This window comes from Cryptomeria japonica, chromosome 11 (genome assembly GCF_030272615.1).
Source record: "Cryptomeria japonica chromosome 11, Sugi_1.0, whole genome shotgun sequence".
Classification (NCBI taxonomy): Eukaryota; Viridiplantae; Streptophyta; class Pinopsida; order Cupressales; family Cupressaceae; genus Cryptomeria; species Cryptomeria japonica.
The window spans coordinates 323,755,007-323,899,185 of NC_081415.1; the positions used below are offsets into that span (position 1 = coordinate 323,755,007).

Sequence of the window (144,179 nt, forward strand, 5' to 3'; positions counted from 1 at the left end):
CAAGCTCCCTAATGGTCTGATCACCTTGGAGAATTTGTTTGATCATGAGGATGTTAAGAAGGATAAACAGAAGCTCACAATAGACAAAGGAGATTATGCTGAAATGTCAGTTGGAAGTGGAAGAATCCTCAAAGTGGGCAAAGGTGTTTCCTCTGAAGACAGGGAAAAATTGACTCGATATTGTGATGAGTATGAAGGTGTCATGGCTTGGTTTTATGATGATTTAAAAGGTTATGATCCTAGCATCATTCAGCACACCATCAAGCTCACAAATGAAGCTAAGCCAGTTCGACAAAAATAGAGACCTGTTAATCCCAAGATCGAATCCCTCATGGCTCAGGAGTTGAAGAAACTAATTGAGTCAAGGATTATTTACCCTATAAAACATAGTACATGGGTGTCAAATCTGGTCCCTGTGAGGAAAAAGAATGGAGATATTTGACTCTGTGTGGACTTCTGGGACCTGAATCGAGCATCGCTCAAAGATCATTATCCCTTACCATTAATGGAGCAATTATTAAGCATTGTAGCTGGATCAGAAATGTTCTCTATGCTCGATGGTTTCTCAAGATATAATCAGGTGAGTGTCAAAATGGAGGATCAACACAAGACCACTTTCACCACCAAGTGGGGAACATTTGCGTATCAAAAGATGCCCTTCAGCTTGTCAAATGTTGGGGCCACTTTCCTAAGGGCCATGGATTTGGCTTTCAAAGAGATAATAAATAAGATTATCTTGATATATTTAGATGACCTAACCGTGTTTTCTAAACACCGGGAGGATCATTTTGATCATCTTGAGTTAGTCCTACAAAAATGTCTTGAATTTGGGATCTCCTTGAACCCAAAAAAGTGTATTTTTGGGGTTCCTCAAGGGAAGTTGCTGGGGCATATAGTTTCTAAAGAAGGCATCTCTATCGACCTTGATCGGGTCAAGGCTATTAAAGAGCTTCCCCTTCCGGTCAACAAAATGGGAGTGCAATCATTCTTGGGAAAGGTTAATTTTGTTAGTCGTTTCATTTCCGACTTCGCTGGGATAATAAGACCTATCACCCTCATGCTTAAGAAAGATATACATTTTAAATGGACTGCTGAAACCAAAAATGCCTTCGACCAAATAAAGCATGCCATCTGTTCAGCTCCAGTATTATCTAATCCAGACATGTCGAAGGAGTTCATAATGTATGTCTATTTCGGTCAGTATAGTATCACCATGGTGCTAACTCAAAAGGACACCCAAAAGGGAGGAGAGCACCCTATCGCTTTCCATTCAAAAACTCTCAAAGATTATGAGCCCCGCTATAACTTTGTAGAAAAGGAAGCCTTAGCTGCCGTAAAAGGGATGAAGAAATTTAGGAATTTCATTGCTTGCAACAAAACCACAGTGTATGTAGCTCATCCCGCAGTATGAGAGTACATCATGGAAGGCGACATCACAGAAAAAAGAGCGAATTGGATCACCAAGATCCCAGAATATGATGTCGACATCAAGCCCACAAAGCTGGTCCATGAGAGAGGTTTATGTGAGTATATAGTACAGGACAGTGAACCCTGTGGTTTTGAAGCCATCTCAGAAGAGATAGTTATGTTTATGCCCGACACCCCTAGTAAAAGTTGGATCGACAAAAGAAAAAATTTCATGAAGACAGGGACCTTTCTCGAAAATCTTCCCCCAACCAAGAGGAGATTCTATCAACTCCAAAACAACGGTTTTCACCTCATAAATGAAATTCTTTTTAAAAGAAATTTCGATGGAGTTCTACTCTGATGTGTGGATCGAGGCCAAGCTGATAAAATTCTCCAAGAATTTCACTACGGCCCCTCAGGAGGCCATTTCTCCGCACCTACAACCACGATCAAAATTATCAGGAGGCCTGTGTCAGTAGAAGAGCCCTTTGCTCAATGGGGCCTCGATTTTATCGGGATGAGCAATCCTCCAAGTTCAGCCAGACATAAATGGATCCTAACCACCACTGACTATTTCACCAGATGGTCTGAAGCCATTCCCCTGCGAAATTCATCTGAAAATGAAGTGCTATCTTTCCTAGAAGAATTGAATTGTCGGTACGGTCCCCCAAAAACTGTTATATCAGATAACGCGTATGCATTCACTGGCTCATGAATCACATAGTTCGCTCTTAGCAGAGGTATTTATCTCAAAACCTCCTCTAACTACTACCCCCAAGGGAACGGTCTGGCAGAATCTACTAACAAGAACCTGATCTAACTTATTAAGAGGATAGGTGTGAAATATAAGAGGGAGTGGCACCATCACCTAAGGAGTGCATTATGGGCCGATCGCATAACACCCAAGAAGATTCTCAAAACTTCCCCGTACAAGTTGGTATACGGGAAAGATGCATTTTTTCCTCTGTCACTAGAAATTCTGGCATTACAGCTGCTAAAATCTATGGATATCGCTGAAAATGGCCCAATAGCCGTAAGGCTAGCGGAGATTATGGAGTTAGAGGAAGCAAGGGAGGCTGCCTTCACAGCTCTCCAGAACAGGCAAGAAGTCGTAAAAAGGTGGTTCGATAGTAAAAAGAGTTCTGATGTTATATTGGCCCTCAGAGACCTTGTTCTGAAGTACAATGAGAGGATGGCAAAGCCAGGTCAGCACACCAAGTTTGACTGCCTATGGGAGGGTCCTTTCTGCATCATAGGATGTAAGGGTTTCAACCATTTTGAGTTAGAGGACATGAATGGAGACTCCCTCTCTATCCCGGTTAACAGTTTTCATCTTAAGCCTTATTATTAAGGGTCACTTCCCCTTTTCCATGTAATTAGTGTATACTATGTGCATATGTGTGGTGTGTATGTATTTTAATTATTTCTAGCTCAGCAAACATCAGGAAAGAGAGACTAGATAAAGAAAAAAGTAAAATCATTATATTAAGTCTTTCTCGTATATTGTTACAAAATGTGCGGGCCCTCGGCCTCTCTCTTGTTTACATCTTACAGTTTCAAGTGCAAGCCATGCTTTGCCACTCTTCTCAGAGGCTAGCTTCAGTATCTTCCTCCTTAGTATCGGAGTCCCCTTCTTCTCCTAGCCATTCCGAACCAGAAGAACTCTCAGGCTCCCCGTGCATGAATATAACCACCAGGTTAGGAGACTGATCCGACAGTAGGACTCTTGGGAAGATATAGTCCCTAAAGCTAGTATACCATTCTATGCCTTCCAAAATGGGGACCATCGTATGTAATCATAGGAGAAACTCTACAGCTAGTTTGACACGGTACCTATGGGAAGACAATGACATGGTTTTCAAGCCATTGATAAGTGGATGCCACCTCACTTCTTCATTCTATAAGATGAAGCACTCTAAGTCAGATGCCAAAAGGAGTCTGAGAAAAGGTACATGATACATGAATACATCTTCAAGGCCTCCCAGATAGTCTAAAGGAAAGAGTGCTTGAGTCAGCTGCATTGCCAGTAGCCCAGATTGGCTTTAATCTAGCAGAGAAGCCACAAAGTGCGAGCAAATATCCATATTCACCCGATATCGGTCTAGATTGCCAATGAAATCTTCCTCAAGTATCCATTTGATGGCATCAATTATTAATGGATTTTTCCTTCTCGTCATCCCTTGCAGCCTTTGGTTTGATATATTCCCTAGAAAAGTGACTTGCGCCCTTCTACTGATGAGCGGAACCGGAGTATCCATTTCTTCAGAAACTCCGTCATTATAGCACACGTTGTGATGAAAGAATGTCTAAAAAGACACATTTATAGCAAAAATCTTGGCAGGTAAGCAATCGACAACTTGAGCTTACCCTTGTCCCATTTTAATGTCTCTGTCACACCTCTATAAATTCATGTCATGTGAATGGGATTATTTCCAGGATATTGGCATCTAGTCAGTCACTTCAAAAAGAGGAATGGATGGAAACAAAGAGCCATACGTACTTTCAGGTAAGTCACCCTTAAATGCAAAAGCTCCACCAGCCTGTTTCAGCTCACGCAACCATTATTCCTAGCTAATCCTCTCGATTAAAGAAAGATTTTGGCTAAGGAACTTTCCCCGAGGAACACCAAATCAACCAAGTAGTTTTTTTTTTGGAAAGTGGGAATGACGGCTCCCCTCATTCGTGGAGGTTGATTGCAGCAGCATTTTGAGTTGGCGCATGTGTAAGCCAAGCCTTAGCTTTTGCAAAAAAAAGGCATGTCATGCATTTAAAAGTTCAAAGGTTCTCCTGGTCATCAATCTGTTCATTTTGTTGCCAAGGAGTGAGGCCAGAGGAAGACGTGAAGGTTTCCATTCCTTATCTCTGGTTTGATAGAAAAACAGGAAAGGATGATTGTCTGCCTTGATGGATTTTGAGGCTTCATCCACAAAAGCTTCTCCCAGAAGCTTCTAGGTTGATATTTTTGAGGAACTATCTTACTCCTCTCATGCCATTCCACCAAAGAAGGATTATCCAAAGATAATGGCCAAAAAGAAAATGACGACCCGAAACTCGTCAGTTGTTCTGGATTCCTTAGAAAACATCTATGAGTGTGAGCTCCGAAAGCAGCCCAAAAAACTTAGAGAGGCCACTTGTTTGAGGATGCTGCATCATAGAAATTATCCTCATTCTGTTGCGATGCATTTCTGGAAGAGTGGTGTTCCCTAATCTTTGGTCCCCGTAGTTCCCTACTGTCCTGAACTCATGGCTGCCTGTGTAGAGGTTTTTGATCCCACCTTATTTTCTATCAGCGGCTCACACCTAAAACTGATCATATCTCCAGAGGCCATTAGGGAAATTCTATGCTCCCCAATCTTGGAAAATACTGATGTTTTCTCAGAGAAATCCATGGAGGAATTCTGGAGCACCAAGAGAGATGCGTTAACTTTCTGTCAAAATGCCCTCAATTGGAGTTTGTCAGCGGGGCTTCCAAAGTTTCCTTTGTCTTACAGCGATCTGAAACAAGATGACCTCAGAGATATCTCATCTACCCTGGCATGGCTATGTGGTCATGATAATGACCGGGATATCACAGCTTCCATAATGGGCTTTCTTTTTAAATGCAGGAAGCAAAGGGAACCTTTCCACTTCGACTTCTCCATGACTATCACTAAGGCCATGGTCAAGTAGTTATCCGAGTTTCAACAATTGCGATGTTTCAGGTTCTCTTCAGTATTGGTGCATTTGCTTTTGCATCAGAATGAAGCTTTCTTCGTATAGTTCATGCGCTTGGCCACTTTTGATGAGGTAGGAAATGTAATGCTGATGTCTTATTAGACATCTTTGTTGCTGGCCTCTTATGACTCCTACCAGTTTTTAGATTTGTTCTTGGCTCCCGTGCTCAAGGATTTTGGAGTGATTCCCAATGAACCTCTCGCCCATTTCTCACAAGTCCAAATGAACTGGATGCAGAATGAACGCCCTCCTTGTGACTGGTTCATGGGCCCTGATTTCTCTTTCATCCGCATACATGGTTTCTCTGAGGAGCCATTCTGGTTACCTACTTACATGACTGACAGAACTCTAGCTCTGGAAATGGCAAGGCAGCTGTAAAGAGTAGAGCAAGCGATTGGCGCTGGGAAGCATGATACCTCCATTACAGAGGATAACAAGGCCATTGGCCCAATTACCCTAATAAGAAGAAAAGTAGCTGAGGAAACCCTGACTTCAAAGATGGTGAAACTGGGTTTCATGGTAATTGATGACCCTTGGAGTTATGACCTTGATGGCTGCTTAAGCAAAAGGAAAAACGCTTTGAGGCATGAGCCTCGAGACTCATGGGCAGAGCGTACCAACCCCCAGGTTGACGACCCAAGCAAATATGTGGGTCCTGATAATTTTCCTATTTTGAATCGCCCCTCGTGGTTAAAATTTTATACCCCAGTACAAAGGTTCAACCCCACGAAGCCTATTCCTTAGGTGTTGTTGGAGGGCATGAAAACTTTATCCTAGCCCAAAAAGAAAAGGAAATTTTTTTGGGTCTATCGTTAGGAAGTAAATCAGCTTAGAGCTAGCCTTGGAAATGCACTCCTCGATGAACGTTTTGAGCAGGAATGGAGTAAGGTAAATAAACATGACAATGAGACAGGTGAAAATTCCTCTCATAGGGACTCATCTCCTAAGATAGTTGCTCAGCAGGAAGTTGGGATTATAAATATCAAAGGGTAGGAGCTAGAGCCAGAAATCCCTCTTTCTTTAGACAGTGCAACCCACAGACCTCGTTCCCAGTCTAGTAAGAGGCAGTCTGAGAAGCAGTTTTTTGAGGGCCCCTTGAAGAAGAAGCCATATCTTAGTGGGTTAGAAGGAGTTGCACCCAATACATCAACGATAGCATCTACAGATCTTCAGCTGCTGTAGCCTTCGGTCGATCAGGTACGTCCCTTTTTCCTCTCTTCTCATTCTCCAGATGTTCTTGCAGCTACTCTTGCACCTATCATACAAACCTCAGTCCCTACTACTCTTACTTTGGCCCTAGTGGGTATGACGGCTAATCCCCAAGACGTACTCACATAGGCTTCCATTCCTTTCCTGAGCGTGATCCCCATATCTACAACTTTTTAGTCACCCACATCAGAAGCAGTCCCTGTGTCGCATAGGCTAGGTTTTGAAGAGTCTTCTCCCTAGAGTATGGCTACTACGTTCGCCAGTTCCTTCCTGTTAGTGGGCTCCCCTTTTGTCCCATTATTTTCCTCATTTAGCAATGACTCATTTGGTCCAATCCTCTTTCGCTGCCCCTTTTTTGCATTTCCCTTTCGCTGTCCCTCTTGGTGCAGTTTTTGTAGGTCAAGCCATCGATCATCCGGATAGTTTCCAGTAGTAGGTTGTTTATGATAGAACCATTGGTATGAATAAAGAAAATAAGAGGAAGGAGAAGGAAGGTGCTCATCGTGCTTTCCCTCACCTACAGACCCATTTCAATGAGCAAAGAGATTGCTTTTACTTTGCAAATCTAGTTCCCAAGATTGACAAGACAGAATCTCAGATGAGGCCCGATGATTATGAGCTACAGGCAATAAGCGTTAGTCTCCAAAGTGCCATGGCATTCGACAGGGTCAGAATGATGGAAGAAATTTCTAAAGTAGTGTCCACAGACTTTATTAAGAAGAGCCGTCATTTAGAAAAGCTCCAAGTAGAAAACGTTAGCCTCCACGATTCCTTTTCCCAGCAAAGGAAGGAGGATAAGGCTCGAGTATCAAAGATCAATCATCTGCAGAGCCTGCTAACTCAAGCTAATTTAGAGAAAGGAAAGTTGTAGTCAACCCTTAACAACATAGGTTCCCAGCTAAAAGGTCAAGAAGTGACAAGGAATGTAGCCCTAAAGGAATTACAAGATAAAGACTCTGAGATACAATGATTGAAAGAAGGTTATGCCTGTCAACTAAGTGAAGCCCAGGTATCACGGTTGGATGAGAAGACGAATTTCAAAGCCGAGCTGAAAGCAAGAGAAGCTAGTCTCGAACAATCCAGAAAACACGTTTCAGAATTGGAGTCTCTTCTATAGTAGGAGTAGAATCATACATTGCAGTTGCAACAAACTGTCAAGACTGGGGAGGCAAAAATCTTAGCTTTAGAAAATCAAGTGGCTTTTGAGCAAAGTAAAATCTAGCAGCTTCAGCAGGAGATGATTGGGAAAGATAATGAGATATTTCGATTGATGAATCTCCCACCCTCGCAGCCGATGTCTCTAGACTTCTCCACCATGCTGACAGAGCTGTATGTTTACCATTAGGAAAAAGTAAAGTAGTACTACCCATCCTTGCAGCTGGTGTTAAGATTTCTCAGTGATGCATAGTCCCTCTGTGCCGAGGTTGGGCACCTTATTAATAATTCTATGCTTATCATCGGTCTGAAGTTCCCAATAGCCCATAATCTTATTCAGTTGCTTTATTCCGCTCAAGAGGAGGAACTTAGGGAGAGAGGGATAGAAGATCACCGACTATTAATCAAAAAGACTAATGTCTTCATAAACGGCCATAGGATAATTATGCAGGTGTCAGCTGCTCTGGCGCCTTTGCAATTTTCAGTACCAGACATTAAACGACATGTTGAGAAATTTGTTTCTCTAGGTTTACCTTCTCCTTTCCTAGTGGATGGTTCTGTGCTACGGATTGAGCAAGTATTGCAGTAGATCGAGAATGTGCAGCAAGATAGACTTTTCCTATCACGACTAGGAAGCCCTATTTTAGTAAATGAGGTGGAATGCCTTTTGCATCATCTAGCCCAGCTTTCCACCCTCCTGACCCAGGTCCAAGAAGAGCCTGTACCTCTGCCCTTGGATGAAGTAATTTGCCTGGAGCAATATTTCCAAGATTTGGAAGCACAAATTATGCTCTCTGAAGATGAGTGGCTACCTTTGTAGCAAGCTTTTGATCTTTTCCATCTTGTTGTGGCTTGAGGTCTACTCTGTGAAACCTGTAATTTTGGGTTCTTCTATTCCGCAAGCAGAGTCGCCTCTGATAGTTGCCAGGAAATGTTCACCTTTATTTTCCCCGATGTAAGTTTTTTGGCGGGCCTGGTTGTGATCATTTTTTTAGCCAGTAGGGTTAAATGCACAGGACACTTGGTGGCCCGACGTTGCTCCCTCGGTACGTCTTTGGCATCCAATTTTTGAAGTAGCGCGGGAGTGACAAAGGACAATGCCTACTGACTATTTTTTTGGGTGGGCCCACTCGTTAGCGCAGTATGTAAATGGTTTGTTGCAGCTATGCCCTTTTCCATAGTCCTTTCTCTTCTGGCAGAATCTTTTCAGTTCTTGGTAATCTCCAGTCCGTTGTGGGTGAAAAGTTGAGTTGCAGGGTTTGTTTTGCTGGGTGCGGCCTCCGTAGTGAGAGGCCATTTTTTTCTATTCAAAGGAGGTTGTGCCATTTTTGGTTTTTAGGGAAGCTGTTTTTAGGAGCGATGGCCTATTTAAATGTGGTGTTCTTCTTCGCCAAAAAAAGGAGGAGATAAGTTTTTGGAGAACACAGAAAAGAAAGGAACAATCCAGTTTGCTAAGTAGGAGTTTTCTTTTGTTTCCAGCCTTAAAAACTATTTTGGTCTTGCTATAAGAAGATTATTTAGATTATGCCTGCGGCCTTTATGATGTTTCTTTTGGCCTACTATTAATAGTGTTTTCTGTGCTATTGTTGTTGAAAATTCTGATAAACTTTGGGAATATATCTATCTAAGACTTCACTAATTAAACTATGTTTCTATACTTGTTATCTTGTGAATGTGTGATGAATGTTTCCCTTATGTTTTCAAGTAAATTTGATTGTAGCTTTTGATTATGTTCTCGATCCGGATTTGTGGATTATCGAATGGACTTACATAAGTTATGTATGTTTCTTAATTTCTATTAGTTCATTGTCTCTTAATGATCTGGCGTATCACCTAAGTATTTTAGCATCTCTTTTAAAAAGTATTTGTCTCCTTTCCCTTTCCTCAAAGCCCAAGGAAGAGCCGGCTTCTCAATCTTGGAGGTCATTCAGTGTTTCCCTGCGCAATTTGGTTCCCCAACACTGAATTTCCCATAAGGCTGTTCGTCTCCAAAGCAAATTTTAGAGTCAACATATACAAACCAAAACATTTTAAGGCTTGATTCCTATTGTCTTCATGTCTGCGTGATTGGTTACCATTTTGATTGGATGATCTAGGATTGTTTAATTGAAGGATTTGCAAAGCAATTTACGAGAATGTTTTTAGGTTGTTCCCTCAAGGAGGGAAATTAGATATACTTAAAACCTTTTCGTTGGTAATTAGTGATTTCTACTTGAATTTGATGGCTGGGTTTAGTATATGGTGAGAGTTTATATATGTCAGGCATATATAGATTTAGTTAAACGAGTGTAATGACATGTATGTGAATTTCTTCTGTCAGTTTTGTCTAATTCTGAATGACTCTAAAGCCCGAATAAGGCATTGGTATAGCTTGTTGAATTTCATGACCTTCTTGATGATCAATAAAAATGAATATGAATCTTTCTTTTATGTTTAGTTATATTTAAAGTGGTAGGGTTTGTAGAAGTTGGCACTGGTCTTCTGTAAATCTTCAATTGCAAAAAGTGATCCTAAAGGTATACCTGCCTAAGCTAAGTGGAAGCTTAAAGTGTAGAAGGTTTTTGTTTAAACCTTGTTAATTGTTTCCTTTTGTTTCTATTTCTTGTTTTTCTCTCCATGAGCGACAAAGGTTTGAAATTCTAGTAGAGAAAACAAAGCAATTAGAAATTGAGAACAACAGGGTCTTGGTTCTTACAGAGTTTGATATTGAATATGTAGAATGCAAAGCCATCACAGGATAGGTAATTGTAGATCAACTTGCTAATGCTCCACTTGAAGACACTCAACCTTTGCATATAGAATTTCTAGATGAATCAATCATGCACCTTACTCAACAATCATGGAAGATGTTCTTTGATGGGTCTTTCACTCAACATGGTTCCAGTGCTGGAATACTTTTTATTACTCCTCAAAAGTATTTAATGTTGGCAAATGCACACTCGAATGAGAAATTGTAGGTGATTGAAGGTATTGTCATTGATGGAAACCTTACAATCCTATGGCACCGACAGACACCGACACAGGCACAGACACTGGCATCGGCAGCGACAAAGATGTTTACTGGCACCCAGGCCGATAGGATTTTATTTATTGTATTTTGTATTTAATTGTAAAATCTTTTTGTAAGCCGACAAGGCGAATTGTATTAGGACTCATATAAGTATGAGATCTTGTAAATCATTTGGAAGAAGCAAAAAAAATGCATGTTAGGAATGTAATAGGTAGATGCGAATATTAAGGTAGATTTTGGAATAAGGTTTATGGAAGTTGTATGAGGTTAAACTGGTACTAAACCTGGCATAGCAGATGCTAAACCAAAGCAGTACATAACATTAGATTTACATAATCCACTTTTGTAAGTTAGTGAGACTTCCCTTTTTGTATTTAAGTAGTGAGATTTAGACAGTTGGCCTTCCTGCATGTGCAGGCCCCTATTGTATCAGTAGTATTCACTTATTGGCTAGTGAGCAAATATTGTGGGTCACAAATCCCACTGAGGTTTTTCCCACACTGGGTTTCCTCTTTAAAAATATTGTGTTATGGTATGCTTTCTATGTTGTGTTTACTGATCTTATTTACTGCATCATTTCTAGTTTACCAGTACACTGTTTTGGCATGCAATGCATTTAATAAGTTTAGAAAATCCATTAACCGTTTAGATACTGATTCACCCCCCCCTCTCAGTATCTTTGGGAATCCTAACAATTGGTATCAGAGATAAGTCCTCAATTTTCAAAAGCCTAACAATTTGAGGAAGATTCTGAAACTGGTATAGATGGAAAACTTGAGAAAGCAATTAGAAACAACTCTTGCAGATTATGATGCAGAAAAATTGAAGAATATGAAACTTGAAGATGATTTGAAGGCTACATAGGAAATCGTTCAGGGAATTCAAGAAAATCTCACTATTGCTAGTAACAAAAGAAGAGAACTTCATGAGAAGATATAGAGTGATGATGATGAAAAAGAAACTCTTAATGATCTTGTAAGCAAGATGAAGCAGGATAACATGGCCTTGAGGAATGAGATGCAAGATATGACTATGAGGTTTTGTAAATACATTGAAGACCGAAAGAAGAATGAAGATGACTTTGCTAGGAGAATCAATGATGCTGGAAATGAAAATCTAAGAATCAGTCATGTAAATGATATGCTGAAGATAGATATAATTCACTTGGAGCATGATAAAACTGAACTCATGAGACAGAAAGATTTCTTAGAAAATGAGTTGGCTACTGCAAATCAACACAAGGAGAAATTCAAGAAAAGTTCAGAAGAACTTGATGACATGTTGAAAAATCAGAAACCTAATGGAGATACTAATGGCCTTGGCTTTGAAGTTGGTGAAAGCTCCGGTACTGCAAATAATCATGATCACAGTAAATCGGCAAGACAACCTAATGCCTACAAATTTAATGGAAAATGCTTTAACTGTAACAAGTATGGTCATAGAGAAAATTAGTGTAGATCTAGAAATTATCTGAACACCAATGCACCCACCGGTCAATGTTCTAAATGCAACAAAGTTGGTCATAATTTAGAAAACTGCAGAATGAATGTAAGATATTATGTTTGTGGAAGATTTGGACACTTATCTAATCAATGCAAAACACTATTCAGAAAAACAATGTGACTTGTTATGCTTGTAACAAGATTGGACATATTGCAAAATTTTGTAGAAGTAAGGTATCACTGACAAATAACAAAGGACCCAGTTTGAAAGGTAAAGAGAAGGTTGAAGAAGTAAAGCAAGAATTTTCAAAACAATGGATCAGAAAGTCAGATATGAATGTTAATGAATCTATTCCTTCACCGGTAGAACATAGTATCACTCCATCGGCAAGAGATTCTTCATCTAACTAAAAAGAAACCTTTTAGGTGGTATGGCAACGAATTGAAAAACATGCTAATTTACCCTCAGTTGATGGTGAGAAGTTGAAATACTTCTTTACCAGTAGATGTATTAAGTTTCACTTAACAAACAGATATTTAATGTGAGAGTTGAAGGAAATGACATTATAAAGCAGGTGTTTTGGCTCTTTTTCATTCATAGAGCATTCAAATTTCCTAAGAGCGCAAAAATCATGAGTGAAGGCATCCACAGCAAGTAGTGAAGCAAATCATTCCAGCACTCATACCTAAAGGTAGATTAAGGTATTTATATCAATGGCTTCCTCCTCTGCACCTAAATTCATTACAAACCCTACTGCAATTGAAGTTGTTAAGCACCCTAGGCCCGTATTTAAAATTATTCCCTAAATTGCGAAGAAAGATGATACCCTAGGAGCTTTTTCAAAAATATCCAAAGGAGTTGCTTATGCTGAGGATCCTAGAGTTTACATTCATTGTCATATTGAAGAACTAGGAGCTGAATAGATTATGAACATGTATAGAACAGTAATTTGTGATATAAATGGAAATGTGAAACCGGAACATAAGATAGTTGAAACCCTAGGTTTTGTGGAGATTCTTAGTATCCCTGATTTTCCAAAGGATGTTATAAGGATTATGTTAAGTAGAGTTCATGGGGAGTTATTTTGGTTGGATTCCATTCACAAGATAATAAAAGAAGCAGTTAGGGCAGTGACAGGCTTACCTTCCACCGGTAATAGGCCTAACAAGACTAAAAAGGTTCCAAATGACACTGTAATGACCCTAACCGATGCAACCGTTGACAAGAGATCCTTGAGAATAAATGATGTAAAGGATATTAATGTAAGGTTCATCAGCATGATTCTTGGATACAAAGTTACACATGCCAACAGATTAAACTCTGTTTCTAGCTTATGTATCAAGAGTTCCCATGACATGGTAAACAACAATGCAAAGATTGACATATGTGAATGGTTGAAGGATGAACTGATAGACAATCTAAGGAAGATAAAAGGTGATAAGAAAGGTACATTCAAATTTGGCAACCTACTTGTATGTTTGATGTTATATATTATCGAGGAAGTACCCCGTATTGGTAGAAAGGATTTTGGATTTGACATATCGGGAGGAAAACAACTTCTGGACATGCTAAACAACATGGGAGATGACAGAGAAAAGAACATAAATGAACATTTTCAGACACTGAAGGCTAGAATGAAAATTAGAGAAAGGCTATCTCAATCTATAGTAGATAAATATCAAAAGGAGATATGCTTTGTGATAAAGAAAGATGAAATCTGGATGGAGGCAGTTGTTCCAAGGACTATTTGGGTTACAGAGATGGATATGAGGCTGATGAGAACATAATAGAAACTTATGCAAAAGCCCTTCTAGAAGCCCCTAAAGAACCAATTGAAGAAATATTTGGTAGTGCTGAAACAATTGAAAGAAAGATTCAATCACAGAAAAGAATAAAGAAAACTGAACAAATAGTTAGAAAAGGAACAAGGTAGGCTAAAGCAATCAAGGAAGACATATTGAATAAAACTGGTATTAAGGAGAGTGACTTGGAATGCTTACAACTGAAAACACATCTTTCACCGGTTGCTACCTCCTTTGACAGTGAAATACCGACAGAGTTTAAAAGGGTAGTAAGGAAAAGGAAACCTTCACTGGTACCTGCTCCTACACCTAAGAGAACAAGACAAAAACAACAGGCAGTTAGACCTCCAACAAAGAAGCTAACACCAAAGAAAAGAAAAGAAAAACAAGTTGTTCCTCCACTTGACAACCTTTTGAATGAGATAACTGAAAATGGTAACTTATCAAACATTAGCAAGTTATATGATACTTTTAACTGTGATGAAAAGGAAAGCATAGAAAACAGTGTTATCCTACACTTGGATATCTACAAGAAATTTTTGATTGAGATTGTAGATGATTTACCCAATGAGTTGTATAGAAAAACTACTTGCAGTTCACCTAGTAAATTCAACAGAAGAAATTGATGAACTAATAAGTGAGGCTAACTGGATAGTATTTTCAACCGATCACCAGTATGTAGCACTAATGGATGGTAGAGATAATGAGATATTAGAAGAAATTGCAGACAAGTGGGATATATTCTTTGTTGAGAAAGAGAAACAAGAAGAGCTTAAGAGACCAAAGACTTTTAAAGTCTACCAAAAGGACAAAGATAAGGGTAAAGGTAAGGTAGGTGGTCCTCCAAGTATAAAGGTGATAGATAACTTACCCCCACCTCCTTCTAATACTCCATTGGCACAAAATGTTGATACACCACCGACAATAGAGAGTATGGAGACAACACATGAGGACACAAATATTGATTTTGTGGTGTTGTATATAATGAATATTGACATAGAGGAATTCAACATTGTGGTTGATAAGGAATCAAGTGAGAAGAGAGATGTGGAAACTGAGCCACCAGTAGAAGATACTACAGTTGAGACAAATATTGAAGATACAGTTGGAAACATTGAAAGTGGGACTGAACAACAAACTGAATAGGCAACTGATTCCCCCAATACAGGAAAGGCAGATACCACTAGTGTATATATTGATGTATCTACTAAGCAACTGACAACTGATAGAAATGAAAAATCTGTTGAGATACTGGTTGTAGATATTTCAAAGGTAAACATAGAGTCACAATCAGAAAAACTAGCAGTGGAAAGCTCTAGGAAATAGACTGAGGTACATACTAAGAAATCAGAAGAGAAGAAGAATGAGCTAAAGGTTCAGACTGAGACTGTGCCACCGACATCAACTGAGAAACCTAAACCCTTGTTTGTAGAAATGTAGACTCAAACGGATCTACCAGAGGTCACCATAAGCAAAGAGGTTCCTCACACCGATGGATTACAGATTGTTAAGATAGTTGGTCAATCATCTGATTCTTCATTGATAGAATTCCGACCAATCAATGTAACCGAGGTATTGCTTGATTCAATTAAGAAAATAACTGACTACAATACACTTGCATATAAGGCAATCGATGACACCATACCAATTTTGAAGATGATTGCACCCAAGTGTAACATAGAGAATAAAGATTCTTTAGGCCAGTTAGACACATTATCTAAGTACATAACCGACAATCTTCTAACAATTGATCAAATCAATGAGGAGACTTTTAGAGAGAAAATGAATAAAGAGAAGGAAAAATTCCTTAAGGAGATAGTAAAGAAGAGTAAGGAACATATAGATACATTATTACCAGCACTAGGAAAGACAATTTTGGACTTCAAGAAATTGTACAAAGACACATGTAAGACAAACATTTTGACAGAGGATATAGATAAAGAGATCAGCAGAGCTCAAAAGGAAATCAATGACATTGCTGATAATTTAATAGGTTCATCAGACTCCATATCGGTAGTAGAAAAGGAAATTACTGACTTTGCAGAGAAAATTGAAAAACTTGAAAAAGATAAAGAGATATTAAAGTTTAAGGCAAAGGAACTGAAATGTAGACTAGGTCCTAAACTAGATATCCTCATCTCTTTGAGAAAAGAGATTTTTGAGGCTCTTTTTCTAGGACTTAAGACACTAGAAGAGAAAATGCACATACTCACCGATACAATCTAGAGGACAGAAGCAACACTAAAGGATAGTGAGAGATTCTATAACAGCCTAAATTTTGCATTAGCAGAGTTATATCAGATTATAACCAATTGGTTACAAGGATCAAGATAGAAACTACACTCAATTGACATTGAATGACAACCTTTGTCATTGATGCCAAAGGGGAAGTAGTAGAGGATGAGAAAAAGGAGTAAGACAGAAGAGATCATTTGCTTAGGGGGAGCACACAGTTTTGGAGCACACAATTTTGGTAACATAGTTTGGACAGTTTTGGTAAGTCGACAAGGTGAATTGTATTAGGACTCATATAAGTATGAGATCTTATAAATCATTTGGAAGAAGCGAAAAAAATGCATGGAAGGAATGTAATAGGCAGATGGAAATATTAAGGTAGATTTTGGAATAAGGTTTATGGAAGTTGTATGAGCTTAAACTGGCACTGAACCTGACATAGCAGATGCTGAACCGAAGTAGTACATAAAATTGGATTTACATAATCCACCTTTGTAAGTCAGTGAGACTTCCCTTTTTGTATTTAAGCAGTGAGATTTAGGCAGTTGGCCTTCCTGCATGTGCAGGCCCCTATTGTATCTGTAATATTCACTTATTGGCTAGTGAGAGAATATTGTGGGTCACAAATCCCACCAAGGTTTTTCCCACACCGGGTTTCCTCATTAAAAATATTGTGTTATGGTGTGCTTTCTATGTTGTGTTTACTGATCTTATTTACTGCATCAATTCTAGTTTACCGGTACACTATTTTGGCATGCAATTCATTTAATAAGTTTAGAAAATCCATTAACTGGTTAGATACTGATTCACCCCCCCCTCTCAGTATCTTTGAGAATCCTAACATTCAATCCCGAAGGCTTACAAGATTCTTTTCCCTTGCACAAATGAAATTGCAGAGTATGAAACTTTGGTAGATGAGATTAAGATGGCTATCGAATGGAAGGTTCTGGAATTACACATCTATGGATATTCTCATCTAATCATCAATCAAATCAATGATACATATCAGACTCAAGATGATAAACTGCTGCCTTATAAAAGAATGGTGGATGATCTTAAGAAATATTTTACTATTGTATCATTCCAACAGATTCCCAGATCTGCAAACAATGCAACAGATGCTATGGCCACCTTGGCATCCATACCAAAGTTACAAGAATCTAATTTTCACTTTGAATTCCTAGTGGAAGCATTACATTACCTTGCCTATTATTCTCCTGAGTCCCAGATGGTCTGTTCTATTATTGGACATGACTCATCTCGTTACAGCCACATTTACTCTTATCTACGAGAACAAATTTTCCTAGAAAATCTTACCCGTAATGAGAAAAGGAACCTAATCTGAAATGCTTCATGGTACATCATCATTGCTAACGATCTATTTAGATGAGATTTGGATATTACTTTTCTTAGGTGTCTAGAAATTGAAGAGTCCCTGATAGTTCTGATACTAATTGTTAAGTACAGATGCCAAGCTAACAAGATGAGAGGGGGGGGTGAATCATACAAACTTAATCTTCCATAAAAACAATAGTTTCAACCTCAGTAACATATACTTCAGCAATATAACCAAAACTGCTAAACATGTAAACTTATAAGCATATAAACATCATAACATTCATAACACCAGATTTAACGTGGAAACCCAAATAGAGAAAAACCACTATGGGATTTCGGACCCACTAAGAAATATACTCTTCTAGAGTATGCTCGGTTAAAAGAAAATCTTGTTAAAGATTACAAACACATTGCTAGATGTGACCCAGTTAAGGGATTTCCCTCAGATCTGTTAGGATCTTCACCTTGTTAGAAGTGACCTTGTTAAAGGATTTCAAACACTCAATCAGAATGTCACCTTGCTAGAGGGTTTTACAAATAAGACTGTTAAGTCCACTCGGCTAAGAGATTTTCTGTCACTTTACAAAATAACAGTAATACAAATCTATCTGCAACTTCACATCTAAAATGCTAAAGCAGATTCTTATTTGCTCAAAACAATCTAATCATAGGACTTATCTTGTCCCTCTGCTAGGCTCTATACTCTGTTAATCAAATAGGTCTTCAAGCTTCTGTGCTCGGTAATCACTATGTAGCATCCCTATGCTTACATTTGCCCGCATTCATTGTTTATCAATAGTTCCTTATTTATAAACAATTTGCTAACTGCTTAATCTCCTTGATCACATATCCCATGATCAATCATAGCCATCAGATCTTTAAAATTGACTAGGTTCAATGTATCCTTCGATCTAAAAATGTTTTACCTTGCCTCGGGACTTGCAGTCCTTTCTTGGAACTTGCACAAGGTTATTGCGGTTCAATCTGCGCTGTAGATCTTCCAGTCAATTTTCCTTTACCATAGATCCTTAACAAACTTCATACATGACATACCAATCATTTAATCAATTCTAGCTCATCAGCTTCCTTCATTAAATAACGCTTTTAATCATTTAATGCATTCTATTACAGCTCGGTTGCAACTCGGTAAATACTAAACTTCACTCGGTAGACATTCCGCCTTCATTAACCAATAGCGATAACCTTAGGGTTTACCGACTAGGTTCCTTAGGGTTTACTGACTAGGTTCTTTGCTCGGTAACATAGTATAGTATTAACCTTTCAATCAATAGCATATGTAGGATATCAAAACAATCTAAACATCATGATCTCATCATTGTCTAACTCGGTAATAGTTGCCCATTGAATAACTTATTTCTCCCCTTATTAATCACAATCTTTCTGTGTCTTTTACCGACATCTTTATACTCATCAAATCATACTTCTTAAGATATGGCAACATCATACTAAATTAGAAAATCAATTTCTTGACATCAATGACAAAATAATAATATTAAGACAGTAAACATCCTTAATCAGTTATATCCATAATCATCAACAACCTTCTCAATATCCTTATTGAAATGCCAACAATCTCCCCTTGTCTGTTATAATGCCAACAGTCCCAACGTGCATTATCAGAAGTCCATGAAGGTATTTGTGGATCTCATTCAAATGGTCTAACTTTAGCTCAGAAACTACTAAGGGCTAGCTACTACTGGCCAGACATGGAGAAAGACGCTATAAAGTTTTCTAAAATTTGTGAGAAGTGTCAGCTACATGGGAATCTCATACATACTCCAGCAAGAGATCTCATACCTTTCATTACACATTGGCCTTTTCAACAATGGGCATTTGATCTCATTAGCCAAATATATCCTGCATCATCTAACAGACACAAGTTTATTATAACTGCCACTGAGTACTTCACTAAGTGGGTAGAAGCAGTTCTGCTCATCAAAGCAACCGGTAAACAAGTAGCTATGTTCATCGTTAACTATATCATCTATAGGTATGGGATACCTTCTTCAATTGTGGCTGATAATGGAGGAAAATTCAAAAATAAAGTTCTAGATGAGCTCTGTGAAAAATTCAAAATTAAACAGCACTGGTCATCCATATATTACCCTCAAGGTAAGGGACAAGCTAAAGCATCTAACAAAAATCTGCTGACTATCTTACATAGAACAATAAATAAATCTGGAAGGGATTGGCATTTGTAGCTCAATCCTGCATTATGGACTTATAGAGAAAGTATCAGAACACCTACTAGGGCTACACCTTTTTCTTTGGTGTATGGATCCGAAGCAGTATTACCTATTGAGGTGGAAATACCGTCTCTAAGAGTTTCTTTGCATGGTCTTGGTACTGATGAAGACTACAAAATATCTAGATTGCAAGAACTCGAGTTGCTGGATGAACATCGGTAAGTGGCGTTTGATCATCTGAGAGTGTATCAAAAGGGAATGTCTAAAGGATATAACAAGAAGGTTCGACAATAAGAATTTTAGGTTGGTGACCTTGTTCTGATAGAAAATCCTAAAAATCAATAGTTGCGAGACAACAAAGGGAAGTTTGAACCCAACTAGCTGGGTCCCTACATCATTACTATAGTCTTTAGTTCTGGTGCCTATCAGCTCTCAACATCAGAAGGAGAATAGCTACGTGAACTGATCAACACCATCCACTTGAAAAAATTCTTCACTTAGTATTCTCTGCTCCAATAACCTGTACAACTAAAAAGTCCTAAAAAAATCCTAAAAATCATAAAATGTCCTAAAAAAAAAAAAGAATCTTTGCCAAACAGGTGGAAACCTAGCAAACGGGCACCTCTTGTACTCAAGCGCTCCATGTATCAATGCAATGTTGGCATTTCCCACTTTCCTGCATCTTTGATTTTGCTTGTACATATGTTTTAGTCGCTTGTGACATCCTGGTTCTTTTGGAACCCTTATGGCTTGAAACTAATCAATGTCCTAGTCTTAGGGTAATCAACTGAGCAATTTACGTGTCCTAAGAAGTATCAACCAAGTCAATATTCTATTAGTGATACCCGATCATCCAATCTAAGTCAGTCACCTATCTCCTAACTACTGAAGAGTTTTATCACTGAGTACACAAGCAAAACAACATTACTGAAAATAATCACTAAACGGTTTGAGATATGCATGAAATTTTATTTGTGTGTTGTCTTTTATATTGATTTTTGATTATTATTCCCTTTGAGTAACTCGAGGAAGTCTATCTTGACTAAGAGGAGCAAGGATTGGGGGCATAATGTTTTCTTTGTTTTCTGCTTGTAGGAATGATTCCAATTATCTAGAAACATCTAATCAGCTGGGTGTCTGTGATAAGTTCCTTCGCATCAAGGTGAAATCGCCACACATACCTCGACTCCGCTTATTTGTATGCTACAAGGATCATTTCTTTGTCTATTTTGAGGGAATCTCTTTAAATGTGCAATCCGGATGCATGCATAATCTGTCCAAGGATATGAATGAAAAAGGTCATTGCGGACAAGATAATTAATATTGCACAGGAAAAGAAAGGAACTCTATTATGCCTACTATGTATGTAAACGCTCAGTAATGAAAATTAAGCATTTCAAATCAAGTGACTAGTTTTTAGTTTGCATTCATTCTGTATTTTGTGCACTTCGAGTGATTTCTGCATGATAACAATGATCTCTTTATCTTCTAAATGAGAGTTTGAAGTTTCATCATTTCTCCGTTAAGTGGTATCCTTTTCATCATTTCTCTGATCAAGTACTTGCATATTGAGATGTTAGCTGCATACATAAGCATCTTATATAGATCCATACATTTCATTATACATGGCATTCATATTATTGCATAGAAAAAATAAAAATTTGCATTACTAGTTACTCATTTTCATCATTTATTTGCATATGAAAAGAAACAAAAAACAAACATCCATATTCATCTGCATTACATACATCCATACTGAAAAAATATGCATACATATAGAATAAAGCATATAGAAAAACATCTCATAATCTATCAACACAAGTACGATGAAATCAAACCAAGATATTGTATATATCATCAAAAATATCTTAGAGTACAAATAAAAGTATCAAGGTACAAACGATATCAACTGTCATCTAAAATCTTCGATTGGAGTAAGAATCGTATGGGCTACAAAAAAATGGGGTATATAACAAAATTGAAGAGCTACAGAAATCTAGCTCTTTGCCTCTCCCTCATCGCCAGGTGGTGGAGGAGGTGGAGCCTGCTGACCAGCATCCTGCCTAGGTGCTCAAGCTCCCTCAGATCGAGCCATATACTGAGAATATGGGACAACCTACTGCGCTATAGGAATTGCTATGCTATAAGCCACAACATAATAAGCTGCATGACTCATCTGGTGCAAAACCTCCCACTGAAGAGCGTCTTGCTCTACCCTTATCTTCGCCAGCTGTTGATCCCTTTCTGCAAGCTGTGTCTGAGCCACTGTCAACTATGATTTTAGACCTACTAATCTTGATCTCATAGACCATGCTGCATCAGCTTCCCCCTACTCCCTCACAGGCTCTTCACCTTCATCTCCACCACCATCTCCACCCTTCTCATCCATCCATTGCCACACCTATCTAGGAGCTTCTTGCTCCTCCTCTCCTCTACCTTCTACTTTCCTAGCACCACTAACCCAAACACCAACAACCTCTTCTCTCTATCCCTATCCCTATGCCTATACCTGTACCTATGCCTGTGTAGGATCCTCATCCTCAGCCTCCTCTATGAGAGGCGCATGATCAACTGGATCTATAAATTTAGGAAAGGGATGACTTTGAAACCAATCCCTGTACTGGGGCAATACACCCGCATCTACAATGTTGTCCAGGTAGTCCCACCAAAGTCACTGTAACCCTACTAGCACCTGCATGCTCAATGTGTATGACAACCTAGGCTCCCATCCTCATCTCTCCTCATCTGCATAATGAGCATAGGTGGTCAAATCCTATGAAATCACCTAAGGTCTACCATATTTCCTCATGACCTGAGATACAATAAATTACTCAATAACTATCACTGATCTGCCAAAGAGGATGTGTCATGAACATGTCATGCCACACAACTCTCCACTCGTCCCAAAGCTCAAGACCCCTGTATGGTTTCCATATAACAATGATCAGATCATCAATCTATCATCACCAATACTCTGTCTTGCCTAGATGGGGATAAGTAATGTATCTAGAATATCTATAAACTATTGACTGGTGTGGATCTCTAGCATCATCCACAATAGGTCTACAAACTGGGATATGCTCCCACACCCATATCTGTAAAACCAAGACTCCTATTGCCATGCTCTTCCCCTCCCTATATACAATCTCATGCATCTCATGATACATGTGGGATAATAGAGAAGAACCCCACCCTAATCTCTTAGGATGATCCAAAAGTCTCTCCAGTATCCTAGCCCAACCGCATAAGAAACCCTATTGTCCTCTATCTGGCATAACAAAGCAACCAATGAATCCTGCCAAGACACATGCCAAGGGAAACTGCTTACTGTACCTGGTCATCATATCATCCCAACTGATAGCCTGCGTAAGGATGTACTCATCATGAAAAATGCATCTCAAGGCTAATATACTAGGACGCTGAGCAGAATCGTAATCAACCTTATCCCCAACAAATGGAATCTTCAATATCCTATAAACATCCTCTAGAGTGATGGTCATCTCCCCAACTGGTAAATGGAAGGGGTTATGCTTAGAATGAAATCTCTCAACCAGTGCAGTAAGCATCCCATGATTCACACAGATATCCAATATCTGTAGAAGGTGGGTAAACCCGCACAAGTCAATATGTGCTCTATCTATATTGGATAACTCATGAACTAGCCTCATTGTAGGAGGATAAACACACCAAAATAGGACATGTGGCAATTGAACCTACAAATAATCAAACAATAGAGCATCAGAAAGTCATTCAAATTATGCTACAAAACAAATTAAACATCACGCAAATCCAAATAAATCAATTGCAAAATCAAATTTTCATGTTTGGACACTTAAAAAAGGTCACTGTTTTTCATATGACATTTCATAGTCTAAACAGAAACTCATACGAGTTAGGAATTCACACAGCACGACAAAAGACTCCCATACAATAAACTACATGCACTTTCAAGATAAAATGGTCTTTCAAGCAAACACTCATACAATACACGGGGAGTGTTACAAGCTAGGGTTACCGTTGCGCCAAAAGATCGAGCTGTTAATGCTTGATACAACCACTAGACTTATCGAATCTATAGGAGGCTATCAAACCATGTCGTGAATCTCCGTGAGGGACACTGGCCCACTACCAACAATCCCCCTCCCAACGTCCCTCGCCGCAGCTTGCATGATTCAAACCTGTGACCAAGCTCTGATACCACTTGTTACAAGATAGGGTTGCCGTTGTACCAAAAGATCAACCTGTCAATTCTCAATACAACCACTTGTGTATGTGAAAAAGGGTCTGTAGCTGAAAGCGCAACACTTCAATTAAGTCATTACATGTATGGTTAGATAGATATAAGCATGAATAATAAAACCATAACAAATAGACTAATTCCCTTCTAAAAGATGTGAGTATAAGATTGTTCTCAGATTTTTATAAGCAATACTAGTGACTAGACTACACCAAGATGAAGGATTTAATATATATTTGAATGATATTAAGCTAAATGGATGCAAGATGGATGAAAGATTCAAGCGATAACGAATTCAAGCAAAATGAGTAAACTAAATATGGATGCAAATAATCTAAAAAAAGCACAATGTATTCAATGATTCTAGAGCAAAAATCAGTGTAATAATAATCTACAAGCGTGTTCTCAAAAATCTCTAGGGTGAATTGAATGAGAGCTAAAGGTTGAATTTATGGAGAATTACAAGAGAGATGATGAAAAAGCTCAATTTAGGATTAATTGAAATAATTGAGAAATCAGGTTCAGTTAACCTTGAGATAGATTCCAATTATAGTTTAATTGAAATGCATTTAAATAAGAAGTTCAAGTTACATTACAAAATAATATTTAATTAATGCCATGCACTTATGATAAAAATAGGTAATTCTTTTATTTATTCAAGAAAAGAGTCTTTTCAATGCAACTGAACTTCTTTTCCTGAAAAGCTTTGAGTTCCAATTTTAGAGAATAATTCAATAATTCAATTAATTGCTTTTCTGATTTCAAGTTCTAAATTTAGAAAAAGAAATAATATCTCAAGTTTGATTTCTCTCTCAATTCAATTCTTTTATTTTATTTTCAATTCAACTCTTGCTTTGTAATTAATTCCTCTTTTGTAATAAATTAATTCATTTTTTGCATGATTAAATGGAAAATTTATTAATTAATTAAATATGCTAGGATATTTAATAAATTAAAATAGGATAATTGATTAAAATGATATTCTTGAAATGATTCAATTAATTAAATAAATATTTAATTAATATTGAGTAATTGATTTGCCATGTGACATTTGATGATTAAAGAATTAATAATGTGCTCAAGATTAATTTAATTACCTTTGGTTAGGACCTTGGTGATGTTGTTGAGATTAGGGGCACATGGTTTAGATGGCCATTTTTAGGGTATTACATTTGCCGCTCTTTGAATTAATGTACGAGCAGTCCGTTGGTTCAAAGAATATGTGATGTCTAGGAGATACTAGTTCTGAACTTGATTGCTCACGAACTAGAGAAAGAGCAAGGTGTTTAGCTTGATTTGAAGCGATGAAGCTGAATGAAGTCTAATTAAAGTGATATCGATCCCGAACTTGATTGAACTTAGGAACGATAGAGAACAAAGATATCAAACTTGAACTTGATTGATCAGGAAGTGGATCTTACTGATCTAGAACTTGATTGAATTAGACATAGTGAGCAAAGATAAAATCGATCTTGAACTTGATGGATCAAGATACGATGAGCAAAAAATAAACTATCCAGCTTGATTCGATGTGATGAAACTGAACACCTGCTTAGATTGAGTGTGTGATCGAAGATACTCTTTAAACTTTTGATTGAGTTAAAATGATTAATAAGCTTGATGAAAAGCGATGAAACTAATTAATGTTAAGAGATTGATTTAGATGAAGACAAATATCAGCTTGATATGAAGTGATGAAACTGATATGCCCCTAGCGATTGATTCGATTCAGATGATCGAGAGATCTCAACTTGATGTGAAGCGATGAAGATGAGATGCCCCTTAGCAATAAAATTTTGATTTATTTTCTTTAGTTTAAAAAGATTTTTGGTTGACTTTTGATGAAGATTTGAAAATTATTTCTCAACTTTGAAGATGTGAGGTCATAAGGTCATGAGTATGCCCCCTCGAGAGCGAAATCGAAAGATAGCGAGATTACATAATGATTATAGGCAAGTTTTAGCGATGATAAGTTGTTTGAGCACAAATTGATTCAGAGCAATTTTTGAAAATTTTGCGTTGATTGATAAGAAATTGAGTGCAAAGTTGATTTGTAGATTAAAAATTGAATTGAGATTTAGCGTTGATTCATGAGAAATTGAGCGCAATTAGAAGAGAGAATGAGCTTTTGATGAAAAGCGCTAAGTGGTCCAAATTTTGTGAAATTGAATAGCAAAATGATCTCAAATTTTGATTTCGATCCCCAAAATGGAATCAGAATGGGCAAATTAGCTAAGGGTACAATTTTCATGTCCATCAGAGCAAGTAGAAAAATTAGGGTTTTGGCTATATAAGGGGTAAAAGTGCCATTTTCAATTCATTTTCTCTAAGTTTGAAAATTCAAAAAGCCTTCTGCATAGAAAATGGTGGTCCCTACTCATGAGCATCGATTTGAGTGCCAGAGATGACATAATCAACCTCGACACTATGAGCTAGTGGTAAGTGATCAATCTTAAGCCTCTTTATGTTAATTTTGAATTTTTTTGTTGATTTTTCAATTTTTGGCACGTTGGAAGTCGGCTTTCTCATTTTGTCGTGCGAGATAGGATCCTGTCTCGTACGACAAACTGTTGAAGTTTGTTTTGTCATTTGAGGCCATTAGTTTAGTCATTCTAACCCCACCCTTCTATCATACAACAACATTCATAAAAGACCATTTTGTCATCCGGGATCTAATAATTTGTCATATGGGGATCTTTTGTCGTACGATGCCTAATCCTAACTCGTACGAGTTGCTGCCCTTCTGTGTTTTGTCGTTTGGGAAATAGTGAGCATTTTTGAAGGTCTAAACTTGAAATTTTGATTTTGCAATTGACGTAGTTGGATTTGCGTGATGTTTTACTTCTCTTGTAGGCTTATTTGGAATGTTTTTTGATGCTTCATTTTTTGATTTTTGCAGGTTTGATTACCTCATATTCTTTTCAAATGCATCTATCCACCCACCATGACATTAGTTTGATAGTTATCAGAGGTTGAGCAGGCTCATATTGATTTGTGCAGTTTGACGCACCTTCTTGGTTTACCAGATATCTGCGTGAATCATGGTATGCTCACAACATTGGTTGAGCGATTTCATTCAGAGCATAATACCTTCCATTTCCTAGTTGGGGAGATGACTATCACTCTCGAGGACGTATATAGGATCCTTTGTATCCCTTTTGCTGGGGATAAGGTAGATTACGATGTAGCGCTGCTACTTGGATTACAGGCGATCAGGCATGTCTTCAAGGATCCTGATATATGACACGTTCCATCAGTTGGGACATCATGATGAGTAGGTATAGTGAGGAATTTCCTTTGGCTTGTGTTCTAGCAGATTTTATCGGCTATTTTCTGATGCTAGATAGAGGATAACAGGGATTCTAGTGTGGATGTGGCAAGATGCTGGAGAGATTGATGGAGAGCCCTTAGAGGCTTGGCTGGGGTTCTTGCATATTAGCCCACATGTATCGCGAGTTGCATGAGATTGTGTACAAGGAGGGAAAGAGCATGGCTGTGTTAGGTCCCAAAGACAACTGAGAGGGGGAGGGGGTGAATCAGTTGTCAAATAAATTCAAACCAAAAACAACTTAACCAACTTAACGCTTAATATCGGTAAACCAGTTAAGTATGCTGGTAGATAGTGTTAATAGTTAATTGCTATACCGGTAAAGAATAATGCATGAAACACAAACATAAATTCATCCACAACATATAACACCAATATTTGTACGTGGAAACCCTGTAAGGGGAAAAACCATGGTGGGAAACCTTACCCACAATTAGATGATACTACTGCAGATAGTAAGTGTACATAAATGGGGTCTGCACATGTAGAAAGGCCAACAGCCTAGAGCTCACTGCTCAATCACAAAAAGGGAGTCACACTGACTATAGTTGGATGGTTAAATCCAATAAGAATGTACTGCACAAAATAACATCTTCATATGCTGGATTCAGTACCAGTGTAATGCTGATATGCTTCCATAAAAACCTAACTTCACCTTTAAATGATGTCTTTGTGTATAGCTCTGCTTAATCTCGCATATACCTTCACTTAATTCTTTTTCGCATTCCACATCCGATCTTACAAATAAGATCTTACATTTATACCATAACCTAAGACTAATTTTAGTAGGTCGGCTCTACAAGATATTACAATAAAAATATTTTACAAACAATATAATATCCGATGCAATAACCGATTAAACATGTTGTCTTAATGCATTTACAACAATAATAAATCATTTCCATAGCATGCCATGCTGATCTGGAAAAGATAAACCTGCCAGTGTAACCTTGGACCTATTTGTTGGTAAAAGCAAATATGCAAATATGATTATACCAATGATTAATTCTTCAAAACAAAGTGTCCACATGATGTCTTCAACATTACCAAGTGTCTTCCATATCATTCCAAGTGCCGGTGAACATTATATCCTGCCGGTGAACCATATACTAGTAACTGTGCAATAGTTACTTTCTTGCTGGTGAATGTTGCTGGATCTCCAAAGTGCTAGTGTTTTAGTAGGTGTTGATATCAATGACAAAACCATACCAAAATACCAACAATCGCCCCCTTTGGCATTGATGGCAACATAAGATGGAAAAACCATCAAAATGCCAAAATAGAAATGCCATAAACCAAAAACCAACAATCTCTCCAAAAAGATCATAACTAGAATACAGAGAGTAATAGTCTCTCTCAAACAACAATCTCTCCCCCTGGGAGCAACATGTGTTATCCAAATTTCTCTTAACAAATAATGTGTTTTTCTATAGATATCTCTCCCCCTTTGACATCAAATGCCAAAGTTAAAAAAAAATCATATACAAAATACCAATCAATTCAATATACCAACTACTCCCCCTGAGAAGTAGCTTCCTCATCAAAGACCGGGGTAAAAGATTTGTCTTTTAATTCTGCCGGTTGATGACAATCATCAACTGTCTAAGTCTCTACTGGTGGTGGGATGACTCTAAGCTGATCTCTGAGATATTCAAAAGTATCCTTAGGAAAAGGTTTTGTGAAAATATCTGCAAGTTGTTCTTTAGTATTCACATAAACCATTTTTATCTCCTTTTCTTCAACTTTTTCCCTTAGAAAATTCAGTTTGATAGAAACATGTTTTGTTTTAGAATGTAATACCAGATTCTTAGATATATCAATTGTTGTAGTGTTATCACAATACATAGTAATAGGTTCCTTGCATTTTACCTTTATGTCTTTCAACATTTGCTTAAGCCATAGTACCTGTGTACAGTTAATTGCTGCTGCAACATATTCTGATTCTGCTATTGATAAAGATGTACAAGTCTGTTTCTTACTCAACCAAGAAACTAATCTCTTTCCAAGAAAGAATGCTCTGTCGGTGGTGCTTTTTCTATCATCCACATCTCCTGCCCAATTTGCATATGTGTATGCACATAGATCAAAATTTTCATCTCTAGGATACCATAATCCAAGATTTGCAGTGCCTTGTAAGTACAGAAAAATCCTTTTTACCGCTGATTCATGATTTTCTCTAGGATTACTTTGAAATCTAGAAACAATACATACTGCATTCCTAATATCAAGTCTGGTTTGTGTCAAATACAGTAAACCTCCTATCATAGATTTGTATCTAGTTGGATTAACAGGTGTAGATTCATCCCTTTGAGATAATTTATCATTTGTAGTCATAGGTGTGCTTACCGGTTTAGAGTTCTCCATCCCAAATTTCTTTAATAACTCTTTCAAGTACTTGGATTGACTCAAAAATATACCTTTGTTAGTCTGTGAAAGCTTTAATCCTAAAAAGAATTTTATTTTTCCAATCATAGACATTTCAAATTCTTGCTGCATTTTAATAGAAAATTATCTATGTAATCCATCTTCTCCTCCAAAGATTATATCATCAACGAATACTTCTATAATCAAGATATCATCATTAGTTATTTTGTAATATAAATTGTTGTCTGCATTTCCTTTAGTAAAACCAATCTTTAAAAGATACTCATCCAATCTTGCACACCAAGCTCTTGGGGCTTGTTTCAATCCATATAGAGCTTTTCTTAACCTGCAAACCATATTATTGTCATCTGTCAAAGAAAATCCATCAGGTTGTTCAATATAGACTTCCTCTTCAAGATCTCCATTCAAGAATGCACATTTAATATCCATTTGATAAACTTTGTAGTTCTTGTGAGCTGCAAAAGCCAAGAATAATCTGACTACCTCAATTCTAGCTACCGATGCAAAGGTATCATTGTAATCAACTCCTTCTTTCTAAGAATATCCCTTACACACTAATCTTGCTTTATTTCTGACAACCTTACCATCTTCATTAAGTTTGTTTCTAAATACCCATTTTGTTCTAATTACATTTTTATCTTTATGTCGGGGAACTAATGTCCAAGTATTATTTTTTCTCAATTTGTTCTAGTTCTTCTTCCATAGCTTTAATCCAAAATTTATCTTCACATGCCTCATTAACAGATGATGGTTCAATTTGAGAAATAAGACATACCTCTTCATTTTCCAATCTTCCTCTTGTCATAACTCCTTTAAATTTGCTTCCAATTATCTGATCTTCAGAATGATTCAATTTTACATACCGGGGTGTCTTAGTTTGGTGTTGTTCTTCAATTACTGTGGAATCCTCTGATGGTACTGGGGTAACTGGATCTTCATTCTGTACCGGTGGATTTAGTGTAGGTTCATTTGTCACAATTTCTGTTGCCGGTTCAGAGTCTATATACCTTGAAGTTCCTCTGAATTGTTCATCAATCTTTACATTTGTACTCTCAACAATTTTCTGCAATCTCTTGTTAAAACATTTATATGCCTTGCTCTTAGATGAATAACCAAGAAATATTCCTTCATCACTTCTAGGATCAAATTTGCCAATATACTCATCTCTTCTAATATAACATTTACTTCCAAAATTTCTGAAATACTTAAGTGTAGGAGTATTACCAAACCATAGTTCATGAGGGGTCTTACTGATTTCACCTTTGATGTGAACTTTGTTGAATGTATAGATTGCTGTGCTAACTGCTTCTCTCCAATATACATGTGGTAGATTTCTTCAGATAACATACTTCTTGCTGCATCCAAGATAGTTCTATTTTTCCTTTCAACAACTCCATTCTTCTTGATGTCCGAGGTGCTGATAACTGTCTTCTGATTCCATTCACTTCACAGAATGTATTAAAGTCCTTAGATGTGAATTCTCCTCCTTGAACTGATCTTAAACATTTGATTTTCTTACCAGTTTCATTTTCAACCATTGCTTTGAACAGTTTGAACTTTCCAAGTGCTTCTGATTTTTCTCTGATAAAAGTAACCCAACACATTCTAGAATAATCATCAATAATTAGGATGAAATATCTATCACCTTGTAAGCTTTTAGTTCTAGCTGGACCACATAAATCAGTGTGAATCAAATCAAGAGCATTATTAGATTTTTGGAATACTTTTGAAACTAGCTCTAACTTTTTTTCCAAATTGACATTCCTTACATATAGTATTATGAGGTTTCACAATTTTAGGTAGATCTCTAATTGCCTTAGAAGTACTAATATTCACCATGCAATCAAAGTTTACATGATAGAGTGTCTTATGCCATAACCAACTTTCATCTATATGTGCAATCAAGCATGCCTTTTCACTGTTATTCAAATGATAGATATTACCTCTAGTCTGATTACCGGTTGCAATTTCTAAACCAGTTCTATTCATGATTTTGCATTTTCCATTTTTAAATTGTAACTGAAATCCTTTCTCAACTAATTGACCAACACTTAAAAGATTATTCTTTAATCCTTCAACATAGTAAACATTGTTAGTGTTATGCTTACCATCAAGAGATATTGTACCCCTACCTTTGATTGAACAGGCTTTGTCATCTCCAAATCTTACTAAACCTCCATTGTATTCTTGAAAGTTCAAGAATTTACCTTTGTCTCCTGTCATATGATGTGAGCATCCTGAGTCAATGATCCATTCATCCTTTACTTCAACTTTAGTTGCTAGGGCTTGTTCTACCGGTTGAGCAACAGGTACCGGTTGATCTTTTGTTATAGCAACAAAAACCCATCCATTGTCTACTGGATCCTCATCAGAGTCATCAGTCACACCTTCATCAACAATGTAACAAGATTTGTCTTTGTTCTTCTTAAATCTGTATCTCTGATATTTAGGATTAGGCTTGTATGTTCTTCTAGCTTCTTCTCTTAGTCTAGCATGTCTATCAGGGCATCTCAAAGCCATATGACCAATCTTATTGTAGTTAAAACATTTAAAGGGTGCTTTACCTTCATACTTACTTCCAATAGGACCTTTAGGCATTTTCCTTGCAAATAGTGCTTCAAGTTCTTCAAGTTCTTCATTCTCCTTCCTAGTTTCTTCAAGTTCTTTTGCATAGAAGGCTTTCCAATCTGATTTTTCAAATGATGGAGTAGATGATGTTGATGCTTTAAAGGCCAAATCTATCTTTATAGTAGCAACAGGACCAAATTCCTCAATTTCAAAAGCTGAAAGTTACTGATGTATTAGGCATTGTTCTCAACTCATTTATAGCAGTAACCTTCATTTTATATGCCGGTGGCAATCCTCTTAAGATTTTTGAAACAATTTCATCTTCACTCAAGGTTCCTCCACAACATTTAATACCCAAAACAATTTCATTTACTCTTTCCATAAAAGCAGAAATCCTTTCATCTTCTTCCATTTTTCAGATGTTCATACTTGACTCGAAAGCTTTCAAGTTTTGCAATCTTGACTGTGGAATCTCCTTCATTCAGTGTTTCTAAGTGATCCTAAATAGCTTTAGCAGTAGACCTATCTAATAATCCCATGATTTGTTGATCTGATAAAGCGCTCAAAAGTGCTTCTCTTGCTTTGCAATCATTCTCCTCATCTTTTGCTAAGGTAGTTGGAGCAGTCTGACCAGCTACAATAGCAGTATAACCATTCTTTGTAACTTCCCAGATGTCTTTACCAATGCAATTCAGATGTATCTCCATTCTGATCTTCCATATCCCATAGTTGGTTCCATCAAGTTTAGGACTATCCTTCCTGAAGTAATTAGTAGTCATTAGATCTCCTCAAGTTGTTAAACTTCTGCACAAGAGGACTAAGCTCTGATACCAATTGTTAGGTCTCAGAGACAACTGAGAGGGGGGGGGTGAATCAGTTGTCAAATAAATTCAAACAAAAAACAACTTAACCAACTTAATGCTTAATACCGATAAACCAGTTAAGTATGCTGGTAGATAGTGTTAACACTTAATTGCTATACTGGTAAAGATTAATGCATGAAACACAAACATAAAGTCATCCACAACATATAACACCAATATTTGTACATGGAAACCTTGTAAGGGGAAAGACCATGGTGGGAAACCTTACCCACAATCAGATGATATTACTACAGATAGTAAGTGTACATAAATTGGGTCTGCACATGTAGAAAGGCCAACAGCCTAGAGCTCACTGCTCAATCACAAAAAGGGAGTCACACTAACTACAGTTCGATGGTTAAATCCAATAAGAATGTACTGCACAAAATAACATCTTCATATGCTGGATTCAGTACCGGTGTAATGCTGATATGCTTCCATAAAAACCTAACTTCACCTTCAAATGATGTTTTCGTGTATAGATCTGCTTAATCTCGCATATACCTTCACTTAATTCTTTTTTGCATTCCACATCCGATCTTACAAATAAGATCTTACATTTATACCATAACCTAAGACCAATTTTAGTAGGTCGGCTCTACAAGATATTACAATAAAAACATTTTACAAACAATATAATATCTGATGCAATAACCAATTAAACATGTCAGTTTAATGCATTTACAACAATAATAAATCATCTCCATAGCGTACCATGCTGATCTGGAAAAGATAAACCTACCGGTGTAACCCTGGACCTATTTGTCGGTAAAAGCAAATATGCAAATATGATTATACCAATGATTAATTCTTCAAAACAAAGTGTCCACATGATGTCTTCAACATTACCAAGTGTCTTCCATATCATTCCAAGTGCTAGTGAACATTATATCCTGCCAGTGAACCATATACCAGTAACTGTGCAATAGTTACTTGCTTGCCGGTGAATGTTGCTAGATCTCCAAAGCGCTAGTGTTTTAGTAGGTGTTGACATCAATGACAAAACCATACCAAAATACCAACAGGCTGTAGGTGTTTTGATTTTATAGGTTTGGGCTTGGGAGCACCTCCCAGTTTGTCGATCGATTGTAGATGATAGTAGAGAGCCTAGGCAGCCGATTATATATAGGTATGCAGGTTATGTTGTGCAGCCCCATCCGAGCAAGACCGATTTTTGGCGAAGGCAACTAGATGACCTGATAGTCATGGTATGGAGACCTTATAGCGGATTAGAGCCATGGAATGACTAGTAGATAGTACACAGGGATCTTTTTGTTACGTGCCCACTTATTGGCAGATCACTGACTATGGTGGAGTGATTTGTAGTATCTCGAGTGATGAGGCAGTATGGTAGGCCTTAGGGGATCTTGCAGGAGTACACATCATAGGTGAGATATGCTGATGAGGAGAGGCGGGGATGATGAGGAGTATACAAGAGCTGACTGGTTTAAAATGTCTTAGATGGGATTACATGGATGATGTTGTGGATGTGGGGGTATTGCCCCAGTATAGGGATTGGTTCTAGCAGCATCCATTTCCCAGATTCATAGATCCAGCTGAGCAAGCTCCTCAGATTGAGGATGATGCCCTCGCACAGGGACAGGTATAAAGACAGGGATAGGGATAGAGAGTCAAGGCTCCAAGGCAGGCAGGTGGTGATCCTGGTGCTAGTAGTAGTAGGGTTCCAGTTGGGGTTGGATAGCAGAGGGGTGAGGGCGGATCCCTAGGGAGTATAGGTGTGAGATTGGGCGGAGTCGAGGAGGAGCGAGTAGCGTTGAGATGGGTCCAACAATGATGAGAGGAGAAAAGTGGAGCTGGAGGTGGAGATGAGGGTGGAGATCCTATGAGAGAGTAGGGGACTGACATGGGACAGTCGATGAGAGCATGTCTAGTGGAGCTTTAGTCACAGTTGATAGTGGCTCAGACTCAGCTGGTGGAGCGAGACCGATAGCTAGCAGAGGTGAGAGCGTCAGGTAGTAGAGATGAGAGCTGAGAGAGACTATCAGGTCGTAGCTATGAGGGCAGAGCAAGACTCCTTGCAATAGGAGGTTCTTCACCAGATGAGTAGGGTGACATACTATGTTGCAGCTTACATCATAGCAGTTCTAGTTGCACAGCAGGTTGTCCCCTACTCACAATACATGGCACGGTCGGAGGGAGCTCGGGCATCTCATCAAGATCTTGGTTAGTATGCTCCTCCTCCTCCACTTGGCAATGAGGGAGAGGCTAAGAGCTAGATATTCTTTTTGTAGCTTTGATATTTTTTTGTAGACACACCCATATTTTGTAGCATATACGATTCTTGCTCCGATGTGAGTTTGTATATGTCATTTGACATCACTTTGTACTCTGAGAATCTATATGATATATATACGAGATTGATTTGACTTCATTGTACTTGTGTTGATTCGTTTATGAGATTCTTTTTAAATGCTTTATTCTACATGTATGCATTTCTTATTGAGCATGAATGTATGTAATGCAAATGATTATGGATATCTATTTTTCTTTCTTTTCATATGCAAATAGATGAATGTAAATGAGTAATAAGTAATGCAATGTTTTATTTCTATGCAATAAGACAAATACAAATGAGTAATAATTAAATGTATGAATCTATATAAGATGTTTATGTATGCAGCTAACATCTCAAAACACAAGTACTGGATCAGAGAAATGATGAAGAAGAGACCACTTAGCGTAAGAAATGATGATGCATCCAGCTCTCATAAAATAAAGAGATCATTATTATCACACCAAAATCACTCTAAATTCAAAAAATACAGAATGAAATGCAAAATGCAACCTAAACCTAGTCACTGGATTTAAAATGCTTAAGATTCATCATCAAGCATAACGAACATAACAGGCAGATTAGAGTTCCTTTCTTTTCAATGTGCAATATTTATTATCTTTTCCACAATGACCCTTTTTTCGTTCATATCCTTGGACAGATTTTGCAAGGACCCAAATTGCATGATAAATAAATTCCCTCAAAATAGACAAAGAAATGATGTGGACCTCCCTATAGCATTCAAATAAGTGGAGTCGAGGTATGTGAGGCGATTTCACCTTGATGTGAAGGCTCTCATCATAGACACCTAACTGATTAGATGTTTCTAGATCATTGGGATTCATTCCTACAAGAAGAAAACAAAAAAAATATTATGCCCCCAATCCTTGCTCTTCTTAGTCAAGATAAACTTCCTCGAGTTACTCAGAGGGATAATAATCGAAAACCAATATAAAAGGCAACACATAAATTTTTTTTTAAGCATACCTTAAACTTTTTAGTGATTGTTTTCCATTATGTTGTTTTGCTTGTTTACTTAGTGATATAACTCTTCAGTAGTCAGGAGATAGGTTATTGACTCAGAGTGGATGACCAGGTTTCACTGATGGAAAGATGACTTGGTTGATACTGCTTAGGACATGCAAATTGCTCAGTCAATTAACCTAAGACTAGGACATTGATTAGTTTCAAGCCACGAGGGTTCCAATGAACCAGGATGTCACTAAAAGTGACTGAACTATATGTACAAGCGAAAGAAAAGATGCAGGAAAGTGAGAATGCCAACGTTGTGTTGATAGATGGAGCACTTGAGTACAAGAGGTGCCTGTTTACTAGGTTTTCACCTACTTGGCAGAGAATCATTTTTTTTACCAAGGTGCCTATTTACTAGGTTTTCACAAGGGCATTTTCTCTCTTTATATATATATATATATTTTATTTTTTTTCAGAACATTTTTATGATTTTTTTTTTTTTTTGATTTTTTTCAGGACATTTTTAGCTGTACATGTTGTTGGAGCAGAGAATGTTAAGTGAAGAATTTATTCAAGTAGATGGTGTTCATCGGTTCAAGGAGTTGTTCTCCTTTCAAGTTTGAGAGTTGATAGGCACTAGAGCTGAAGACTGCAATAACGATGTAGGGACCCAACTAGTTGGGTTCAAACTTACCTTTGTTGTCTCAAAATTACTGATTTTTAGGATTTTCTCTCAGAACTAGGTCACCAACCTAAAATTATCTTTGTCTAACTTTCTTGTTATATCCTTTGGACATTCTCTTCTAATATACTTTGAGATGATCAAATGCCACTTGCCGATGCTCATCCAATAATTTGAGTTCTTGCAATCTAGATATTTTATGATCTTCATCAGTAACAAGACCTTGCAAAGAAACTCTTAGAGATAGTATTTATACTTCAATAGGTAATACTGCTTCGGACCCATACACCAAAGAAAAAGGTGTAGCCTCAGTAGGTGTTCTGATACTTGTTCTATAGGCCCATAATGCAGGATTGGGCTGCAGATGCCAATACTTCCTAGATTTGTTCACTGTTCTGTGCAAGATAGTCAATAGGTTTTTGTTAGATGCTCGGCTTGTCCATTACCTTGAGGGTAATATACAGATGACCAGTGTTGTTTAATTTTGAATTTCTGACAGAGCTCATCTAGGTCTTTATTCTTAAACTGTCCTCCATTATTAGTCATGATGGACAAAGGTATCCCATACCTCCAGATGATATAATTTAAGATGAAGAGAGATACTTGTTTACCAGTTGCTTTGATGAGCGGAACCGCTTCTACCCACTTGGTGAAATACTCAGTGGTAGTTATGATGAATTTATGTCCATTAGATGAAGTAGGATATATTTGACCAATGAGATCAAAAGCCCATTGCTGAAAAGGCCAATGTGTAGTGAATGGTATGAGATCCCTTGCTGGAGCATGTATGAGGTTCCCATGTAGCTAACATTCTTCACAAGTCTTAGAAAATTTAATAGCATCTTTCTCCATGTCTAGCCAGTAGTAGCCTGCCCGTAGTAGTTTCCAAGCTAAAGTACGTAAGACCATTCAAATGAGATCCACAAATACCTTCATGAACTTCCAATAACACATGTTTAGACTCTTTAGTTTCTAGACACCTAAGAAATGTACCATCCAAACCTCATCTAAATAAATCATTAGCAATGATAACATACTATGAAGCATTTTGGGTCAGGTTTCTTTTCTCATTACGAGTAATATTTTCAAGTATAATTTGGTCTCGTAGATAAGAGTAGATGTGGCTATATCGGGATGAGTCGTGTCCAATAATAGAATAGACTATTTGGGTTTTAGGAGAATCATAGGCAAGGTAATGTAACTCTTCCACCAGGAATTCAAAGTGAAAATTGGATTCTTGCAACTCAGGTATAGATGCCAAGGTGGCCATAGCATCTGCTGCTCTATTTGCGGATCTAGGAATCTATTAGAATGATATAAAAGTAAAATATTTCTTGAGATCATCCACCATCCTCTTATAAGGCATCAGTTTCTCATCTCGATTTTGATATGTATCATTGAGAATCTCCATAGATGTGTAATTTTGTAACCTTCCATTCAATAGCTAGCTTTATCCCATTCACCAAAGCTTCATATTCTGCAATGTTATTTGTGCAAGGGAACAAAATCTTATAAGACTTTGGGATTGTATACTTCTGAGGAGTAATAAATAGTATTCCATCACTAGAACCATTTTGAGTAAAATACCCATTGAAGAACATCTTCCAGGGTTGTTGAGTAAGATGCATTATTGATTCATCTGGAAACTCTATATGTAGTGGTTGAGTGTCTTCAAACGGAGCTTCAACAAGTTGATTAGCAATTACCTATCCTTTTATGGCCTTGCATTCCACATACTCAATATCAAATTTTGTAAGTATCATGACCCTTTTTGCCAATCTTCCTGTAAGTGTTTCTTTACTAAGAAGATATTTGAGTGGATCAATTTTAGCCACTAGCTTGGCTGAATGTGCTAACATGTAGTGTCTCAATTTTTGTGATGCAAAGACTAATGCCAAGCATGCTTTTTCTATTATAGTGTAGTTCATTTCATAAGACACCAATGTTCTGCTGATGTAATAGATAGCTCGTTCCTTTTTATTTTCATCCCGTTGTGCCAGAAGTGCCCCCAGTGATGAATCAGTTGCTGATATATATAAGATCAATGGTTTACCCTGAATAGGTGGCATCAATATTGGTGGATTAGATAGGTACTCTTTGATTTGCCAAAGATTTTGTTCACATTCTTGATCCAAACTGTATATTACTCCTTTCCTCAATACTTTTGTGAAAGGTTGAGCTTTGTCTGCTAGCTGAGAAATGAAGCATCTGATTGATTGGAGACGTCCCTGTAGACTTCTCATTTGACTGATGTTCTTTGGAGGTGGAATTTCCATTATGGCTTGGAACTTCTCAGGATCAACCATGATTCCCTTCTTTGAAATGATGTAGCCAAGTAGTTTACTAGATGTCACTCCAAATGCACTTTTTTGGATTTAACTGGAGTTTGAACTTTTCCATTCTGTCTAGTATAGGACCTAGCTCTTGAATATGTGTTGATCTCTTCATAGTCTTCACTTAAGTGTCATCAACATAATCTTCCATATTCTTGTGCATCATGTCACTACAACTAGTAGTGACTGCTCTTTGATAGGTTGATCCTGTGTTCTTTAGCCCAAATGGCATAACATTCCAACAAAAGGTTCCCCATGCACAGGTGAAAGCTGTCTTTTCTTGATCTCCAAGAGCTATTTTGATTTGATTATATCTGGAGAATCCGTCCATTAGTGAGTACATCTCATACCCAGCAGTCATGTCGACTATCATATCAATATTTGGTAATGGAAAATCATCCTTCGGACAAGCTTTGTTGAGATCTCTGAAGTCTGTGCAAACTCTAATAGATTTGTCTGCCTTTGACACTAGTACTATGTTTGAAATCCACTCGGTGTAATCTATCTCTCTAATGAATCCAACTTTTAGCAGTTTTTCTTGTTCATCCTTGACTAGCAGTGCCACATGAGGGTGCGTCTTATGGAGTTTTTGCTTAACTGGTTTAACTCCTGGTGTGATATAAAGATGGTGCATGATGAGATCAGGATCCAGGCCTGGCATATCAGAGTACATCCATGCAAAGTTTATTTTCTTTTCTGAGAATAGATGAGTGAAATCCTTCAATTCTTCTGCTGATAGTGATTGAGCGACATGAATGATGTGTGGTGTCTCTTGACTCCCAATGTTCACTAGCTGAGTTGGCTCGATCAATATGGAAGACCTTTCCTAGAAGTGACTTGGTAGTATATCAAGTATCTCACCTTTAGGCGCCTCAGAGAGGTTTTCACCTTTAGGCACGTCCTTTATTTTCTCTTTTTTAGATTTTGACACTACCACAATGTGGTTTTCGCCATCAGATCTCTTATTTTTATTTTTCTTGTTTTTGTGACTAAGATACTTGATATCCACTTCAGTCATGTTTTCACTCTGTTCATTGGTGGAAGAGTCCTTAGGTTCAACTGCATTGAGATAATAGGCTAACATATAGTCATTGGAAAAAGTAGGTATATTCATGGGTTGGTTTTGTAAAGTACAATCAATTAGTTCTGGATGTAGTAAGGATAAATGTTGGATAGGTTCAAGAGAATTCACAGTATTGTCATCACAACTACGGATCGAAAAGTCAAGTTCTAGAAGGATACCTTGCATAAGTGTCTCGAGACCAGGAAGAATCAGATCATCATTATTAAAGTTCAAGTTAATATTTAGTTGACCTAATCCAATAGACATACTTGTAGTGTTGTTCCCCATGCCAGACTGGACGTCATATCGTGGTTCGACAATAATAAGATCAGTAGAAATATTTTCATCATTTACATCAGATGATTCAAAATTTGATGCTGAGTAGATTTTGTCCTAAATAGGACTATTGTTAGAGTCATCAGATGAAGTTTTCGAGTCTTCTTCAAGTGATTTAGTGAGCATATGTATGGTATCAACACCAACATCTTTAATGCTGCAAGTTCCTTCAAGATTTGTCTCATTTATCATTTGTATTTGACATACCTATTGACATGATCTTACTATTTTTGTGATTTGCTGTCGTCTACTCCATTCAGCTTCTTCTGGACTAATAATTGGTTCTTGTTCTGTAGCTTCCAACTCTTCTTGTGTAGTGCTATACCTGATTTGTTCTGTCTTAGTATAGGGGTACATAGATATAATTTTTTATGGTATTCTTCCTTCTTCCAACCCTTGTTCATAGTTTGCTTGTCTCTTTTGTCTAATTTCTTGTATTTCCTTCTCTAGTTTTATGCGCATTAGCTCTTGAGTATCATCTATGGTACTAGTAGACTCTTGTGGAGTTTCTATACTAGATGTATCTGAGAGGTGGTCAGGACCCCATTTATACTTGTTTGAGTCAGTCTCTGAATCCTCTACTTTCTGCCTACTAGTGTATGTGACTGGGGCTTTCAGTGGTGAAAACAATTATCTGATTCTTACTACTTCATCTCTTATATCCTCTAGGACCTCAACGCCTTGCATTATTGTAGCTAACACCATCAGAGCTTGAGTGTTGACTATTTCTTCTTTCTTGATTGTTGATTCCTCTTTCTCTTTTACACACTCTGCTTGAGTTTCTTGAGTGTTTGTTTCCTGTAATGTTGAAGGCGATATCCTTTCCTGCCACTTAGACTTAGAAGCATGTTTTTGGTTTGATGTCTTTTTCAGATTGTACCCCAGTCCAACCTTATCATTTGTTGATTTTGTTTGCAGCTGAATTGGTTCAATGATACCCTCTCGATGTTTTCCCAGGGGACCAGTACTTGAATATCCCATGTGTTGAATCATCTTGTAGCTAGGACCATATTGGGTTGAGGAAATCTCACAGTGTCGTACTTCCTCATTTTGACTATCTTCCTTAAAGAGCCAGTTAAGAACATCCTCTTCTATTTCATTTGCCAAGGAAGTAGAAGACTATACAAAAAGATCATCTTATATGATATTCGGAGCTGAAGTTTGTGTTCTCATAGCCTCTGATGGTTTGCCCAACTATTTTGGTGATGGAGGGAGAGAGACTAATGAAAGTACCAGTTCTATCTTATAGCCATCCATGCCAGTATTTGTGATCTTCAATTTCTTTTCCAAGTCTTTCATCAGAGCTTCTGGATTTTCACTTGTAGAGGCTGCCCTATTATGAGGCACAACAATATCAACACCTTTTATTAATGCATTACAGGTGACATTTGTATCAACAGGAATACTGACTTCTGTTCCATTAGAAGGAAATTTTAAGCATTGATGGTATGTTGATGGAACGTCCTTCATCTCATGAATCCATGACCTGCCCAGTAAGATATTGTATGACAAAGGAAGATCAAGTACCTGAAAAAGGACATCTCTTTCTACAGGTCCCACCTTGATTGGTAATGATACCAGACCTTTAGAGGTCCTTTCTTATTCATCATAGGATTTAATTGTTATTTTCTTGGCGGGTTCAATGACATTTTCAGAAAATCCTAGTTGTGTAAGTAGACTATAAGTACAAATATTCAACCCTGCACCTCCATCTATCAAAACACGTTTGACTCTGTGTTTATGGATCATGGCTTCAATACGCAATGGCTGATTATGTGGATGATTTAGCAAGTTGTCATCTTCTTTAGAGAAGTTCAGATAGTGAGGTGAAGTTAGATGACCTACCATAGACTGAAGCCGATCAATATCTAAATCTTTGGGAACATAAGTGGTGAGCAATGCTTTGTCTAGGATCTCTTTGTGAGCAGACGGGAGTTTTAGCAATTAAAAGATTGAGATTTGAGCATTTGTCCTTTTCAACTGTTCAACAATGCTATATCTAGAGGATGATGTTGAAGTTAGCCTTTTAACTTTATCCAAGGTCGATTCTTTTTGTTTGTTTGACGAGGCTGGTGGGTTCAATGTTACTTGAGCAGAGTTGGAAGAACTAGCTCCTTGGAGAGTGACTTTCTTCTAAGAACGGGTCAGAGCTCTTACATATCATGATTCATTTGGTTTGTCTTGGACTATAATCACATTGCAATATTTTGATTGGGAAGGCTCAATCATGTTGATGATGTTGTCATTGCTGGTATAAGTATAATTTACTTTGGCACCTCCTTTGGTCTTTGATGAATCACCTTGTTCGTAAACAAGTAAAGGATCCTTAAATGCTTTGTGATCAACATTGGTCAGGTGGTTCCCGACAACAATTTTACCAATGTCTATGAGATCTTGAATCTCATGTTTGAGCTTCATGCAATTGTTTGTGTTATGACCTTTATTTCGATGGAAGTCACAGTATTCATTTTCTCTCCACCATTTTGGTTTGATTTCTGGATCATATGGTCTAGAGTTATCTGGTAGTGTTATTAGGTTGTTTTCCAATAGAGTTTTGAAAGCGGATTCATATGATTCTTCGAGAGGAGTGAAATCACGCTTAGGTTTGGAAAGCCAAGGCTTCTCTTTGAACCATTATTTTGTTTTCTTTGGAGGATTTTTTGCTGTAGCTTCAACAACTTTAAGTGCTTGTGTGCCACTAGCCAAGTTCAATATCGTGGGCTTTGAGTTGGTTTTAACAGTGTCTACTACTCCATCACTAACAACATTCTTATTGTTGTCTCTGCCAAATTTCCAATACTTGTTCTTCTCTTTAGAGCTAGATCGTGGTTGCATTTCTTTCCAAGGTGAGATATCCCCCTTCTTTATGAGCACATCTTCCATTCGAATGGCATTATCTACCATTTAGTTAAATGATGGGTGTACTTACATTTGGATGCTATATTTCAATTATGGGACCAAGTTGTTGATGAATATGTCTATTTTCTCAGAATCTGGGATAGGTCGTGAATACCTAGAGAATATCTTTCTCCAACATTGGAGGAAAGAAAAAAATGCTCCCTTGTTTTCTGTTTAGTATTGCAAAGCTCGATCATAGTCATAGGATGTTGAATGTTGTATGAGTATTATTGTAAGAATAGTTGGATTAGTTCTTCAAACATTTTTATTCCTTTAGGTAGACTTGAGAACCATTCCATGGCTTGTCCTCCCAAACTCCTCAGGAAAAGGCGCATGAGATACGTTTGATCATGCATGAAATCCATACAAGCAACACAAAACTCTTTGACATGATCTTGAGGATCTGAGGTACCATCATATTTGTCAAATTTTGGGATCTTAACTTGTGAAGGGAATGAAGGCATGTATAGATTCTTGTCAAATGGAAAAGGGCATATTGTCTCGAGAGAATATTGTTTTGGGGACTTATCCTTGTTCTTCAATTCTGTGATTTTAGTCCATAAGGCTAGTGATTGTTTGTGTACCATGAGTATAGGTGATTCTTACTTTTTATTAATGAGTGTCTAAAAATCATATCCAGTAGGGAGTTTGGCACCTTGTTTTTCTAATTCTAAGAAATAGTCTTCCTTTTCTCGAGCCAGGATAGCTTTCATCATTTTTTGGAAGTCTTTATCCTTTTGATAGTCACAAATTTGTTTTTCTAGAGGTTCAGTGTCTTCTTTAGTTTCTCTTGATGTGGAATCATTATCGGTTTTGTGAATATTAAGGTTGTCTTTGTCATTGTATTCTATCTCATGCATAGTGGGAGATTCAGGTTCATCAAAAACTGGTACCCCTGATGATGAAGGTTTATCAATGAGCGGGTCCTTCACGTAGTATGGGTTATCTTGATATGTGAAGGGTTGTCCTTTTCCTTTGGCCTCTTTCTCATGAGAACTCTTGGTTTGAGTAGGCATTTTTATGGATTAGTGTGACCTAAAACTGTTTGTGATGTAGAGGTCAAGATCAATTTCAAAGCTAGTTGTTCGGTTAACGTATTTGTTTGAGAGAAGAAACTAAGATTTAGTCTGGTTTCAGGAAAGATCTATCCTACATAAGATGTTTATCTAAGTTGATTCGAGAGTAGTGACTAAGATTCAGTCTAGTTTCAGGATTGATCTATCCTATATAAGACGTTATCTAAGTGACTTAGGTTTGATAGGTAGTTGATTGAACTAGCTAAAAGATGATCGACCAAATCGTGCAATACAAATAGTAGAGGTACATTGTCTTGATCTATTTATGCTTAGGATGATGATAACTAGTATTATGTTTGCTATAGACTTTTTGAGGCAAGTTTGACTGCTCTATACTGACAAAACTAGAGATTCATACAATAGGATTTACTGAGCCAAATGACAATTTAATAGTTCTAGGATGACAATAGTTATGTTTTGTACAAGTTGCTGCCTAGTACCGTATGATAAATGGGTATGTTGAGAATGACAAAAGATTTAGTGTAGTTATGTTTCGTATGACACAAGATTTAGCTTCAGATGATAGACTTTTAGGTTTCGTACGACAGAGGATTGAGCTTAGACAACAAATTTTTAGGCTCGTACAACACAGGATATGGTGCAGGATGATAAATGATCAAATTCGTACAACTGTTCACAAGGAAGAGACTAAAATTTTGAGTTTTTCAATAGCTGAATATGACCAATTGTGAGATGGACTGATTTTTTACCAGGATAGACTAGTTTTGGACATAATTTTGACTTAGGATGGACTAGTTTTGACACAGACAGAGTTTTTGATCACTGAGTTGTTTCTTGTTTTCTCCAGTTTTTGGTATTTCAGTTTTTTCTTCAGGGATGAAAACATAGAAAACATGTGGTATAAATAGTAACTCCAATCACAACATGCAAGCCCTACGAAATTTGGTGAGAGAAGAAAACCTTTTCTTGTAGACTTAGGTACACACCCAATAGCTAATCAGAATACGGCCGCTAAGTCTCATGCAATGGATTCTCAACACCGTATTATCCAACTCCAAATGCTAATGGGGGCATGAAATGACAAGTATCTTGGGAGAGTTACTATCTCTCTTGTACAAAGATTATCCCCCTTTTAGAGGTGAACCAGGTAGATTCTAATTTTTATTGGATCTAGTAAGGGGTCCTTTCATCCTTTACTTCAACTTTAGTTGCTAGGGCTTGTTCTACCGGTTGAGCAACAGGTACCGGTTGATCTTTTTTTATAGCAACAAAAACCCATCCATTGTCTGCTGGATCCTCATCAGAGTCATCAGTCACACCTTCATCAACAATGTAACAAGATTTGTCTTTGTTCTTCTTAAATCTGTATCTCTGATATTTAGGATTAGGCTTGTATGTTCTTCTAGCTTCTTCTCTTAGTCTAGCATGTCTATCAGGGCATCTCAAAGCCATATGACCAATCTTATTGCAGTTAAAACATTTAAAGGGTGATTTACCTTCATACTTACTTCCAATAGGACCTTTAGGCATTTTCCTTGCAAATAGTGCTTCAAGTTCTTCAAGTTCTTCATTCTCCTTCCTAGTTTCCTCAAGTTCTTTTGCATAGAAGGCTTTCCAATCTGATTTTTCAAATGATGGAGTAGATGATGTTGATGCTTTAAAGGCCAAATCTATCTTTATAGTAGCAACAGGACCAAATTCCTCAATTTCAAAAGCTGAAAGTTACTGATGTATTAGGCATTGTTCTCAACTCATTTATAGCAGTAACCTTCATTTTATATGCCGGTGGCAATCCTCTTAAGATTTTTGAAACAATTTCATCTTCACTCAAGGTTCCTCCACAACATTTAATACCCAAAACAATTTCATTTACTCTTTCCATAAAAGTAGAAATCCTTTCATCTTCTTCCATTTTTCAGATGTTCATACTTGACTCGAAAGCTTTCAAGTTTTGCAATCTTGACTGTGGAATCTCCTTCATTCAGTGTTTCTAAGTGATCCTAAATAGCTTTAGCAGTAGACCTATCTAATAATCCCATGATTTGTTGATTTGATAAAGCGCTCAAAAGTGCTTCTCTTGCTTTGTAATCATTCTCCTCATCTTTTGCTAAGGTAGTTGGAGCAGTCTGACCAGCTACAACAATAGTATAACCATTCTTTGTAACTTCCCAGATGTCTTTACCAATGCAATTTAGATGTGTCTCCATTCTGATCTTCCATATCCCATAGTTGGTTCCATCAAGTTTAGGACTATGCTTCTTGAAGTAATTAGTAGTCATTGGATCTCCTCAAGTTGTTAAACTTCTGCACAAGAGGACTAAGCTCTGATACCAATTGTTAGGTCTCAGAGACAACTGAGAGGGGGGGGGTGAATCAGTTGTCAAATAAATTCAAACAAAAAACAACTTAACCAACTTAATGCTTAATACCGGTAAACCAGTTAAGTATGCTGGTAGATAGTGTTAACACTTAATTGCTATACCGGTAAAGATTAATGCATGAAACACAAACATAAAGTCATCCACAACATATAACACCAATACTTGTACATGGAAACCTTGTAAGGGGAAAAACCATGGTGGGAAACCTTACCCACAATCAGATGATATTACTACAGATAGTAAGTGTACATAAATTGGGTCTGCACATGTAGAAAGGCCAACAGCCTAGAGCTCACTGCTCAATCACAAAAAAGGGAGTCACACTAACTACAGTTCGATGGTTAAATCCAATAAGAATGTACTGCACAAAATAACATCTTCATATGCTGGATTCAGTACCGGTGTAATGCTGATATGCTTCCATAAAAACCTAACTTCACCTTCAAATGATGTTTTCGTGTATAGCTCTGCTTAATCTCGCATATACCTTCACTTAATTCTTTTTCGCATTCCACATCCGATCTTACAAATAAGAGCTTACATTTATACCATAACCTAAGACCAATTTTAGTAGGTTGGCTCTACAAGATATTACAATAAAAACATTTTACAAACAATATAATATCTGATGCAATAACCAATTAAACATGTCGGTTTAATGCATTTACAACAATAATAAATCATCTCCATAGCGTACCATGCTGATCTGGAAAAGATAAACCTACCGGTGTAACCCTGGACCTATTTGTCGGTAAAAGCAAATATGCAAATATGATTATACCAATGATTAATTCTTCAAAACAAAGTGTCCACATGATGTCTTCAACATTACCAAGTGTCTTCCATATCATTCCAAGTGCTAGTGAACATTATATCTTGCCAGTGAACCATATACCAGTAACTGTGCAATAGTTACTTGCTTGCCGGTGAATGTTGCTGGATCTCCAAAGCGCTAGTGTTTTAGTAGGTGTTGACATCAATGACAAAACCATACCAAAATACCAACAGGCTGTAGGTGTTTTGATTTTATAGGTTTGGGCTTGGGAGCACCTCCCAGTTTGTCGATCGATTGTAGATGATAGTAGAGAGCCTGGGTAGCCGATTATATATAGGTATGCAGGTTATGTTGTGCAGCCCCATCCGAGCAAGACCGATTTTTGGCGAAGGCAACTAGATGACTTGATAGTCATGGTATGGAGACCTTATAGCGGATTAGAGCCAGCTTTGAAAACTAAGGTTTAATATACCCAAAGGTACGGAGGAGAGCTATTCCCGAGACTGTCGTTGACTTGGTTTTCATCAAATCATGTTTAATTTATAGTCGGTTGGAGTACTTGGCATTTAGCCGTTCCCACTTAGGTTGTTCCCCTCACACTGGCTGTAAAGGCTTTAAGAGTTTTTAAGCTCCTTGAGAGGGCAGGCCTGCTAAAGATGTATAAATCTCAAACAAAGAAAAAGCCTCAAGGGTCTAGATTTCTGATTGTCTAGAAAAAGACAAGAGCATACTCTCCTACCTCTCAGAATCTTCTAAAAACACAAAAGACAAATTTTTTCTTTAACCAGATAGCAAGTTAGGTGCCTTAAAATGAATTGAAAGAATACACGATGTTTGGTCGATTCTCCTTAGGGAACCTGCAAAGAGAACAAATCAGTAGTTATATTGTCTTTGTGCAACAAGCATTTTCTTCGACAGGCGTTCTACAAAAACTTATTAGGCTGTGAAAAATTCTAAGATAGAGAGATAAACAACCAACGATCAGTCGTTAGAATAATCAATTTGAATAGAAAACCAAAATCATGAAATTTGATTTTTTTTTCGCCTTTTTAACCAGAAAAATACAAAGCCGTACGACAGAGTTTACCAGATCATACAATACAAGATTTCTTCTCGTACAATACATAATTCCATTTTGTACGATACCTATAGTTTGTCGTTTCAGCCTATGGGAAATGTCGTACGATATGACGCAGAGACTATATGGATGAAAATCCGAAAAGTCAAAAATCTAAAAAATAACAAAAATAAAAAAAAGTCAGTCTTGGAGGCCGAAAATTGTAGTCTTCGAGCCCCACGGTGGGTGCCAGAGATGTGTGTGTGAAAAAGGGTTTGTAGCTGAAAGCACAACACTTCAATTAAGTCATTACATGTATGGTTAGACAGATATAAGCATGAATAATAAAACCATAACAAATCGACTAATTGCCTTCTAAAAGATGCAAGTATAAGATTGCTCTCAGATTTTTATAAGTAATACCAGTGACTAGAGTACACCAAGACAAAGGATTTAAACTATATGAGAATGATATTAAGCTAAATGGATGCAAGATGGATGAAAGATTCAAGCAATAATGAAATCAAGAAAAATGAGTAAACTAAATATGGATGCAAATAATCTAAAAAAGCACAATGTATTGAATGACTCCAGAGCAAAAACCAGTGTAATAATAATCTCCAAGCGTGTTCTCAAAAATCTCTGGGGTGAATTGAATGAGAGCTGAAGGCTGAATTTATAGAGAATTACAAGAGAGATGATGAAAAAGCTCAATTTAGGATTAATTGAAATAATTGAGAAATCAGGTTCAGTTAACCTTGAGATAGATTCCAATTATAGTTTAATTAAAATGCATTTAAATAAGAAGTCCAAGTTGCATTAGAAAATAATATTTAATTAATTCCATCCACTTGTGATAAAAATAGTTAATTCTTTTATTTATTCAAGAAAATAGTCTTTTCAATGCAATTGAACTTCTTTTTCTGAAAAGCTTTGAGTTCCAATTTTAGAGAATAATTCAATAATTCAATTCATTGCTTTTTTGATTTCAAGTTCTAAATTTAGAAAAAGAAATAATATCTCAATTTTGATTTGTCTCTCAATTCAATTCTTTTATTTTATTTTCAATTCAACTCTTGCTTTGTAATTAATTCCTCTTTTGTAACAAATTAATTCCTTTTTTGCATGATTAAATGGCAAATTTATTAATTAATTAAATATGCTGGGATATTTAATAAATTAAAATAGGATATTTGATTAAAATGATATTCTTGGAATGATTCAATTAATTAAATAAATATTTAATTAATATTGAGTAATTGATTTGCCATGTGACATTTGATGATTAAAGAATTAATAATGTGCTCAAGATTGATTTAATTGCCTTTGGTTAGGACCTTGGTGATGTTGTCGAGATTAGGGGCTCATGGTTTAGATGACTATTTTTAAAGTATTACACTACTAGACTTATAGAATCCACAGGAGGCTGTCAAACCATGTCGCAAATCCCCACGAGGGATGAAGGCCCACTGCCAACTGGGAGGTCCCAGACGACAAATCTAATGGGCAAAAATGACAAAACACAAAAAGAGAGTTTATCATATGAGACACAGTATCATCTCGCACAACAAAATGACACTGGCTAGTTTTTAATGCCATGAAAAAGCAAAAAATTCAACAAAAAATCAAATTTGATGAGATAAAAAGGCACAAGATTAGTCTCTTACCACTGGCTCGTAGTTTCACGGTTGATTATGATGTCTTTGGCGCTCGAATCAGAGCTCCTGGATCAGAATGACCATTTTTATTCGCAGAGTACTTTTCAAATTTCAAAATTGGAGAAGTTAAAATGAATTGAAAATGACACTTGGACCCCTTATATAGCCCAAAACCTAATTTTTCAACTTGCTCCGATGGACATGAAAATTGTACCCTTAGCTAATTTGCTTGTCCTAATTCCATTTTCAAGATCAAAATAGAAATACAAGATCATTCTTCTAGTCAATTTCACATAACTTAGACCACTTAGTGCTTTCATCACATTCTCATTCTTTTCTTCAATTTACACTCAATTTCACTTCAATCTTCGCTAAATCTTCAAATATTCCTATGACAAAATCTTTGTGCTCAAATAATTATCATCGCCAATAATTGCCTAAAATTATGTAACCTCGCTATCTTTCAATTTCACTCCCGAGGGGGCATACTCGTGACCTCATGACCTCATATCTTCAGAGTCGAGAAAATTTTCAAATCTTCATCAAAAGTTGAGCAAAAATATTTTCAACTAAAGAAAATCAAACAAATTCTTATTGCTAGAGGCATCTTAACTTCATCGCTTCATATCAAGTTGAGATTTATTGATCATCTAAATCAAATTAATTGGTAGGAGCATATCGGTTTCATCACTTTAAATCAAGTTGATATTTGCTTTCTTCTGAATCAGTCTTTTAACATTAGTCACTTTCATCGCTTTTCATCAAGCTGATTATTCATTTAAACTCAATCAAAAGTTTAAATAGTATCTTTGATCACACACTCAATCTAAGTAGGTGTTCAGTTTCATCACTTCAAATCAAGCTGGACAGTGTATCTTCGCTCATCGTGTCTTGATCCATCAAGTTCAAGATCAATTTTATCTTCGCTCACTGTGTCTAGTCCAATCAAGTTATAGATCAGTAAGATCCGTTTCTTGGTCATTCAAGTTCAAGTTCAGTATCTTTTCTCTCCATCAGTCTTAGTTTAATCAAGTTCGGGATTAGTATCGCTTTAATCAACTCTGTTCAGTTTCATCACTTCAAAATAAGCTAAAAACCTCGCTCTTCATCTGGTTCATGACCAATCAAGTTCAGAACTAGTATCTCCTAGACATCAACTATTCTTTGAACCAATGCACTGCTCGCACATTAATTCAAAGAGGAGAAAATGTAATACCCTAAAAATGGTCACCTAAACCATGGGCCCTTGATCTCGACAACATCACCAAGGTCCTAACCAAAGGCAATTAAATCAACTTTGAGCACACAATTAATTAATTCTTCATTGATTAAATGTCACATGGCAAGTAAATTATTCTATATTAATTAAATGTTTATTTAATTAATTAAATCATTCCAAGAAAATAATTTTGATCAATTATCCTATTTAATTTATTAAATATCTTATCATATTTAATTAATTAATAAATTTGCCACTAATCATAAAAAGGAATTAATTTATCATAAAAGAGGAATCAATATGCAAAGCAAGAGTTAAATTGAAAATAAAATAAAAGAATTGAATTGAGAGAGAAATCAAAGTTGAGACATTATTTCTTCCTCTAAATTGAGAACTTGAAATCAGAATAGCAATTAAATGAATTTAATCATTCTCAAAAATTGAAACTCAAAGCTTTTGAGAAAAGAAATTCAGTTGCATTGAAAATAATCTTTGAATAAATCAAAGAAATATGCATGGAATTACTTATTTTTATCTCAAGTGCATGGAATTAATTGAATTTTGTCTCCAATGCAAACTCAAACTTATAATATGAATGCATTTCAATCAAACTATAATTGGAATCTATCTCAAGGTTAACTGAATCTGATCTCGCAATTATTTCAATTATCTTAAATTGCGTTTTTTCTTGAATAATCTCAACTACTCATTGCTAATTATCTTGACCGTTGGTCTCTCTTGTGATTCTCTATAAATTTAGCCTTCATTTCTCATTCAAAACACCCTGGAGATTTATTGTTATTGTGTAGTTTTTGCTCTAGAGTCATTGAAGATATTGTGCTTGCTTTTTTGAGATTATTACATCTTAGTTTAGCTTTTTGCATATTTAGTTCAATTATGATTGCTTGAATTCATATAGCTTACTATTCATCCATCTAGCATAATCTTTCATCCATTGAGCTCAATATCATGCTCATATAGATTAAATCATTCATTTTGGTGTAGTCTAGTCATTAGTATTGCTTATACAAATCTGAGAGCAAGTCTATACTCGCATCTTTTAGAAGGCAATTGGTTGATTTGTTATGGTTTTATTATTCATGCTTATATATGTCTAACCATACATGTAATGACTTAATTGAAGTGTTGTGTCTTACAGCTTATAGATACTTATTCCACTTTTCACACACACACTTCCATTAAAAATACAATATTTTTCATCTCTTCCATGGTAACTGGTTGAAATAAGGTGTCATTTATGCTGATCATTGATAAGCAATGGGATAATTGTAAGCAATTCTAAATTGAGATTACAATTCCTAGGTTGATCATCAGACAAGAGATCCTTGTAGAAACTGACTGCCTCTCTATTAATATCCTCTATCTTGGAGTGGGTTCTCCCTTCCTTTTTTTTGATTATGGTAATTCGGTTCTTTGTTCTCTTGGATTTTAGAAAATTTTGATTTTTTTTTGTATTTTTATCACCTTATTTTAGCTGAAACTCTCTCGTGACTTTTGCCTCCAAAAAGTTTCCTCCATGGCTAATATTTCTGCATACTCATTATGAATGGATTTCTTTACTTCAGAGTCCTTATCTAACATGCCCATCTTAATGATTTTTCTATGGAGGATCTCCAAATGGGCTTCCACTCTCTATTTTTCTAAAAATATATTATTGAAGCTAACACTATTCCACTCTTTCAACCTTTGTTTGATAAATAGTAACATGTTTCCAAACCCATGAGCATGATTTCTATCCACCTGGGAGGCCTCTTTCCACCATAGTTCAGCCAATGATCTAATATTTGAATCTTTGGTCCACATCTTTTCATATTTAAAAGGTTGACAAATGGGAATAAAATATTTTTGAACAATGAGAGTGACCAAATAGTGAAGCGATCTTGGAAAGGGGATAATGATGGCTTCAAACACTAATGAATTCTTTTCCCAAGGGCCAACAACACAACATCTATCTAATTTCTCAGCAATATGAGCCCTACCAAGTCTCCTATTGGTCCAAGTGAATGACCTATTCTTGGGAGTAATTTCCAAGAGACCATTTTTCAACACAAAATTTTTGAAATCTTTCTGCACCACCCTAATACCACCTAAACCTCCCCTTTTATCCACAATTTCTAAAGTAGAATTAAAATCCCCCCAACTATAACCATTGATTTCTCGTACTACCTAAACAATTTTGCAACTTGATTCCAAAATTATTTACTTGTCTCTAAGCTTAGCTAGACCATACATATTGATCAAGACATAATAGTATCCAATCATAAGAGAGGAAGTTTGATTAGTTTTCTAATTGTTTTAGTGGTTTTCACTTAACAGGTGAACTGTGTTTGGGTTCCACAATATACCAATTCCTCCTGCAACTCCATTTGCCTCCAGAAAATGATAGTTTTACCTCCCCAACATTCTATATAGAACATCCGAACCATCCTTGGTTTGGTTTCTTCATAGAAATAAAGCATCTTCTTTTGATTGATCAAGAGATCTCTTGATCAACCATCTCTTGTCAGGTTTGTTGCAACCCCTGACATTAAAAGTCAATATTTTCATGGTGCTTCAAGAAGGGTGGTTCCCTTCCCGCTAAAATTTTTTCTCTAACCTTTGGCACAACCTACTACCTCCAACTTCATCCAATTAGGTTTTCTCTCTCTAACTTTTTTCCCCAAATTTGCATGCTTCCATAACTGAATTTGATTGGTTAATGGTTCTCTTATCTCTTATAGATTACTCACCTTCTACTCCCCAAACATCTTCCCCCTCTAAAAAATGCCATTCCAAACCTGCATATTTTTCCTCCTCACTATTACCAAATCTGAGATCTTGATGCTCACTCACCTCCTTTATGTGTTTCACTAGTGACTCTTGAATATATTGAAACATAATTGAAGCTCAGGCCCCTTCAAATAGTACATTCTATTTCTAAGATAAATCCTCCCATATTTCTTTGTTTTCTTTATTACCTAACACCAATATAGCTCCAACTTTAGCTAGATCCTCACCCACAAGATCTATGATTTTATTACTACATTGGATATCCCACAAAGAAAGGACATAACCCTTTGAGAATTATTGCCACCCATTTCAGCTCCTTCATATCCTCTCCCCTAAAGTATTAGGAACTCATCCTTAAAAACAATTATTAAATCTTAGCCTATTAAGTCTTGCCTTTGGGAATCAAAACTCCCCTCCTTAAACAAGCTAAGTAAATATTTTTTCACAAGATTGAAACTAGACTTAGAATCTACAATGTCCTTCAAATCCCCAATTCTCTTGCCTATTTCTGAATCATTCTTTATTACCTTCTGAGATTCTATACTAGCTAGGATCTGATGCCTCAATGTTTTTGTTGGTTAGGTCTACTACTACAGTGTTTTTCCCTTTCAAACCCACACATTCCCCTTCCACATGACCCACTCCTTTGCATGTTCGACAATGATCAAGGATTTATTGAACCACAATTTGTTGATTCTATATCCTCGCGTTAGTCTAGATTTCAATGAAATTGGGAAGGGGAAAAAAATGTCTCCAACTGATGCATATCGAGGCATACATACTCGAGTCCTTCTTTCCAATAGCCTCATCTACTTTAATGAAGAAACCTAGTTTCTTCCCAAATAATTGAAGAGCCTCTGGATCCTAGTATTCTTTAGGGAGGTTATAGATTCTAAGACAAATTGGGATTTCATCAATTAAAACTTTGGTTCATAATCTTTCATGAATAGACCCACCCACCCATGAAAAAGGGTCATTGCTAAGCACCCCATTTTTTTTTCAGTTTTGAGTCTTCACCAATAACCATATAAAAATTATTTAGCATGGTCTTTAGGTCATAGGGGAACTTCCATGTCTCAACACACCATTTATTGACTCGGCTAAAAGTTAGCCATTCCCTTGACCACTTAATAAAGAACGTTGTTTCTCTAAAATGAGAAACTTTATCATTCCACACTTGTGAATCCAAAAAAAAAGAAACAACCTTATTTTTGGTTAGTGGAGGGCATGCCTTGTTACTTTCATCCTTTTTCAAGGGTCCTTTGGTTTCTATTCTTTGGAGATAATGTTCTTTCTATCCTCCCTAGCCTCAAGTAGTGTCTTCAGAAAGTGAGGGCGAAAAGTTTGCCTTCCCCCTTAGCCTCTGGGAAACCTTCGTAGTTCAAAAAAAACCCCATATCTATTACTATAAGGGTATCCACCCCTCTTTGGTTCCTCCCAAGCCCATCTTGGTGGCTTCGAGTATCTTTGTATAATCTACATAAAGCATCTTGCATCTTCCTTTCTTCCTCTGCTGCCATAACCATCTATATTTTGCCTTAACCCTAAGTTTCTCCTCTACATCTCCACTTTGTTTCACCAGAGCTATGTACCTAATTTTCCCATTTTTTTCAAATTAGTATTATAATACTTATTTATATTCTTTATATAATAATAATTTCTTGAGTTATTGAATGATTTATTACCATTTTTTAGTATTATAATTTAATTATTGAATAGTCATAACCATAATTATTATTTAATCTTAATTCTCACTTTAATCATTATTATAATAATAATTAATAATAACTGTATATGGTGAAAATAGAATGTTAAACTCTTGTAAAACCAACAAATATCCAACCACATAAAACCCTAGTTCTACAATTAAGAATCCACCATACACCAATGAAGAACCTAAAACATGCAAATCACAATAAAATAGGAAGATAATACTATTCACATGCTTAGTAGGGTTTGATCTCCATTGTTTCCTATCTCCATTGATCTTGTTTGATATGGTTGCTCTCAGATTTTGTATTGTGCACAAGAGCTCAACAAAAAACAAATTATAGTTGTGTAGATGCTTGATTTCTTGATTGCATCAAATATTGATTCACTTATTCAATTAGGGTTGTGAAAGGATGAATGAATCCTCTTATACAAAGAACACCTTAGAAAATGGAGGGATAAGATTAAGAGGTGAAAGGATAAATGGTTGACTAGGATTAAAGGATAGGTAGAGGAAATAATAAAATATTAGAGAGGTGGTTAAAGACAATTTAAGAGACGAATGACAAGTGTCATAGAGGTAAAAATATAATGAATTAATTAAATAAATAAAGATCTATTTAATTAATAGAAGAAGTGGGACCAATTAAATAAATAAAATATTTATTTAATTTTAGGGAAAGGATAATTAAAATAAATAAAATTATTCATTTAAATAGGGAAAGGCTAGAAGAGGATTAAATAAAAAAAAAAAAAATTTAATTAATAGAAGGCTTAAGATAAAATATTTATTTAATTAGGCTAGGGCAATTCTAGGTGTCTACATTTTGCCCCTCTTTGAGATAATGCAACCTATCACATTGTCTCAAAGAATATAAGATTAACGGATACAACATTTGCCTTAGGATAGGAAGACAACATTCCCCCTCGAGAGATTGGGTGACAATTGTTCAAAAAAATCACAAACAATCGCTCGAAAAGAAAGAACAACTAGAAGGGATAAGGAAAAGGTGATAGGGTTAGGAGGGTGAAAAGTGGTCTAAAAAAGGATCAATGGGGAAAAAATAGAAACAAGAGGTGAGGATAGCCAATTAGGGTTCCACAACCTACATATAGCAACCAAGGGAGAAAATATCCTCATTTGCATCCACAACCTTGAGATATTAGAGAGTAGAGAATCTAAGGAGCCTAGGAGAGCAATTGATAGTTGGGGAGCAATAGCAGTCAGGCTACACTGATTTGATTGAGTTCGACAATTTGAGCGACCTGCAGACATGGACAAGCCAATATGTACCTCAAAATTTCTCAGTCATTTACCATTTAATGCACATTTATTAGGATAGAATGTAGGTTTAGACAAAAAAATGAAACAATCTTTAGGGTTTTGAATGCATCTGCATTAGGTTTGGACATGTATGTGACATGATTATGCATATAGGTACTGTATACCCACATATGTGATTGTAATCATGTTTGCATCTAGTATTTCTATGTTTATGATTTTAGGTCGCACATAGGATATTATGCCACGTATATGAGAAAAATCGCATTTGTGCAAGGTAAAACTATGTATGTGCAATTATAGAACACATAGGTTGACCTTAACATGTCTGTGTCTAGGAAGGATGAAATCAATAGTTCTATGATAGACATATGTTGTCGATTGGATAAACTGTTTAGAGGATACACTCAGACAAGTGCCTCAACTAGGATAGGGTAAATTAGGGCAGGAATCAACAACCATGTGACAAACATGTATAGCCAATTGGATAAATTATTGAGATGATAAATTCAGATAGGTGCCCCTAGTCAGATAGGATGCTAAGATAATCTAGGATAAGCCATCAAATTGATTAAAATTAAGTGAGTGCTCTAGCAGGATAAGATAAAGACAAAGTGTAATGTGATAAACATATACATTGATAAAATGTAGCACCATGTGATAGACATAAGCACTATAAGGATAGAGCCTGATGAGCAATACCCATGTGATAAACATAAGCACCACTAGGCTAGGATAGAATTAAAAACACTATATGATAGACATGAGTACTACTAGGACCAATGCAATTGATATAGTAGATGAGACAACAACTAAGTTAATTTGGGAGGCAATAGGAACTTGGGGAATTTCTTTTTCCTTGACACATTTAGCCAATCTATCAAACTAGTCAGGATTTTCCTTTAAATATTCTACCTCTGACATTTAAATTTTGGTTTTCTTTACATGGTCTATGATGTCAAAAGGTTGGTATTGCAAATTTAATGGAGGGGATTGAACATCACTTGTAGGCTTAGGATTAATAGGTAAATTCTTTGATACATTCAATGAAGAAGGGTTAGGAGTACTTACTTGATTATTCACTACATGATCCTTAGGTAAAGTGGGCAAAGGAGTACCTCTTTTTGCAAGTGATACCCGCAATTGAGGTGTGCCTTTTGTCTTAGAATTGTCACCAGATTGTTGATCAGGCTGATTTGGAACTTGTGAATGAGTGAAAACTGCAAATGCTTCACTCTTACCTTCTTCTTTAGCTTCCTGGTATTGCATGAACTAGATACTAGAGTCACCAGTTAACTCGTTTTACTCCTTTTGAAAGGAATTGACAATATCTTCCAAGTGCAGTTATTCAACAATGTTATCTCCTTGCTTCATCTCATAATATCCCACCAGAGCATTGATAGGAGGTGCTTCAAGGGCCAACCTTTCAGGAGGAGGAGTTAACTTATTCTGATTTATAGTTGCATATCTAGAAGAATTATTGGGATAGGCCATTCATGGAACATCTTTATATGGAGTAGGAAATTACGTTTGTGAAATTTGCTTCTTTAAAGCAATAGCTTTATTTGCAAGTCTTTGAAATATGGGATCGGTAGTAATTGAAGGAGAATTTGGAGTCTCTAAAGTAGAAAAACTTAGTTTAGCCTTGTTTAGATCCTTCTTAATTTTTCCAGTAAGGATCAAGTTATCCTCTATCTCCATGGCCTGAGCTTAAGCCACTACCAAATTTTCTAGAAGTGTTCTTCTTAATAAAAAGCTAACATCAGGCAACTGGGCGTTAACAAAAAAACACTTAATATTCTCCTCAATTGGCTAAGAATTAGTGGGAATTTTATTTTTCAACTTATTTAACTTTGCCACAAAATCCCTCATGGGTTCATGTGGTTCTTTCCTCATATAAGTTAACTGAGTCAAGAGATCATGTGCATCTTTCACTAGTTTGAATTGTGCCTCAAACCGAGTTTTGAGAATATCTCAACTAGTAATAGTTTGAGGTGCCAAATGGTAGAACCAATCTCCCACTGCACCTTGTAGTGTTTCAACAATAAGACATATTGCTACATCTTCAAATTCTACACCAAGACTTCCACATGAAATATGAAAAGTTATAATGTGTTCATTCAGGTGTTGATTTCCATGCCAAAATAACTTGGGAATATTCTTCTGCAAACCTTGTGGAAGAGGATGAAGAGGTGGAGTCAAGTTAAGGGGACCAAAATTCTGCCCCCATGGTCCCTTTGCAACCATTTCTACTAGCTATAGATGTTGATATGGAGGAATTAAAAACCATTGCACTTGTGGAATTTCCAAAGACCTTGGTGAGCTTGAAGCTTCACTTGGAATAGGAGATCTTTGATTGGTAGGTTGAAAACTCCTTGTTCTCTGAAAGGAAGAACTTGCATGTACATGTAAATAATCAAAATGATGCTTTTGAAGAAGTTCAAAGATAGAATATACAACACCTTGATTTATTATCCCACACATGTAACTTTGATTTCCCAGAGTAGAAACTGGTTATGTGCTTGTATCTCTAGTAGAGTCGCTAAAAACTATTGGGTGAAAATTTTGTAAACTGGGGAAGTTACAAAATGTGAATTTTACAACAGTACATGAGATAATACCTCTCATAAGGAAAAATAACTCCTAGTTATAAGGGAAGGCTCCCCCTTTCTACTGCAATCTCTATCTATTTTAAACCTACCTGCTAACTTTACACTAATCCAAGATGTTACAATAACTTAGTTCTTTTTTTTCAGAACAAGTTTTATCCAATTCCTTATTTAGAACAAATTTCTCCTTTTCTCAATAAAATAACTTAAACTTGCAATAATCTTAATAATTTATACTAATTGGAAGAAAAGTGTCCATAAGAGTACAAAGCCTCTTGTTGCTTTCTTTTTCTGAAAATGACTTAAGGGATGAGACTTTTTTAACAAAAAAACTCAAAGTTTCCTTGAAATACTCAAGTCCTATCAACCATTGTAACCCAAGATTGATATATTGTAAGCACAAAGTCTTCCAAGTATATCATAATTTTTTTTACTCTAACAAGACAACTCAATAAATCACAAAGACTTTATCTTATTATCCACTTAATACAAACTCTTTCAGTAAATATCACAAAGCAAAGTTCAGAATAATCTTCTTAAACTCTTCTGATTCTAATACTTTTCACAATAAAAGATCTAATCTAAAGAATGTAGACAAGAATTATATAAGAACATTCTCTCATACAATAAAGTAGTCCCAAGACAAAGATTGGATGCAACTCATTTCTTCTTTAATTAAATTTTCTTAAATACACTATAAGCACAAAAACTTGGATAAATTTTCAATTCTATAAAGTTTTGATGTATATGCAAAAGATGGACAAAGATCCTTATTACAATGAAATCCCTCATATATAAGAAGTGGGATGATGCATAAAAATAGGAAAAGTTACAACTAATTTGTGACCAAGTCAAAATCAGAGACCTATTTGACTTAGGACATGTGCAGTCCTACATGTGTACTAGAGCATATACAAAATGACACTTAAGGTGACTAGAAAAACATAAAAAATGACTAAGTATCATTTTCTTCACATTGATCTCATTTATGAAATTCTTCAAATTTCTGTAGAACAATCTTCATCTGGGCTTCATCAGGTCCTTGGGTATGATTGGTGATGACCTTGACCTATGTAAGAGAATCTCCTAAATCAACACAATATTTATTATGTTTCTTTAGAAGTGAATACAAAAAATCTAGATTGAACTGTAGATAAACTAATTTATCAATATAGGACAAAGAGAAGTCCTCTCTTTCAATCTCAACAACTAACAATAAATTAAATTTCTTGATGACCATATCCATATCACCTACTTTCTAATTTTCATCAAGGAAAGTACAAGGAATTTTTGATATCTTGTCAACAATCTCCTTCTTTTTGTCTGCACATTCCTTTTGAGATTTCCTCATATCCTTGATAAGTTTCTCTAGAACATTCATTTAATGCTCTAGTGCCTCTTGCTGCTCAACATACATATTACGAGAAGGAATGACACTATTTTGCACAAGATCATTTGAGTCAAAATCTCTAGGTTTCAACCATGCATCAAAATCTTTTTCCTGTGCTTCTAACTCTTGGGAGAAGAGTTCTATGGTGTTATCCACCTCAGTTTTTATGACATCAATAAATTTAACTATGGTGACAGCTAAGCTAAAGAGTCACACACCTTGGCTAAGCATCCTATCCATCAATTCACCCATTGCTCTACTTCATGAAGCTTCTTGCTCAACTCTCTTCATAACCTATTTATCCAGTGATGAAGTCACTGATTTAATGGCCTCAGAAGCCTTAGTCACCTTAGTTAGCATAGTTGTTCAACCTATGCTTTAAGATTATCCTTCTTGATTTTATCTTCATCATACCTAGAAACGAGGGCACCCAAAGCTAATTGAACATCTCTTGCGATAGAATCATGAGTTTGTTTTCCCAATTCAACCCTATTGATGATATAATCTGATTCTTGGATCTGATCAATGTCCTTATCAAGAGGAGGAATGACAATCTCTACATATTTATTTCTAGCTTTATCCACCTTCACCCTTGATATAGTCTTGGTTTTCTTGGTGGTCTTAGGTTTGATGGGGATAAGATGATTGAAATCAAAATCATCTAGAGAAACAACTTGTTTCTTCCTCTTAGGGGCATTGGAGATCAACCATGGTAGCAAGGAGAAATCATCCTCAATAGTTGTGACTAAAGTTTGAGGGATCTATTTGATCTTGAGAAGTAGTAGTCATAATATGTGATGTTGTGGTCATAATAATAGGAGGATTTTTTATAGATAACTCATTGGATCTAGGAACCATCTCTATCATGAGCTTATCAAAGTCATCCAACATGGTAGCCGACACTTTAGACAAATTTGGGAAAGTAGAGAAAACATTCTCAATATTGTCATGCAAGGTATCCATGGCAGACTTATTAGCACTAGTGGAAGAAATATGTACAATTGTAATAGGAGTGACACATGTGATAGTATATTCAAAAGATTCTAATTTAGTGGTATAACTAGGAGCATGCACCATAATAGAAGAAGAGAAAGATAACTAGGGTAGGGATTCATGGGACTTATTTGATTATGGTAGTTATTCTTCATCATATTCATCATGCTCTTCATTATTCCCCTACTCACCTTCCAATTGATCAACATTGATTTGTTCCAAGTCAGGATTTTCATCATCCAAATGCTCATCTTTCACTTTAGACTCTTTTGTCTCTAGAACATTTGAACAAAATGATTCTCCTTGGGCTTTTCCTTTGTTTGCCCCAACTATGAAATTCAATTTTGGAGCCTTTTGAGGAGTGGCAAAATCCCATTTATTCTTTGTTCTAATTTTTGACCTCCTACCAACAAGCCCAGTTGTATCATCATTTGAACCAATAGAAAAATGTTTCAACTGAATTCCCTTGCTTGAAATCCAAACATTATTATTTGGCAAGAATACTTTGGAATCTGTCTTTGAATGAGAGGCAAGGGTGTAGAGGAAAATTTCTTTTCAACATAGGTAAGGTCTAGGACATTACCATCCTCTTCTAGATCCTTTGGGATATTTTCTAGATCAATTATTGAATTTGGCCCAATGTGAGCGGATAGTAATCAAGCATCCTGATATCATGCTTAGTTCTACAACCAATCTCAATGTCTTCAATACAATGTACATGCACATATGATTTTTTAAAGTTTTTTTTCTCATTCCTCTATAATCAAAGTCTCTCCTAGACTTGAAGAATCTCATAGTTACTCTCCTCATCTCTTCTTCCATTGCCCTAGCCTTGAAAATTGAGTTAATAGAGTACCTAGAAATTGCCAAGGAGAACTTTAGAATTGTTTTGTGAGCTAGATTGTGCTTCATGTGACATCACCATCTGACAATCCAATTCCATCAAAACAATTTTATCTGATGGATATCTTGGGAGCATGAAAGGTTCAACATTAAAGAATCCCACCCTTAGATAGGTGAAAGTAGGGAATTGTAGGAAGATGCACCCATATTCGTTCATTATTTCCCAAGCATGATTTTACACTCTCTGGTTGTATAAATTTTTATTCAGTAGGCACATGTGATAGCCAAATAATGCAAAATTTTCTCTTTAGAAATGATTGAAACTATTCTTCAACACCAACTGGTTATAGTACTCATATACAACCACTTGCCTCCTATCTCTTAATGTAGATAGTCTTGGGAAATGCCTCATAGTAGCTATTACATATACCAAATAAGATGTCATGTAGAACTTGAGATTAGTTGGCACTTTGGTGAGTTGTTCACATATGGCATCGCTTATCTTCTTCTCCCAAAATATCTTCTCCTTGTTTTGTTTGATGACATGGATGTATTGACACATCCATTCATAGTAAGTGTTTGAAGTGGGAAGTCCTTTTATTCTACTTAGGAGAGTGACCAAATCATTAACATATTCATTAAGATCACTCCTAGGAAAGGTCTTTGGCCACTTGGTAATTCTAGGCCTTGGGGTCTTTAACCAATTGTCATTCATATTCTTCCTACATTTGTCTGAATTCCTATTATTATAGGCTTGTGCTGACTGCATGGTGATATCAGAGTACTTATCAATCTTGGGACACTTGAAGATAGTGTCAAAGAAGTTTTCATCAAGTTTGATTAATGTTTTGCTACTTGTTTCCATCACGCTCCTGGTAACATGATCAAAATGATTTGCAGTTGTCATGACAAATTTAGGATCCTGAGTAGACATGGGGAAAGTTGAAACTAGATTAATACCAATATTGATGGTGAATTCCATCTTCTAGTATGAAGGTGGCTACTCTATTCTCTTAATAAAATTTGTTAGTTTAACATGACCTTTCTCAGTGTTCCTTATATGATCAATACTTGATGAGACCGACGATGGTGGGAAGACAAAATGTGGATCTTGCTTCTTGAACTTTATGGCCTTCTTGCTTGGAGATGGTTCTGTCATCTTTACAAGAATAATACTATAGAATAGATAAATCATTATCACTTGAGAAGAGCAAGCATAAATTATCTTGACCATTTTGAGCCAAAGAGGATCATGCATGTGCTGCATTTGGTGATATTAGGGTTGCAAAAACCCTCATTGCATCATGGTAGTACAATTGCAAAGAAGGCCTATGAAGTTGTTGGTTCCCAAATCAATAGATCTCCAAACTCTAAAGATTTAGCCACTTTCTTATCAACAGGTTAAATCCCAACATCGTTCATTGGCCAAATCCAACCTTGAACTTGTTGATATCCCAAGGTGGGTAGACCTTAATAATGCCTTAAGATAATAGACATATGCACTGGATGACATTGTTATAAAAAGCAAACGTCTCAATGAAAATATACCAATGAAAGCATTAACACCTTAAATTTTGGCTATAATTTTGGTATACTAACTCTCACTCAGTGATTGAGACTAGTTTAAAGTTATTCCCGATCCTACTCCTATTGCAAAAATATAAAAGGTGAAATAAGAATGATTTTGAAAATGTAAATTGGGCCAGTGCCTACTTTGGGTAAATAGAGTCCAATCTACAAGCAATCAACACTTTATGATATACACTCAATAATCACTTTCAACAACTTATGACTTGTATAATTTGCTTAAAAATAATTACAACATGAATAACATACAATCATACACACATTGCAGTAACTTTGAAGATAAACTTTAACTCTTTCATTAAAAGAGACCCATATTCACAATTACACATTCTTGCTCGAGGAAGACAAATTCGCATGTCATTAACACAATAATTCATACATTTGAACATAAAGGATGAAACAACCTGAAAATGGTTTTCTTTCATTAATATTCAAAAACATACACATACATTATAATAGTGGACATCTATAGAAAGGAAATGTTCACTCTCTCTATTCCTCTTACTAGTCCCTATTACATACTAGGAAATTTTTCCTAGAATCCCTTCACACTGGCCCCAATTTCCCTTTTATAATCACAAGGAGAAAAACAAGCTTTAGGTCGATTGTGACACATGTCAAAATTTTACAGATTACAATTATCAAAATGCTACAAAGTAGCTTGAGACAAGCCTTGTGTGCAAATATTCATAGTTCATTAATTGCAAATATTTGCAAGGGTTGTACCTAGGAACTGGAGCTTCAATATATGATGAATTCATTAGGTGGTCCCTTTTGTACTTGTACTTTCTAAGGTAGGAACCTTGGTCTTGGAGCTGGAGTAGGTGCACTAGGAAATGCATGAGGTATTTGATTTCTCCAATCAACATGTCCAAAATTGGAGATCTGTATAGAAAAGATAAAAAGAAGCATACCAAAATGGACACAACCTTAATTACTCTTCCTCCTTGTCTTGATCCTCTTCCAATGAGCAATATTTATTCTACCACCCATCCACTTCATCCATCAACCAAGCAAAATAATTCAAACTTAGCAATTTATTCATAGGCTCGTTGGTTTTGGGGGCAACCACATCCTCTACAATAAATTTATGATACAAAAAATCTACATTAAGAATCTTGTCAATAATTAAGTGATATGAATCTTGCTTATTGGGGTCTCAAACAATCAATTTCAAAATTACATCCACTGATTCTTGGAAGTCTATCTACCACCTGTCAAGCTCTTTTATCTATCCTTCACTTGTCAAAGTTGAAAGGATATAATCCTTTTGTAAACCCTTGAAAGAATTTATCTTCTCTTGCCACTTCTTTTTTTCCTCCTCCACCTGCAGAAATTCCTTAATCATTAAATTATAATTTATCCATGTGGCAATCACACCTGGATGAGCATTAGGCATATTTTTAACTACCAAGAGAATCTCCTTGAGTACTAGGCCTTTGGGGAACCATGTGACCCTTAATGGGAAAAAGAATGAAATAATTTAATCCAATTGGTCCTTGAATTGGACCACACAATAATAGGAAGAATGCACTTCATCTAATTTAGAGATAACTTTATTTCCCACCTGCAAAATTGTTGCCTTCTTTATTTCCAAAAATCTATTTGCAGATTCATCCTTTATCCTTTGCAACTCCTCTTGCATCTTTTGCATCTCTTCCAACTATTTCTTAGTCAATTTTGTGGCTTCCCCTATAGCTACCTCCTTTTTCAATTTGATATTATCAAAATATAATTTTTTATGGTCAGCTTGCAAGGCCACATGCATTCTCTTAAGCTTCTTGTGCTTCTTTTCTAAATCCTCTACCACCTCTCTTGCAAATTGTGCAACATGCATAGATATTATTGTAACTTCAAATTCCAATGTATCTACTACAATTTAGACAATAACATCCCCTACTTTACGTTCAACTCCATGCAAAACTATGGACTTATCAATATTTGGGGCTTTTGTCCATAATGCAAATGCTCTTATACTGGGGTTAAACCCAGACCCATGTGATGGGCCTATAAATTGACTATATTATTTCATGTTTTATGATACTTTAACTCATTTTTACAATGTCCTTCCAAGTCATTTCCAAATATTACCTTGGTTTTGTGAAGCGTTAACTAGATTTAATGGTGTTTGATATGCATATGTGTGTCTAGCTAGTTGATGTTAAATAAATGTTAAAATTATAATAAATGGTTATTATTGAATGAAAATTACTTTGGAATGATTAACATGTTTTTTTTGAGTGGTTTGATTCATTCATATAGGTAGAAGAAAGGAGGAGAAAGTTGGCAATTGATAGATGTAACAGTTGACTAAAAGTGCAGAAAAAGTCAAAATACCAGTTTCAATAAAATGGGAATATCTCACTCATTTCATAACAAAATTAAGATTTTAAAAATGATCCAAAAAGCTTAAAAGGAGATATAAAATGGGTTTAAACCATTTGAGCTGATTCACAATAGTTAATGAGCAGTAATAAATAAAAGTTGACTAAGACAAACTAGCAAATTTTTCAAGCATCAGTTAAGGATTGAGTTGAAATTCAACTTGGACTCTTCTACCTCTTCATGAGTTCATTTATTTGGAGTTATTAAAGTGAAGGAACATTGGATAAGTTTGTGGAAACAATATTTGATGATCCATAAATAATTATAATAAATTTTGTACACATGTTTAGCCATGACTGTACTTTATAGTTGTAGAGTTTGAAGAGGATTAGAACTCTCTCAACTCTTGTTAGTTTAATCTTTATTACTGGTCATGAATAGAATAAGTCATCTCCTTACTTTCATAGGAGAAATGACATTTTTAATAATTTTTTGAGTTTGTAATTACTTCAACTCTCAAGCCTCAAGCATAAATCTGAGATTTTCTTGAGTTGTGTTAAAAGTAGTGTTGAAAGTAGTGTTGAAAGTATTGTTGATAGTAGTATTAAGAATAGTGTAGAGAGTATCCAGTTAGTGTCGAGTCTTGTTAATGGTGTCCAATTTCAATCAGAAAGTTTGATATATGTCCATGTAATATTTTATTTTCAATAAGAAGATTATTTGAGAATGGAAGCTTGTCTATTGAAGATGAAATGCTAATGACAGATTGAAGCAACTCAAGCAAGGGCCACTTGAGGAACTATGATTTCATCAGAATTTAGATTTGAAATAGTTTAGATTATTATTCATTATTCTTTACTTTAATTAGTGATCTGGTTATGATAGGTTTTGTTTTCATCATATTTGATTTCACTAGTTTTAGAACAATCGTCTTCCAACCACTGTTGTTGCAAATAACTAGTCATCCTACAACCACTGTTGTTGCAAATAACCAGTCTTCTTGCAGCCATTGCTGTGTAGTTAGTTTTATTTCCTGCATTGTTATATTTTCAGTTTAGTTTATTATTTTGAGTTAATTTTCCACACACAACTGATACAATAACTTAGAAGGCTTTTATAGTGCATATACAATGATGTCTCAATTCAAGTTCACATCCTTGGGTTGATAATTAAATGTAGCTTCTAGTTCATGAAGGGTTGCTTAGTATGGATAAAAATCCTTGAGTTGTGAATTAGTATTCCAACCTCTATTGGAATTGAAAAGCTCAATATTTTTGGTGCTTTTGCTGAGGATGAGTTAAGTTGTGAGAGTCACTAAGTTGTTTTAGAAGTCAATGCAGCACAATAACCAAGAGCCAATATCATTTGCAGCAAGTTTGCAAATCAATGAAGATGTGTTCTCTAACATCATAGAGCAATTTTGTTCATCTATTGATGACAAGGTGCTGGTTTGTGAGAAGGTAAAGGAAGATAACCTTGTATTGCAAAATGAAGAAGTTACCATACACAAAGTTGTTGAATGTGATGTCAAATCAGAACTCTTACTTCAAGAAGAGAGCTGCCATAAAGCTGAATTCAGTCCTCTAATGCTGAAAATTAAAGAAGATATTGATGAAGACATGTTTTGGGATGAAAGAGAATTTTTTCTTAAATTTGGATGCTAGATAAGTATCTTTTATACAGAAAAATAATGAGTAGCAAGAGGAAAGTGCAAAAATTTCTATGTTTTAGTCAAATAAGTCACAAAATGGAGTTTACAAATCAAGAAGAGGACAAAGAGGCAACCCATCAACACAAAAGCACTAAGGAGGATTCTAAATTTTTTCTTTCAGGAGGATGTCACATTAGACATCTAGCTAAGGAGGCAAGAAAAACATCACAACTTATTGCATCCAAGCATGAAGTTGCAGTTGAAGATGAAACTAAATTTTAACTTGCAACTAAAGAATAATGGTTTCATCTCTCTTATCAACTTCAAAACAACAATATATTATCATAATGAAGTTGTAAGTGAGTGTCTTAATGTCTTTTAAAATTCATTGCAGCTATTTGTTAAGTTTCTATTGATATTGCAACTCTTTATGGCTGCACATAACCATGTGAAGCATTGTAAGTTGCAGAGAAAGGCTAGATATTTCATAGAGCCAGTGAATGGTTTTGTTTGTCTTATTTGCTGGTTAGTGTAGGTTAGGATATTCTACAATAATTTTTTGATTCCATAAGTGCTGCACAATGTCTTAGATGTCTTTTTCTTCATTTGTTCATGCTTAGTTAGTTAGGTGTTGTCTAGTGGAGTTGTTTCCCCAAATTCTTCTTGTTTAAATGACTCTTTCAAAGGTGTTTACAACTGGTTTGTTGGTCATATCTCAAGGTCACTTATTTTTCAAGGTTGTGAGTCAATCGTGTCTTGAATTTTGAAAGTGAGTCTTTGCATATGTAAAAATAAAACTTTTCATTAGGTAGTTGGGTCTTCATGGAATGAAAAATGTCTATCCAAATGGTGTAGTCCAATTGATCTGTTCATGTTCTATTTGATGATAAATGGACAACATATAAAGTTGTATTAAAGTCATATGATGGAGGTGAAGTAACTATTCAATAAGTTTACAACATTTTTAAGTTACTTGCAACAGTTGTAGTGTGACTAAACAGTCAACCTACACAATCTTCCAAGAAGTATACAACAACTATTGATGTCAAATATGCATCACTGTTAAATAGACCTGTGAATTCAACTATTTTGAGACCTGTACTTTTGTATCTTCACCACATTTGCAGCTATTCAAATCACTAAAGGTACTTACATTTATGATTTCCATTTATTTATAATATTTATCATTTTTGGTTAATTAACTATCTATGCATTACAATGCTTTTGTCAAATTATCATTTTTCTTGTTACATGCTTCATAGCTTCTTTATTTTTCCACTCTCATCCATTCATTGTCATGTGAGGACAAATGACCTTTCACTTGGGGGGAAATATCCATGGCTTGTATTGCTGTCCTACACCATAGAAAGATGATCTTTCCATAGTTGTGTATATTCATACTTACCTTCTAGATTCATAACTATATTTTATTCATTTGATATGTTGTTGTATTCATTTTACCTTTACTATTATTGCCTCAAAGTGACAAAAGAGAAGAGTATTTAGGGGTAGTTGTACCAAACAAGAATGACACTCTTGAGACAGTGGAAAGGAATAAAAAAGTATAGATTGGAACAGTGATGCAAATTATAAAATGTTTTGGGTGTTGGTATTTTTATATTGTTAGCATTTTGTATATAGATTGCATTAATGATATGTTGTCATTGAAGTCAATTGAACCGGTGAATGGTATTCATGATTTTGTTGATGTTATTGTTGATATTTCTTTTATATTGTAATTGGTATGATAAACTTTGAGGAAGATGTTGTAAACCGGTATATGGCAGTTTTAAAGTTGAACCGGTGTATAAGGTTAAACCTTTCTATGTTTTGTAAACCGGTAAACCCTACTAGTTATTTTTTTGTTAAACCCTAACCGATCAAGTTTGTTGGTTTATGATTTGATATTGAGTGGTAATGATGGAGACATGTCTGATCATTGTATGAGGATAAGTTCAGATTGTTTTGGCACATTTGATTGTCTTGGAAAGGAGCAAAGTGGATTGCATCAAATGCATAGTGCGTGATGAGTTAAAAGTCCAATGAAGTGGTGATCATGGAGCGGTTGAACTTTTCCTAATTAATGTGAAGAGATTGTTATGATTTCTAATGGTCAAGATTGTACTGAATTTGTTTGTAATATCGATGATGAGAATTAGGTTTTTGTTGTGTTACCAACCTAGTTGATTTGTTATATTAGGTCGATGAAGTTGTGTATAAAGGAGTTGGAAAAGTTGGTAGAAATTATTTGAGTGTGTGGTTGCCTAACTGGTGGATGGATCTACAGTTTGAGTAAAGGCAAATTGAAGCTTAAGAAGGATCTAATCAAGTAGATGTAGTGATATTTAGACAGATCAAGAAAACCTATTGTTTTCTAACAATTACAACATAATCAAAATCCCCTAATAGGGCAAGCTCTAACAAGCTTGGTTACTTTCTAAATCCTCTAACAAGGTGGTCCATTAGTTTGGATTCTCAAATCCTCCAGCGAGGTTACTCGTAATAGGGTATTGTGCTTTCCATGAAGGCATATTTGTGAATCCCTTAACTGGGTGATTCCTAATAGAATCAGTTCTTAAAAGGACTTATTGTAAAGCTTTAACAGTCTTGGCTCCTAACAAGGTGAACTTTAGAAGAGTTTAGATAGCTATCCTTGTGAGTCTCATCTCACCGTGGTTTTTACCTATTTGGGTTTTCCACGTATAAATATTTGTGTCAAGTGGTGAATGCTTTTGTGGTTATGATCTTATTTGTTGATTTGATTAAATACTTAACTATTCTCCTAAGGCATGATAACTGGAAGCATTGAGAGATTAATATGTTGATATTTGATTAAGCATTGTTGATGTTTACAAGATTGAAGTTGTTTACTGTTAAGTTGGTATAACAGTTAAACTGGTTGATGTTGGTAATCTTTGAGACATTATCTTGATAAAACCATTTTGTTGATAAGTTTACTTGGAGTTTGGGAGTTTGTATCATTTTTTGAGTATACTGATTCACCCCCCCCTCTCAGTATTCTACCAGATACTTATTCTTTCATCATATCATCAATTGGTATCGGAGCATCTTAGGTACTCTTACATCTCTAAGCCTAATAGCTTGAGGAAAAGATCCTATAGATCATGATGAAGAAAGAAGGTCCTAAGTTCAACAAAGATACCTATAGAATCTGGAGTGATAGAATGAAGATTTACATCAAAAGTCTTGGTAGTTAGTATTGGGAGCATGTAGAAACTCAATATGTTGCACCTACTGGTACTCAGACTGATGATAAAAAGAAAGAATAGCAAGAGAATCATCAAGTATTAGAGGCTATTATTAGTTCCCTATCCGATGCTAAATATGTAGATGTTCATGGTCTTGAAACTGCATATGAAGTATGGAAAAAACTTGAAGAGATTTTTAGCAGTGATGAACATGTTAAGATTGCTAAAGAGGAGAGTTTAAGAGGAAAGTTTGATGTCACGAGAATGTTTGAAGGCAAAAATATCTAGCAGTATGGTGAAAGGATTAAAGAAATAGTTGGTGAAATAAAAAGTGCAGGAGGGAAAGTGGAAGATGCCACAGTGGTCAATAAGGTACTCAGAACCTTGCTACTGGTCTATGCTATTCGAGTTGTAACTATTCAGGAGCTGAAATCCATTGACAAGATAAAGGTAACTCTTGACTCTATTATTGGCAAACTTACTGCTTTTGAGTTAAATGGCTATGATGGTAGTGTACAAAAATCAGAATCCAAATTCAGAGCTTCTGTCTCTAACCCATCCATGAGAAGAAGTAGAGATACCGACCATAGCTATGAATCCATATCCAACAGAGATGCTGATGATGAAGACAATTTAGTGGAGCTTGAAGCATTGTTGGAAAAATGATTGCCTAGGGGCACTGGTAAATACAAAGGTAAGCTACCATTGAAATTTTTTGCTTGTAATAAGATTGCTCATATAGCAGCTAACTATCCTAATAGTGAAAATGAACACAAGAGAGACAAATTTAAGAAGTATAAGGGAAAAGGCAAGAGAGATTGTCTTGTAGCTATTGACAGTGGTATTATTGATGATGAATCTGATGATGATGCTAGTGAAGATATTGTGTTTGTGGCTATTAAGGAAGAGACATCTAACCAGAAGGCTCTAGTATCCAGGATGGATAACTCTGATTATTGGATCATTGATAGTGTTTGTTCACATCACATGATTGGTGATCAGAGCAAATTTATTTCCTTGAAGGAATTTGATGGCGGTGTTGTCATATTTGGCAATGACTCACCCTGTATGGTTAAAGGCAAGGGAGTTATTTCTCTTAATGGGAAGAGCAGTGCTGATGATGTTTATTGGGTTGAAGGTCTTAAGCACAATCTTCTGAGTGTGGCACAACTGAATGACAAAGGATACCCACTGGAATTTAGAAATGGCATGTGCAAAATATTTAACAACAAAGGTGAATTGATTGCAACCAAAAAATAGACTAGAGGTAATCTATTTCATCTTAATCCAAAAGTTAGCAACCGTTTGATTGCGAAGATAGATGATTGTTGGCTTTGGCATAGAAGATTTTGTCATATAAATTTTGACAATATTGTTAAAGTGAGTAAGTCTAAGATAGTAAGAGGTCTACTTCAGATAGACAAACCGGTTAATGCTCTTTGTAAAGAATGTCAGTTAGGGAAGACGACTTCTTCTACTTTCAAGAGCAAGTCTTTCTCAATAGAGCACTTGTTAGATTTGGTTCATACATATCTACATGGACCAATAAGAACTAGAAGCATTCCAGGTGATAGATATTTCATGATCTTCACTGATGACTATTCAAGGATGATGTGGGTCACATTCTTGAAAGATAACAATGAAGCTTTTAGTAAATTCAAGGTATTCAGAGCCTTAACTGAGAAAGAGAGTGGCAAAAAGATTAAATATCTAAGGATAGATCAAGTCGGTGAATTCACTTCTGAGGAGTGCACTAAGTATTGTGATGAGAATGGTATCAAGCGGCAACTTTCTGCACCAAGGACATGACAATAGAATGGTATAGCAGAGAAACAACTAGTCAGTGGTTGAAGCAGCAAGAACTATGTTGATACAAGGAGGTGTGGCAAAAACATTTTGGAGAGAAGCTATAAGTACAATGGTCTACACAATGAACCGAGTTATGGTGAAAAAGGTAAGAACAAGAAACCTTATGAGTATTATTATGGAAGGTCACCTGATGTTAGCTATTTTAAGATCTTTGGTAGTAAATGTTTTATCAAAAGAGGTGATTACATTAGCAAGTTTGAGGTGAAGAGTGATGAAGTCATATTTATTGGCTATTCCACCAAGAGTAAGGCCTAGAAATGTTTCAATAACCGGACATAAAGAATTGTTGAGAGTGCTGATGTTTGTGTAGATGAATGTCTTGAAATTTCAGACGGGAACCAGTTCAGAGAAAAAGGATGAAGATCCTTGCATTTTGCTTTTAGAACCTGAAATAATTAAATCTGAAACCGGTAAGGCAAATCTTGATGTGCTTGTTCAACCAAAACAAATAAATTTAGAGGAAGAAGACAATGAAGAAGCTGAACCTGAAGAGAATGATTATGTTATTCCTAGATATGTGAGACTGAATCATAGTCTTGAGCAGATTATTGGAGATAAGGGTGTTGGAGTACTAACTAGAAGAAGAATAAGAGAGAAACCTTTGAACCAAGAAGTGTGAGGGAGGCATTTGGTGTTGGTCATTGGGTTAAGGCAATGGAAGAAGAATTGGATCAGATTGAGAAAAACAACACTTGGGCCTTGGTACCCCGACCGGTAAACAAGAATGCTATAGGTACTAAATGGGTGTTCAGAAACAAGTTGAATGAAGATGGTGTTGTAGTTCACAACAAGGCAGATTAGTATGAAAAGGTTATGTGTAATAAGAAGGAGAGGATTATGGAGAAAATTTTGTACCAGTCGCAAGATTGGAAGGAGTAAGAACATTACTTGCATTTGCAGCTCACAAGAAGTTCAAGGTATACCAGATGGATGTTAAGTCAACATTTTTGAATGGGATATTGGAAGAAGAGGTATACATAGAGCAACCTGATGGTTATGCATTGACAGAAAAAGAAGACATGGTATGCAAATTGCATAAAGCTTTGTATGGATTAAAGCAAGAACCTAGAGTATAGTATGAAAGGCTTCATACACATCCGATGAACATAGGCTTTGCAAGAACCAGTGATGATAACACAATTTATCTCAATCTTGAAGGAGATAAAATACTGGTTAGTGAAGTATTTGTTGATGACATTATATTTGGAGGTAGTGATGTCATGAGCAACAATTTTGTAGATGAAATGAAGAATGAGTTTGAGATGTCATTAGTAGGGGAAATGAAATTTTTCATAGGCTTGCAGATACAATAGATGAAGAATGGTATTTTCATTACTCAATCTAAGTATGTGAAAGAAGTATTGAAGACTTTTGGCATGAGTGACTGTAAACTAGTTGGAACTCCAATGGTTATAGGTTGTAAATTATCCAAGGAAGATGCATCTAAGTCCGTAGATGAGAAAGAATACAGGTCAATGATTGGAAAATTACACTATGTTGTTCACAGTCAACCGAATACTACCCATGCAGTTGGTATAGTTGCTAGATTTCAAAAAAATCCAAAGGAAGCACATCTCATAGCAACCAAGAGAAGTTTTAGATATCTGAAAGGTATAGTTGACTATGGGTTATGGTATTCATATGGAGGAAACTTTGATTTGAAGGCATACACTAATGTTGATTGGGCAGGAAATATTGATGACCAAAAAAGTACTACCGATGGAGCATTCTTTCTAGGAGGAAGGCTAGTTTCATGGAGTAGTAAAAAGTAGAGTTGTACTTCTCAATCTACTACTAAAGCTGAGTATGTAGCAACTTATATGAATTGCACACAAGCTATTTGGATGAGGCACATTTTGGAAGGTTTTGAGATGAAGATCTCAAAACCTATCAAGATTTTGTATGATAACACAAGTGCAATTAATATTTCTAAGAATCCCATTTTGCATGCAAGGACTAAGCACATTGAATTGAAATATCACTTTTTGAGGGAAAAAGTTCAAAGTAAAGATGTTATCTTAGAGCATGTTTCCACTCAGGAGTAGCTTGCAGATATCTTTAACAAACCTCTACCTAAGACCACTTTTGAGTATCTTAAAAATCAGTTGGGGGTTGTCCCTCTTCATAAAGTCAGTTGAACATGATGTTGGTTGCATCAGGCCCTGAATTATTTGTAGAATTTTACATGGATTGATAAAGGAGTGGATATATTCCACAAGGGGAGCATCCAGTTGCAGTATGTTGTTGATACATAGTGAGATTTTGATATTACATATTTTACTTTCATTTTGGCATTGCTATCAAAGGGGGACAAGAACTATGTAGCCGAGGAGAAGAATTATGTGTTTGATTAGGTGAACCAGTGACATGATGATGACAAACAGAGCATGGTGAATACTTGGTATGTAAACTAGGATTCCTATTCACTAATCATAATAGAAAATCAGAGGCATTGATATTTGTATTGCCATCAATGCCAAAGGGGGAGATTGTTGGTATTTTTAGATTGTTGGCATTTTTCATATAGATTGCATTAATGATATGTTGTCATTGATGTCAATTGAACCGGTGAATGGTATTCATGATTTTGCTGATATTATTGTTGATATTGCTTTTGTATTGTAACTGGTATGATAAACTTTGAGGAAGATGTTGTAAATCGGTATATGGTAGTTTGTAAGTTGAACCAGTGTATAAGGTTAAACCTTTCTATGTTTTATAAACTAGTAAACCCTACCAATTGTTTTTTTGTTAAACCCTAACCGATCAAGTTTGTTGGTTTATGATCTGATGTTGAGTGATAATGATGGAGAAAAGTGTGATCATTGTATGAGGATATGTTCAGATTGTTTTGGTGCATTTGATTGTCTTGGAAAGGAGAAAAGTGGATTGCATCAAATGCATAGCGCGTAATGAGTTACAAGTCCAATGAAGCGGTGATCAGGGAGCGGTTTGAATTTTCCTGATTAATGTGAAGAGATTGTTATGATTTCTAATGGTCAAGATTGTACCAACTTGTTTGTAATCTCAATAATGAGAATTAGGTTTTTGTTGTGTTACCAACCTAGTTGATTTTCTATTTAAGATCGATGAAGTTGTTTGTAAAGGAGTTGGAAAAGTTAGTAGAAATTAGTTGAGTGTGTGGTTGCCTAACTGGTGGATGGATCTATAGTTTGAGTAAAGGCAGATTGAAGCGTAAGAAGGATCTAATCAAGCAAATGTAGTGCTATTCAAACAGATCAAGAAAACTTGTTGTTTTCTACCAATTACAACAGAATCAAAAGACCCTAACAGGGTAAGCTCTAACAAACTTGGTTACTTTCTAAATCATCTAACAAGGTGGTCCATTAGTTTGGATTCTCAAATCCTCCAATGAGTTTACTCCTAACAAGGTATTGTGCTTTTCATCAAGGCATATTTGTAAATCCCTTAATTGGGCGATTCCTAATAGAATCAAATCTTAACAAGACTTATTGTAAAGCTTTAACAGGCTTGGCTCCTAACAGGGCGAACTTCAGAAGAGTTCAGATAACTATCCTTGTGAGTCTCCTCTCACTATGGTTTTTACCTATTTGGGTTTTCAATGTATAAATATTTGTGTCAAGTGGTGAATGCTTTTGTGGTTATGATCTTATTTTTTGATTTGATTAACTACTTAACTATTTTGCTAAGGCATGAGAACTGGAAGAATTGAGAGATGAATATGTTGATATTTGATTAAGCATTGTTGATGTTTACAAGATTGAAGTTGTTTAACTTTAAGTTGGTATAACAGTTAAACTGGTTGATGGTGGTAATCTTTGAGACATTATCTTGATAGAACCATTTTGTTGATAAAATTATTTTGAGTTCAAGAGTTTGTATCAGTTTTTGAGTATACTAATTCACCCCCCCCCCTTCTCAGTATTCTACCAGATACTTATTCTTTAATCATATCATCATTGGGGCAGCAATAAAAAATGTCTATCATATGAAGATATCAAAAAGAGAATAAAGTATGATATAGAGAAGAAGGAAGCTGACAATAAGACAGTGGTGAGAATGAAGCATAGTAATGGATGCAGTGAAAGTTTCTACAAATTTCTTATGGACAACAGATGATGGAACAAGATTAAGGCATGATGATAATTGTAGCGTAGAAATTAGGAATCATCAAAACAAGTAGATCAAAACACTAGACATGAATAACTTAATCAAAAGAAGACTCATTGAAATGAACCTAATTCCAAAGCACATTCAATAGAGGCATAAAAACAAAGCATCTAAAAGAAAATATCATGCAAACCATATAACAATTCGGATGCTTCTTCCATGCGGCTCCATTGTTGTTATTTCCTCTTCAAATGGATTTGTGGATCTCACCTACAAGTGCACACACAATTGAAAGCAAGATTGATGAAAAACTCAAGAGTACTAGAAGCGTAAGTTCGGTAGTTTGATAGAAAATTCGGATTCAGGATTAGAAGGGTTATTAAGGATTTGATTTGAAGAAATTCATCCAATTTATAGACAAATTGGAGAAATGACAAGATTAGCATTAAATTGACATAAGAGGCAATTGATTTCAAAAATGGCACAATTGAGTGGAAAAAGGAAGGTTATGACACCTTCTATGTCATGAATTATGGCATATTTCCAATGCAATGGTTAGAGAACTAGGACCTTATGACATCTTGCTATGTCAAGAGTATGACACATGAAGCACAAAAATAGGGAGAACTAGAGACAAGTTAATTAGGTGGAATTTGCAATTAGGAAATTAGAAAATAGGTGGAATTTAAGAATTAGAAATAATGAAAATAGGAAATTAGAAATTGATGGAAATTAGAAATAATGGAAATTAGAAAATTAGGTAAATTAATTAATAATTTGTCATTTATTAATTAATTCACAAAAATAGGAGGAATTAATTAGCCAATTAAATAAACATTTAATTGTGACAAGAAGACTTAGGATAAATAAATAAATTATTTAACCTAGAGGAAAAAATGACAAACAAGGTTAAATGATTAAATCACAAAACCTTGGAAGATGAATTAGAAATGCAAGGATGACAATTAGGTCTTGATGAAAGATAATTGATATCGATTTGATCATGATTTTGAATTAATAAATGACCAGTGTTGATAAATGATTTGATTGAAATTGGTTGACAAAAATCAATGACAAATTGACCAAATTGACATGATTGAAAAAGGACAAGGATCGATGACGAATCGATCGCAATATGACAAGATTGACAAGGACAAAGATCGACCAAAATCATGACTGAAGATTGCTATCGACAAGACCTATTTCAAAAGCGAGATAGATGAAGAATACAGAAGAAGGACTCGATGCTCGCAAATGATAAAGACCAAGTGCGTGGAAGAAATGTTAATGCGACGCAAAAACCTAAAATGAGGCAATGCGTAAATGTTAAAGTATGACCTCGCAAGCGTTTGACCATTTTTGGGTGTCTACAATAATTATTAAAACATGAAAACAATATTTTGAAATCCGTTGTAGCAGAAAATACAATGAGAAGAAAGACAAGAGCCAATGAAGAGGATAATATAGTTGTTCAACCCAACAATAAGAATAGTAACTCTAGTTGAAGTCTCAACCCAAAGTTTGGACATTCACTTGGTAAAGTCACTATTTCTATAGCTAGTGTTCATTTGATTGTCAACCCAGAGATGTAATACTTGAAATGGGTTTGCACTATATATGTACTAAGTTCCTGCAATAGCTACTCTGCATTACTGCAACAACTAACATTATGTGGAAAAGATAAGCAAGAATTGAAACTATTGAAATGCTACAAGAAAACTTCTGCATTAACATAAATTCATTCAAGCAATACTAGCTAAGTTCAATGCTGATAAACAGAAACTACTTTGTTTTGGTTTGGCTGCAGTAACAATCAGTGGATATGGTTCCATGATTGCAGGAATAGTAAATGCAAGAATGTCTACTACAACTAAAGAAGAAAACTAATATTAACAAAGGCACATGAACACTCACCAAGTGGGTCCCCTTGGATGAGTGATTCTAGGCTTCCCAAAAACAACTCTAAGTGCTTAGAATAACATATTTTTATTCATTGTTCTTTGGAAGTCATTACATGATTTAACATAAAAAGAAACTCAAAAACACTTGTAACTTTACTTCCAAAATCCTCTGCTCTGCTTTCTCTCTTTTTTTCTAACCTCTGAGAAGAGATGACGAGCTTATTTTAAAATAAAACATCTACTTTAAACAACACAAATCACACCGAAGAGAAGAGGCGGATAACTTAATTGAGAAAGGAGATAGCTGGAGTTAAGCTACAGAAAATGCGGATCTAAACCGAACCATAGTCATAACATACTATGGTGGTATTTACAACACTAATGTCCACTTGAGTTAGACATCAGTAGTATCATGTGATTAATTCTCCTCTGCCATTCCTTACGCTCTTCAACATATCTGCTATTTGATCTTTTAGTCATCTCCTTGAATATCTCTTCCTACAATTGGCGTAATAGGTGAGCTTCCACCGCAACATCATTTATTCCCTGCACTTCAAAAGAAATAACATACAAGGACATAGATACATATTTTAATTAATTAGGAAATCTATTAATTTCACACATGATTTTGCCTTAAATAATTCACATGGCAACATGAATGAATAACATGGCTGTAGGAATAAAGTGGCAAAGACAAAACATGCTTTAATAGGTTCAGGCTAACATCTGAAATACATATAGTAAACTTCCGATACATCATTACTATTATGTAAATAAAAATATGACAAAAGCTTAAGAGTTCAAAGGATAAAAATATGCCAATGTCTCAACTCATCATGCCCCCCAACTTTAAGGTCTTGCTGATCCTCCAGCACGAGGAAATTTTTTTATTCTTGCACTAACTCTTAGGTCACCAATGGTTCCTTGACCTGTTACTCCTGAAGCTAAATTCCATTAAAACCCTTTCATCTTTTCCAACCTGGACCATTTGGCCTCTTTTGTAACTACTTCATAGGGCCTATCTATAGTCTTACATCCCAATAATGGCCACATAAGAATAGGAGGCTGAAAGATCAAAGGTACCCAATTATTGGTTTTCACTCTCCCCAGTTGTATATATTTAGGGGCTATTTGCATAGTTGCATGAAAATTTGGCAGTGAATGAGGTTCTCCCTATTTCAATTCTTCTAGCAAGTTATTCCAGTGCTGAGTTAAGCCATCAATGGCAACTGCGCTTTCATTTTGAACTAAATGCTCATATGCTTGGAATATTTCTTCCCTCATTGGTAACACTAGATTCCTAACATCTTGCCTTACCAGTAGCTTCTACCATTCATAATAAAGAACTCTTGGCTCTTTTTCTTCCTTCCTCAATGGAAATGGACAATTAAATTTGAAATCCTTATGTGCTTTGGCTTGTGCCCCCACGCTGATCTTATTTTGAATCCATGACATTAAAGCTTTTATGTGGACATCACCAATGTATAACAAGGGATTCCACTCACTATCAGAAGCTACAACATAGTTATGCAAATAAAGTTCACACAACAAATTTTTCACAGCTGCTGGGGAAGTCTGGTAAGCATCATAAAATTCCTCAGGGGTTTCTAAAGAGGGGTTAAGGTCTTTGAAAATGTGGTTCAATTTGAAATTTAAATACCACACCCTTAAATGCAGAGCATAAACTCTTGGTGGTGCCCTACATTGCATTAATTCGGGGACCATACTAGTGATTGTATCAACTTTAGCCTCTAATTCTTCAATTTTATTATCCCTCGTTTCAATTTCCCTTTGTTGTTTGTCAATAATCCCCTTTAATCTAGCCCTCTCTATTTCCCATTGCCTATAAAATGTTAACGCAATAGATAAACTACTTAGGGATGATGGAGGTCTAATAGATGTTACCTTAGGCCATGGAATCTCTTTAGCAAGTTCCTCAAGCTGCTCTACCACATATGCTAGATTTGAGAGTCTATCAACATCATCTTCCTTCTAAGTTTCAACATCTATAGGGCTCCCTTCTTCTGATGTTTCCACTGAAATAATCTCTACCGGATCACCTACTGGACGGGCCTTCTGGGTTTTGCTTCAAGTCCTTCTCACATAAACCTTTGGAGTGGCTATAGGAATGGTTTCTACCTATGGCTTTGCTGGAGGAGTATTTCTTTTCAACCTATGCCTCTTGGTTGCAGGAGCAACTTGAGTTGCTTGCAGCTGAACCATAGGTTCATCATCTGCATCAATTATTTCCAATCCTTTCCCTTTTCTTTTAGAAGATGGTGATTCCCTTTGAAAAGAAGTGGAGGGTTGCTCCATGTTTGTCTCAACCATCTCTTCCTCCATAATAGTCACAACTCCTTCAACGATGAGCAATTCATTCTCTACAGAAACTATAGGAGAAGAGTGTTCTTTAATATTTTCTTTTTCAACTGTTGGCTCATCTGCAGCAAGAACATCTTCAACCCTAAACTGCAATATGTCTTCAAATACCTCCCATTCCATCTATGAAACATCCCTAAGAGAATGTTCTACCAGTAATTTAATCAGACCATGATGGCTGACAAAACGATTTCCATTCTTCCATGTTTCTTTGGCACTTATGGAAATGAGGTGGTATAGAAAATTAGGAACATTCAATCTCCGACCATGCTGTAAATGACTAAGCAATTTGAAATGGGTTGAATGTAAATTTGAATACCTTCCTTTGCAAGTAATGTACTTCATTACATATAAAGCCACCTGGGGCCACTCTGCTGCAAGGGAAACCCTCCTGGTTCCTTGATTGTCCACTATTAGAGGTCCATCTATGGGAAGTGTAAACTCTACTCTGGCGCTTCTGGTGTCTTTTGATTCTGGAAAGAATTCTCCTTCCTATGGCAACCTTGCAACTTCAGCTATCCCCTGCTTTGTAGCAATGACCCTTAATCCTTTAATAGTAGCCTCTCCTTCGTTGAATGAATGCATAAACTCTGAGGCAATTTCTTCATTATAATCCCTTATTTTCAGAAAGTAGACAATCCAACCATGCTGCCTAAAATAATGCTCACAAAGAGAATCTTGTAGTAATGCATCATGGAATTTTGGTTCATGGCGGATTGGATCTCCACCCATTTCTTAATTTGTTAATGTAGCAAACTCTATAGATGAGAAATGAAGAACCAAAATATTCTTCAGACTGAAAATTGAAACTTCCTTACCTATTTCCAAATTTGGCGGCAGAGTTTATTACTTTCTTATGCCGAATAATATCTTAGAAATGATGGCAAGCAATCAAATCAAGGCACCGAAAAGGATGAGTAATTACTAATTTTGAAAACTGAACCATAAAACACCCCGCCCAACTTACTTTGGCACGTGTCCACACAGGATGAAAGGATTTAGGGAAGTGTACGCAGATTTAGCAAAGGCAATAATCATAATGAAATCATAAATGCTTAATTAAAATAAAATAAAATATGTACATACCTGCAGTCGTTCGAAAATAAAGGCAAAATGAAATGAAATGATAGATAAGGAAATGAGATGGGATGACATGGATGGAAAATTTTATTTATGGAGGATAATATTTCCATAAGACATGGAAATATTTTTGTGAAATGACGCGAGGAGAATTATGAAGTGGCAAGCATGTTCACTGCAGTGGCTGCAGGAACCTTACCTCCATTACTTTGCTCAATTGCAGAAGGAACTTGATCAGTGGCTATAGGAACTTGATCAGTTGCTGCAGGAACTTGTGTTTAATCCTTTTTAGCAAATTGCTATAGGAACTCCTCTTTGTTGGCCGGCTTATGATAAAGATGCAATTGGTGACCATTTACCAAAATCTTAAACCAGACTGGGTCAATTATGGTCAAATGAACAACTCCATTGTTTAAAACTTCCTCTATCTCATATGGTTTGGAGATTTCCCATAGTATCTTGTTTTTTTGAAGTCAGACAATGTTGCCCAATCACTTGCTTTGAACTTTTTCTCTTTGATGTATTTATCATGCCACTTTGCTCTCTGATTTTGTATCAGTTCTGTCTATTGGACAACCATTTTTCTCCATTCATCCAAAGAATTCAATTGCTGAATATGTTCCTTTTGTGCTTCAGAAAGTGTCATATTTAATTGCAAATCTGTCCTTAGAGTTTTATGCTCAAACTCAATAAACATCATTGCTTCTTTTCCATACACCATCTCATAATGTGTAAAACCAATTGGTGTCTTCCAAGTTGTTCTGTATGCCCAAATTGCTTCTGAAAGTCTATGAGACCAGTGTTTTTTATGAACAATTACTATTTTGGTAAGAGTAGCCTCAAGCTCCCTATTTGTAACCTCTACCTGTCCATTAGCTTGTGGATGATATGGGGTAGATTTTCTGTCTTATATTGTATTCATTGACTAAGGCTACAATCAATGTTGAAGTAAATTGTGGGCCTTGGTCTGATACAATTTCCCTTGGTACTCCATATTGTGTAAATATCTCCTCATAAAGGAACTCAACCACCTTATTATTTCTTGCATGTGTCATGGCACGAGCCTGCACCCATTTGGTTACATAATCTGTACTTACTAAAATGTAGGATTTTCCATTAGAAGGTGGATCAATTGGGCCAACAAAATCTAATCCCCATTTATCAAATGGTGCAACCAATATTTGTGGATTTAATGGCATCTCATCAGATTTAGTAGGTCTCCCCATGCATTGGCATCTGTCATATTTTCTTGTATATTGTGCTTCATCCTTATATAATGTGGGTGAATAGTATCCTATATTCAGTATTTTGAGTGCTGTTTTTTAAGCAGCAAAATTTCCTCCACATGGCTCATCATGACATGCATGCAGGATATCATATGATATCTTGTTTCATCTTATCTTACACATCTTCTCATGACTTGGTCAGGTCCAGTATAAAACAAACAATCAACAATCCATGAGAAGTTAAAGCTTTTCTCCACTAACAACCTTCTTTCCTTAGGAGAGAAATGAAGTGGCATTTTAGCAACAGCTAAATAGTTGGCAATATCAACATACCAAGGAGTGTGGGCTTGTATAAGGAATAGATGTTCATCTAGAAAAGAATCATCTATGGCTGTAGCATCTTCCTGTAACTGAAGCCTTGAAAGATAATTTCCAAACACATTGGAGTTTCCTGGGTTATCAATAACTGTGATATCAAATTCCTGCATCAACAATAACCAACAAACTAATCTACCAGTAATTGAAGGCTTATTTATGAGATATTTGATTGTAGTATGATCAGTATGCACAAATATGGGATACCCTTTTATATAGTGCTTGAATTTGTTGAGTACATATATAACTGCTAACATTTATTTTTCAGTGACTGTGTAATTTAAATCAGGGCCCTGCAAGTTCTTGCTAATATAATATATTGCACTTTCCAAGTTATCAATCTTCTATTCTAAGACTGCTCCTATTACATAATTAGATGCATCTATATGAATTTGAAATGGTAAAGACCAATTCGGACCTTTAAGAACTGGTGCTTGGGTCAAAGCGTGCTTAAGCTTCAAGAAAGATTCATTGCATGAAGAAGTCCATTTAAATTCCATATCCTTGGTAAGTAGAGAATATAAGGGACTTGCAATTTTTCTAAAATATTTGATAAACCTTCTATAGTATCCAGCATGACCAAGGAAAATTCTAACATCTTTTTTCTTTAACAGTGCATTGATATTCTGAATGACTTCAATTTTTGCTGGGTCAACCTGTATTCCTTTTATAGAGATATGATGACCAAGGACTATTCCTTCCTACATCATTATGAAGCACTTCTCACTGTTTAATGACAAACTATAGTCTTCACACCATTGCAAAACTTTCTTCGGGCTCCCTAATGCTTCTTCAAATTCAGAACCACAAGTTGTAAAGTCATCCATATAAATTTCCATGATGTCTTGAGAAATATCTGAAAATATACTGATCACTACTCTTTGAAAAGTGGCTGGAGCATTACACAATCCAAAAGGAAGAACATAATATGCAGATGTTCCCCAAGGACAAGTAAATTTGGTCTTTTCTTGGTCCTCTGGGGCTATCTGAATATGATTGTAACCACTGAATCCATCAAGAAATGAAAAGTATCTCTTCTTAGAAAAAGAGTCTAATACCTGATCCACAAATGGAAATGTAAAATGATCTATTCTTGTTGCTAAGTTCAAGGCTATATAATCAACACATACCCTCCATTTTCCTCCTTTCTTAGGAACTATTACCAAAGGTGATACCCATTGGCTATCAGAGATAGGATAGATAAACCCAGCCTTTAACAACTTCTGCAATTCCTCTTTAACTATTTCTTTTAATGCAGGATTGATTATTCTTTGTGGTTGTCTGAGTGGGCAACATTCTTCTTTTATATAGATATGATGGGTACAAACTATTGGATCTATTCCATGCATATCCTTGTAATCCCATGCAAAGGCATGTTTATGACATTTAAGCAAGTCCATGAGTGCTACTTTTTGAGTATCTGCAAGATCACTATTGATATTCAAATATTTATTGAAATAAACTTCTATATTGATAATAAGATCAATCTGGGATATATCAGAAAAATAAGCAGTACAGACTTCCTATGGCAACAAAGTATGCAATATATCAGTGGCTACAGGAAAGTCTAAATCTGCAATATTTGGTACCAACTCCTGCAATTGTTGTTCTTGTTTCAACTCATATATCAGAATTTTATAAAGAATTGAGTCTTCATCATGTAATTGTATGAATGGCCCTCAATTAATCATCATAAGGTGATTAATAGGTGATTAATAGAGTCAACTCCCTCAAATTCTTCTCCCAAAGTAGGCCCAACGACTTGTTGTTGATCAAACTAGGGCTGAGAAGGAGAATACAATGCTAATGTTTTTGTAGATTTCCCATCTGAAATAGTCATATCTCCTAATCTACATCCAATATATGCATCAGCCGTGGCAAGCCAAGGTCTTCCCAAAATCACCGGATATCCTCCCAGTGTCGCCTTTGGAGACAAAATCATAAAGTCTATAGGGTATTCCCAGGAATCCAAAATAACAACCACATCTTCAATCATACCATCAGGTCACACTGTAGAGCTGTCAGCAAGCTGTAGGATTGTAGGTGTAGGCCTGAGACTATTGATTTCAAGTTGCTACATTACTTCTCTTGTCATCACATTAATGGCTGCCCCTAAATCAACTAAAACATTCCTTATCTGGCTATCATTAATAACTATACCCACAATAGGACTACCAAGATCAGAATATTTAGGAATTGAAACCTTTCCTAGCATAATATTTGCCAGTTGACCCATCACATGCACTATTTGTGGATCCTTCTTCTTCCTGCTAGGTTTTTTTAGACATGCCTCCCTAAGTGCCTTAACTACATATAGGAACATCTTTTATTGCTTACAACAATGGAATTTTAACACATACATGCTTCAGTTGATCTATGATATCAAAACCTTGCTCCTTTTGTGTAAGAACTTCCTTTTCTTGCAATCTCTGGGGAAATGGTGGCAATCTCTGCTTCTGAGGTATTGTGGTTGTTGAATTAGAGATTTTTTGTTCTTCTTGCACCTTAGTGATAACTAGAGGAGATGGATTAGGCATAGTTGTCTCGGATCTAAGGTGAATATCACTTATAGATAGAGAATAGGTTGGGTATTGATTAGGGTCAGTTGAATAAGCTTGTTTCTGTTGCTAAGATTTAATATTAGGATTTGGCATTGGCTGAGTGGGCAACTGCATTGGTTTAGGTGGAACAATAGTGGCTGTAGAAGGAGGCATTATTGCAGGTGGTTGTGGCTACTGAATAGGCTGTTGATATCTAGAAGATTGGGTAGTCCATGGTTGACTCCCCCTCCATTGAGGAGTAGTTTGCCAATTCCCTTGAAATTGGTTCCCTTGTGCCTGAGGTGGATACCAATTTCCCTGTGGCTGCTGCCACTATGGTGATCGATTAGAAAAATAATGCCCTTGGCCTTGAGAACCATACATGTTTGGATAATTAACAAAATTTTGCGCATATGGTGATTGCCATTGATTATTTGGTACATAAGAATTTCAACTATAACCAGAAAAAGAAAGTGGATCTGGAGGCATACCTTGTGTTTGGAAATTTGGCCTCCTTTGAGCAACATAGAAAACTTGTTCATCCTCACCTTGTATTGGCTTGAAGTCAGGAATCTCAAGATTTGCAACCATTTTACATCTGCAGTCCTTTTTTCTCTGTCTACAATGAGGGCAAAATTCTGCAAGAAATGCATCAGCTTCTTCATGCTTCTTCTTAGCTGAGAGTGTATCCAACTAAGTAGCCATATTGTTTATGATGTCCTCCTTAAAGTCTTTCAACAAATGCCTAAGTTCCATTCTAGAAACTTCAGTACTAGATGTTGATGAAGGAACTCCTGGCTTGAAACACCTATTCTTTTTAGAAGCAGATCTGGAATACTTCTTACAAATTTGTCCTATTTCATTCCATGTAGACTATGTAATGTCACCTCCTCCCATAAGATCCAAATCATCAGTGCATTCATCACTGATTCCCCTCAAAAATATCAACTTGAGGGAATCTTCATTTAGAGTACTATGCTTGGAGTTTTTGACACTAAACAGAAACCTTTCTAGATAATCTTCAAGAGTCTCATCTTCTTTCTGTTTCATTCTAAAGATAGCATCCCCATGATGATCAATGCCTATATAATAATGTTTATACTTTGCAAGAAACAATCATTTCAACTCATCCCATGTATTGATTGTGCTACTACCCAAACTTATAAACCATCTTAAAGATGATTCTTTCAAAGTGGCAGGAAATATTTTGAGTCTATGGACATCTGTAGTATAATCAAAAGTCCTACAGAGAACATCAAACTCAAATAGAAATGTGTCTGGATCCTCTGTCACTAGTCCATAGAATTTAGGGAAGGAAGAAGCTGGAATGTTCTTGAGATTAGCATTATCATGCTAAACAGATATGGGGAACTCAAATGTTGGGTCCAAAGGTGGTGTTGGTGGATTATTTCCACCAAGAGGTGGGTTTCCTTTCATTGGAATAGTGGGGGAAGTTACCAAATGAAATTCTTCTTCTGGGGGTCCAAAGAGGAACTGAAGATTGCCTTTTGGAAATTCAGATTCAGGGTTTTTCAAATTCTCGGGGGTTTGATAAAGTTTAGCAAAAGGATTTATATCTAGGGAATTAATTTCTGCATGATTAGGATGACTGGGTAGAAATATACCTAGAACATCTCTTCTTCACCTATGCATGTAAGCTCATAATTTTTTTTCGAACAATTAGGTATGCCAGAAAAACAATTAACTAAAAACTAAAAAGACAATAACCATAACAGGTTCTTAGTTTGACACCATCCCCAACAACAACGCCAAAAATGTTCAACCCAACAATAAGAATAATAACTCTAGTTGAAGTCTCAACCCAAAGTTTGGACATTCACTTGATAAAGTCACTATTTCTATAGCTAGTTTTCATTTGATTGTAAACCCAGGGACATAATACTTGAAATGGATTTGCACTATATATGCACTAAGTTCCTACAACAACTACTCTGCATTACTGCAGCAACTAACATTATGTAGAAAAGATAAGAAAGAATTGAAACTATTGAAAGGATACAAGAAAACTTCTACATTAACATAAATTCATTCAAGCAATATTGGCTAAGTTTAATGCTGATAAACTGAAACTACTCTATTTTGGTTTGGCTGCAAGAACAGTTAGTGGATCTGTTTCCAATGGCTGTAGGAATAGTCAATGCAAGAACATCTACTGAAGCTAAAGAGTAAAACTAATCTTAACAAAGGCATAGGAACAGTCACCAAGTGGGCCCCCTTGGATGAGTGATTCCAGGTTTCCCAAAAACAACTCTAAGTTCTTAGAATAACATATTTTTATTCATTGTTCTTCGGAAGTCATTACATGATTCAACATAAAAAGAAACTCAAAAACACTTGTAACTTTATTTCCAAAATCCTCTACTTTTCTTTTTGTCTTTTTTTCTAACCTCTGAGAAGAGATGAAGAGCTTATTTTATTAGAAACCATCTACTTTAAACAACACAGATCACGCCGAAGAGAAGAGGCAGATAACTTAATCGAGAAAGGAGATAGCTGGAGTTAAGCTATAAAAAATATGGATCTAAACTGAACCACAGTCATAACATACTATAGCAATATTTACAACACTAAAGTCCACTTGAGTTAGACATCATTAGTATCATGGAATTACTTCTCCTCTGTTGTTCCTTACGCTCTTCAACATCTCTGTTGTTCGATCTTTCAGTCATCTCCTTGAATATCTCTTCCTGCAACTAGTGTAATAGGCGAGCTTCCACCACAACATCATTTATTCCCTCCACTTCAAAATAAATAAAATACAAGAACATACATACATATTTTAATTAATTAGGACATCTATTAATTTCACACATGATACTGCCTTAAACAATCCAGATGGCAACAGGAATGAATAATATGGCTGTAGGAATAAACTGACAAAGACAAAACATGCTTTAATAGATTCAAGCTAACATCTGAAATACATATAGTAAACTTATGATACATCATTACTATTATGTAAATAAAAATATGACAAAATCTTAAGAGTTCTAAGGATAAAAATATGCCAATGTCTCAACTCATCAATAGTCACAAAATTTCATGCATAACCAATGTCTACTCCTTGCTTGAGGACAAGCAAGATTTCAGCTGGGGGAAACGATGAGCCTATAAATTGACCATATTATTTCATGTATTATGATACTTTAACTCATGTTTATAATTTCCTTCCAAGCCATTTCCAAACATTACCTTCATTTTGTGAAGCATTAAGTAGGATTAATGGTGTTTGATATGCATATGTGTGTCTAGCTAGTTGATGCTAAATAAATGTTACATATTATAAAAAGTGGTTATTATTGAATATAAAGTACTATGGAATGATTAAAATTTTGTTTTTGAGTGGTTTGAGTTGTTCATACAGCTAGAAGAAAGGAGAAGCAAGTTGGCAATTGATAGATGTGACAGTTGATTGAAAGTGCAGAAAAAGTCAAAAGACCAGTTTCAGTAAAATGGGAATATCTCACTCATTTCTTAATGAAATTAATATTTTCAAATTTAACTAGAAATATTAAAATGAGATCTAAAATGGGTTTAAATTTTTTTATCTTATTCACAATAGTTAATGAGAAGTAATAAACAGAAGTTGACAGACAAACTAGTAGATTTTCAGGCAACAGTAAAGGATTGAGTTGTAATTCAACTTGGACTCTTCTACCTCTTCATGAGTTCGTGTATTTGGAGTTATTAAAGTGAAGGAACATTGGATAAGCTTGTGGAAACAATATTTGATGATCCATAAATAATTATAACATGTTTTGTACACATATTTATCCATGACTGTACTTTATAGTTGTAGAGTTTGAAGAGGATTAGAACTCTCTCAACTCTTGTTAGTTTAATCTTTATTACCGGTCATGAATAGAATAAGTCATCTCCTTGATGTCATAGGAGAAATGAAATTTTTAATAAGTTGTTGAGTTTTTAATTACTTCAACTCTCAACCCTTAAGCATAAATCTAAGATTTTGTTGAGTTGTGTAAAAAGTAGTGTTGAAAGTAGTGTTGAAAGTAGTGTTGAAAGTATTGTTGATAGTAGTGTTAAGAATAGTGTAGAGAGTATCCAATTAGTGTTGAGTCTTGTTAATGGTGTCCAAGTTCAATCAACAAGTCTGATATATGTCCATGTAATTTTTGATTTGTAATAATAAGATTATTTGAGCATTGAAGCTTGTCTATTGAAGATGGAATGCTAATGACAGATTGAAGCAACTCAAGCAAGGGCCACTTGAGGAACTGTGATATCATCATAGTTTAGATTTGCAATAGTTTAGATTTTTATTCATTATGCTTTAATTTAATTAGTGAGTTGGTTATGATAGGTTTTGTTTTCAGCATATTTGATTTCACTAGTTTTAGAACAGTTATCTTGCAGCCACTGCTGTTGGAAATAACCAGTCATCTTGCGGCAACTGCTGTTGCAAATAACTAGTCTTCCTGCAGCCACTGCTGTGTAGTTAGTTTTATTTCCAACATTTTCACATTTTTAGTATAATTTATTATTCTGAGTTTATTTTCCATACACAACCGATACAATAACTTAGAAGGCTTTCATAGTGCATATACATTGCTGTCTCATTTCAAGTTCACGTCCCTGGGTTGATAATTAAATATAGCTTCTAGTTCATGAAGGGTTGCTTAGTGTGGATAAAAATCCATGAGTTGTGAATTAGTATTCTAACCTCTATTACAATTAAAAATATCAACACCATGCTCACCAAATTCTTGAGCATATATGAGGTCACTTTGCTTCATTACTTGATATAACACAAAAATATTCTCAAAGGCCCAACCCGGTAAGCGTCATACCACTATTTTTTACAATCTTCCTCCCCTCTTGTGGGGTGCATCTAATGTTATTCCTATCAAAATTTTGAATTTCTTCTTCTGATAAATTTCTCAATTTCTCCCTCATCCAAAATGATTTAAACTCTGGAGTATTTACAAAATTGTCATCCTCCATGAATTGAATTGATGCAATTATCCTTTCATCATAGGCCTCCTCCTCTGGGACAACATCTGGGAGATTTTTTTTGGGTCTAGGTCCGTGAGGACCTCAACAAAATCATCATCTCTAAATGTATCTCTTGGAGGAGAATGGGGTTGCACACTTGTATCAATTTCAACTCCAATTATATCTGCAAAATCTGAGATTTTGGCTTTACTGTTTTCAATTCTCCTTATGTGCACTATTGTAGGGTGCTCCCCCTGAGTAAGAGGCTATGAGGGGACATACTAAGAAGATCCCTTAGACAAATTTTCCTTTCACTTTGACTTTGAGGATGTAGGAGGCTCACAGGTGGGCCTTTCTCCAATAATTTCACCAGGCTGCCTAGTTTCTTTCCTCTTTTGCTCTGAAACAACAATTTGTTCAAAAGACCTCATTTTGCACAACATTCTAGCAAAGTCATTTTGTATGTTATAGAAAAATCCTTTGAAGTTTGGATCTTCCTCTCTCCTTTACCTTTCCAACTTCTGCAAATATTCCCATTTATTCCTCTTTGCATAGCCTTAGAGGGATTGGCATTTCTAATTAAATCCTCTCACTCGTCAAAATGGTGGGAATAACCTCATACTTTGAGCCTTTGTGTCCTCATTTCATTTATGTAACCCTCTGGATCTTTCTGGTTTGGCTCACCTTGAGCCAGTAATTACTCACCAATAATTGTTGTACTTTGTCCATGGTGTCACTCCCTACACGAAACTCTTCAAAAGTAATCAACCCATGGAGGTGTTGTCTCTTCTTTTCTATCCTAATTCATTCCTTCTCCATCCACATTATTTTCCACATGAATTCAATGAAGGCAAGACTAGAGGAGACTGTGACTAGCAAGATATGGGGTGGCTAAGGGCACCCATACACTCTAATTATTGTACAATTAGAATAAAAGAAGTCACCAAAATTATGAGAAAATGCCTCCTCAGGGTAGTCTATATTTTTTGCCCTGGCACTTTTCACTCTTAAAACCTCAATGATGTGCATTGGGAGCCTAGGCTGATTAACCCCACACAATCCCAAAATCTTCATAACAAAATGGTCAAAGAAGACCCTATAATCTGAGTACCTAGATCCTTCATCACATATTTGAGTCCATTTTTGGACTGGCCATTTCTATCCTATTTTGAGATTGGTCATCTTTATTTGTAAGGCCTCATCCCACCTTGTTCTATTTTGAAAAAAAATTAGGTGACAGAGTAAAGAGTAATGTCTAAATTTCAAATTCTCTTTCATTTTTAGCCTCTATCAAACTTTTATGCAATTTCTTCTGAAGAAATGTGCCAAAACCATATAACTCATTAGTATTTGATTATTGAATCTTTCTTGCCATCATAATGTACTCAATAGGGATGTGAGTCATTTTGTAGTCCTCACCCAAAATTTGACACAATGCATAATAAGTTTTTATAAAATAATATTCAAAAAGAGTTATGTCAAAAGACTCCAAATCTAAGAGATAGGCTTGCCTCCCTTTGTACATTCTCATAAAAAAATATGGTAATATCGGCTTCCTTATGGCCTTCTTCCTTGCTGCATACTCTTCCTACAGTCTCCTCTTGTCAATCCTCCTAAGAGAACTCTTATCCATATCAAAACATTGAATTATTGATTCCTTGGTGATATCAAGCAGGCAGTGTCGACTGGTCATCCTGACTATCATGCTCAAGGGGTGGTAATTCTTTGCTATCTCTTAGATTAACATAGCCTCAACACACACATTTGGGATGACTAGCTTCCCCAAATTCAAATTCTAGGGATTGGACACTAGAATTGCCTTATCCCTATTTCCATAAAAATAGAAGAATATATCCAAACCCTTATGAGTGGTGAGAGCATATTTGCAATTGGATCAATAGTCAGTGAAGGTACCCTTAAATGCTTCATGCATACTAGAGGTAGGGAATAATTCTAGCAGGTCTTAATGGAGGCCTCTTGTTTCCTTCTTCTTTCTCTTTTCTACCTCCTCCAACTTCTCCTTAATTTTTTTTTCTATCTCCTCTGCACCCTTGGATGGAACTGACAAGGTTGGGGTTTCTGCAGGGTGCTCTTGCTGAGCAGGAGATGGATTTTCTACAACAGGGGTGGTTTTATGTGCAATTGGAATTTTTTTGGGTGCATTGGTAGTTTTAGGTGCGACCTTTTAGGTAGAATCTCTTTCCTCTTGGGCTTGGGGGTGCCCTCCTATGGATTTGATGCTTCACCCTGAGGGTTTTCAGTGGTAGGGGGAGTTTGCATGGAAGATTCTCTAGATGGCTTCTTAGGAAAAAATTTCCTCTTCTTAGGAGGGGATTTCCTAGCCTTACGAGGAGGGTTTGGTTTATCAGACTCTCCACTATCAAAAGAGACAACAACAACCTTCTCAGGAGCTCTCTTTCTTTTTTTGTTTTGTAGGCATCTTTGGAGAGGGCACACTTGTTTTAGGAGTTGGGGAAGCTTGCAGAGTATTTTGTGGAATAGACAAGCTCAATTTAGCATTTGGTTTGTCTGCAATTGCATGGATAGGCAGGAAAATGGAAAGTTGGACAACATGGGTTATTTCAAGTTGAGTGAAGCTTGTTCCCACTTCATGAGTTTTTTTCAGTGGTGGGAGCAATAGTCCTTGGTGGGGGAGACCATTTTCTTTCTTTGAGCTTGAAGCTAATGAATTTTATAGCTAATAAAACCCTTCCCTTACACCTAGGACAAGACTATAAATATTTTTCACAGAAACCCCCTTCAAACACTTGCAATTTTCCTATTAAAGGACACAAAGAGAGTTTTCAACTAACTTATTGGTTTTTACATGCCTTTAATCACAATTCTGGCTTGGAAGCAACTCATGGTCACCTTTGGATACAATAAATTTGCTTTGGGATTTCTCTAGAACCGTAGGGTGAACAATAATGTTTTAGATTTTTATTTTATTTCTTCCAGCAGGGTCGCCATTACTCCATAAATGCATGGTTCAACATGTTGGTGGCTTTAAATATAAACTCAACTGTAGATCTTAAATTGGATGACAAAGATTACACTTTGACATCTTTGATTGCTGATGTGGCATCCCTAATCTATATCCTCACCATCCTTAATATTTCATCGATCTCTAAAGTTTGAATTTTAATGAAATTTTGTTGTCATTCCTTGAATCATCCCTTTGCGGGATAGCGGGTTTCTTTCATCTTATGGTAATTTGTCATCCCGCAAGGTCCTTTTTTTGCCCCATTCCATCATGCAAGATAGTGGGGTTCTTTATTTCTTCATTTTTCTACTACCCCGCAAGGTCTCTTTCCTACCCCTCTTTAGCCTATGGGATAGCGAGACTCCATCGATTTTACTTTCCTTGTCTATCCCACATGTTGAAAAATCCCCTTTGCATTTTTCTCGCGGGGTAGTGAGATATGCATTACGCATTTATCCCACCAGCCCACATCCAATTTTGCTAATTGTTCTCACCCTCATGGGGCAACACTATCATCAGGCCTCAAATACATCCTACTACCCTACTAGGCTTATTTCTCTATTATTCCTTCTCATTTAAATCGAGCCATTGCCTCCTCTCATTCATGCTTCCCCTCTTCTGAGATGACATGACCACTCCCATTATTCTTCTCCTGCTGGTCTATAATCAAAATACACCTCTGCTATTATCTCATGGGGTGCAGGGGCCTCTACTAAGAATTCATCTAGCTACCCCACTCAATATTGCGCATGATCCTCTGGTCACGCAAGAAAAGCCTTTCTTTGTCCCTCCAACATATCCCACATTCTCGCAAGATCTTCCCTTCTTTCTATGGTTCACTGAGTTTCTTGGTGAAAGATCCCCATCTCTGTGCAATGCAAAATAGTGGGGAATGCTCTCTCTTCTATACCCACTAGCCCGTAGTCTTCTTGATTATTCCCTTTATGTGTGCGGGGTGGTCGGGTAATGGACCAATTTTAGCCTCTGCTAACTCATGTCCAAAAATTTCATCTAGGTTACCCTCGCGAGGTAAGACTTCTTCACACTTTTGAGATGCCCATTGTCCCACTATGCTTCACTTCGCTACTACCAAGCACCATGCATCCTGCCTTTGTAAACTAGTTTTCCACTGCTGATGCAAAGGGATGGTGATGTTCTATCACTTTCTTTGGTTCTTTCTCAATAAGGGTCTCCACTTGGTGACACACAATGGACCAATTTCCTTAACCTTCCCAAGGTTACTAGATCCTGCCCTAGATCCTTCCCAAGGATTTCTTCACTTAGGACAACTCACAATTGACAAGGATTCTCCTACCCCTTAGGTTCCAACCCTTCAACCAAAGACACCTAACAACCCCACATCCCAAGCAACAAGATCTTTACTTACAAGTTGGAATTTGGCCTATGTGAATGTTTACACATGTTATATGGTAATTGCATTGATCTTGACCCCTTTGAAGGATGTTTATTAGCCTTTTGTATCATTTCCCTATTAGACCTAGGAAATAGGGATACAAGCAATTAGCCCTCCATTCTTAGTTTTCTTGATTTGTCTCACAACCTACCTGAACAACCTCTTAAATAAATTTTATATTTGGATACCCTTTTGGGCATTCTACAAGATTCCAAACTTTTGCATCTAGGTTTTGAGTACAGATGGTCAAACCATACGGACCCTATTTTGCCTCCTTTAGCTGGTATTGGGGTTTAAACTCTCAAAAGCTTCACCAATCATAAAGGAATGAAATAATGACACTTTTCTAGGGTCTGCACCTACCCTAGGGTCCTTCTCATGCCTATTTTGACCATCCACCAATCTGGTGTTCAAGGTTTCTACCTTCTTTTCCTGTTGCACAGGCTTGCCACATGATCGATGTCAAGCCTAAGACATAATCTTAGGAAAGCCAAATGACACTTTCTATCTTCTCCACCACCAGGAACATATAATATACATTCCAAATCAATATACTCCCAGGTTTTAGATCGATCCCATTAAGAGATGTTGATGTTGGTATTTTGGTATGGTTTTGTCATTGATGTCAACACCTACTAAACACTTATCAACTCTGGCACTTTGGAGAATCAACATCATTCATCGGCAAGCGACTTATGCATAGTCATCGGTATCTAGTACACCGACAGGATATAATGATCACTAGCACTTGGAAGGGCATGGAAAACACTTTGTTATGTTGAAGACATCATGTGGACACCTTGTCTTGGAGTTTTGTTAATTGGCATATTCATATTTACATATTTGTTGTTACTGACAAATAGGTCCAGGTTATACACCGGTAAGTTTATCTTTTCTAGATCAGTGTGGCATGCTATGAAGATAAATTATTATTGTTGTAAATGCATTAAGCTGACATGTTGAATCGGTTATTGCATCGGGTATTAATTGATTTGTAAATTAATTTTATTTTATTATCCTTTAGAGTCGACCTACTAAAATTGGTCTTAGGGTATGGTATAAATGTAAGATCTTATTTGTAAGATCGAATGTGGGATGCGAAAAAGGATTGTGTGAAGGTATATGTGAGAATAAGAGAGCTACACCGGTACATCATTTGAAGATTGAAGGAGGGTTTTTGTGAAGACAATCAGAACTACACCGGTATTGAATCCAGCATATGAAGATGCTATTTTAAGCAGTACATTCTTATTGGATTTAACCATCCAATTGTAGTTAGTGTGACTCCTATTTTGTGATTGAGCAGTAAGCTCTAGGCACTTGGCCTTTCTGCATGTGCAGACCCCATTTGTATACACTTACTATCTATAGTAGTATCATCTAATTATGGGTAAGGTTTCCCATCATGGTTTTTCCCCTTACAGGGTTTCCATGTACAAATATTGGTGTTATGTGTTGTGGATGACTTTGTCCTTTTGTTTCATGTATTAATCCTTACTGGTATTGCAATTAACTGTTAAAACTGTCTACGGGCATATTAGACTGGTTTATCGGTATTAAGTATTAAGTTGGTTTAATGGTTTTTGGTTTTGATTTGTTAGACAAATGATTCACCCCCACCCTCTTAGTTGTCTATGGGACCTAACAATTGGTATCAGAGCCTAGTCCTCTTTTGCAGAAGTTTAAGAGCTTGAGGAGATCAAATGTCTACTAACTATTTCAAGAAGGATAGTCCTAAACTTGATGGAACCAACTATGGAATATGGAAGATCAGAATGGAGACACATCTAAATTACATTGGAAAGGACATCTAGGATGTTACAAAGAATGGTTATACTACTACTCAGAGTCAGCCCAATCCACCTAACTTGACTAAAGATGAAGAAAATGATTGCAAAGCAAGAGAAGCAGTTTTGAGCGCATTATCTAATCAACAAATCATGAGACTATCAGATAGGTCTACTGCTAAAGCTATTTGGGATCATTTGAAAATACTGAATGAAGGAGATTCCACAGTCAAAATTGCAAAAATTGAAAGCTTCCGGGTTAGGTATGAACATCTAAAAATGGAAGAAGATGAAAGGATTTTTGCTTTTATGAAAAGAGTAAATGAGATTGTTTTGGGTATTAAATGTTGTGGAAGAACCTTAAGTGAGGATGAAATTGTTTCAAAAGTTTTAAGAGGATTTCCACCGGCATATAAAATGAAAGTCACTGCTATAAATGAGTTAAGAACAATGCCTAATACATCAGTAACTAGGGACACATTGATTGGAAAACTTTCAGCTTTTGAAATTGAAGAATTTGGTCCTGTTGCTACTATAAAAATAGATTTAGCCTTTAAAGCATCAATATCATCTGCACCATCATTTGATAAATCAGATTGGAAAGCCTTTTATGCAAGAGAACTTGAAGAAAGTAGGAAAGAAAATGAATAACTTGAAGCACTATTTGCAAGGAAAATGCCTAAAGGTCCAATTGGAAGTAAGTATGAAGGTAAAGCACCCTTTAAATGTTCTAACTACAATAAGATTGGTCATATGGCTTCAAGATGTCCCGATAGACATGCTAGACTATGAGAAGAAGCTAGAAGAACATACAAGCCTAACCCTAAATATCAGAGATATAGATTTAAGAAGAATAAAGATAAATCTTGTTACATTGCTGATGAAGGAGTGACTGAGGATTCTGATGAGGATCCGGTAGACAATGGATGAGTTTTTGTTGCTATAATAGAAGATCAATCGACACCTACTGCTCAACCGGTAGAACAGGCCTTGGCAGCTAAAGTTGAAGTAAAGGATGAGTGGATCATTGATTCAGGATGCTCACATCATATGACAAGAGATAAAGGTAAATTTTTGAACTTTCAAGAATACAATGGAGGCTTAGTAAGATTTGGAGATTATTAAGCTTGTTTGATCAAAGGTAAGGGTAAAATATCTCTTGATGGTAAGTATAACACTGACAATGTTTACTATGTTGAAGGATTAAAGCATAATCTTTTGAGTGTTGGTCAATTAGTTGAGAAAGGATTTCAGTTACAATTCAAAAATGGAAAATGCAAAATCATGAATAGAACTGGTTTGGAAATTGCAACTGGTAACCAGACTAGAGGTAATATCTTTCATTTGAATAATAGTGAAAAGACATGCTTAATTGCACATATTGATGAAAGTTGGCTATGGCATAAGAGACTCTGTCATGTAAACTTTGATTGCATGGTGAAAATCAGTACTATTAAGGCAGTTAGAGATTTACCTAAAATTGTCAAACCTCACAATAGAGTATGTAAGGAATGTCAATTTGGAAAACAAGTTAGAGCTAGTTTCAAAAGTATTCCAGAAAAATCCAATAATGCTCTTGATTTAATTCATACTGATTTATGTGGTCCAGCTAGAACTAAAAGCTTACAAGGTGATAGATATTTCATGCTAATCATTGATGACTATTCTAGAATGTGTTGGGTTACTTTTCTCAGAGAAGAGTCAGAAGCACTTGGAAAGTTCAAACTGTTCAAAGCTATGGTAGAAAATGAAACCAGTAAGAAAATCAAATGTCTAAGATTAGATCAAGGAGGAGAATTTACATCTAAGGAATTTAATACATTCTGTGAAGTAAATGGAATTAGAAGATAGCTATCAGCACCTCGGACACCACAGCAGAATGGAGTTGTTGAAAGGAATAACAAAACTATCTTGGATGCAGCAAGAAGTATGTTATCAGAAGCAAACCTACCACATGTATATTGGAGAGAGGCAGTAAGTACAATGGTCTATACATTCAATAAAGTTCACATCAAAGGTGAAACCGGTAAGACCCCTCATGAACTATGGTTTGTTATTACTCCTACTCTTAAATATTTCAGAATTTTTGGAAGTAAATGCTATATCAGAAGAGATGAGTATATTGGAAAATTTGATCCTAGAAGTGATGAAGGAATATTTCTTGGTTATTCATCTAAGAGTAAGGCATATAGATGTTTTAACAAAAGATTGCAGAAAATTGTTGAAAGTACAAATGTAAAGATTGATGAACAATTCAGAGGAACTTCAAGGTATATAGACTCTGAACCGGCAACAAATTTTTTGACAAATGAACCTACACTAAATCCATTGGTACAAAATGAAGATCTAGTTACCCCGGTATCATTTGAAAATTCCATAGTAATGGAGGAATAACATCAAACAAAGACACCCCGGTATGTAAGACTGAATCATTCTGAAGATCAGATAATTGGAAACAAGTACAAAGGAGTTATGACAAGAGGAAGATTGGAAAATGAAGAGGTATGTCTTATTTCTCAAATTGAACCATCATCAGCTAATGAGGCATGTGAAGATAAATATTGGATTAAAGCTATGGAAGAAGAATTGGAACAAATTGAGAAGAATAACACTTGGAAATTAGTTCTTTGGCCTAAAGATAAAAATGTAATTGGAACCAAATGGCTATTCAGAAACAATCTTAATGAAGATGGTAAGGTTATCAGAAATAAAGCAAGACTAGTGTGTAAGGGATATTCTCTGAAAGAAGGAATTGATTACAATGAAACCTTTGCACCGGTAGCTAGAATTGAGGCAGTCAGATTATTTTTGGCTTTTGCAGCACATAAGAACTACAAAGTATATCAAATGGATATTAAATGTGCATTTTTGAATGGAGATATTGAAGAAGAAGTTTACATTGAACAACCTAATGGATTTTCTTTGATAGATAACAAAGATATGGTTTGCAGGTTAAGAAAAGCTATGTATGGATTGAAGCAATCTCCAAGAGCTTGGTATGCAAGATTGGATAAGTATCTTTTGAAGATTGGTTTTTCTAAAGGTAATGCAGAGAACAATTTATATTATAAAGTGACTAATCATGACATCTTGGTTATAGAAGTTTTTGTTGATGATATAATCTTTGGAGGAGAAAATGGATTATGTAAAGAATTTTCTATTAAAATGCAGCAAGAATTTGAAAGGTCTATGATTGGAGAAATAAAATTCTCTTTAGGATTGCAGATTTCATAGAATGATAAAGGTATATTCTTGAGTCAATCCAAGTACTTAAAAGAGTTACTAAAGAAATTTGGGATGACGAACTCTAAACCGGTAAGCACACCTATGACTACAAATGAAAAACTATCACTAAGGGATGAATCTACACTTGTTAATCCAACTAGATACAAATATATGACAGGAGGTTTACTGTATTTGACACAAACCAGACCTGATATTATGAATGCAGTATGTATTGTTTCAAGATTTCAGAGCAATCCTAGAGAAAATCATGAATTAGCAGTAAAAAGGATTTTTTGGTACTTACAAGGCACTATAAATCTTGGATTATAGTATCTTAGAGATGAAAACTTTGAATTATGTGCATACATAGATGCAAATTGGGCAAGAGATGTGGATGATAGAAAAAGCACCACCGGTGGAGCATTCTTTCTTGGAAATAGACTAGTTTCTTGGTTGAGTAAGAAACAAAGTTGTACATCTTTATCAACATCAAAATCAGAATATGTTGCAGCAGCAACTAACTGTACATAGGTACTATGGCTTAAGCAAATGTTGAAGGACATAAAGGTAAAATGCAAGGAACCTATTACTATCTATTGTGATAACACTGCACCAATTGACATATCTAAGAATTCGGTATTACATTCTAAAACCAAACATGTTTCTATCAAACTGAAATTTCTAAGGGAAAATGTTGAAGCAAAGGAAATAAAACTAGTTTATGTGAATACTAAAGAGCAGATTGCAGATATCTTCACTAAAACTCTGCCTAAGGAGACTTTTGAATATCTTAGAGACCAGCTTGGGGTCATACCTCCACCAGTAGAGACTTAGGAAGTTGATGTTTTTCATCAACCGATAGAATTAACAGAGAAATCTTTTACTTCGGCTTTGATGAGGAAGCTACTTCTCAGGGGGAGTAGTTGGTATACTAAATTGATTGTTATTTTGTATATGAACTTGGCTTGGTAATAACTTTAGCATTTGATGTGAAAGGGGGAGAGATTGGTATGGAAAAAGTCAAGGAAAACACATGTTGCTCCCAGGGGGAGAGATTGTTATTTGGGAGAGATTATTACTCTCTATATCTGTATTTTGATTTCTGGTTATGATCTCTTTTTCAGAGATTGTTGGTTTTTGGTATTTGGCATTTCTATTTTGGCACTTTGATGGTTTTTCCATCTTGTGTTGCCATCAATGCCAAAGGGGGAGATTGTTGGTATTTTGGTATGGTTTTTTCATTGATGTCAACACCTACTAAACACTTATCAACTCTGGCACTTTGGAGAATCAAAATCATTCATCGGCAAGCAAGTGACTTATGCACAGTCACCGATATCTGGTACACCGGTAGGATATAATGATCACCGGCACTTGGAAGGGCATGGAAAACACTTGGTTATTTTGAAGACATTGTGTGGACACCTTGTCTTGGAGTTTTGTTAATTGGCATATTCATATTTACATATTTGTTGTTACTGGCAAATAGGTCCAAGTTATACACCAACAGGTTTATCTTTTCTGGATCAGCATGGCACACTATGAAGATGACTTATTATTGTTGTAAATGCACTAAGCCGACATGTTGAATCAGTTATTGCATTGGGTATTAATTGATTTGTAAATTAATTTTATTGTATTACCCTTTAGTGCCGACCTACTAAAATTGGTCTTAGGGTATGGTATAAATGTAAGATCTTATTTGTAAGATCGAATGTGGGATGCGAAAAAGGATTGTTTGAAGGTATATGCGAGAATAAGAAGAGCTATACATGCAGACATCATTTGAAGATTGAAGGAGGGTTTTTGTGAAGACAATTAGAACTACAGTGGTTCTGAATCTAGCATATGAAGATGCTATTTTAAGCAATACATTCTTATTGGATTTAACCATCCAATTGTAGTCAGTGTGACTCTTATTTTGTGATTGAGCAGTGAGCTCTAGGCGCTTGGCCTTTCTGCATGTGCATACCCCATTTGTATACACTTACTATCTATAGTAGTATCATATGATTGTGGGTAAGGTTTCCCACCATGGTTTTTCCCCTTACAGGGTTTCCACATACAAATATTGGTGTTATGTGTTGTGGATGACTTTGTCCTTTTGTTTCATGCATTAATCCTTACCGGTATTGCAATTAACTGTTAAAACTATCTACCGACATATTAGACTGGTTAACCGGTATTAAGCATTAAGTTGGTTTAATGGTTTTTGGTTTTGATTTGTTAGACAACTGATTCACCCCCCTCTCAGTTGTCTCTGGGACCTAACAGTTGATTTGTGCCACTTTTTGCATCCAAACCCTTGGTTTGACGGTTTTACTAGGCCAGTGAGATGGAAAATCCTCTTTCTCTCAAACCCAAATGTTTCAAGACCTCAGATCAACTCCGAATGGTTGGTGAAACTCTACTAAAAATTTTCAAATGCTTAATTCATTCCTACCATTCACAAGGAATCATGCAAGAATAGGGAACTCAAGAAAAATGCAAAAAATCTCAATAACTGTTTTGTTTGAAGACAAGAATTTCATTCAAAATCATCTGTCTTACATAGCAGCTAGTAGACATTATTCCTCTAGGCTTATATCAAACCAAGGAAATCATCCAACAGCCTCCAACACATACAAGAAACCAACCAACCATTGGAGTAACCATATTTCAAAATGTTGCAAGAAAAGTTGCTTAAGACAACAATTGCAACTTTGCAACTTTTGACAACTTTTTACAAGTTGGTCTTGCCTTCACAGCAAATGTCAAGAATGAACATACTACACATTGCAGACCCCTAAACATAAAAAATACCTATAAAATTCCCATACAAGGCCTTTGTCCAAGTTGACACACTTTGGAGGCTCAGGGCTTATTACATTGCCTAGGCCTAATCAATAAGCCTTCAAACACACACATTGCACATTCTATTCCTAAGCATAACCATGAACCAAAATGATGTAGACACATACCATAATGAAGTAGACACATGTCCTAGTGCTCCTGCACCATACTCCCTTGTACAAGAAAACTCAAGTCCCTTGAGTTGCCAACCGGTTGATTGTATTTCCATGCTTGAGGATATCACTTTCACTCATCCAAGTAGCTTCAGATTCAGGAAGCCCCTTCCATTTGATGAGATAGTCTTTGTACACACCTTTCCTTGTTTGTTTGATCACCTTGGAGTCAAGAATGCACTCCAAATCCAATGAGTTTCTAAGCAGTAGATCCTTCATCCATTCTACATCCTCTTCCTCAAGAGATGACTCAGGTGTTGCATTTGTCAAGGATCCTTTGAAGGCTGTCAAATCACGTACATTGAAGATGGGATATATTCCCAAGTCTGCTGGAAGTTCAACTTCATATGCATTGTTGCCAAACTTATGAACCACCCAGAGAGGACCTATCTTCTTCATGAGTAGTTTAGAAGGTTGGCCTTTAGGTAACCTTTCTTTCCTTAGATAAGCCATCACCAAATCCCCTACTTTGAACTGAACATCTCTCCTTTTAACATCTACTCTGAGTTTATATTTATCAACACTTTGTTGAAGTGAAGCTTTAACTTGTTCATGAATCTCCTTCATGGTGATAGCAAAATATTCTCCTTTGGCACTCCGTTTGTCCATTCCTCCAAAATCTCTGAGCTCAATTATCCCTCTGGGATGTAGGCCATACACAAACTCAAATGGACTTCTCCCTATGCTTCTTGGTAAGACATCTAAGGAGATTTACAAGGGACCTATCACTAAATCACTAAATCCCAACTTTGTCCATGCTGCTTGGTAAGACATCTAAGGAGATTTACAAGGGACCTATCACTAAATCACTAAATCCCAACTTTGTCCATGCTACTTGGTAAGACATCTAAGGAGATTTACAAGGGACCTATTAACCACCTTAGTTTGGCCATCAGTCTAAGGGTGGTATGATGATGAAAATGATAGATTGGTACCCAACTTCTTCCATAGAGTCCTCCAAACATGACCAACAAACTTGGGGTCTTTATCAGTAACAATATTGAGAGGTAATCCATGTATGCTCACAACTTCTTTGAAAAACAGACCTGCAATATGAGATGCATCATTTGTGAATTTACATGGCACAAAATGAGCCATCTTGCTAAACCTATCAACAATTAAAAAGACACTATCAAACCCCCTAGGAGTTCTGGGCAATCCAAGTACAAAATCCATACTAAGGCTTTCCCAAGGCCTAGTAGGAATAGATAAAGGCTGATACAGACCAACATTGGTTGAAACACCTTTTTCCCTCTAACAAATAGGAAAATGCTCCACAAATCTTCTTACCTCTGCCTGCATCTTGGGCCAAAAATAAAACCGGGATACCTTCTCTAAGGTTCCGTCCAAACCAAAATGACCTCCAAGACTGCCATTGTGTTTCTCTCTAATGATATTCTCCCTCATAGAACATTGGAGAATGCATAATTCATTCCCCTTGAAGAACAATCCATCCTGCAACATAAAATCAGAAAAATCAACATGAAAAGAGTCAACAAACTTAGTACATACATCATATTCATCCTTGAAATCATGATCCTCCTTGTACATAGCCTTAAGAGACAACACCAACACTTTGCAACTAAATTTCTTGAACAATGAGGGCTCTCCTGCTCAAAGCATCTGCAACCTTATTAGTCACACCCTTCTTGTGCTTGATAGTAAAGGTCTAAGGTTGGAGTTGTTCAACCCACTTGATGTGCCTTTGGTTCAACTTCTCTTGCCCATGTAGAAAACTCAATGCATGGTAATCAGTATAAACAATAAAATCTTTTGGAAGAAGGTAATGGCACCACTATTTGAGTGCTTGCATCATAGCATAAAGCTCCAAATCATAGGTTGAATACCTCTGTTTAGCCTCATTCAACTTCTTTGAAAAGAATGCCACCAGATGTCCTTCTTGACTAAGGACTGCACCTATTGCCTGCTTGCTTGATCACATTCAACTGTAAAAAGTTGATCAAAACTAGGGAGTCTCAAGGTGGGAAGTTCTGCAACCTTCCTCTTCAAAATCTCAAAGGTTTGGGCTGCTTGCTCTGTCCATTCAAACCAACATTTGATTCATCCTTTTATAGTGTTAAGGATGGGAGCACAAATATGACTAAAGTCCTTGATGAACTTCCTATAAAAAGTAGCCAATCCATGAAAACTCCTAATATCACCTACTATCCTAGGTGTAGGCCAATGTACAATAGCATCAACCTTAGAAAGATCCATTTTCAAACATCCATTTGAAACTACAAAGCCAAGATACACCAACTCAACTTTCATGAATTCACACTTATCTAGATTGATTACCAATTTCTCCTCATGAAGCTTCCTCAAAACCTAATCCAGATGCTTCAAATGATCCTCCTTGGACCTACTAAACATGAAAATGTCATCAAGATAAACAATAACAAACTTTCCAATAAATTCTACCAATACCTCATTCATGAGGTGCATAAAGATACTAGGTACATTTGTGAGGCCAAATGGCATCACCATCCACTCATATAAACCCTCATTGGTTTTAAAGGTTGTCTTCCACTCATCACTAGATTTTATTCTGATCTGATGATAACTTGACTTCAAATCAATCTTTGAAAAGTAGCATGATCCTCCAAGATAGTTCATGAGGTCTTCAATCCTAGGCATAGGAAACCAGTACCTAATTGTGATGTTGTTGATGGATCTAGAATCAGTGCACATCCTCCATGTTCCATCTTTTTTTGGTGCCAAAATAGTGGGTACAGAACATGGGATCAAACTCTTTCTAATAAATCCCTTATCCAAAAGATCTTGCACTTGTCTTGCTATCTCCTCATTCTGACTAGGAGTCATCTTGTAGGCATCTTTATTAGGCAAGGTCACACCAGGAATCAAGTCAATTTGATGATTCATTTCTCTGATGGGAGGTAAGTGATTAGGCATGTCTTTCACCACAAATCCCTTGTATCTATCCAACATGGCTTGAACTTATGAATACAAAGAGGGGGGGGGGTGAATTAGTATGCCAAAGATTACTGTACTTAAACACTTTACTAGTCTAGCAGTAAACCAATAAAATAGTTTAGCAAACAAACTGGTTAGCACACATGCAAACCAAATAGAAAATAATGCATTCACCCACAGAAGCACAATCACCATAACACAAGAGATTTTGACGTAGAAACCCAAATGGGAAAACCACGGTGAGATGAAACTCACAAGTAACTATCTGCAAAATAGGAACTAGACCGGTTAAGGTCATACAATGTTCTTTACCAGAACAGATCCTGTTAGGAATCTCAATCTCTGTTAGGAGATAAGTCCAATTAAATACTACCTTGCTAGAGGATTTTAGATCCACAGATGTGAACCACCTTGTTAGAGGATTTACAAAAGGTTTTTTGGGCCTACCCGGTTAAGGGCTTCAGACTTGTCGAAGCTGTGAGTTATCAACAAGTGAGTGATCTAGAAAATAGCATAGATTGCTTGGTTAGATCCTTGATAGCTCATTCCTAATGCATTCCAGCATTACTTTAGTCTTCAAAACATTCACACTCTACCTTCTCTCATAGACCTGAACTTCTCTTCTATAATCACACTTACAAAAACTCATCAACCACCTTAAACCCTAGCAAGAACCTAAAACCTAGACATGATGTCCTTATAAAGGAATCTGATTTCATGTTAGTCCAATAGGATTACAATACAATTTCCTAAGTTCAATGCATCTGGACATATTTGGTAACATGACACAAAAAGCACTGCTAGAGTGTCGGCACCGCAAAACAATTGGTGGATGGTAACTCATCGCAAAATGCCGGTTGGTAACTCATCACAGAGTATTACCGGTTCATACAAAATACCGGTTTAAGCAAAATACCGGTTGCCGGTTTGACAAAATGAAGACTGGGAAATATGAGTTGTGCCGCTTCATTCCTTCATACCGCTTGAGATCCTCGAATTGCTTGGGGTCTTCATACCACTTGAGACCGGTAAACACTTTCCGCAAAACACCGATAGTCTAAAAACTATAATACATCATACCGGTTGGAAAAAATATTGGTTGAGCTTTAACTCATACATACAAAAAGTAATCTTAAATCAAGTGTGTGTCCATCAATGACAATCATAGCATCAATCATAAAAAATGCCAACAATCTCCCCCTTTGGCATTGATGGCAACACTTAGGAAAATTTTGACATCTAAGTGTTTTACAACAAAAATATGCCATAATCAAAATTACTCCCCCTAAGCATATACACTATCCCTTTTGTAGAAAATACAATGTATACTACTCAACAAAAATATCATAAAAGTATACATAGTATGCATCAAAATTTAAATACCAGTATACTTCTCCCCCTTTGCCAACAATGACAAAGTATAGCTGAATAACCTCTGTTCCTTTAGCATTAATAACTGATTTAAAGAGTTTATGACAATAAAGAGTGAAACTTGTCAAAAACAAATTTAAAGTCCTCCATAAATGTCTTCATGGATAAAGACCATGATTCAAGAAATGAGGTAGCAACCTCATGCTCCATTTGCATCTGATAAACCTGCTCCTCCATGGCATCCATGGTACTCATCTCTTGAGTAATCGTTAGGGCATCTATATTGAGGTAGCATTTCTAGAGAATTTGCAGTCTTGGCAGTAGGACTAGTTGAAGTTCCTACAAATTTCATGTTCGATTGCTTATCTCCACCTCTAGTCTTGCAGACTGAAGTTGAAACTGGTGAGCAGTTTGTCCATATGTGGAGAAGGAGTCATATGGCACCTTGAAGGTGCTAATAAATAACTGCATATTAGTTTTTAGTTTGTCCTTCTGAGTGAGCACATCATCACAGAATAAATGAGGTTGGCAAATCTTGTTGAGTAGTAGATTTCCCTCATCCATTGCATCTCTAGTGTCCTTTTGTGCCTTTTGAAGATCAAACTGGAGCTCTGTTAACTTTCTCACCAAGGTAGTGTCTAGAGCCTTTTGATGTTCCTTCTTGGCATTTGCTTCTACAACCTCTTCTAGGCTTTGCACCTAGTCTTCTACAACTGTGCATAGGAGCTTCAATTGTGCAAGTGAGGAATTAGTACTGGGAAGGTTCATATCGGGTATCAAACTGGTAAGAGTGTCCACCGCAAATTGGATCACATCTTGCTCCTTTTTCCTCCTTATCACTTCCAGGTGTTCTTGAGCAACCTTAATGCTCTACAACAACTCTAATTCATTTGCAGACTGGAGGTCAATGGGACTAGTAATGTCAGCCGGTTTAGCCTAACTACTAGTTGCCATTGGGGTCTCCACCTATGTGCTCTTTACCACTGCTTCCTTGTCCTTTTCTTTTTTCTTATCTTCTTGAGCCTTCCTCTTCTCCTCTTCTTCTTTCTTTATTTTCTCTTCTTCTTGTCTCTTATCTTCATCTTTTTGTTTCATCTCTTCTTCATTCTTTTTCTTCTCCTCTTCCTTCTTCCTCTTCTCCTCTTCCTGTTTCTTCTCTTCCTCTTTCTGGTTCTCCTCTTCTTTCTTTTCCTTTTCCTTCTTCTTCTTCTCTTCCTCTTGTTTCTTATTTTCCTCTTCTCTTCTCTTCTTCTCCTCTTCTTTTCTCTTATCCTCTTCCTCTTTCCTCTTTTCCTCTTCTTTTCTCTTATCCTCTTCATTTGCTTGTTTCTTCTTTTTTGCTTCTTGTTGCTTCTTTTCTTCCTCTTCTTGCTTCTCCTATCCTATTCCTTCTGATGGTGTAGCTTGAGTAACTTTTTCACCATCTAAGGCATCAATGTCAATGGGTTCCATTTGTTCAGTGATCGGTTCCCCTTCACTATCATATACTTCATCTAGTTTTGATATATCCGGTTCTTGCTCAACCTTCTTGTTGGCTTGATGCACTTCATGAGTATGTACAACAATTGTCATATGAAGATGAGTGTCTTTTTCAACATCATCAATTCTCCCTTCTAATAACTAGAGTCTTCTCATCCTAGTGAAGAAGAGTCCTTTGTTTTGGTTAATGACTTCAAATAGCTCAGAATTGGATAGGTTAGGAAATTATTGGGCAAATACTTTCTCCCTTATTTCCTATTCCTTCTCTATGGCAATGCACCATTTGTTGTCTAAAGAATTATATAAAGAATCCAGTGTCTCAGATCTAATTTTTGAAGGTGACCGGTCATTAACACACAAATACTTAATGATTTCCTGTTCAACTTCTTCCTTTTCATCATCATTGAAGTCATCAAAACAATCAATTAAATCATTTAGCAATTTTCTCCTAATATTATTTATAGTTCTTTGAAAATGTGTCAAAGGTTTGTAAGAAGAAATATCAATATTTACTAGTGCAGATGTTGTCGTTTCATTCTTTGTCTTTTTCTTCATTTGCCTAGTCTTCTTAGGCGGTTCTTGACATAGTTTCTTTTGAGTCCGGTGTATTTCTTTTTGTCTTCCGCTTCCTCTCAAAGACTTTGGCAGGTGCCACTTCCGGTTTCTTCTTAGCTGGTGACCACTTGGTCACTTTGGGACTGGCTGCAGTAACCGATGTTGATGCTGAAGGCACTGCCTTTCCTTTCTTTACTCAGGGTTCTACAACTGGTGTAACCCTTTCCAAATAGGTGTCGTTTCTCTTTGCCTTAGGATCAAGGGGTGAGGCGATTAGGGTAGAAGCATACCCATCCAGCATATCATACATTACCTCATAGCCCATAGGCTCCACTTCTTCCTGTCTGGGCTCAACGGCCTCCATTATGCATTCATCCACTTTGATGGTGAAACAGATGTCTTCCTCATAATTTTTTACTATATCACCGGATATTATTACCCTTTGGTTCATTTTGCATCTGAACTCATCAAAGTATTTGTTCAGTACTTCTGGATAGCCAGTTCCAACCACTTGTAGACTTTCCTTGATTTGCTTTGTCACCGGTTGGTTAGCAGACCACTGAATGTCACCTACTCCTGGAAAGTAGCCTTGGAAGTAAAAGAACAACCCAACCAGTAGTTGTCTAAACTTAAATCTCAGTGCATTATCTTGTTTGATTGAATTAAGATTCAACATAAGTTGTCTTTGCATACAAGTGCACAAAGCAAATGATACATCTTCCTTGATCATCCTGTAGGCAACATTTACCGCTGCAGCAAAGACAGAATTAAATATGCTAGTAGAGAATGTCTGGTAACCTATCACCATATAGGCATACTTGACCAGATCATCCTTGATTGAGTTGATGGTCATTCCACGTGAGTCACTCACTGAACTGGTGAGCTTGGACATTTTAATCTTGCTGACCTTCCTTAGGGTTGACACTTCCCCTGTGTTACAGAAACTAGTGACGACATGAATCACTTCAGGTGTGATGTCATGCGTCCGCTCTAAGTACATCTTATCATAGTGTACCCTACTTAAAGTAATGCAAATGTGATCATCCAAAAATTCTTCAAGAAAATAGACTACGTTGTGAAGTTTCTTCTTTTCCAGAATGCTGAATTCTGGTTTAATCTTCTTATCCTTCCCATAGAACAAACTTAACTGGGAGTGGATCACAAGAGACCCTAGGTCTTCAATTTTACAATCAATGTAATCTGAAATGCCTTCCTCCACTATAACTCCAGTGGGTACTAGGGATAGGGCATTGTATTTTGCCTTTCATTTGATGAAATCTACATAATCAACAGGTGCACTAGAACTAGCATGTGATGTGGAAGCCATGATAAATAGAGAATTTTTAAAAATACCTTCGTAGATCAAAATTTAGGGCTTCACAATTTGAACTTTGCTACACACTCCTTTGGTTGCTGAAATACCGATTTGAGTTCTACACTTCTCCAACAGATGATTGCCTCAGATTCTTCTTCAGGATTTTGATAAATTCTTTGAATCGCAGTGTAAATCGCTTTTCTTCACTCTAAACTTGAAAAATTCTTCACTTAAAAAATGATAAGTGAGAAATGATTTGAAAATTCCTTTTAAACAGGATCTCCACCTACCATAATAAATGCTCCACTATTAGGGTGTAGACCCTAATTTGCCTTTTACCATTTCCGGTCTTCTGCCGACTGACAAGTATCTCATACCGATTAAGGTCTTTTACTGGTGTCAATTGGGGGTTCGAGATATTTCACCATTTGCTCCCCCTAAGCTTTTTGTAGCTTAGTTTGCCGGTTCTGAAATTTCCAAACTAGGTGCAAAAACCAGTTCTTCTTGCAACACTCCTGGTTTCTTTTTCCAGGTTTTGTTTATATCCACTTGAATAGTTTTGATATCAATCTTTCCTTCTGGAGTGACCAGTATGTCATCTGATATGTTCTTTCTTGTTCTGTAGAATCTGGCAATGTGACCCAGTTTGTTGCAATGATAACAGACCATTTCACGTGCTCTCCATGGTCCATTATTCATGTTACCATTCTTCCTCCTGCATGTTGCAGCAATGTGACCATGACAATGACAAATCAAAGAGTTTTCTCTCCATCCGGTTGCCGCTTGATAGCCACTGCTACCTGACTGATGATTAAAGGTATTAAACCAGTTGGGATTTCGGTTCACAAAAGATTCCGAACCAACTCCTTGAGTCCTCTGAGGATATCTTCCAGTGTTGTTCATAACAGACCTGCATTCAGATGCTCTATGCCCAAACTTGTTGCATGCATAACAATTACCATTGAACTTATTGGATCTAGGTACATTGTTTATAAAGTAAGGAAAATTATTGTAGGCTCTGCTCCTACACATATTAGTAGTATGTCTTTCTTTAAGATAGTTAAAGCAAATAGGTTTGAACTTTTTCTTACCTTTACCTTTGAATGCCGGTTGCTTCTTCGATGCTTCAACATTTGCACCAGAGGTCTCACCTTCCTCATGACCGGAGTAACCAAGTCCATCAGTATTCTTGACAGGTTTGGCTGATTCAAGCTTTTTCTCTAGCTTAACAGTACTCTTATTGAACTTAGCAAGTATTTCCTTTGACTCAGAGAGTTCTTTGGAAATAGTAGCATTTGTTTCCATCAAGTTTGCATTCTTGGAGATGGCTATGTTTAGTTCTCCTTGCATGTCTTCCTTTTCCACTTTGCTCGCATGGAGTTGAGCGGTTAGGGCATTGATTTCTTGTTTTAACTTGGAGATCTCATGATCTTTGTCTTTTACAAGATCTTCAACTTTCCTCCGGTTCTCAAGCTCTTGACACATTCGGATAGTCAGTCCTTCCAATTCCTTTCTTAGGTTGGAATTGGATTCATTCAGCTTTTCTACTTCCTGAATTAGGGCTTCCATGTCCACTTCATCAAAGGAACTATTTTCAGTTAGCTCCATTAGTTTTTCAACATGTTCTCTCCTTTTTTCCTAAGAGGCCTTATATTTGACCATAAGTTCATCAAAGGCTTGCTCAGACTGAGTGAGCTGATGAGTAAGTTCCCTCACAATGTATTCCCCCATATCTCTTTCCAAGTGGTTAAACTTATAGAAAGGTTGGCTCTGATACCAATTGATGAATACTAAGAGGGGGGGTGAATTAGTATGCCAAAGATTACTGTACTTAAACACTTTACTAGTCTAGCAGTAAACCAGTAAAATAGTTTAGCAAAGAAATTGGTTAGCACACATGCAAACCAAATAGAAAATAATGCATTCACCCACAAAAGAACAATCACCATAACACAAGAGATTTTGACATGGAAACCCAAATGGGAAAAACCACGGTGAGATGAAACTCATAAGTAACTATCTGTAGAATAGGAACCAGACCGATTAAGGTCAGACCGGTTAAGGTCATACAATGTTCTTTACCAGAACAGATCCTGTTAGGAATCTCAATCTCTATCAGGAGATAAGTCTGATTAAATACTACCTTGCTAGAGGATTTTAGATCCACAGAAGTGAACCACCCTATTAGAGGATTTACAAAAGGCTTTTTGGGCTTACCCGGTTAAGGGCTTCAGACTTGTTGAAGATGTGAGTAATCAACAAGTGAGTGTTCTAGCAAATAGCACAGATTGCTTGGTTAGATCCTTGATAGATCGTTCCTAATGCATTCCAACATTACTTCAATCTTCAACACATTCACACTCTACCTTCTCTCTCATAGACCTGAACTTCTCTTCTATAATCACACTTACAAAAACTCATCAACCACCTTAAACCCTAGCAAGAACCTAAAACCCTAGACATGATGTCCTTATAAAGGAATCTGATTTCATGTCAGTCCAATAGGATTACAATACAATTTCCTAAGTTCAATGCATCTAGACATATTTGGTAACATGACACAAAAAGCACCGCCAGAGTGGCGGCACCGCAAAACAAACGGTGGATGGTAACTCATCGCAAAATGCCAGTTGGTAACTCATCACAGAGTATTGCCGGTTCATACAAAATATCGGTTTAAGCAAAGTATCAGTTGCCAGTTTGACAAAATGAAGACTAGCAAATATGAGTTGTGCCGCTTCATTCCTTCATACCGCTTGAGAACCTCGAACCGCTTGGGGTCTTCATACCACTTGAGACCGGTAAACACTTTCTGCAAAACACCGATAGTCCAAAGACTATAATACATCATACTGGTTGGAAAAAATACTGGTTGAGCTTTAACTCATACATACAAAAAGTGATCTCAAATCAAGTGTGTGTCCATCAATGACAATCACAACATCAATCATCAAAAATGCCAACATGAACTTCCCTAGGAATCTCTCCTTTCTCACCATTTCCTTGCTTGAACTCATCTTTTGGGTATAAAACTAAAGCATGGCCTTGGGTCTCTTCTTGTTTGAGGACTTCCAAAAACTCCTTTCCACTAAGAAACATGACATGTGGACTAATTATCTTCTCTTCCTTTTGATCAAGCAAAGGATCCATCCTAAACTATCTACCATTATTGGTAATGACATACACATTTTTCTCACCATCATGATGTGCTTTGACATCATACTACCAAGGGTGACCTAACAATAGGTGACAAGCATCTGTGTGCATGTAAAATTCATCTTATAAAAACAAGTAATCAATTAGAAGCAAAAGGGGAAATCACGAATCCCTTCTAATCAAATAATTTAACAAACTAACAATGAAATGATACAACCAAGCAAAATAGGATTTATGAATGAAATCAATAAAAACTCCCTATTCTGTGATTGCCTAGAACTTCCATTGTTGTTCTCCTCTTCATGGTATGATGGCTCTCAGATATTGCGCTGGTAACCGACAAGTGACACAAAGATTCAAAGTTTGTGATTGCTGAAAATAGAGATTGGATGCTCAATTTATAGAAAACTGGAGAAGATTGATTGAAAGGTGGAACAGATTGATCAAGAGGTGTGAACCCTGGTGAGCTCAAATGAAAATTGATAGTTGAACTGTTGATTGTAGGAGTGAAACTCAATAGATTGAATAGATTAATTGAGTTAACTGATTGAGAAAAAGCTGATTGAGGGAAGAAAAAGAATGATTGGAGGAAATAAAGAGGATGACAAAGAAAGCTTAATTTAGAAAATGCTAACTGAAAGATAGAAATAGAGATTGGAGAGATAAATGATTTAATTAATTAATTGATTGAATTAATTAATTTAGCATGTGCTTGCATTTAGATTTAGATTTTTAATTTAATCTTTGCATGAGATTTTAATTCAAATATTGAATTTATTAATTCAATTTAGTATTTGAATATATTTAGAACTTGTCTTTGATTTTCAATTTGGTTTTTGAAATCATGCACATGTATTTGAATTTGGAAGAAATTAGAAGAATATGCAATTGAACAAAATTAGAATTTGGGGATTTGGAAATGGAAGAATTAATTAGTTAATTAAATAATTTAAAGAAACTATTTAATTATTTAGAAATGGAATTTAATTAAATAATAAAGATTATTTAAATTAAAGGATTAAATCACAATTAATTAAATAATAAATATTTAATTAATATTTAGAAGAGGGTTGAATGATTAGATGATTAGAGATAGAAATTGAATAATTAGCAATTTATTTAAATAATAAAGATTATTTAAATTGGGGAATTAATTAGAATTAATTAAATAATAAATATTTAATTAATATTTAGAAAATGATTAAAATGATTAAGTGATGATAGAATAGGAAAATAGAATAATTAATAAGATGATGAGGAAATATGAAATTAGAAGAAATAGATTAATTAAATTAATTAAATAATAAAGATTATTTAATCAATTAGAGGAATAATTAGTACATGATCAATGAGACATTTTTAGGTGTCTACATTTTCCCCTCTTTGAGACAAAGTTGGAATGACATTGTTTCAAAGAAAATGAAAAATTCTTTCCCAGTATGCCTTGGTACTGTTGTATAGTGTAAATATGCCCCCTCGGAAAAGGTGGTCAGAAAATTCCAAAATTGAGACCATGTTTTCGATATCAGTGTAATGAGCAAGCGTGTGAAATTTCATGCATTTTCGAGACCGTTTGAGTAGGCTACGAGGTGTTTGAAGCTGGCGAGGACTATGGGCGTCAAGGTGTCAAAAAACCCTAATTCTGAGCTATAAATAGAGATTTTTAGGTTTTCATTTGCTCATTTGCACTTTGGTAATTCCTTGGTTTTCTCTACAATTTGTGTGATTTTTTCTGAGTATTTGATCATCATGGCTGGTTATAGAGCTCGATTGCACCTGTCTGACCGAGTACGTTCATATCAGAGACCTCCTAGGACTAGCGGCATGGTATTTTTCCAATTTTTTTCCTGATTATGCCTGTTTTTTCAAAAAAATTCCATGACCAATTTTTGCTGTGTTATGCAATCATTTGTCGATTTTCATGAATTAGTGTTAAGTGTACTGCAAATGCTTCAAATGCTACACATGTGTCCTAATTGTTACGCATTAGTGTTAACATGCCGCATTCATGTATATCATTATGCATAAGTGTTTATCGTTACACATGTGCCCATTTCATTATGCATTAGCTTTAATCATTATGCAAGAGTCATATTTGTACCGCATAAGTCATAACTGTCACACATTCATTGTATATGTAATTTTTTGTCATGTGTTTGAAAATATTTAAGTTTTTCAGGATTCGATATCTGATATTTTGATTAGTTTCTCGTTGCAGGAGAACATTGGAGTGTTATACTACCGACAGAGCAGACCTAGTGGACTTAATCTTCGAGTTGACTTACCGGAAGAGGAGATTGAGCATATCTGATAGCTTGGTCTATACCATGTTTTACATTTGCTAGAGGTTACAGCCAACAGGGCCATGATTATAGCTTTGATAGAGCGGTGGCATTCTGAGACTTGTTCTTTTCATCTTCTGACTGGTGAGGCATCCATTATGTTAGAGGATGTATGGCGTATACTACGTATTCCCATTCATGGTGAGAGAGTTGTATATGACCATGATGATGGCATTACTGAACTATGTGCACTTTTCAAGTGTGAGATTCAGGACTTACAGATCAGTGGCCATTATGAGATCCCTTGGGCCTGATTAGACTATGATGACCTGACCATTGTATTATGCAGTATTGTCGGTGGTTTACTGATACCTGATAGATGAGGTCATGGGTTTCCAGTTGGATGGGGCAGAGTGCTCCATGATATGATTGTGCATCATCGACTGTATGCTTGGGGTCCTTGTCTACTTGCCATGTTATATTATCAGATGCATGGTATTGTGTATCTTGGATACCGTTCTATCAGTTGTGGTGTTACTTTGCTTCAGACATGGGCATGGGAGCACATTTCTATTTCGAGGCCTGTTATTCATGTAGACTTGTAGCCTGGTGAGCCTTATGCCTTTCGGTATACAGTAGGTATTAGACACAGGGGTTTGGGGAACACCTTGTACTGGAGACATCAATTTGATATATTGCAGCATTTTATTTGGAGACCTTACTTAGATTGCCCCAATTGGCCTGATGATGTAGTACACTTGTCTTTCTCTCGATAGAAAAGATATCTTATTGGGAGGACCTTTGAGACCCAGTGGATTATCAAGATGTATCTTCCAGGGTGGGTTCTCAGACAGTTCGGTGAGGTACAGGTGACACCTATGGTTACTGCCTAGTTTGCTCGTGTATCATGAGAGGTATTTGATTGGGGTGTGTGCATACAACCATATGTTGCTTCTTCTGAGTTCAATTCTGTGCAGCCATTACTCTGGGGTTGGGGTAGAGGTGGAGCGGATCTAGGGACGATGACAGAGTACGATGCGTGGTTTGCTAGGCACGGGCTAGTGCCTTTGACTGATCCTATTGTTCCGATTACAACATAGCAGATTCACCATCCTAGACAGTGGTTGAGGATAGATGCAGGGGAGAGAGCCAATGGAGCAGGAGAGGGTGGAGCTGGGGGAGGAGATGGTGGAGATGAGGGAGGAGATGGGGGTGATGAGGGAGATGAGGATGTAGACATTGGTGGGGACACCAAGTCTATTAGCAGTGAGGACAGCGATGATTCTTTCGAGTCATCAAGCAATGAGGATGGAGGTGAGGATGAGGATATGCCAGGGCTGGAGGATGTGTCTAGTACTAAGGATGGGAGAGGATAGGTTGATGATGAGCTGGAGACTCTTAAAGTGTGGGTCCAGAGTTTGGAGGATGAGGTCACTAGACGAGATATAGAGCGAGAGACCTACCATGCAGATTATGGTTCTCTTGAGGCTGAGAGAGATCGTCTCCAGAGGGAGAGAGATGAGGCAATGCGGAGATGTCAGGTTACCATGGATGCCTTTGTTCAACTTTTTAGAGAAAGTATAGATGCGTGCGACCAGGCAGATAGGTACTTCATTCCCGCGCAGGAGTCTATTTATTATCGGTAGGCATATGAGAGAGCCATCCCCAAGGGTCAAAGAGAGCCTACCTTTAGTGCATTCATGAGGAGGAGATCGAGTAGATCTACTTCATGACAGACTAGCAGTGGTGACGTTATGGGACCACCTCGACATCCTAGGGCAGGATCTGGTGGACAGGATCCACCTGCTGATAGAGGCAGTGTTGGTTGATCATGTTATTTGAGCCTTCGGGCTTATTTATTGCATTCACACACATTATCATTTTTGAGTTATATATATATGGCATGAAGGTTTTGGTAATGATCTATGTATGTTTTGTTTTTCATGTATGTTTATATGATGCTATGAGTTTTATGATGCATATCTATTTTAATTCTATATGATTCTAAATGCAATGGTAGTACATGTATGTAGTAATGATGTAAATGAAATTTAAATGAATGCAAATGACTCTATAATGAATGCTAATGGAATCTATAATGAATGTTATGCTAATGAACTCTATTAATGAATGCTTTTTGTATGATAATGGTTGAACCAATTTTAACTCAGATACATCTTGAAGAAATGTTAGTTAAATGATAGAAAGAAAAATGGATGGTAGAAAGAATGTTAGAAAGAATGCGATTTAGATAGAAGATGAGAAATCAACAAACTTTCAATAAGAAAATGAGATGAACATGAGAATGAAATTGAATGAATCACGAACCTGTGTCACATATTTTATTGTGTCAATATATATTCATCACTGAGCCTTATTATTTAACAATGAAGCTTTAACGCATCAGGGTATAAGGAATCAAGATGCAAAGATATCTCATTGAAGAAAAAAACACGTAGCAGACAAGGAGTGAACCCTCCATTCTGGGAATTGCGTTAGGGGTCGAGGTATGTGTGGCGATTTCACTTTGATATGAAGGCTCTTATCACAAACACCCACTAGAGCAATTTCCCTAGAATTTCATTGGTTCACACCACAAACAACAAACAAAGAAAAAGATAATGCCCATCATAGCTCCTCTAGTCACTTGTGGATATCCTTGAGTAGCATAGGAACAATGTTTGTCACCAAATGATAAAAAGATAAAGACTGACCCAGACAAAATTCAGCAGCTATACTGACCTTGTGCCTTTGTTCTCAGTTGTTTGATGTGATGGTTGATAATGTCTGATCTCAGAAAGTTGCAGACCCCGTTTAAGACTGACCTGTCTGATTTCGAGTGTATCCTCTTCTGTTTAAGACAAGATAATGATCACGTTGATGTGAATATGATATGATTGATAAGATAGTTTGATCAGTTGATTGCAGATGTTTGATTGGATAGTCGTATCCTTTGTTAACTTCATGCGAAGTGTTTGCTGGATATCTGCTAGGGTATTTGTTTCTCACAAGACATTTTATTGCAAGTTTTTATGATTGATTGATTTTCGATTTTTAGTTATTTTCCAAGATATTTTGCGATGTTTTTGGATTATGTAGATCGATATTTGAATGTTTTTGGTTGATTTTTTCAGGATCGTATTTGAATGTTTTTGGTTGATCTTTTCAAGATTGTATTTGAATATTTTTGGTAATTTTAGATTTTTCAATATTTTTGGATTTTGTGGTTTTCGATTTTTTTTTGGATTTTGAGTTTTTCACTGTTTTTTGATATTTTTGAAGGACGTTATATGATTTTTAGGATTTTTTCAGGACTTTATACGATTTTTTGGATTTTTTTTTTAGGACTTTATATGATTTTTAGGATTTTTTCAGTTATGCCCCCAGTGTGTAGACCTATATGAGATGATGATCTGCAGAATGTATGTGGAGACAAATGAATTTTGGACACGACCTATGTGAATACAATATGCAAGATGAAGATGCATTTCCTATTCGAACAAGGTTGACTGTCTTTGTTTTTGCATTGGTAATACACCAATAGAAATGGAGGTGCAAAACATCTCATATATAAGCAGTTAATCGATCTCTAAGGACCTTCAGAACATTCATCTCAACACACTTAGTGACTAGGATTTACAAATGGAGATGTAGAAAACTTCCGCATTGGTTCTTGAAACTTTGATCTTCTTTTTCCCATGTGTGTGCAAATGCATTAATTCCCGCTCTTGTGTTCACTAAAGATCCTTAGCATCCTATATGACTAGCTACATGATTTTTTCTAACTTCAAAAGAATCCTGAATAGAGCCTCACTGCTAGCAAGCCTTGAGAGCTCTGACAAGGTTATAGATTGTAATTTTCTCAAATATTGCTCCATTGCCAGGAGGCGTCCATAGCCCTGATGGAGTTACTTGCATGTTCCCATAGTCAAGCTTTTTATCACATTTATATACATGATATTTCAGTTATATATCATTGCTCTATTTGCCTTTAGATGGATATTTGGCATAGCTCTTTTTCTCTTTTTTTCTTTTCTTGCCTTGACTTGTAAGTAATGAAACCTACTTGGGTGTGACAATTATAGCGGCGCTGAAGTAGAATTTTAGATTTTTCACTTAGTCATATGATCAACTAGGTGTCTAGAATGAATTGGAGATCTTCTTAATGTGTGAGATATAGCAATTGATAGATTGTGGGTTAACAAGTCTCAAATAGTGAAATCATTACCCAACCATGAGTAAAGCGTCTTCATAGGGTAATGTTGAAAATGAACGACCTTAGGACCTCAAAAACTTCATGTCCGAATATCTAAGAAAGGAAATGACCCTTGTTTTCCTTAGATGCAAATGAATCATAAACTCAAACAATTGCCTTGTTTTATTGATGCTTCTATATGAAAATGTGGAAAGTTTAAGAATGTGATGCATTTAAAGAAAGAAACTATAGGTGATGCAGTGTTTTAAATGATATGATATGCAATGCAGAAAGTAAAACCTAAACTACACAACCCTTAGGTATAATATCGCTTAAGGTGCATGTTGTTCATAGGGTCAGACATTGGATCTCCCTCCATGGTAGCCAAATTATAGGCTCCATTTCCTATGACCCTTGTTATAATGAAAGGACCTAGCTAGTTAGGTTCGAATTTCCCTGGCCTTTCTCATTCTGCTAGGTTCCTTTGATTCTCTTTAAGTACTAGATCTCCCACTTGAAAAGTTCATGGGCGGACTCTTTTATTATAACTTCGTCTAAATCTGTTTTGATATCCTTGTAAATGATTGAACACTATTTGTTATTTTTCATCAAGGGTCTCGAGTTCTTGCAACCTTGCTACCCTGTAGTCTTCTTCTGATATAATGTTTCGTAAGGATACTCGTAGAGATGATATTTCTATTTCAATGGGGAGTATCGCTTATGTACCATAGACCATGGAATATGGTGTTGCTCCTGTAGGTGTGCGTACTCCTGTTCTGTAAGTCCAGAGAGCGGGATTTAACTAGAGATGCCAGTCCTGTCATGTGTCAGTGACTACTTTCTTAAGAATTTTCAATATTGTTTTATTTGTAGCCTCTGCTTGTCCATTACTTTGTGGATAATATGGTGTGGCAAATCTCTATTGTATGTGAAATTTGTCACACAATTCTTTCACTTCCTAGTTTTTAAATGGACGCCCGTTATCTATAACAAAGCACATTGGAACTCCGTATCTACATATAATGTAGTTGAGCATGAATTTTGCTATCTGCTTTCCAGTAATGTATGCTAAAGGAATTGTCTCAACCCATTTGGTAAAGTATTCAGTGTTTGTCAAGATAAACTTGTGCCCATTAGAAGAAGTAGGGTTGATTTTACCCACTAGATCTAATCCCCATTGTGAAAATGGCCACGATGATGTGATGGGTTGAAGATCTTGTGCTGGTGCATGAATAAGGTCGTCATGCATTTGGCATTGTTTACACTTCTGTACATACTTGTAAGCATCTTTTTCCATGGTTGGCCAGTAATACCCTATTCTTAGCAATTTCTTTGACAATGGCAGACCGCTTTGGTGAGCCCCACAGATACCATCATGGACTTCTTTTAAAGCAAGGCATGCTTCATTCTCATCTAGACATCGGAGAAGAGTTCCATCGAAACCCTTTCTATACAAAGTATCAGCTATAATGGTGTATCTAGATGCCTGACGAATAAAGGTCTTCTTTTGATTTCTAGACAGATCCGGTGACATGTATTGGGTGTGCAAATATGTATATATTTCATTGTACCAAGGTGATTCTGGACCCACAATTGCACATACATAGTTTGATAGGGGAGTATCATATGCAGGTAGCATTAACTATTCTATGATAAACTCAAACTGAGTTTCATTAGCAGGCATATTTAGAAGAGATCCTATGTTGCCATTGCATCTACTACCTTGTTTTGTATCCTTGGGATTTGTTCAAAGGTAATTTTTCTGAAGTGGTGCTTGTAATCTTCGACCAACTTCTTATAAGGCATGAGCTTGTCATCCTTCATGTTGTAATCATCATTGACCTATTTTACAATCAACTGTGAATCACCATAGACCTGTAACTCTTGTATTTTCCATTGTATAGCTGTATGAATCCCTATGAGGAGAGATTCATATTTAGCCATATTGTTGGTGCATGGGAAATTGATCCTAAATGACTTAGGTATAACATCCCCTTGAGGAGTAATGAAGAGAATGCTTGGTCCAGATCCGTGACTTGTATATGACCCATCAAATTATAACTTCCACATTACTGAGGCAGTTAATGTAAACACGAATTCGTCTAGAAATTCTATCAGCAATGGATGATTGTCCTGTATAGGAGCCTCTGCTAATTGATCAGCTATGGTTTGTCCTTTGATGGATTTTTTGTCTATGTATTCTATATCAAACTCGCTCAAGATCATAACCCACTTAGCCAATCGCCCAGTCAATGTTATTCTGCTCAATAGGTACTTGAGTGGGTCAAAGCGTGCAATGAGTTGCACCTTATGACTCAACATGTAATGTTTGAGCTTTTGGGATACAAATATTACTGCTAAGCATGCTCGCCCTATGGGGTATAATTAAGTTCATAGCCAATTAGAGTCCTACTTATATAATAAATACCTCTTTCTTTTCCATTTTTGTCATTCTATGCCAATAGAGCTCCTAGAGCTGAGTTCGTTGCTGATATGTATAACAATAGAGGTTGTCCATGAATAGGAGATATTAACACTGGTGTTTTCAAAAGATAATCTTTCAGAGCTTGGAAAGCTTCCTGGCATTGTTCTGTCCATTTAAAAGTAACTCCTTTCCTGAGTAAATGTTGGAATGGGTGACACTTATCTGCCAATTGTGCTATGAATCTCCTTATGGATTGCAATCTTCCTTGTAATCCTCTAAGTTGTTTAAGTGTTGACGGAGGTTGCATATCAATGATTTCCTTGACCTTGGTAGGGTCTATTTCAATTCCTCTATTTGATACTATAAACCCTAATAGTTTACCTGCTATTATGCCAAACACACATTTCTTCGAGTTTAATCTGACATTATACTGTTCCAACCGATCAAATATCTGTGTAAGAACTGCAAGGTGACTTTCCCTAGTTTGTGATTTAGCCAATATGCCATCCACATAATCTTCCATTATGTTATGGATCATGTCATGAAACAAAGTTGTCATGGCTCTTTGATATGTTGCTCCAACATTTTTGAGACCAAATGGCATCACATTCCAGCAGTACATTCCCCATGGGCATGTAAAGGCCATTCTATGTTGATCTTCTGGTGCAATTTTAATCTGGTTGTATCCTGAAAAACCATCCATTAAGGATAGCATCTCATTTCTATTTGTTAGGTCAACTATCATGTCGATATTGGGTAGTGGGAAGTCATCCTTAGGACAAGATTTATTTAGATCTTTAAAATCAGTATAGATTCTTATGCCTCTCGTGGGCTTAGTCACAAGTACCAGGTTGGATATACATTCTGTGTAGTCAATATGTCTAATAAAACCTACATCCAACAACTTTTGTAGTTCTATTTTAACCAGTAATGCGATACTTGGATGCATTTTTCTCAATTTTTGCTTGTAAGGTTTAACTTCTGGTATCAATGGCAAGTGATGCAACACTAATTCATAGTCTAAGCCTGACATATCTGAATAGGACCAAGCAAAGTTGATAGGTCGTTGCATGAAAAAATGAATGAATCTATCTTTTTCTTCTTTGCTTAGTGATTTTTCTAGATGGATGTTATGTAGAACCTCCCCTTCTGCTATGTTTACTTCTTTTGTTTCCTCTGTAAGTAATGCTAAACTTTCTCTTTCCATAGGAAGATTACCCAAGTCACTTTTATCATTATGGGTAGTTTGATCCTTATCTTTTGTTGGAGAAGTACTTTCTTCTCCAAAGTATGTCATTCTATTTAGGTCTATAGAAAACCCTTCTTTATGATCACCTTGCGGAAATCCCTCTCTGACTCCTAGAAATTCTGAAATTGCTTCGTTGTTTTCAAACCAATCCAGCATTGGTCTTCCTTCTTTCCCCCAATCAATCAAGTGTGAATTTACTAGGGGTAAATCATTACTCCTTTCTTTAGTAGACTCTGATAACATAAGGACTTGATTGTTTGACTGACTTTGAGTATCTTCATCCTTTTTAAGCCTTATTTGATTCCTTAATATTACACTTTCTGATGGGCTAGAATCATGGAGTGATAAGAATTCGTAGTCATGAGTCTGTCTCACTTTCAATATATGTTTCATCATATGAGCTATCATTACTTATTTCTTCTTGTTCTTGTGCCTGATTTTGTTGTAGATTGTCCGGTCTTCATTGGACATTAGTTACCCTTTTTCAGCCTGGTATAAGCCTTTGCAATCTTTCTTCATCTGTTTCGTTAGGTTGGGCCTGAGTTGTTTCTCGTGGTAGAAGTAGTGACAATAACCATGGGTGGGATTCAGGTGGTGGGGGTAATCCTACATCTATTGCCACATTAGCATGTATTGCTATGTCAATAACTGCATCATTTTGTAACTCAGTGGTACGTTCTTGCAAGAGTTGTCTCATGTCTTCCCCATCCATTTCTACGCGTGGTGATGTAGGTACCTGATTACTTGTTTGAGATGAATACGGAAGTGCCTGTGTTGACAAATTCCTTTGTGATATGTAATCTGATGGTTTGTTTGGTCAATTTAGTATATCAAGAGTACGTTGTCTTGCCTTGGTGATATGTTGTACATGCTTGTATCCCAATCCTTGATTTCCTGGATTATCATCAAGAACAACAGGTTCTAGTCTTCCTTGTTTCTGTAACCCAAGGCCTATGGTACCATCATATCCATGTCTTTGGAGTATTTTGAATCCATTGCCATATTGATCTGTGTGTATTTTGGGTATTGTCATATGATCTTCTTCTCTATATATCCAATGGTTAACATCTTCATTCAAGGATTCTTCCTGTAAGTCACCCCATCTAATGAAAGAGCATGAATCTATATATCTGACAATTTCTTTTCCTTTGTCTCGCTTTTGCACTGTAGTGTGAGGTTTCCCAAAGGACTTAGGAGAAAGAGACAATTGTTTCCCACTTAAAGTATTTGCAATAGAGTACTCTCCACAACCTATATCCTTTATTTGTAAGGAGGACGTTGTAGGCATATCTTTTTTTGTTTCTGCAATCTTTAATGTTTTCAGCTGCGTAGTGAGAGGTGCGGCCTGATTCATAGGTACCTGATTATCGACACTGTCTTTCAGATAATTACAATGTTGGAATGGATTTGGATCACCCTTTATGGTGATTTCAATTCCATTGTATGGGAATTTGACACATTGATGAAATGTGGGTGGTACTACTTGCATGGTGTGGATCCATGGGCGGCCCAATAACATGTTATATCCTAGCTCTCTATCCAAGACTTGAAAAGCGACCTCTGTCATTATTGGTCCTATTTGTACAGGTAATGTTACAATGCCTTTAGAGGGATGTTCTTCATCATCATAAGCCTTGATATTTATCCTTTTGGAAGAATCAATGTGAAGTTCTAAATATCCCAGTGCTTTGACCAGCTTTAAAGTACAAATGTTGAGACCAGCTCCCCCATCTATGAGTACTCTTCTGATTCTTTTATTATGAATGTAAGCTTCTAGATGTAGTGGGTCATTATGAAGCAATTTATCACTAGGAATATCTTGTTCTGTGAATGCAATACATGTGCCTTGTATCAGATTTCCTACCATAGACTGGAAGGCATGTTCATCTATATCTTTGTCCACTACTGAATCTTGAAGTGCTTTGTCCAGTATAGCTCTATGTTTGGGTGAAATACACAATAGTTCAAATAATGATATATGTGCTGGAGTTTTCTTAAGTTTCTCAACTACATTGTAAGTCCCTACTGCTGGTGGTTGATTTTGTGGTATCCCTTGTAAAGTTACCTTTGATCTACAAGTAACCACTACACAGTCTCTACCTCTGGGAGTAATTGTGATTGTAGCAATTGTATCATTTGTATCATAGGTTGTTTTATCAAGATTTATGTTAAATCACTCTTCATAGTCTTTATGTGTATGTTTGGCATCCATAATATGTTCTATGAGTTTATCTTCAAACCAACCTGAGTGAGATGGTTGATCATGTCCCCAGTCTCTGAGACAAAGATTTGTATCATCATCATACTTTGGTGCTTCAGATATCATGCAAATTTGGTTATCGTCTCTATGAGTGTCTTGATATTGGTCCTCTTGATTAGGTGTTTCTTGTGAATCATTGTTTGTTGTATCTCCTGAGCTAATGGCATGAATAGTTTAGTCGTATGAGACCTTTGTGTAGTTAGCCATATTGTCTTGGGTACCTGATGTGGTAGCTTTACCCTTGTCATGATTAACAAAAGGATCCTTAAAAATCGTATAATTTGTGTTTGTTGAGGTCTTATCGGTATCAATTGTGATGTCCCCTTGGTCTATCATATCTTGGACCAAGTTTTTCAATTTGTAGCAACTTTCCATTTTGTGACCTTTAGTCCTATGATAATCGTAGAAATCATTGTCATTCCACCATGTGGGTTTGAAAGGACCTGGTTCATATACTCTTACTTCAGGTAAAGTGATCATGTTTGTCTGTATTAACTTTTTGAGTGCTAACTCAATAGGTTCTCCTAAAGGTGTGTAATTTTTTCTTGGAATGTTTACCTTGGGGTATCTTGTGTTCATGTTTTGCGTAGCATTTACATTTGCTGATGTTGTGTTATTACATGTATGTGGATTTGTTGACTGAGTCATTCCCAAAGATAAAATGGGTTGAGTTCTGTTTATCGTTCTGGCGTCTACAATACCATCATTGGTCACATTTTTGTTTTTCGACCAAAACTTAGATTTGTCATTGTTGTTGGTGTTGCCATACTTAATAAGACCTTTTTCTACTAATCCCTTCTCACATTTGAGAGTCTTTTCTTTGATTTGTTTGAATGTAGTTAAACATTGCATTTGTATCAGATATTTAATCTTAGGAATCAAATTTTCTGTAAACATATCCACTTGCTCTGTTTCTAGGATAATTGTCTTGCACCTCCTATAGAGATCCCTCCATCATTGTATGAAGGATGCAAATGTTTCATTCTCATATTGTTTAGCGGCACATAAGTCCATCAAAGTAACTGGGGTGTCAATGTTGTGCGAGAAGTTTGCAATAAATTGTTCAGCTAATTCTCCCCATGATGTGATAGTTGGTGGTAAATGTGAAAACCATTCTAAAGCCGGACCTCCCAGACATTTAGGAAATAGTCTCATTAGATAAGTATCTTCTGAGGCAACTTCTATACATGCCATAAAAAATTCTCTGATATGATCTCTAGGATCACCTTTCCCTCGATATCTATCAAATTTGGGTGTTTCAAAATGTTGTGGGAAAGGTGGCATGTATAATGTATGTTCGAATGGATAAGGACGTAAGTCTTGCATTGTGTAGCTCTTTTTATCGTTACTAGTTTCATGGTCATCATTTGTTGTTGCAAATTCTGTATGTGTTGTGTCAGAATATCTGTTTGTGTCAAAGGTATACCTTGTGTTTGTGTATGTCCCATAAAAGGATTCATTGTTGCATAACTAGGAGGTTGTTGGAAGGTACCAAGATTATAACCTTGTGTGTTGTGCGTTCTACTAGATACTGTGAAATAGGTGATATGCAAACCCATGTTTGGTTGAGTTGTACTTGTTGTATTGGCAAGACCTAGATTTGCATTTTGATTACTATATGTGGATCCCATGGAATAGGAAATTGGAGGTTGGGTTTCACTTGTTGCCTGTGTTTGAATAGGTGGTGAGATACTTGATATTATCGGTATGCTCTGTGATGGTATACTAGCATTGATCACTGGGGATGACACACTTGTTTGAAAGTTTGCATTGTGTTGACATTTGTTTGGATAGGTACATTTTGAGGAAAACTGGAGGTCGTTGCTTGTATTTGTGTCAAGGGTGGTGTTTGACTATTATCTTGACCTAAAGTTTTTCCTGGTGGTAAAATATTTGTGACATCAAAATCCTCAGGTAGTTTTGCCCCATTTTGTATTAACAACGAAAGATACTTGTCCCTATCGCTATGTATAAGTGCATCTAGGATCATGAGGACATGTGGGTCTTGCTGTGTGGACTCAATTTCTTCCTTTGTCAAATGTTGTTGAAATTCATTTATGGTGGACATTGTCTGTGTACCTGAGTGTTGACCTATTGACATGTCCATGTTCCAAGTAGGGTTTATAGACTGTGTTGTTCGGGTCCATTATTCTTTTTGCTTTTTGTGACCTTGTGATGGGCATCTAAAATTGCTTATATGAAGGTGGTTCTATGCAAGATGATGGCCTAACACTAGACTGTAGATGTAAATATAAGGTATGCAAGACTATACTAGACTCTATTGAGGATTTTGATGTGAGACCTTTTTAGCATTTCTAGATTTCTCTAATGCAAGTCTTTCCATTTGTTGACAAAGTTGTTCAGCCTTAATCTCTCTATCAATTATACGAGAAATCCTAGACTCAATGTTTATCTCATGTATGACTCCTATGTATTGAGGTGCGCTTCTTCTTAAATCCCAAGCTAAGTTTGGAACTAGATTAGGTTGCTCAAAGGGGAGCAAACCATCACCTGGGAGACCCATGAAGGCACATGCTATGAACCTATAACTGACAATGGACTTAGATGTATATGAGGTCTAGATGAAGATGTATATGATAATGTAGGACTATGCAACTAATATGGATGATAATGCAAAAATAATTAGAATGATAATGAGGATGTAAGTGGGACCATGCAAAAGACGTAGGATGATAATGAGGATGTAAGTGGGACTATGCAAAAGATGTAGGACAATAATGAGGACGTGATTGGGACTATGCAAAAGACTATGGATGATAATGAGGATGTAAGTGGGACTATGCAAAAGATGTAGGACGATAATGAGGACGTGATTGGGACTAGGCAAAAGACTATGTAAGGGACTGCCTATGGTCACAAGTATGTAAGGACTTTTGAGAGTCAGTTTCAAAATAGACTTTGTTTTTGGTAACTTCATGTGTAGGACAATTTTTTGTAGTTTTCCAAATCTGAGAACAATTGCAGGTAGGTATGTATAGCTGACGGACTCAACTTTTATACAATCTCAGAAAATTCAGAGATACGTGGGATAGGGCTTGAAATAGCCCAAAGGACTGACTCAATACTGGTCTATCACAACGATACATAAAAAATCATGAAATACAATCTTAGGATTGATAGTGGACACCATTCAGTGAGGCCCTTATGAAATATCGAGACAAAATGAATAGATAGAGAGTCTGGCAGCACTGGCTCCACTCAATGGCTCACATTTCTCAGGCATGCCAGTCTCTCTTACCCCAAAGATCCAAGGATCTTATAACTAAGGGATTCCTATATCATAGTGTAAGGTACATGAAGGGTATCTATGGGGTATGATCCGCACTCCCGAAACCATTGAATGTAGGATTTTTGGCAACTAAAATTGTTCTTAGTATTAGGTTTTGAGGGGTCCTGATTCAACGATGGATTCTTAGAGAAAGCCACTTAAGGATTTAGTTGAGCTTATCAGTGCAAAGAAGGCCCCACATATGTCGAATTCACTCAACACTCTAGTTGCCTGACCAGTATATTTATATAGTGGCTCGAAAAACCCGCTCGAGAGTACGCTGGGAGAGATGATATCCCCAACGCATCCCAATTCGAAGTACCTCTATGGGGTGATGAAATCCCCAATCAAAGATACCCCTCACTATGTAGAATAAAAGAAAATTTGGATGTTGTTGTCACCTTCCTTATTTCTCCCATGAGCCCGATGGTGGGTAGAAAGTCAGTTAGTGCAACAGTAGGTCCACCCCAAACATAATAAAAAGTTATTTTCCTTAAGAAAATGAAAAAAATGATTTAATTTAATGCAACTTGATTCACATTCATTTTATAGCCCAAATTTAGGTGTTAGATACGCATGTGCATGTCAATTTTAAACACCAAATCCAAGTATGAAGGCATACATGTCCATTTTAACCATTTGTTGATTTTTAAGCACCAAAAACCAAGTGTGAGATACACGCATGTCCATTTTAGCCCATCTTTATTTTAAACACCAACAACAAAGTGTGAGATTATCCATGCATGTCCTTTTTAACTGTTGTTGATTTTAAGCACTAAAAATAGAAGTGTGAGATGTGCATGCAAAATTACTAATCTAATCCTCCCTGCGAATCCGCCACAGGCTGTAAACAAAAGATTAGTAGTAAAATTAAACCAACAGAAAACAGAAACTGAAAACTTGACAGAGGCGATTGCGTAATACTACCTGAGTGAATGCGTGATACTTACAGACCGAATGCATAAATATGATAGACCGAATGTGTAAATATGATAGAACGAATGCATGACTATATCTGGTTGATTGCGTAGCACTAACAGGTCGATTATGTGACATGATACTTACAGACTGAATGCATAAATCTGACAGACCGAATGTGTAAATATGACAAAACAAATGCATGACTATATCTGGTCGATTGCATAGCACTAACAGGTCGATTGTGTGACAGAATGCAGACAACAAAAAAAGTTAAAAACTAAAAAAAATAAGAAAACTAAACCTGATCAGGAACCTGCGAAACCAATTGTGAAGCCCTAGCCAAATCCCTCATCATCCATTCAATATTGATTAGATCATATTTAACTATATAAGAAAGAACTAGGCCATTATATCTATCTAAGGCCAATTGTTCTTCTGAATCCTATATCAATTTTTCTGCCTGGAGAACCTTTTGATAGCGTTTGTCTTCTCTCCTTTGTTGTTTCGTCCTTCTTGCACCTAAAATCTTGAACTGAACTTTTCTTGCCATAAATTTTGTTAATCAAATCATGAAATAAAAATAAATTTGATCCCGGATTAACTAAATTTAAGATAGAATTAAATAGAACAGATAACAGATGGAAGAAAAAATTAAACAACAAAGCTTCCTACGAATGTGTGATCTACAAAGGGTGATTGCACGATCATGACAGGGCGATTGCATGACCTTGTCAAAATGAATGTGTGACCCTGAAGGGTCGAATGCATGATTCTGTCTATTTGATTGCGTGATGGAAATATCTTTTCTCAAAATTTGTACAACCTGCAAAAAAAAATGAAAAATCTGCACAATCTGCAAAAATCACACAGAACACAGAAAAGGTTAAATTGTTGTTAGTTCACGTCGGGTTCACCAAAATGTGTGCATGTAAAATTGATCTTATAAAAACAAGTAATCAATTAGAAGCAAAAAGGGAAATCACGAATCCCTTCTAATCAAAGAATTTAACAAACTAACAATGAAATGATACAACCAAGCAAAATAGGATTTATGAATGAAATCAATAAAAACTCCCTATTTTGTGACTGCGTAGAACTTCCATTGCTCTTCTCCTCTTCGTGGTATGATGGCTCTCAGATATTGCGCTGGTGACCTGCAAGTGACACAAAGATTCAAAGTTAGTGATTGTTGAAAATGGAGATTGGATGCTCAATTTATAGAAAATTGGAGAAGATTGATTGAAAGGTGGAACAGATTGATCAAGAGGTGTGAACCCAGGTGAGCTCAAATGAAAATTGATAGTTGAACTGCTGATTGTAGGAGTGAAAATCAATAGATTAAATAGATTAATTGAGTTAATTGATTGAGAAAAAGCTGATTGAGGGAAGAAAAAGAATGATTAAAGGAAATAAAGAGGATGACAAAGAAAGCTTAATTTAGAAAAAGCTAACTGAAAGATAGAAATAGAGATTGGAGAGATAAATGATTTAATTAATTAATTGATTGAATTAATTAATTTAGCATGTGCTTGCATTTAGATTTAGATTTTTAATTTAATCTTTGCATGAGATTTAAATTCAAATATTGAATTTATTAATTCAATTTAGTATTTGTATATATTTAGAACTTGACTTTGATTTTCAATTTGGTTTTGGAATAAATTAGAAGAATATGAAATTGAACGAAATTAGAATTTAGGGATTTGGAAATGGAAGAATTAATTAGTTAATTAAATAATTTAAAGAAACTATTTAATTATTTAGAAATGGAATTTAATTAAATAATAAAGATTATTTAAATTAAAGGATTAAATCACAATTAATTAAATAATAAATATTTAATTAATATTTAGAAGAGGGTTGAATGATTAGATGATTAGAGATAGAAATTGAATAATTAGCAATTTATTTAAATAATAAAGATTATTTAAATTGGGGAATTAATTAGAATTAATTAAATAATAAATATTTAATTAATATTTAGAAAATGATTAAAATGATTAAATGATGATAGAATAGGAAAATAGAATAATTAATAAAATGATGAGGAAATATGAAATTAGAAGAAATAGATTAATTAAATTAATTAAATAATAAAGATTATTTAATCAATTAGAGGAATAATTAGTACATGATCAATGAGACATTTTTAGGTGTCTACAACATCCATAGGAAGGATATCACAAAAGATCCTATCCTTATTATCCCCCATTTCAAAATCTACCCAAGTTTGATCATCTACTACTACATGTTGTCCCTTATTAATTCAGGATATTCTATAAGGACTCACATGAGGCAACCTTTTCAGTTTTAACTTCTCTACCATCTCTAAAGAAATAGTATTCTCTATGGAACCAGAATCAACAATCACTTTGAAAACCTTACCATGAGACTTACAAGTAGTTTTGAAGAGTGAATTTCTTTGTGGTGGCTCTTTGCCTTGGGGTACGTTCAACAATGTTCTCCTTAGCATAAGGCTTTCTCCATCCAATGTGGGACCTGCACTTCCCATGGGTGAGTTGACACTTTGTCCATCATCTTCTTGCACAAGTTGAGTTCTTCTTTCCAATCCATGTGAGCTAGAATCTTTCTTCGAGCATCTAATCATAGTGTGACCCACTTGGTTACAATTCTAACATTTCCCAGTGAAAACACCAGGTCCTCTACCTTGGTTTCCTTGCCTACCCCTACCAAAAATTCTTCTTCCTCATCTAAAGCCTCCATTCTTATTATTGAACTCTCCATTGGACTATTGATGATTAGAGTCACCATTTTTAAAAGGATTTTTCCTTCAAAGCCACCTCTACCTTTGAAATTTATGCCACCTCTTCCTCTATTATTTTGTTCTCCTCTCCTTCTCATCTTATCTTCCACCCTTAATGCCAATTGGAAGCATTTGTGCATAGTATCTGGAGCCATGATTCCAATCTCATCTTGGATGTTTTTCCTTAACCCATTCAGGTATCTAGCCACCTTCTCCGCCTCTTCTTCATGCTTCTTGGACGTAAGACTTAGCTTGTGAAATTCCTCAGTATATGCATTCACATCCAACTCCCTCTATCTAAGGTTTTGCAACTTCTTATACATCCGAACCTCATAGTATATTGGTAGGAATTAGTCTTTGATTTTGTTCTTCATCCTCTCCCAAGAGGATATCTTCTTCTTCCCTATGTTCACTCTTTCTTCCCGCAACACTGTTCACCACAACAAGGCAGACCCCTTGAGTTTACAATTTGCCAAACTCACTTTTTTCTCCTCTGGGACCTCTTTGTACTCAAAGTGTTTATTGAGTGCTTCTATCCATTCAAGAACCTCTTCTCCACTCAGACTACTGCTATAAATAGGTAGACTTTCCACATTATCCCTGTTTACTGATTTCAGGGCATCTAAAAACATATTTTGATTAGGTTCCATATTTTGAGGAATGGCCTCCTTCTCTTCACTCTCTTCTTCTGATTAATCATCACAAATTATGTCCTTTCCCTTCGACTGTTCGGTCTCTTTGAGTTTCTCTTCAAGCAAATCTTCTACCATCTTCTTGTTGGCCTCTGGGTTCATTGCCTTAGGAGGCGTTGTAGTAGCCTCTTCTCCGAATTTTGAGTTTAACATACACTATTCCATCCTTGTTAAATCTCTGATACCAATATGATATAGAGGTATGGGGATGTTCTATCACTTTCTTTGGTTCTTGCTCAATAAGGGTCTCCATTTGGTGACACACAATGGACCAATTTCCTTAACCTTCCCAAGGTTACTAGAGCCTTCCCTATATCCTTCCTAAGGATCTCTTCACTCAAGAAAAATCACAATTGACAATGAGTCTCTTACCCCTTAGGTTCCAACCCTTCAACCAAAGACACCTAACAACCCCACACCCCAAGAAACGTGATCTTTACTCACAAGGTGGAATTTTGCCTATGTGAATGTTTACACATGTTATATGGTATTTTCATTGATCTTGACCCCTTTGAAGGATGTTTATTAGCCTTTTGTATCATTTCCCCTATTAGACCTAGGAAATAGGGCTACAAGCAAATAACCCTCCATTCTTAGTTTTCTTGATTTGTCTCACAACCTACCTAAACAACCTCTTGAATAAATTTAATATTTGGATACCCTTTTGGGCATTGTACAAGATTCCAAACTTTTGCATCTGGGTTTTGAGTATGGATGGTCAAACCCTACTGACCCTATTTTGCCTCTTCTAGCCGGTATAGTGGTTTAAGCTCTCAAAAGCTTCACCAGTCATAAAGGAATGAAATAATGACACTTTCCTAGGGTATTAACCTACCCTAGGGTCCTTCTAATTCCTATTTTTACCATCCACTAATCTGGTGTTCAGGGTTTCTACCTTCTTTTCCTACTGCACAGGCTTGCCACATGATCGATGTCAAGCCTAGGGCATCATCTTGGGAAAGTCAAATGACACTTCCTATATTCTCCACCACTAGGAACATCTAATATACATGAAAAATTAACACACTCCTAGGTTTCAGATTGATCCCATTGAGAGATGTTGATTTGTGCCACTGTTTGCATCCAAACCCTTGGTTTGAGGGTTTTACTAGGCCAGTGAGATAGAAAATCCTCTTTCTCTTAAACCCAAATATTTCAAGACCTTAGATCAACTCCAAATGGTTGGTGAACCTCTTCTACAACTTTTAAAATTCTTAATTCATTCCCACCATTCACAAGGAATCATGCAAGAATAGGGAACTCAAGAAAAATGAAGAAAATCTCAGTAACCGTTTTGTTTGAAGATAATAATTTCATTCAAAATCATCTCTCTTACACACCAACTAGTAGACATTGTTCCTCTAGGATTATATCACACCAAGAAAATCCTCCAACTTCCTCCAACACTTACAAGCAACCAACCAACCGTTGGAGTAACCATATTTCAAAATGTTGCAAGAAAAGTTGCTAAAGACAACAATTGCAACTTTGCAACTTTTGAGAACTTCTTACAAGTTGGTCTTGCCTTCACACCAAAGGTCAAGAATGAACATACTACACATTGTAGACCCCTAAACATAATAAATACCTATAAAATTCCCATACAAGGCCTTTGACCAAGTTGAGACACCTTGGAGGCTCAGAGCTTATTACATTGCCTAGGCCTAATCAATAGGCCTTCAAAAAAACACATTGCACATTCTATTCCTAAGCATAACCATGAACCAAAATGATCTAGACATAAGCTAAAATGAAGTAGACACATGTCGTATTGCTCCTGCACCAACTGCACGGGGTGGCGGGAACTCAAGGACATTTGGATCCCACCAACCTGCAAGAGAACTTTTACCTATGCATGACCGATGTGGGTTGAGAATCTCTTGTGACTAAATGAGTTCCTCACCACCTCGTACCATCAGAACACATGCAAGATGGAACCCATGAGGTAATAAATTGATGCTCGAAACTATGACCCCACTATCCTATAGTCATAAATGCATAAGATCACCTCTTTAAGATGCATTTCAGAACACATGGTCATTAACGAAGGGGTAATGGGTCATGAGTTGTGGACACTCTAGTGTTGGAAAAATGGTCAGTGCTCCCCTTGGGATTCATGACAAGGGACTAACCACCTCTTGTGCGATCCATATCTTTACAGTTTGTATCGGGCGTTGATAGATCATTCTTTTGAAGCAATGACAAACTAGGCCAACAAATGGTATCAGAGCGTTGGGTCACGAACTCGAATCCCCTTGGGTAATGTTGAGGGGGAGATTTTTGGAAAAATGGTCAGCGCTCCCCTCGGGATTCATGACAAGGGACTAACCGCCTCTCGTGCGATCCATATCTCTACACTATGTATCGGGCGTTGATAGATCGGTCTTTTGATGCAACGACAAATTGGGCCAACATCTAGGGCATTTAGAACCTAGGGATTTATGATATACAAACACAACATTAGGTCCTTGGGGGTTTTAATTTAAAGCAACCAAGCTAGCTAATGAAATCTAATACGTGTGGCCGATTAACACACAACTATAGACCCTTTCTGTCGCGACTTAAAATAGTGTGACCTGCTAATGTCGGTCAACAGAGAAATATAACAGAACGAAGGATTTTTTCAAAAGAAGCATTGAAGCCACTAAACCTTACAAAAACCCTCTTGCAGAGAAGTCTCAAGAGACAAAATATGGCAAAAACTAAGGCAAAAACTGATACTCCCAACAGAACCCTATTTACGTGTGTATGCAATTGGTGTAATTTGGGTTCATAGGCCCAAATTACACTTAAGGCTAAGCCTAGTTCAAAGGTGTATTTTAGGTTCACAGACCCAAACTACACTTGGTAAAAAGACTAAGTGTAATTTGGACCTATGGACCTAAACTGCACATTGTGAAAAGCTTGTTATAGGTGTAGGTCAGACCCATTATTACGAACTACACTTATAAAGTGCATAACAAAAAATATGGTGTAGGTCATACCTATAGGTCCATATACACCAAGAAGGGAAAGAGTAAAGTTGAAAACCAGTGTAGGATGACCTTATAAACCTTCCATATACCATGTATGGTGTCATAGTGTAAGGCAGATCCATAAGTCGGTGTTACAAATGCAAAGAAAAAAAAATTGAAATGATGTAGGGTAGAGATATGGGCCTGCCTTACACCATGTAGGTAAAGACAGTAACAAGGTGGGGTGTGGGTTTTTAAATCCAAACTCCACCATAAATTGGTGTGGTTGGGGTTTACAAACCTGCACTGCACCAATGGCTGGTGAAAACAGCAAAGAGGGAACTTGGGTGCTACTTGGGTTCACCAACTTGAGAAACACCACAAATGTGGTGTTTTTTGGGCCGATGGACCCAAATAGCACCAAAAACATAGTGCATAGTCATAAAATGGCATCAAAAGGGAAGAACAAGATGAGTGTTTGGGCTGATAAACCCGAACACAACCAATCATTGGTGTGGTTTAGTTTCATCAACCTGAGCAAACCATCATTTAGGGGTAAAACAAAACATGAGCATATGCATTCAAAAAATGCAGCATGAAAAAAAACAATTAGAGTTTTCCAAACTCGAATGAACCAATTGTTGGCAATAAAGCAATAGGAAAACTGAGAGGGAGGGTGAATCAATTTTCACCAAACTCAACCAAATTCACCTTAACTTCAGGTCTAATTATGACCAACAATAATATAAATAATCACCACATCAACAACACACATAACACACATATTTTTGATGCGAAAAACTCGATTAAGGGAAAAATCATAGTGGGAACCTACCCACAGTAAGATGATACTGTGTAGTAGTATTTGTAAATATTACAATGGAGAATGCACATGCATTTAGGCACATTGCCTAGAGCTCACTGCTCAAAACAACAAAGGGCTACAACCCTAGGAAGACTCACTACCTTACAAAGATTAGACAACAATCCAGATTACATGAACTGAAAGAATAGCATCTCCAAATGTCTGATTACAGTTCTGATTAAGTGCACTATCTGCACAACAACTCTTCGCTACTCTTCCTCAATTTTAAATGATAGATTCACTTGTTTGCACATATAATATTCTCTCAAATCATGAACACAACCACAGACACACAACTAACATGATTACAACAACTATTTATACAATTTATCAACCTTAACCTCAAGGTCGACTCAACATATAAGATCTAATTACAAAATTACATCACACGATATACAAATTCATAACCGGATCAATACAATGTGAACAAGGACATAGAATGGACCCATATCAAATCCTCAAACATGAAACACCACCAAATAATTTGCCAAGATCATCTGCAATACACTACACCACCGAATATGTCGCATAACATGAAGAGTACAAGCAAACCAATAAAATATTCAATACCATGCACCATGATCAACACAGACCACCAAAACACATAGGACATGATTAGAGAACATAAATAAGCAACGTGAATTCCACCACAATCACCACAACAACTTGGATAGAAAGAATCATCATTAACATCATCACCGAAGCTTAAGAAAACCAACTGACAAACTGAAAGATGCACTTGCGAAGTTCCAAATCATGAACCATCTGATTTGAGGACACACATGAATGTCCCAAACACTCTCCAAAATCTACAACTCAAGCTATCATCATTCCAGAGGAATATGAATCAAATACCACACTTCTGCAACATAGAACACTGAAAAACCAGTCCACATACCAGACCTCATAACTCAACCAAATCACCTCATAGCATCATGAAAATCATACTGAATCAACTAGAGACAAGCATCTCAAACCCTAATAAACCACATCAACACATCAGCAACAAATCACCAAAAACAACTCTCTGCAACAAACCAATTCTCTGAAACACAAGAATATGTTGACATCAATGACAAAAACATATAACAACTCTAATATCCAACAATATCCCCTTTGGCATTGATGGTAACATATGAATGTGATAAATAATCAATGAAAAGAAAGAAATCAACATCCAACAATTTTCCAAAACTCAAAAATCTCCCCTTGAGATCAGCTCAAGTTAAGCACATGATATAGCATTTTTTCACATGCATCTCTCTCCCTTTGACAACAATGCCAAAGACACATACAAATCATTATTTTCTCATGCATCTCTCCCCCTATGGAAAGAAAATATCTCCCTTAGGATAAGCTCACAAATTTGATCATCTGAACCACACATTGACTACTCCCTGAAGTATCAACATCCACTCATCAATCCGGATAACAAGATAAGACAATGAAGTCCACCAGATCAATGCAACTCAATGCATCTAGTTCACAACAAGAGGGGAAATCACCCCTAACTTCTCTCTCACATACAAAAATGTACCTGTAGGCAAAGGCTTAGTAAATATATCTGCTATTTGTTCCTTTGTAGATACATACTCCAATTTGACTTCTTTCTCATTCACCTTCTCCCTTAAGAAATGAAACTTGGTAGATATATGCTTTGTCTTAGAATGCAACACTAGATTCTTAAAAATATTGATAGCACTATACTTGTCACAATACATAATAGTAATCTCATGATAAACAACTCTAATATCCTTCAGCATTTGGTTCATCCAAAGTACCTGAGTACAATTACTAGCAACAAAAATGTATTCAAATTCAACAATAGATAAAGAAATATAATCTTACTTCTTACTTGTCCAGTCAACCAACTTCTTTCCCAAAAATAATGCTCCAGCAATAGTACTCTTCCGGTCATCAACATCACCTGCCCAATCAACATCAATATAAGCATTTAAAGTGAAATCATAATCCTTTAGATACCACAAACCATAATAAATTATTCCCTTCAAGTATCTGAATATACTCTTTATAGCAGTGGCATAAATTTCCTTCAAATCAGCTTGAAATCTTGCACCAAGGCATACACCATTCATAATATCAGGCCTACTTTGAGTCAAATAAAGCAGTCCACTAATCATAGATCTATACAAGGTCTGATTATCCTTCTGATATTCATAATCTTTTATCAACTTATCGAATCACCAAAGGAGTTCCAACGGTTTTGGAATCATCTAACCCAAACTTCTTCAACAATTCCTTGACATTCTTAGATTGAAATATTAAAAATGCTTTTATCAGTTTGTGAAATTTGCAATCCTAGAAAGAACTTCATCTCACCTATCATAGACATCTCAAACTCTTTTTTCATATCATCAACAAACCTCTTACTCAAATCATCATCTCCTCCAAAAATAATGTCATCAACAAAGACTTCATCAATCAAAATATTTTTATTATCAATCTTGAAGTACACATTACTATCATCAGTACCTTTATAGAATGCCAACATCATCAAATACCTATCCAATTTAGCATACCAAGCTCTAGGGGCTTGTTTAAGACCAAAAAATGCTTTCTTCAATTTGCATACCATGTCTTCTTCATCTGTTAATGAAAATCCATCTGGTTTCTCAATGTAGACTTCCTCTTCCAACTCACCATTTAAAAAGCCCGATTTCACATCCATTTGATATACCTTGAATTTCTTATGAGAAACATATTCAAGAAATAGTCTAACAACTTCAATTATAGCTACCAGAGAAAAAGTCCCCTCATAATCAATACCTCCCATTTGTGAATATCCCTTACATACCAGTCTCACTTTGTTTCTCACAACTTCTCCAACTTCGTTCAGCTTATTTTGGAACACCCATTTAGTACCAATTACATTATTGTCCTTAGGTCTCAGAACAAGTTCCCATGTTTTGTTCTTTTCAATATGATATAACTCTTCTTCCATAGCTTTTACCCAATTTTCATCTTAACAAGCTTCAACAAAATCTTTAGGCTCAATCTTAGGAATTAAACATGTCTCTTTGGTAGCAATTCTTCTCCTAGTCATCACACCTTTATTCTTATCACCAATAATCTGAGTCTCTAAATGATTTAGTCTTACATACCTCGGGGTCTTCTAATTATTTTGATTTTCAGGCTCTTGAACTTCTTCACCGACAACAACATAAACATATACTCTCTCTATGTCTACTAGACCACTCTGCTTCATGCTCAGACTGTGCACTTGCTTTGAATTAACATCCTGACCATTAGGTTCATATCTGCATGCTATGATTTGCTTCCCATAATTATCATCTACCTTCACATTCACACTTTCCACTATCTTTCTTAGTCTCTTGTTGTAACACCGATAGGCTTTTCTCTTAGTAGAATATCCCAAAAAATTCCTTCGTTGCATCTTGCATCAAAATTTACCTATATCCTCATCTCTTTTGATATAACATTTACTTCCAAAGATTCTAAAATATCTAATTGTTAGAACATGACCAAACCATAGCTCATAAGGGGTCTTACTAGAATCACCTTTTATATGCACCCGGTTGAATATGTATACAACAATGCTAACAAATTCTCTCTAGTAGATATGCAGAACATTTTATTCAATCATCATAGTTCTAGAAACATCCAAAATAGTTTTGTTCTTCCTTTCAACAACTCCATTTTGCTGAGGGGTTCTCGAAGTAGATAACTATCTCCGGGTTCCATGCTCTTCACAAAAAGAATTAAACTCACCGGAAATGAATTCTCCTCCTCTATGAGACCTTAGGCACTTCAGCTTCAATTTTGTCTCAGTCTCCACTTTAGCTTTGAATATTTTGAATTTCTCCAGTGCTTCAGATTTCTCCCTTAGAAAAGTGACCCACATCATCCTAGAATAGTCATCAACCAGTAATATAAAGTATTTGTCTCCTTGCAAGCTTCTCACTCTAGAAGGTCTACATAAATTAGTATGCACAAGATCTAATAATCCATTAGATGTATATAGTTTTCTCTTGAATGAAATTCTTATTTGTTTTCCCAATTGACATTCTTTACATACTGGATTAGTAGGCTTCACTATCTTAGGTAGGTCTCTAACAGCTTGAGTAGAACTAGTCTTAACCATACGTCAAAGTTAACATAAAAAATTCTCCTATGCCACAACCAACTCTCATCAATTTGAGAAATCAAACAACTTTTGTCACCAACATTCAAATGAAAGATATTACCTTTAGTCTTAGTACCTGATACAATCTTTATACTAGAGCTATTCGAGATCTTTCATTTCCCATTCTTGAATTCCAAGTCATATCCCTTATCAACCATCTATCCAAGACTCAAAAGATTATTCTTCAAACCTTCGACATATAAAACATCATTAGTATTATGCTTACCATCAAGAGAAATATAACCTCTACCACAGATTACAAAAGCTTTAGTGTCTCCGAATCTCACCAAACCTCCATCATACTTCTCCATATTTACAAATTTACCTTTATCTCCTATCATATGATGTGAACAACCACTGTTAATCACCCATTCATCTTTCTCATCAATCTTAGCAGCCAAAGCTTTCTCTTCAATAGTACAACTTGTAGAATCAACAGATACCGGATCATCTTCCTTGATAGA

At 36.2% G+C, this 144,179-nt stretch overlaps 1 protein-coding gene across 1 annotated transcript; it reads right to left on the bottom strand.

The window, feature by feature from the left end:
* Positions 1 to 8,123: 8,123 nt before the first annotated feature.
* Positions 8,124 to 105,453, bottom strand: LOC131860197 (uncharacterized). The gene is made up of 3 exons (XM_059214575.1): positions 105,007 to 105,453; positions 58,506 to 58,644; positions 8,124 to 8,236 (listed from the first exon to the last, which is right to left on the bottom strand). The coding sequence occupies exons 1-3, from the start codon at positions 105,451 to 105,453 to the stop codon at positions 8,124 to 8,126; spliced, it is 699 nt and encodes a 232-aa protein (XP_059070558.1).
* Between the last annotated feature and the right edge of the window lie 38,726 nt (positions 105,454 to 144,179).

Excerpts from the sequence above, each read along its gene's own strand:
- LOC131860197 (XM_059214575.1), bottom strand. The coding sequence starts at position 105,453 with ATGGACAAACGGAGTGCCAAAGGAGAATATTTTGCTATCACCATGAAG. Across the intron at positions 58,645-105,006 it reads AGTGCATTCTTGACTCCAAG|GAAGCTAAAGAAGAAGGTAA; the intron begins GTGATCAAACAA and ends ATGCAATACCAG. Across the intron at positions 8,237-58,505 it reads GGTATCACTTGCAAAAAGAG|GCAAATTACTTCATCCAAGG; the intron begins GTACTCCTTTGC and ends ATATTGCTCCAG.